The sequence below is a fragment of the Pseudoliparis swirei genome, chromosome 22 (assembly GCF_029220125.1).
Source record: "Pseudoliparis swirei isolate HS2019 ecotype Mariana Trench chromosome 22, NWPU_hadal_v1, whole genome shotgun sequence".
Taxonomy (NCBI): Eukaryota; Metazoa; Chordata; class Actinopteri; order Perciformes; family Liparidae; genus Pseudoliparis; species Pseudoliparis swirei.
In genome coordinates this window covers 10,260,523-10,404,701 of record NC_079409.1, presented here as the reverse complement: position 1 = coordinate 10,404,701, position 144,179 = coordinate 10,260,523, and the positions used below count along the sequence as shown (strand labels likewise).

Here is a 144,179-nt window from a genome sequence, read left to right as displayed (position 1 = left end):
CCCAATGGGCCTGGCTGACTGTCTGTCCCGGTGAAATATGAAGCCCATATGTAGGACGGCCAACTGAAAGAGGAACCCAACAGGGTTCCTTCAGGCTTTGATGCTCATCACCACAAAAGCAGATGGCAATGTCCTGGTCTTAAAACTTTTTTTCTTCTTTTTAAACAACCCCCCTCCTTCTTCCTTTATCCAATCCTATCCGGCCTATTAGCCCCCTGCTTTTCATGGTCTAGCAGCCTATGCTTAGCCCACAGGGGGCTTCCAGATCTATGGAATGAAGTCAAGCTTCCACATTGACACAGGTCTCACTGGATAGCTTTGAATAGAAGTCAACCGACTGAAAAGCCATGTTTTAGAGGACAAAATGGAATAAGGTGTGGGGTGGATCAATACTGCAGGGTTGCTTGGACTTGAAATGCTTTGCTCTCTGTGTGCTCAGACAAAGACGTGCTGACTGCGGGTGGCAAAGAATTTTTCCGGACATTGGGTAAAAAGCAACAAAGGGTGTTTAATGGAAGAGAAACCTGCATGCATCTGTCTGAAAAATAGGGATCAAAGTAGAGAGGTAACCCGCTGTGTGCGCTCTGTGTATTCCAGCCCTCTCCACTAAAATAGGCAGGATTTGTCACCGTGGTCCAATTCCAACCTGTGTGCTGCTCGCACCTCAGCAATTTCTGAACAAGGAAGGCAATCAACAACGGAAAATCGGACTCAATACAAATAGTTTTGAAGGAATCCAACAGTCACTCCTGCACCAGTCTGCTCTCCATCTCAGCCCTTCTGTGGCACCAGCCAATTAACGATTTGATTCGGAGCCGGGGATGAACACTCTAATTGATTCCATGGTGATAGTTGATTCAATTATCAATTTAGGCACAGAAAGCTAGGCAGAGATGGAAAAGCCCGGAAGTTTGCTGAACGAGTTCGGCGGTGACTTGGCAGCACAATTGCTATGTTTGTTTAAGCACAGGAATGAAGAGTAAAAGGGGGGAGGCACGGAAGCAGTGGAAAAGAGAGAGAGAGAGAGACAGGAGGACTGACACTTGCTGTAGCTACTGCCGGTTGTTTACTTGCAGTCTCTGACTTACACCTCTCCTCTGCCGCTTCTTTCTCCTCAACACAGACAGTCTTAGCCGCCTGAAGCACACAAACAGGCGGAGACAGAAAGACACACACACACACATATATACAGTATAAACACACACAAATATTTGAGTTAATACAAATACCAAAACACAGAAATATATTATATGCTATACAGTATACTGATATGGACACATATATAACTAGAACGGGCACTCGGTAGAGCGCATACCTTCGCATATCACAAGATTTGGCATTGAATTATTAACATTTTGTCATTAGTTGCATGCCAATTGGATAGAAATTGACTGCGCTACGGTAAATAGAAGATTTTGAGCTTGTCATGAACTTGACCCAATCGATCCCAAAATCTAATCAAATTGTCCCCGGATAATAACCAATCATCCCACCAAATTTCATGCGATTCGGTTTAATACTTTTTGAGTTCTGCGAGTAACACGCATACAAATAAATAAATAAATAAATACACGGCGATCAAAACATAACCTTCCGCATTTTCAATGCAAAGGTAACTACAGAACGATGTACATCTACAATACCATTATTAAGACACCCACACAGATACTAAACATACATTACTTACATAGCTAAGACAAAGAGACACTTCGACGTTTCCACTTGCAAACGGCAATAAATGAACACACAAAATCACGTGAGCATTCAAAGGCTTGCAGCGATTGAATCACATGAAAAAACCTTCTTTTCCTCATCATGCCTGTGATTTGGCTTTGTTTACCCTGTCATGGAGAGTTGCTCTGTTCGATCAGGCTGGAGAGGCACTGGGTTGGGTGGTTGTGCTAACGAAGTCTCAATGTGCCGTCTGTCGACATGGTAATTTCCCCGGATAGCTCTGTGTTCTCTCTTCTCATGGATCTGCTGGTAAAGATAGAAGAAGATGAGCACCTGAGTCACTGGAGAGGAGAAACCAAATGGGCACAGCCTGCAACCGCCATCGTGCCCCCAAGGTTTCAGTCGACCTATAACCACACTGAAAGTTGATGCATTAATTTGTTTACATCTTCAACAATGACCAACAATAATTGAACTGAATATGTGGTATCCAGTATTTAGTGTTGGTGCATCATTTTAAAGAATCTAGCAATTCAATTAAATCATTAAACAGAGCCATATTATTTTAATGTAATGCCATTATACTAATGCAGTAAACCTAAATAAATAAAACCTAAAACATGGGACAGCAGGTGATAGAGAGTATATCAATATCGAGTATATTATGCAGCTTTTCAATAATAGAACAATATTCATTTAATATTTGTATTTTCAACTATTGTGGGTGGTTTTGGGCAACATTGTAGAGACGTAAGAGATATGTTCTTGTTGAAAGAGGGAATGGTCCCTTCAGGATTGTGCAGAGTGAATTCTTTGGCACTGTTTAAATAATCAAGCTTGTGTTCACTACAGTCTGTATCTTGACATTTACGCATGTGCACAGTTTGGGTCATTCTAACAAAAATAAAACATGTTGGTGCACAAAATAGAAGAAGAAAAATGTTTTTGTTCTTCTATATAACTGTTGTTTGAACAGACCACAAGCCAAGGAGCTGCACACAGCTGGAACTACTGCGGATCATAATGTTTGCACAGGCTACAATGATGTACTTTGGATGCTCCCACTGATGATAGCATTTCAACCAACGCATGAGGCGTACGATGACCTTCATTCTCTACCGTCCACAGTTAAGTCCTGGCTGAGTGAGAAACTGCCTTCTGTCATTATGCACCACTGTCGGGCACTGATGACTGCTCACACAATGACACATAAGTTACATCCTCTCTCCATTAACAGGGAATAGTACGGGGACAATGTGCTGCTCTGGCTGTGCAGGATGGAGACAAGGAGGCGGTAGAGAAAGAATACACAAGCTTTTGGAAGTGATGGGGAGGGTCTGTGTGGAACAATGTTTTTAAAAGTTGGTTGGGACAAAAGAAAAAGTGTGCCAGGAGGACCTTTCCATCAATCTGACAGGGTCCACCCTTGCCTAGCATGGATTTCTAGTCAGTATGTGTAGGAGTGAATGCTAGGTTGCACAGCAGGGGTTGCATATAGATATAAGGCTATGCAAGTGGTCGTCCCTGCAGATGGTTGTATCCCACTGCTAGTTGGAGGTCTGCAGCTTTTTATCTATGACAGGCAGTAGGTCTTAACATCCTCCACACACATTGCCCTGCCTGAAGCCCGAGGGCCACAGGGCTGAAGTTACGAGAGAGGCAGAGTGTCCCAACGCTGAAACAATTCCCCCCAATATCTCTTTTTTTTTTACAAGAGGAAAAAAAAGACCTCAATAACAGCCACTGCTCAGCAATGTAGGGGACTGGGGGTGCTCACTCTGTTCTTTGCCACGGTCTATCTTCTCTAACTGCCACACACACATACCAATGAAAGCCTTCGCTCACATTGACATGCACAACTGCCCTAGCATAGCTTCTCCCTCCTCCTCAGAGGGTTGAAGCTGGTCCAGAGCATCAGCATTGTTGAAGGGGCTTAGTGAGGGAGAGGAGGAAAGTCTTCAAGAGGAGGAACAGGAAAGACTGAGAAGGGAAATGGAGAGACAGACACAGAGATGCCTGGAGACACTGAGCCACAACGCATTCCTAATCGACTGGCTGGCGACTTGCAAATCCAGCATTCTCATCTGGTCTATGCAAGGTCACAAGTGAGATGTACTGAAGCAAACCAAGTGAGACAGTGAGACGTGCGACGGGGAAGGACTGAGGATGAGTAACCGGTGCAGTGAATAACTGTTGTTCCTATAGAGAGGTGACCGGCTCGAGATTTAGGACATTGTTTCTGCTGCTGTATACGGACAATAAATACATATATTTTAAAAAAGTTATCTGCTTCAGTGTCCTCCACGATGCCACCTTGTTACCACTCAAATCTCCAGGAAGTCATTTTTCAGAGAGCCTGGTGTGTGTCAGTGTGTGTGAATCATAGCGGATAGGGGTTATTCTTTTATCCTTTGACCCAGATTTAAAGGGGAACTGAACAGGGGACATGAAAGACACAAACCTCCCAGCGGAGCCGGGGTCATAGCCAACCTGAACACAGGCGTACACCGGCATTGCCAGCCAAGCAGAAAACACTATTACGCATCCACAGTCCACGCTCGGGAAAAATACATGTATCCATTCATGCACAAACTTTCAAAAGAATTCATGTGATCAAGATCTCCCAAAACGGGGCATGGCAATTCTGTCAGACACACCTGCCACAGCTCTCACGACAGGCCTGCTCCTCCCCCATCCCCACATGCTCACAGCCTGTAAGTTCTAACCAGGAAACTTGCTTATGTGTTATCACTGATTCCTATTGGAAAACAACCTTTATCTGCACAAAGTCTTAATATATAAATATGCATTTAAATGCAGATACTTCTTCCTTTCACACCTTTGCATGTGTGTTTTGCATGTATTGTCGGGGTGTGTAAGCACCTCATGATAAGATACATACAGTATATCGAAATACATGTCACAATACGATACACTGCAATATACGATACAATATTATATTTATTGCAATATTCTAATTGATTATTATTTATGAAAATGTAAACATAAAGCTGTAAATACAACTTGCTTTGTACCACCTGAATATTCTAATATGTACAGAAGATATTGATAAATCTGCAGACAAATTCTATCCCAACTACTTCAAAAGGTATTCGCATTGCACATATTCACTCAGCAGTGAAGACACGGAACTGAAATGCACTTCATTATATGATCATATGAAATAACAGTGCATATTGTATTCTCATTGTGTCACTGAACTCGTTTTTAATGAAATGCAATTTATTTATTTCTATTGTGTCACTGACCACTCTTAATTAAAGTGCATTAAGTAGAGTTGTCACACGCTATGGCTGAGTCCTTCCCATTGATGTCCCATTCCTGGACAATTCAGTTTTCAGTAACCCTGCGATGGAAGTGCTCACAGCTCTACAGTACACATCTGCTTGCTTTTGAGACGCCATGTTGTGATTGTGGCCGGAGAATGTGACAGGCCGGGAGGTCACTGCCCTCAGCTTAGAAGAAAATAGGCAGCGACATCAAGCGTTACAGGAGCAGAGGTAGGGATTGTTTGACAAACACAATTTAAAAGGACATTCTTTAAAAATATATATATGTATGTATCGATAGTCATTGCAGACATATTGATACACCATAAGTATGCTATTGATATTTTTGCAAAGCCGCAGTGTACTTTATTGTAGCGCTGTATTTAATAATGATTTACAGTTATACAAGCTCATGTGACATATTGTAAACATGCTCAGCTGTAAGGATGGCAAAGGTGAAGGAGACCAATTGTAGTCTTTCCTCTCCTTAGATACAGCCTCACTGCAGTGTAGCACCCTGCAAAAAAGTTGGCGTGGGTGAAATTATTCTGGCCTCACAAAAGAACAAAGGTGAGTATATCCATTCCGTTTGTCAAGGCCAGTCTTCACAAATAAGAAAGAGAGGAATTGATACAATATTAGAGCAGACAAGATGCAGCAAACAAACAGGCTACATAGTATGGTCTGTGTATGTGTAAGTTGCAGAAGCAGAATTGAGAGCTTGAGGTCTTCAAGGGGAAATGGGCAAATTCACATGCAAAAAGATGGATGCACGAGTTCGGCCAGTATTATGGTCCTCGACCTACAACCAGACGGCTCATTTACTCTGGATATGAGCAACAGTTTTTGGCCAGGATCGTATAACGACTCCCTAGGACCACTGAAATTCCTTACGGTATACTTCTTGTTAGAGTTGACAAGTCAGCTTGGAAAAGAAAGCCATTACCAGAGAAGAAAGTATCAGGCAGCCTCCTGCTGGTGTAAAACCAACCAAATGAAATGGCTCTCAGCCAAGGAAGGATCTGGGAAATCCAATATGGCCATTTCCTTGAGTTGCTAGAAATTCTAAGCTCTCTTTACCTCATATGACGAATGTCTTTAGCAAAAAGAGTGTGTTTTTTTCTTTCTTTAATGCAATAATTATGAAAGAGCAATGTCCCATAAACTCCCATATTAATGGCAATATTTCTACAACATCTTTTTTTTCCCTTTTTCGACTGACTTTTGGAAATCCCTCGTCACCTACTTAGTAATTGCAGACCTCTTCTCGTCCTCCTTTCGAGTCACAGTAAAGCCTGGGAGCTTGGCCACATGGTTCAGGGCTGGGCTACAATGCACAAGGAAGAGGGGGGATGAGAAAACTGGTGGGGGTTCACAGGCATAAAAGTTCCTTTCTTCTCCACCCTTGCCTCTTTCTTTGAGTCAGAACAGAGGGTTGCCACGGCGATGAGGTTGGTCTGTCTCCCACGGCGTGGTCTGGGAAGAGCAGCAGCTTGCTCTGACATTTATTCAGGCTGGAGGAAACAGAGACGATAGAGGAACGAGACACACAGACATACAGCAAGAAGTGAGATGGGGGCGGAGGCAGAAAGTGGATGGATGAAACAATAACACCTGTACCATCAGAGGGTTGACATACACTGGCTGCCACTGCCTTTAGCTAAACATTTGATCTTCCTCTTATTGTACATTCAACCCGAAGTTCTATTCCTGGACTTTTTTCATTTTTTCTCATTTTGATCCTAATCCTAATCATATTCACTGTCAAACGTATGCACAATGCAAATGCACAGACATGAGCACAAGCTAAGAGACACACAAATGCACAAAGAACAAAACACACACATGAAACTATGGCCATCTGAGAGGCCAACTTCCACCAATGCCGAGTTTTGTAGTCAAAACTGGGGAACTTTCTAGTGAAGACAGCTCAGCAGCTTTTTTTTCACATTTCAGATCAGGAGAAGTTGACCCAGGAAGATAGCAAATTGAGCAAATTGATTTAGATTCATCAACAGGTCAACATCTCCACAATTAAAAAGCATGAGACGCTTGAGAACCCAGCGCATGTCAAAAACACAATTTTATCAAAAGCTGTTAAAACTCTTTCTGTTTCCGATTAAAGGAGACACCAGGCAGCCATATCGGCAACTACAAGACAGGAAATAAAGGTAAGAATGAAATGACTGATGTGATGTGCCATGTGGGTATAAAAGATAAGCTTGAGCACAACAACTGCCACATTAACAGTAAACACATCGTGTTTTTTGTACTAATGGATCAGATAGCAAGAGACTCACAAGAGGCAGAAAAGGGAATGCATCACAATATGTATACGTCATGCAACATTCACCACATTGTTGATAAAGCAGCATTTCACGAGAAACATCCATATGTGCCACTTAAGGGAACTTCAGTAAGCATATGCTAATGTGCACTTCTCTCTCTCTGTCACTGAAATACACAAGGCTCTCTATCAGTTGTGAACAAGCTTTGTTTTTTCTCAGACCATGTCCACACTTTTTAACGCTTATCCTTTGCGACGGAGACGTATATGGTATTGCAAACACCAACTATTTCCCACCAACTGTTCACATTTCAATAACAAAGTTTGAAGGCTATCATTTGCAACTGTGTCACTATATTCACAAAGTGCCAACAGTTACATTTAGAAATTAAAACACAAAGTGCCAACATTTCCAAATCTGAATATGTCTTTCAAATCTGATTTTACTGATTTTTGACCCCGAGAAAAGAATAAAAAAGAAGACAAACAAACACAACCATGATCCTTGATATACTATACAAAGCCATATTGCACCCATTGAATGCATTACATTACTAACTATTGGCATTGCGTTTGGCAAAAAAAATAAATGTACTCTGGTTTGCTCTGACAGCTCATGAGAAAAATATCTCAGCAGGTCAGAATTTATTTATGGATGTTGGTTCAATAACTAGTGAACATCATGACTAGCTCCACGATCCAAACCTAATATTTAGGAAACAAGTCATCTGTCATCTTGATGCACAGCTCGCATCATATTGCATTACTGCACAGTAGTGGCCTTCCTAAAATGCAGCGACGTCCTCCCTCATGAACCAAGGCTAGCCAGAACTCCTCCCCAGCCAGAATAGCAAGCCCTGTACATTACAAAGATGGATCACTTATTTGACATGTAACAGACACGTTAGTTCCTTGTTTCCGCCATGGATTCACTCGTCTTTACTGTCCTCAAATAAGCGAAACAGCGGCCCTCTGGGCTGTAAGCTATTCAATGTGGTCAAAACTGAAATCGCAACCTTAATATCAAAGTCGACCGACGGGAAGAAAGGTGAAGGCGTCTGTCTCCACGGCGAGATGGACTGGTCCCCGTACGAAAACAAAACTCTGGCAGAAGAGCTGCTGGTTGTCCAGTAATGAGAGTAATGGCCAGCAATGTGTTGGACCTGTTAGCTAGCAGAAGGGAACGATGAATAGCCTACATGAGTTGTCCTTCTAAAAAAAAAACACAAAAGTGTGGTTAGACAGACACAGATAACATTACCTAATCCCCCATGATGAGACTTTGCAATTAAATTACGGTATTCAAAGTCAAAAGTAAATGCCGCCATGTAGCCTATTGTCTTTTTTTAAAATTATTTGCGAGCAGTTTTTTTTCTCAGATAGCTAAATGTTTCTGTTGTCTGTGTTTATTTAACACCCCACTTGTTGAGGTTATGGAGATTATTACTGTAACATTACGTTGACTGCCTGGACTCTGAAGCTGTGGTAGCTGTTATCGACACGGACAGTCACTCGGGACCATGAAGTGCTAGAAACAGATCATTAATGTGTCGTTTCCTCTACTTTGCATGTATTGGTCCGTTCAGTCACCTGTTGAGTGATGCGTGAATGCGCCTGCGCAGAATGCTACGAGTTGCTAGAATGATTGTTGTTTTGAGACTTTGCTGTATCTATAACTCATGCAGGATTTTATATACTAAGCAGGTTAGGATGTGTAAGTGCATTGTTTCTTTTGGATGAAAACATGAATCGTTCAAATATTGTGCTTCGATATTTACTCACCTACCAGTTATTGTTTCTTAGATGGCGTGCTTGGCTTCTGAACCATGGAAATGAGTGCCGCCTATCGTTCAGTTATTTTGAGTGGCCCTCAAAACCCCAGACTGAGCCAAAGCTGCCACTGTTAACAGTTTTTCATACTAACCTATTTCTTATGTATTTCTCTATTTGGATGGCATGTTAAATAATGGGCCTAGCTGGGCTAAAATTATGGGATAATCCAAAAGTAAGTAAAATAAATACACACTCTCCAACATGGATATTTTCATTCTGTGCAACTGTTAAATTTTCACTGGTATAACATCTTCAAGCTTCATTCAATTATAAACTTTATGAAAATAGTCAACATGACCTCTACTTACACATTTAAATAATATACATTTCAATTGTAAATTGAACATCGTCAAAACAGGACAGTTTTCACTGAGCATGCTATTTTTTGATCCCCAGGCCATGTCATTATAAACTCAGTCACCGATAGCAGCATGCTACCTTTACAAATTTGGTATTTTTCTGACTTGTTAAACTAGATGATAAAAGCAATAAAGATTAAAAAAACATTCACATTCAACCCCAGAGAAAACATTCACGGTTAAACTTCCACTATAATCTTTCCAAAGTTGCACAACTCATAAATCAAACTCTGCTTTTAATTTAGTTCCCGTTTGATTTGTATGCTACTCGCTTCATCTGAAGACTCCCTACTATGAACACATGCTGACTTTGTCATAGCTTCATTTCTACACTCTGGCTCTTCTGTACATGTGGTCACTCCCACAGTGATATGTGGATAAAGACAGACCAAACGATGCTTTATATACTGAATTCATCGATCTTTGTGTATGATCTTATCACTTGCCGAAGCTACTTTGTCACAACCCAATGGGGGTCTTAAACGAGTTCCTCTCTGCCACGTGTCCTACCCTCAGTCTCAGGGGGTCAGTCATTCAGGGGGATAGAAGCAGCAGGAGCAAGATGAGCCTGGAGGGGATTTGCTCACCCTGAGACGAGTGATTACTTCGCTGGGACTAAGTTATGCTAATGCATTCATCTCCGAAAAGCACCGTGATTATTTAGAGTTCCTCACCAACTGTTTTAGATTTTGCTCGTTTGCTATTTTATGCAAAGATGCTTTTTTTCCCCGCAGCCCTTCATTGGCAGAGCGCTTGCCGAGCTGAGGGAGATAATGATGAAAAAAAATCAGAAGATTGTTGAATTCTTTGCCCTTATTTTAATGTGCAATTGATGTGTGAATGAATGCAAATCAAAATATGTCGACTTTTTTTCTCCTGCCAGTATCGTATGTTGCAATTTTACAATATGACATGAGTGGAATAGAGCAGATGATATTGCACACAGTATATCATTTCCATTATATCTCTGCCCCTCTAAATTGCCCTATGTTTTATTTAAAAGGATCCAACACTCTTATTTAAATCCATACAAACTTTGAGTATTTCTTTCCCTCCTCTGCCTCTGAACTGAACACCCTGTTCTACGATTTGGATATTTTTTATGCCATTTTCCACCTGGTGCTCTCATGTCGCTTGCGGTGAGCTAACGTCCTGCATGTCTGTGGTGTTCCTGTTAAGCAGCATCAGGAGGTATCAGCACAATACCAGAGTGAATATGTTAGAGCAGATTCCCTCTAATCCTGAGCACACTGTAATCAGAGGAGACTCCTACAACCGTGACCGCACAAACACATGACATTGGTCGACTGAAATATGCAAAGGTGTGTGGGTGTATGACAGGTTAGGAGTTAGGAGGAAGACAAAGTGGTGGTTCCAGGGGTCCGAAGAATTGTAGTTATTTTTTTGAGGGAGGCAGCCGAACAGATGAAGAAAGCAAGAAGAAAAATTAGACGAGGAGAGAAACTAATACTGTGGAATTTTTTTCCCGAGTTAGGAGGAGGAGATGGTCAAGCAACAAGGAGACATTCTGAATGCCTGAAGGAGATCTCTGGAAATGAGAGCACTGCCCAGATGCGCAGCAGAAAGCAGCATCTGCAGCATTAATTACAATAGCCCCCCGTCCCTCACCCCCGCCGTACTCGGCCACCTGTTTCTTTTCAATGGTTTCACTATACGTGAGTGAAATCCAGGAATCCACATTCAGCACTATGGCTGATGCAATCACATACAACCTGCATCCTCCTCGCGCCCCTCCGTCTCTACCCATTCAACCACACACACACACACACATACACATACCCACACACAGACACATATGCATATACACATACACGTACACATACACAAACACCAGCAAAAACAATTCCCTTGGGGTATCTTGATGTCTTATCTCCTCGGAAGTGAAAGTGAGAAAGAGAGCAAATAAAAGCTCTCTGTCACCTAAGATGTCTTGTCCACGCGGTTTGTTTCTTCCTTGCTGCTGAATTGATTCGGTGAGTCAACCGCTTCACTGATGGAGAGATTGTCCGCCCCAAGAGGACAGAAGCACACTCTGTTTGCAGCTTGACGAGCACATTGCCATGTCAGGGCTATGTTGGGCCAGCGTCTGTGGTCGCTATCAGCTGGGATTGTTTTCATGCTTCTCTCATGGAAGGATGGTGAACTTGCATAGCAGATTAAGCTCAACCCGTTTCACGACACTCTGACCAGCAATGAGCAAAGATATGGGTCGATCTTTGTCTTCTAAGGTCCGGATGTGAGAGCAGGACAGTGTTTATAAAGCAACACGATTGTAATGCCGAAATGTCAAATGGCTCTAAAAGAAGGATCTGTAAAGATGATTTGTGGTGAAAAAGCATGAGATCAACTCTCAGTGTAGACTTCCCTCATAAGACCAAGTGGTAAAGGCCTGGGCTTATCTGAATGGAGGGAAAGGATTGGTGGTGGGATGCAAAGGCAGTGCACGCCTCTTATAATTGAAGATCTCTTGCAGAGGTAGAGCATGTGACAGAGTGCACCTCCCTGCTTAACCTGCAGGCGGCCGGCTCTATTATCCCTTCTGGCCAAAATACTACTGGGCTTTTCCAACTGATCAATTCAATAATTTAGTGGCAATTTAGAAATTTGCTGGGTTGATGCTGGATCAATGATATGGATTCCAGAAGTCAGGGTTGCATCTGATATGTGGCAGTCGAACCAACACCGTTTAGAAACAGCAGCAACATCCAATACACAAGACTCCTTTCTCACTCTCTCTTTTACTCACACACATGCTCGGTTAAAGAGCTCCAGCTAGAGAAATATATATGAAGTGACATCAACAACAGGCGACAGAATATAATAGTAATTTGCAGAGAAAATAATATCAGCTGTTACAGCACAAATGAACACCAACACAGAGCCAGAATAGAGATAGAAACTATGTTTCCTTTTTTTTCTACCTGACCTCCCGCTGAGATTCAGAGGCTTTAATTCTCCTGGTGATGTCAGGATACAAACAGCTACAGTGAATAAACACGATTACCCATTTGGACATGCTAGAAAATCGTATCATATTGGCGCCGGGAGAAGAGATCGGAAACAGGACCAAAGCAATAACAGTTGACAGAGGCCAAGACGCGGGCAGCCATGTTTGCTGAACACAATTCCTCTCTTCAAATCGTATTATTTATGTGTGTGGCTCACTGTAAATGTTGTTCTCATGATGTGGAGAGACAGTGATGTTTCATGTGTTGTAGCAACACTAAATTATCACTCATAGGCGTGAAGTGTGTACTGTATCAAATACAATTATTTATATTCAGATATTAATCACCACTGGATTTGCAGGAAGGCTTCAAAATACAAGCAGTCATGTTTCTTTCTTCCCCTCTCTCATTTAATTTCATACATTTAGAAACATAGCATATAACAACAATAAAACTTTCCAAATGCCGCTGCAAAGAAATAGTGTCTTTTCAAAAAGCTGTACAGCCGTTGTACTTCATGCCCACAACAGTCTAAATCTGATTTGGTGAAGATAAAAGGGGGAAGTCCTGCTGGATCTCTTCATGCTGTCAGCGTGAAGCGATACAGTGCAGCAGCCTCTCGTTGTTAAGCGGCCGGTTGCCAGTGTTGGTTCTTAGCAAGAGGCAAACAGAAGCTGTGCACTGTGCAGTAGGACTGGACGCGATGAAGGTTGGGGGAAGTCAGAGACGACAGAACGCACCGAGCTCTACCAGACGCAAAGGCAGCCGGTGGAGCCGTGCCACACACCGGTAGTCAGGGAGAGATTCCTGATTCTATCATGAATGTCGGGCCTCATCACAATGAATTCTTGTGACTGAGATCATCAGAGGCAGTTTTTATGGGACCATAACCTGTAAATAAGATGATTACAATGGCAAACATGATGTGGACTACGGGGCCGGGCAAGAAGCATGACTGCGCTAAGCATACATGACAACAACAGTGATAAAGGATGTTGGGCTTATGAGAGCAAAAAGATGTGGGACTTGTTTCCACAATATATTTGATATGAACATGCAAAAAAAGATTACGAGAATGAAAACAAATTCTTGCAAACACACACACACACACACACACACACACACACACACACAGCTTCACTTGATATTGGGATGACAAAAAGAGGGGGAAAGAGATTTTGTTTCCTTCCGTCTCTGAGCAGATGCTGATCTTCTTAAATCCCTATGTATCTCATGTTAAATCCGTGTAATGTAGATTAAGACCTGTTGAAACATATATATATATATATATATATATATATATATATATATATATAGTTATATTAGAGGAACAGATTGGGGTGGACTTCCTGCCAAATCCTGACTTATTTGCCCTGAAAAGTACTGATGCCGGCTATAGGCAATATGAATGTATGCCATTATATAATATCAATCTGTCATACTGTTAATATACCTTGGTAAATATCCCTGTAATATATGTGGATGTTTTGGCAACTTATATGAGGATTTTTTTATTTTATGCCAATATGGGATTTCTATATGATTCTTTTCATAAATGTGATATGTAAATTACCTCGTTGCCAAAACGGAAGTTCTTGCTTGGATATGTTTATAACTATTTTTCAATAGTTTTTCCAAAAAGTTTTTTATCTACCAATTACATATACTGTGATATTGTAGTCCTCAATATTACCCAGCCCTCGAATTCGATGAAAGGTAAAGAAACGTCCAGCCGTGGAGCATGAACTCAGAAAAATGCATTCACTAATGTGGATATGAAAGATGCCCACGCACACACACACACACACACACACACACACACACAACCGATGATGCCACTTAATCTGTGCAGTCTGCATCCCCCACTGTCCATTAGGGCAAGCTTTTTAGCTCAACAAACACACACAAAATCCAGCTACTCTATGATTCAGTGAGTGTAGCTGTCAAAAGTCCATTTTGTACCTTTTTATAATGTATCCCTTGACAGAATAAAATGAATAAATAATCACCGCCCTTCCTTCTCACATGTGTTAAACTCCTGCTGGATGCTAAAGATGTGCAATGTCCCAAACCGGTGATGTTTTTATCCCACAAAACAAAGCAGTTGAAAATGGTGTTTTTTCCTCACTCCACCAGGAGAGATCAGGCTCAAATCACCAAAAAGCCAGCAGCTGTCGGCTGCAGGTGAGCATAAGGCTGGAGAGCCAGTAGACTAATGAATAACACCACATCGGAGAGGCTTAGACTTTCTAAGACCTGCTTTGAATATTTGGATAGAAATTACAATTGTGGTGGTGATTCTTAATCAGTTCCCCCCAAATGCCTCACACACCTCGCCCCGTGTCTGTATACCTTTAGATCCCTGTGGGAGGAGAAGGATGAGTGGAAGAGACAGGGAGCCACAGGTAAGAATATAGAAATAAGTGAACTTGGCGTGAGAGAAACATTGAGTATGTTCTTGTGGGTATTATGCATTCATTTGACATATTTGATTGTGCATGAGACCAAGAACACAATAACACCCAACTCCTGATATGTTCATAGTGTTTCCTCCATGTCTGTCTCCTGTGTCACTCATGACATTGGATACCAGAGAAATGCATATGCAGCAAGATACTGTGACTGTATGTGACTATCTGTAGATATAGATCTAAATATATATAATAAAGAGATCGATCGATCGATCTCTCTCTCTCTCTATATATATATATATATATATATAGTGCAATGCAGTGGATTTCACTGATCATCAGTGTGTTCTGGCAGGCGGATGAATTGAGGTGATTTGATACGACCACTGATCCAGTCTTGGCAGGGAGAATGACCACGCTTATTGAATGGCAGTCTGAGTACTCTAATGAGGTAATATTACCAAACACAAATGATGAAAAATTCATGTTACAAGTTGGGGTTGGTGCAGACGCCTCTCAGGAATTTCATTTGCTATTTGATATTCTTATTTGCCAGCTCAGCAGGCACTATTGTATGATTGGAACAGAAAAAAACACACTTAGGGCTGAAAGCCCAAGCTATTACCGTGAATAGCCTGTAGACACAGCAACACAAGTGGAAATGTGTGTTTGTGCGTGTGGCTCTGTGTTTGTGCACGAGCGCATATTCTGTATGTGTGTGCTTGTTTGTGTGTATCTGTGGGCTGCCCAGGTGAAGGCATGCATACTGAATGCTGAGTGATCCTCCTGCCCATCTCATTGGCATTGGAGAGCTTGTACAGCTCTTATAAGTGCATTTATGGAAAAGTCAGCACAGCTTTATCTCATCATTGCAGGTTAGATCGCAGATAAAAGGATTGGACTCCAAAAAGTAAATACAAAAAATCAAGCCTGAGATAAGACACCAGCTTCTAAGCTATACCAGCTTGCTTCAGACTCACACTGCATCACGGCAGCTCATCATGGCTCCCATCACTAACCCAGGGCTCTGTATGGGGCCTCACTGTGACCGCCGAGGACAGTTCCGATAACATTTCCTGGAGAAGCCACTGATGTTGTGCTATGTGTCTTGGGTTGATTTTTGAAGTTTAATGCAAAAGAGTCACCCCCACCTCCACCCCCCAAGGCTTCAGAGGAGCAATCATCATGGGTGACATTTGATTGGGATATAAATTCAGATAGCGATACCTTCAAAGCATTTAATCCCACTATACCCTGTACTCTCCCTGTTCTTATTGTTTCTATACACTCAGTCCTTTCTTCGCCATTCTCGGGCATCTGTTTTCTTTTGTATCTCTTTGATACCATTCAGTCAGGCCATCAGGCTGCTGAACAAGGACTGAGACCCTCATTAACACTACACATATATATATTGTGTATATATTATATATATATATATATATATTGCCATGATGTATATTCTATTACATTGTTTCTTGAAACTTGAAACTTGATACAACACATCATTCAGAAATCCTTCTTTTTCCATTTCTAATATCCCCATTCCTTTCTATGCCCCCAAACATCTCTTTCCCTCCAAAATAAGGCTCCAGCAGTGGACCCTTAGGGTGGTGGTAATGGAATGCATTGGGGGGGCCAGCAGCTTTCTCTCTCCAACCCACATGCAAAATCATCCCAATGGGGAATCACTGGCTCCTGTTTACAACACAGGGAGGGGTGCAAACACCATGGTAACACCATTGCTCTTCCTAAAACCGTTGGCAGATAGGTCTGCAAAATCACCCCCAGTAAAAACGTTTTACTGTTGGATAAAGAAGAAAGCTGAGTCAGAAAAAAATTGTCTGAAAGTATGCTGGCGCACATCCAGTCTTAGTGGAAGTCTATTTTTTTGGATTCATGTTTCATGTTTCTTGACTTGGAAATTAAATTTATGAGCATGCCATAATGAAAAATGCCTTTAAAGTTGTAGAAACAAATACTGTACACATAAGTCCTGCAGGAATACTGTCATACGCTGTACAGTGTACACCCAGACCCCCAAAAACTACATTCACAGAAAATCAAGAATACCATGCATACGTGCATAAAAACGCTCTCACACACACACTGAATGCTGTCAGGAACTGCTGCTTTTCCTCCCTGTCAGAGTGCTCAAGAGATTAAGCTCAGGGTAATTCATATATATTTTTGGTGAGACTAAATGCTTTCAGGTTTCCACTTAAAAAAAAGATTTATTGATTTCCACTGTGGACTTTTTTTGCAGAGTGACCCTGGCAGTTTAATATTCATAAGCCATTAAAAATAAAAGATGCACATGTTGTACGTTTGACCTGTTGTTATGTACGGCACAGTCTATAATCTGTTCAATCCGGTATACTGTCCCACTCAGAGGTGAAGTGAGCGCTGTTTTGCAAACAGAAAAACACAATTAGTTTCCCACATGTTTGCCGTTGATTTGAACTGGATGAAAGAGACTGCAATCTCCTCATTTGGCGGATAGAAAGGCCCACAAATATCTTCATAACATTATGCTGCTGCTGCTGTTGTTGTTCCAAAAATGCAGTTTTTCTCTTCAGATTTAGAAAATCGCCTTCCATTATACCATTTAGATAAGATAACTGAAGAGGAATACAAAATTAAACTTAGAAAAGCCGTTAAACCTTTAATTAAGATTGGGACAACAAGAGTTTTGCATATTGTCTTCATGAGCATCCCTATACAGAAAGTGAGGAGTATGAAGGAGAAGACAATGGGAGGTAGAAAGCAAGGGAAACAGACGGAAGTAGAAAGGGGAGCTTTTATCCCTGCGGGGAAAAAAGCTCCTGTTTATCCAATAATGAGCGTTCACGTGGAATTATATTAAACTGGCCACTCCATCTGATGGTTTCAGAGAAAAGGTCCTATCTTGTTGTTTTTTCTTCTTTTGTTTAGTTCTTCAATAAGCTTTTCACATGTCTGATGTTTCAGCGTCGGGACCCGCCGGCTCAGTGTGAGTCCCCCCATCTTGAGAAATTATGCATTGGCTGCGATGCTCCCTGCTGAATCCCTGCTGGGGCTGAGCGGTGTTCTGGGATGCAACCCAAGTCTAATCATCCGATACAAGTTTAAAAGTAGCCATGGGTAGTTTTTCAGTGGGTGGGAGAAGGGACCACCATGAGGGGGCCCCACAGGGATGTGCTACGGAGGACGGAAGATGCGCTATGCAACTGCCCTTGCATGAAGCAGGGCAGGTAATAAAAGGCAGACGCACAGGACTCACCAGTTTGTATTAGTTCTTGTGTGTTTGTGTTTGTTTTCAGACTTCAAGTGTGCCATTTGCTTCTGAGGTCAATGAATTGCTCATTCCATATTACATTCATATAATTTGCTCAGAATACCCTGCACGGCATTGGTAAAGGTTTTTTCTGTGTCTAGATCTGACCACTTATCCTGTGTCACAATAAATAATAAATATACACTTTTATTAATCCCCAAGGGGAAATCAGTTTTCTGCATTTAACCCATCCTTGGTTATTAAGGAGCAGTGGGCTGCGGTGAAGCGCCCGGGAAGCAACTGGGGGTTCAGTGCCTTGCTCAAGGACACTTCGACTTGCAGCTAATGGGGAGAGCGGGGATCGAACCCACGACCTTGCAGTTGAAGGACGGCCCTCTTACCCCACTGAGCTAAAGCCGCCCCAAAATGCAAATGTGTATACGTGTTTGCATATCAAACAAACTAATGTGGATCTTCTTTAAATCCCACTACCTTTAGCCATACCAGTAGAACATTGGATTCCTTTAATTATACCCTTAGACATCCCATGAATTGGTTTTATTATCCTGCCTCTGGTAGTTAGTGTAGCTCTTTGGCATTAGCATGAGGGTAGCATGACAATACACGAGTGCTTGTTACAGTATGTATACCATATTGTTTTCTTCTTATAGTTTGGCTCATAAGGATTTGCCTCAAGATGCTACAGTATTACGGTTTCACAAGTGTGAGCATGTGATATGATAAGTCGCGTACTGTATAGAAACCGCACAGCAGTCGAAGAAAGAAAGAATAGAAACTAACACCCTGAAGATCTTTCGCATCTCTTCGCTATCTTAATAATCACTAGTCTCCGCCCTCTGACTGCAGCAAAGTAGACAAGAAGCAGAACTCCCATCCCCAGTGCTCCCCTATCTCCCATCTCTTTATCCTCTTGTCATTTACTCCTGATCCCCGATTTCTTTTGTAAGCCGCCTTCAGCTGGATAACCCTGTCGATCCTTTGAGATTCAATGAGGTTATCACCCCTGAATATGCTTAATTACAAGCAACACTGTGAATAACATGGTTGTGTTGACACTTAATCAGTGCAAAAAAAGCACAGGGACAGACAAACAATGGAGATATAGGGCACATGACAGACAACTCAAAATGCTCCTAAGATGGTGTCAGCCCATCACTCAAAAACAGTGATGAGCTTCAACAATAATGCATGTTATTCCTCCCAATAATGAAGAAATCTACCGCATGTCTTTCACTTGTGATGTTGTGTCGGTTGGTAAACACGGTTTGTGTTTGATCCTGTGCTGAAAGACTTCCAGCTGGAAATATGAAGAGAGTAAGACAATCCCTCTCTGTTTCCTTGGGCTCGCCACTAACTTCTAAACGAAGCAGCTAACACAAACTTTTAGGCTGCAGTATGTTTCTGCATTGAGGTGCCTGGGTGGTGTGCCCCTCCTCACAAATGTAATTACAGTTCACATCAGGGCTACTGAGGTGCGTGGGGACCAGCGGTATTGTAATTGAACCTCTTATGTTTCCAGTGCGTGTTAGTTGACAGTGGAGACAACAGTCATTTTCTATTGTACTATATTGTTAGCCTGCAAAGGCATTTCAGACCTTCCCCTTGCTATTGTTCTCCACATGTGAGTGAGAGTCTGTGAATCAGTTAATAGCTGCATAATTCAGACTCCAGTTTGTTCATGTTAGGGATAGAGCCGCTCTATTGACAATGGGCCTTTTCACTCCTACAAGATATTTTACTCTTTTACTGACTTCTTTTTTCTTTACTTTTTACAGCAGCAGCTCTGACATATGGAGCTGTGCAAGGGAGATCAAACTGAAAGTTAATCTGCCCCTGATTCCCATGGCTTGGCAAAACTAATAAACTAGGTCACAACTAAACAGAGCCAATGTAGGAGAATAAAAAACTCTTCCAAATAAACATAAAAAGCGAGGAACAAAAAGCGAATAAAACAAAAACAACAACATTACAGGGATCCGGACTGGATTTCTTTGTTCTGAATTTGGATCATTCACAACGTAATTCTCGCACTGCGGTGCGAAGTGGAGGAAGCTGCTCGCAGGCCAAGAACGGCATTGTCTTTTGACTAGGCCAGCGGTTCCCAAACTCAAGAATGCCGCGGCCCAATTTGAAATCTGAAAATCTTCTGCGGCCCACCCAAGCCTTAAATCACAACCAGCGTTGACGAGGCGTTGTCGACGGGGGGTGGTGGGGGGAGGGGGCGCCGGCCGGCATCGGAGCTCTGGCGCGTGCGAGCCGAGAAGAGTTGACGGGGGGTAGACGAAAATTACAGGGTGACGGGTGGTCAGATTTCACCCTGTTATATTGGTAGGGGAAACACTGGAGTTGATAAGCGTGTCTTTTTGTCTGATCAATACGCAACTGTGAGGTGCGCGACTTGTCTGAGCGGACAGTTGCTGATCACTCACTCAACAGCCCGACGTGCATGAATAGATGGTGCGCGTGCTTTTTTGGGAGCACCGAAGACCCATTTTGACCCAGGAAAAACCCTGCTGTGTGCGCGGATGTGTCGGCGCGCATCACGGCAGACAGAGCGATGCGACCCGAGATGTGTTAACGGGGGTGCTGAGCGATTAAATATATCTCTTGTTCTGCCTGTTTTGTGATATACATGCCTAAAAGGCGCCTAATATTTCTAGACTGAAATAATATCGGCATTATAATTATTATAACTATGAGGATTTTTTTAGTTGCCTATTTTGTGTGCCCCCTCAGGACTCGGTGCCCTACGCGCAGCGCGTAGTGCGCGTTATGGGAGCGGCGGCGCTGATCACAACTCTGATCAAAACATAAACTAATACTACAAGAGGGCGCCCCATTTGACATTGTTTTGTTTGGCAGTCAGAAAAATAGGTCAAATAAAAGAATAACATGTAATTTATATCATAAATATTTTTATATTAATTTCAAACTTTTCAAAATTGAAAACATTTTATTTATTTATTGTAAATGACCTCTCGCGGCCCACCTGCAGTACCTTCGCGGCCCACAGTTTGGGAATCGCTGGACTAGGCAATAAAAGAAGGAAGCCTACAAACACAAGTCAAGCCGCAGCCTTACACATGAACACCAAGCTGCATATAGACATAAGCTGCAGGATGTAATTGAAACACTGCTGACAGCAGTGCAAAAGATGAAACACAGTCACAATTGAAGAAGGGTGAACATGGCAGCAGATGGTACTTTTCTTGTACTTTTCTTGTAGTTTATGTTGCAGGAAGAAGCTTGTGTTTAGTCTTCTTGGGTCATCTGCTCTGTTGGAACTATGATGGACTCATCTCTGATAACACGACAGTTAGGTGTGTGTCTTGTAGACTGCTGGCCACCCTTCTTAACGACTTCCATCCTTTCCTCACCCTTTCCGGGGTCTTTCCTGCACTTTATCGTGGCAACCCTTCAGGCAAGCTCCTCCTGAGCTCAAAGATTCTGCAGCACCTTGGATGTGCATCTTGTGGGAAAGAAGAGGAAAAGAGAACCTCAGAGCGAGAAAAAAAAGTAGTGTAGGAGAGGCAGAAGATGGGATAGTTGGGGGGGGGGGGGGGGGGGGAAATGAGTTGTGTTTTCATGTTCACAGCCTGTCCTTTTGATGTACACACCAAAACAACCTGAGGCCCACAGCAGCCAATCCCAGTGGCTAACGTGACAGTTGGCTTGGCAGCCACTGTGCGCGCCTGAGACTTCACTCCGCCTCTATTCCCGCCCTGTCGTGCCGGGATCACTACCATCCCCTCCCTATCGTCTACCTTCACGGCGCCCCCCCACTTCGCACTACCCAACCCTCCATCTCACATGCCAAAGCCCATTTGGCACCCCAGGACCAAACCTCCAATCTCTGCCAACCAGTCTCACTACGATGCCAACGGTTTTGGAAACAAACACACCAAACACCATAAAACTGGCAGGCCGTACTAACAGAAAATACTACCCACTTTCACTCAACTTTCTAAATAAATAGGCGGGCAGAATCCTCCTTGTGTGAGAGATCTCCATTGGGCTGATCCAAAAATAAGAAGTGGGAGGAGTAACAATGTAGGGTGCAGACCCATATTCAGCGGTATTGTATTAGCACACCAAACACACATACAAACACCCTACGCATTAGTCATTTTCAATACAGAATTCATAATTATAAGGCCGGCGCCAAATAAAAAATAATTACAACAAAGAAAAGAATGCTAATTACGATATGGATAATCATTATATGCATACATGGCCAGCAGTGTTGTGATCATCACTGTTATTGTTTTTTTATTGTCTTTCATCTCAGTTAAGAGGCGATGAAAATCAATGGCAGGCTCTCCCTGCGGCTTGGCAACCCAGTGAAGAGGATGGCTCTCTGTTATCCCTTGTGTTGCCTTCGGGTCATTTTGACCCGAATCAATATTACACCCTCCCTCCGCCTTTGGGTCATTTTGACCCGATTCAATGTTTCACCCTCCTGTTACCTTTATATTTACTAACATATTTTACCCTTTGGGTTCAATTTGACGCCAGCAATTAAAACCTCCAGAAAATTATTAGAATTAATATTGTTTTCCAAGTTTAAGTGTGAGGCACTTTATGTTTGTTTGTTGACTACCGAAAGAACACCGACATTAAACATTGAATGGGGTCAAATTAATCCTAAAGAGGGGGGAGGGTATAATATTGATTCGGGTCAAAATGACCCTAAGGCAACACAAGGGTTAAAGCTCTCTTCCTTAACACACACACACACGCACACAGTCCACATGTGTAGTCACATACTGTACACACACAGAAACTCACACTTCTCTCACCACTGGCTGCTGCAGAGGGAGATTGCTATCGGGGTGAGGCAGGGTTTTAATTGATCTTGGTCACAGTTTAATGTGAGGCATGGATTAGCTGTTATCGGTGGACAGAAAGAGGCAGAGGGAAGGGTTCGGGGAGGAGATATCACAGTCCCTGACGGTAAAACCCGCCGGCCTTGATGACAGGAATTCTGTGATGTGACCCACAAAAGATGTGAGAGTGCTGGGAAAGTGCTTGTGGAAATCTGGGCAGTGGAGAGAGGGGCGACATCAAACTGAACTTAATCCCAATTTCCCTGTGACGTTTTGGGCCAGATCTTGGCTATTTCTAGCCCTATGTGGTTAGAGGGATAATGCTGGTGCCAGAGTTTATCCTGTGCTATTTAAATCCACAACTTATTATCAGGCTTTATTGGAGCATACAAGACATGAAGGTGAGGCACGTTTGATTATTGGCAGGTGAATCATCAAAGAGCTAAAGGGCGTATAATAACGGCCTGACTCCCTGTGCATCATGCTCACACATTACTGGCATCCAGAATCTGAGTTTCTGTTCTGCCGTCTTTGTGATTCCCCGTGGCGCAATAGGACAGGAGATAAATAAGGTATAGGGCAGACAGGGTCAACATTAATCACCAAATTACACAAGTTCAAAACATGGCGGTGTGTCCTGTGACCACCACACATCAGTGGGGACAGATATAATTCATAACATTTTTTTTTCAGCCACAGATTTCAAAGAGTGCTTGCGCTGTAGCTTAAATGCCAGGCCAACATGAAAAAAGCAGTAGTGTGCCAGTTGGTGAAGCTGCAAACTGAATGAGGGAGACAAACGTCACAGCTCAATAGGGATGGCTTCTTCGTTGTTTCTCTGGACCCACAGTTTTCTTTTCAAGAGAACATTGTGAAATTCCTAATCAGACAAAGAGACAGGGAACTTTGGAACAGACGGTAAACAACACTACAAGCTACATTGCCAGAGTTGAAGAAGCTTTAAGTCTCCCATCTCATGACTTTGTACAAGGCATGGAACTAGGCTTTGGTTTTGCTCAAGAGTATTTCATTGGAAGTGGAGGCTGGAAGCTTGAGTGGGTTTCGACAAGCAAAACAAATCATCCGAGTCATGAATCTGTTACTTCTTCTGCTTCTTTTTTCTCCTCTTGGACAGTTTTCTCATTCAGCACTCTCCACTGACAGTAGACTATAGTTCAAGAGCCTCTTAACAGTCTCCCTCACCCCACTCCACCCCCAGTCGACTGCTTTTCTCTGAGTTCCCAAGACAACGCTTAACCCAAAGGATGGATGAAAAATCAGAGGTAGCAGAGGTCCAAAAAGGACCGAGTTAATGAGATGGGATTTGATTTGAGAGTGTGCTGTTGCATTACATACATTTGAAACTTCGTTGGGAAAATGGTCAAACAGTGTGTAGTAAAAGCATCCTCTGCAAGACAGACTGAGAAACAAGATAGTATCAGCAATCGAGTTCTTTTCTGACACTGAACTCCTGATTAATTGTGCATAACACGCTAAACTATGATTGGCATGCTATTGATTTTTTATATTGTACAATCTAATTAAATTAGCAATGTTTCATAACCTCCAGTACGAATAATTATACTGCACAGTCTAACATACAAACACCTTTATGTGCACCAAACATCTCTGTGCCCCAACTTATTCAGAGCCATAAAAACATATTTATGAGAGCATCAGGCCATTGAGCCACAGCAATGTTTGCCATGTTCTCTGCGCTCTATGATTCCATCCAAGCGTCAAGATTGATTCTGAGAGCTCCTACTGTGTCACTCTCCATAAGGAATATGTATAATTCAACAGTCTGTTTTTGTCTTTTTATAAACATACACTTCTACTATTATCAGGACTCAGCGATGATGCCGATTAAGGAAAAAAGAGAATTGTCTGCTTGGGGAACAGAGTGGAGAAGGGGGAGGGGGGAACCGGGGGTGGGGGGGTTGCTGGTGTCGGGGGATTGCAAACACAAGTACCATGTTGTTCCTCCTGCAGAGACACTAACAGACTGTCTTATGGTAGGACACTGCCAGCTGAACAATCACCAACACCAATTCTGCCTGGCAATTGTCAGCCTGTCATTTCTCAGGGCCACAGTGGGCCAGATGCTTCCAGAATAGGCAGGGCAGTCGAACACAAGCAACCGGGGCAGTTTGTACCTGGGTCTAGCAGGGAAGCCACCGCTGTAGTGTTGTGTCAATGTGGCTCTGTGTGTCAGCACTGGTGTGTACTTTAACCTTAAGGGGGAACAACTAACTGAATACAGTATAATGGTGTGTCTTTGTGTAGTCGTGCGTGTGCATGCATGAATGAACGTGTTTGTGTGTGTGCATGTGTGTAAGTGTGCGTGTGCATGTGTGTGTGTGTGTGACTTTGTAAGCCCAGTAAGTGTGTGTTTCTGTCAAGCACCTCACCGGCAATGGCGGGCTCACTGGACTAGGCAGGACTACAGTCATTACATCCACGCTCGAGCACAGGCAGATGGCAAAACAGATGATCCTCGCTCATCTCACTCATGACCATCCATATTTATTTCATGGTTGCTGGCCCACAGACTCCCCATGCCAATCACTTCTCCATGAGTGCCTTGGCAGGGAGGAGGCTGCCGACGCACACAAGTGTTTGGAAAACAAACTAGGCATGAAAAAGAAAAAGCTTTGAAAACCGAAAAAGGAAACATTGGTACACGACGATTGGTCGCCCATCAAAGCTGTTGAATAACTTCACATTTATCAAAGACAGCAGCAAATCCATGTGTTGTTGTGAGCTACTGTTCATGACTAAAGCTCTGGTCGATGCTGGTTGACGTGATTTATACGGCTTCTTGGTGTGGCAATAAATGAAAGGTCTGATTGGCCCAATGTAGAACTGGACAGAATGGCTCTTCACTCACTGGCTTTGATCTTGTGCTACTTACTGTGGAAATGAGCAACCTAACCTTAGACAAACTCACAAAAAGCCCCATACATTACCATCCAATCCCCTGAAGCTAGGCCAGAGCTAAACGATCAAATTGGTTTGCACCAATGCTGTTTAATGGAACTAGGTATGACAAGAGGACATTTTTAAATCCACTTGACCTGCTTAACCCTTGTGTTGCCTTCGGGTCATTTTGACCCGATTCAATATTTAACCCTCCTGTCGCCTTCGGGTCAATTTGACCCGATTCAATGTTTAATGTCGGTGTTCTTTCGGGAGTCAACAAACAAACATAAAGTACCTCACACTTAAACTTGGAAAACAATATTAATTCAAATAATTTTCTGGAGATTTTAATAGTTGGGGTCATATTGACCTCAAGGGTAAAATATGTTAGTAAATATAAAGGTAACAGGAGGGTTAAACATTGAATCGGGTCATATTGACCCGAAGGCGACAGGAGGGTGAAACATTGAATCGGGTCAAATTGACCCGAAGGCAACACAAGGGTTAATACAAGCTGTGTGACATCATTGCCGTCTATCTTTTGCAGAAGCAGGAAAGTTGAACATTTTATTCAGTGTTTTTATGATCTTCATCCTCGTTTTTTTTTGTTTTATGAAATGTGTACATTAATGGGTGAATGTATTCTGCCACCATCATCAGATCTTACCTTGACCCTCTACTCACCCTTTTCCTCTCCTTGCTCTTTTATTGTGGATGTCTTAACACATACTTCTTGGCCTCACCAGATCTGGCAGCAGTCTTGGACGATGGATGAAATTTAGGTTAATCATCGGAAGTGACACAGAGGTGTGTCCCCAGGGCCAGTGGCTGAGTGAGCAACTCAATTAAGAGCAAACTGCCTCAGACAGGGTTACGCATGCAGGCTGGATCTCTGCGAGCTCCAGGGGGAAGGGAGGGGAGATCTCAGCAAAGTCTTGCCTGCCCTCGGTTTACTCTCCCTGGGATGGGGATGGATTCAGTACTGGCACCGGTAAGGCAGAGCCAGGGGGCAGAGTGACCATGTGCTCCAGTTACTCTGTCATAGATGATTCACCATAACTGAGGGCGGATTCAAGCAGGACATGTGACACACACACAGTTGAGTGGACAGCAGCTTTGTTCCATTATCAGTCAGCCATGGGATTCAGGCAAAGGGAGGGCGGGGAGCAGGAAAGGGCAGCAAGAGCGGGAATCATAAACATAATCCAAACCTCCATTTCCCTCACTCTCTTTCCCTTTACCCGGACTCCGAGAGAGAGAGGGCCATGTTTGGGTGAGTGCTGAGGGCAGATTGTGGCCACAATGTAAGCAGGGGTATAGAAAAAAGCCAAGAGGCTCAAAATAGATAGAGAGCCCTATCAAGGTTGAGAAAGGGCCCTTGAGTCTAAGTGCCAGCAATTTCAATAGCAAATACAGATTAAAACATCTGCCGCCCGTGGCATAATTCTGCTACTGATTTGTTTAACCCAAGGACAGAAGACAGGTGAAATACAAAAAACTGTGTTGCCACAGTTAATGTGCTGCTCTTTCTTCATCCTTGAAAATATTTTGTTAAGTAAGAGACATAGATGGAACTTGCAAATTAAACTGCTCAATCCCAAAATGCAGTGTCAGTGTTAATTGTATATCAAATTTTTTTTTTTTAAACCCCATCAGTGAAAGATTGAGGGCCAAAGAGCTTTACACAAGCATTGTGCTCCTGGGCAGACGGAGCATGAGTAACCGGCAAAGCTGGCAACAGTCAGCTGTCCGTTCACTATATGGATATGGTTGACTTGAGAGGAGCATGCAAGCTGGCTGCAAATGCCATGATACATGAAATGCAACATTTTCACCAGTGAATGAACTCTGACTGCATGGTGCAGGGGGGCACATGGACACAGGATCAGGAGAATGTAGCCACACTGTTCTGTTCACCTGGAGTTGGGAAGCTGGATGATTCTGAAGGCTAGACTCAGAATGTGCTTTGGCAAGTACATTATTCGGACCGTGCAGCCTCCCCATTACATCGTTTCTCTTCATTGTCTGTATGGCCATAATATTTAGTTCTTCAGTGTGTGGGAGAGACTCTCGAGAGCATTATCAGGCCTCTCACACCCATTACAGCCATAAACATGCTCACAAAGTAGAGCTCCATAGGGGCAAGAACCCTGAAGTAGGCTGGAGACAGGGCCCTTTTATGTGCCTCTCGTAAGTAACTCTGCTTAGGCTCTTTGGTCTCTACCCAGTGCATATAGGCTATCTGACTAAAAGCATCATGTAAATAGGGGGAATTTCCAGCAGCACTTCAAAAGGTGTTTTAAGAAATACCTGAACCGGCATTCTAGTTTATGGAAAAAGGACACATTGATTTCACTGTTGTTTTGTTGTTGTTCCAAAGAATTTGAAGTAAATGTCATAACCAGGGTGCCGTCAGCGGAAAGAAATGTCTTCTTTGTGTTTGGTTAAGGCACACACACCACCACCATATTATGGCACATTGAATGCATTTGAATTCCTGGTAAGAGTTGAACATACTCCGATTAATCAGTGAATTCAGTTGCTTACCCTTTGTACATGTAGCTGTGGGACACTGCACCAAATTGGGACCTGCAAGGTGGAAACCTTAAAGAACAATAGGACCAGTGATGCTGATGTCCCTAAACAGACTGCATTACCACCATCAATCACCTAAGCTCATAGAGACTGGCAGCTGTCGCCTCTTCTCATCTCATCCTTCTCATCTCGTCCTGGCTCGTTGGCCGACTAGCAAATAAGACAACAGCAAAACACTTTAATGTGCTGTCTAATGTCACCTCAGAGTTCTGCTGGTCTTGTTGCTGTGGCGATTGCAGAGGGCGGGTTGTGATGCCCTGACCTATAGTCTCTCCAAAAGGATAATGAGCCTCATGGCTCCCCACATGAATGGCATTGGTGGCCAAGGTTCAGTCTGTTTCCTCATAATGAGCTTCTATTCTTTCAACAAAAAAGCCATCAGACTTGTTTTGCCTTTTTAATTTCTTCCCTATCCTAACTAATTCTAGAAGAAATAACTATGAACAAACAGATTAGTTCAAATATGCAAAGAGCCTTAAGTGTGATTATGCACATCAGCGCATGGAATAGTGAGAGTAAACAATAAGAAATGCAACACCAGCTGACATTTTGAGGTCAGTGTCATTCTGCTCTTCATCTCTTGCTCCTCAGCATTCTTGATTAGCTGTAGTGGCTTTGAGGGGGCAGATTCTAACTGTTTGTCCATGGAGCTAATTAAGAGAGACATACAAAGCAACATACAAAACCACATATCAGCTACGTAATATATCTTCCGAAGGCGCTGAGCAGAACAAACATCCCTGCTTCGCCCCAACCTTAGGCCGTGGTGTGCTCGCTGCTGAGGAGACAGAGAAGGTAGACCGTGCAGCGATTTTGGCCATCAAACACACGTCATCCTCCCTGAGTGGGCAGGGAACACAGGTGGCCGAGGTGGACAGTTGTTGCTGCCCACTATTGTGTGATGGGTGAATTAAAGTAATGTGGAGCCGTGTGTGTAGGTGTGTGTGTCGGTGTGTTTGTGTGTGTGTGTTAGTGTGTTTGCATGTGGCAGGGGCTGAGGGGAGCAGATAAGGGGTAGACAGGAGCGACAGGACAGTCGCTCTCAGCACAGGGACTTTTCAAGTGCCAGCCTGTCAAGCATGGACTCCTGTGACAGCCACACTGAACTCCCGGTGAGGTACTATTTCCCCTACCATGGTCACGATTACAGTGATTGTCCTCACTGCACAGGCCACCCGTGAAGCCGCAGACACAGATGTTTAGACAGACTGGCTACTATAATGGGGTGCAGGGACTCTCTGAAATCAGCATGTGAAGCTGTGTGACAGCTGACTTTGGTGATTTATCCAAGCAGGTATTTATGAATTCACATTGCAAGCCCATTCAACCACGCTCAGGGGTTTCGGGAGTGTGGAGAGTGACAGATCACTGGAAATTACCAACTTCAGTATAAAATCAGAGTTGAACTAGCACCTTAATGGGAGAGGTACATTTTACCTGTCTGGTGTGTGGAATCATTTTGCTTTCCTGCCGAGGAGAGGAAAATGTGCTAATGCCAGTTTCATTATAAAAATAAAGACACCTGTGGAGAGGTGATTTAAATAACCTCTTTGATACCATCATGAATTCAAAACACCTCCCTTCCTCACCTTATTGTTTGCTAATTAGTGAGAGAATCCGGTGTGAACTTGGCCCAGTTGAATGAATACTGAGCAGTGGATGCTGCTGCAGAGGTACCAATCCCCACGGAGCACTGTGGGTTTGAGGGAGGTCTGGAGCCTGGCCCTACAGACTCTAAAACAGCCCTATAATAACTGCATTCAGCAAGACTCTGATTTGATTGAAGCTTTGATGTGACCGCTAATGGCTGTTGACTGATAGGCTCACACCCCGCTCATCGCGCAGCTTCTTATTGTATTTCCCCGGCCTCACTAGGACCAAGCTCTACCGAGAATTGATTTAATCTGACCTTTGCGGGAGCTGTTTTGAATCCACATTAACCCGTCGAGGATTAATGAAGAGCGTAGAAAAGAAGCTATTCGTTATAGGGGGTTCAACAAAGATGACTCAAGCTGGTGGGCAACTCTGAATGTGATATCTGGTTCACTTCCCTCAGTAATCCACAGGATGTAGCTGTGTCTTTCTCTGGTCAGATTTGCACAATGCCATGTTTGTTCAACACTTGCAAACAGACGCAAAGAAACACTCAGCTTCTGTCATGTTGTATTATTTTGCATGCCAACCAAGGAAAAGTATACAAATAAAACACCCACACACGTCTGCCAGACATGAACATGCAGTGTCACACACTCCCTTAATCCCCAAGTCGACTGTTTGCTTATATCTCTCTTACCCTCCTTGAGCTGTGGCCTGGCCAGTCAACCATGGTGTTTGCCATGCGGCAGTCACAACAGGTTAGACTCTTCATTCGGCCCAATCCGTGCACATTGAGTCAACAGGTTTCAGCTGCAGTGTGGGCATGCCAACCCTCAGAATGTACTAATCAATCATATTTCACTTCAAGCTCGCTTGGGCTAAACCACAACCTACGATCATCATCCCTTCTTCCTACAGTCCCCTCTTCCTTTGTATCCTCGGTGTCTCTTGAGCACATAAAGCGGGAAACACTTAATGAATCAGACAAGCTGTTCGCACGGACAATAATGAGCAGGTTTTGGTTGAGGGGAACCACAATTTCTAGTTTCCACTAAGGTACTTGAGCAAGTGTTACAAACCTAATGAATAGACCCATAGGGACCTCTGTTAAATACAGTCTTATTAAAAGGTTAGTGCTGCACCTGACTTACATAGGGAGAAGTGTTTGGCAAATGCAGCATTTTATATTTCTAACTTGACGTTAACGTCTTTATGAATGTAAAGCTTAAAACTCTGTTTAGGAAATTAGGTTACACAATGTAAACAATGAAAAAGCACATCTGGAGCAATAAGCCACTTTAAAGGGCTTTGATGTATTCATGGTTAAATTGCCATATCCCCCACCCCCCTGCAGTGGCCCTCAGGACGAAATCTTAACTGATATAAATCAGCTTCACTGCAACTGGTCAAAATGTACTTATTCACATCACAGAGCTTTCAAGCGATCATCTATCAGCAAAACTAATCTATTTTCCTCTCAAAAGAGGCCCTTTTTCATTTCAATTCATGGGTCTATTGAATTTGAGCACAACCTGTTTTAATACAACACGTATTATGTGGAACGGCTCTACCCTTGAGCAATGTGCTTTACCTGCTTTTCTTTGGTGCAAAGCTCAGCTTTGCAAATGGGTTCCAGAATTTGTGAGTCACTTGGGATGAGAGTCTGTGCCAAGACATGAAATAATAACACTAATATTTACATAAGGTCTCAATTCCTCCGACCTCTTTCGTTTTCTACACAGTATAATGGGAACACTGATCAACACATCATGTAGTTTATGCATTGTTGGCTGTGCTTTTGACAGACAGCAGGGCAAAACCGTGGCTTACAACCTCCAGTGTAAGATGTGATTAAGTCAAAGAGGTAATTGGGGCGTGTCTCCGCGGAGGCTCAGGGCATGTTGCCTTGGCGTGGCAAGGGCATGATAAGCTTCCTTTGAGATCCTATTTTCAAAAAACAGTTCTAATCACGGCCGTATACAGGAAATGCCGGGGAAAGTACACAGCACACTGGGAGTGGGGACGCAGTCGAGACAGGGATGAAAAATGCAATCAGGAAATACTGGAAGGAAGGCAACTGCAGAGAACGAGTGGCCAGCTAATAATAGCTGATAAGAGAGCAGTGTAACCCAAACAATACGCGGACTAACCACTTTAAATCTGGCCTTGCAGGGAAATTTGCACAACTCCAGCAGTCCCCATGAGCTCGATGTGCAGATGCAGATAAAATATTACCAATACTATTACATCGACTAGATCCCCCCCCCCCCCCGCCCCCTGATTTAAATAACCTACAACTAGATTTGTAGATTTACAAAAGAAAAATATTCTGTTTTACATATCAATATCAGAGACAAAATAAAAAACATTTGGGTGATACCAACAATGCAAACAACATATTTTGAAGAAACAAATAATATTTTACAGCCCTAAATACAATCCTACAATGCAATCTCCATTGAAAATCATAATTTGTTATCTCCCCTACTCGGCGAGGTCAGGCGACTAACAGGAAGCCTATGTGGTAAATCACACCTCATTGGTGAGTCAAAACAACCTTTTCCTCATCCTCAAACACATTCTGTTAGGATGCCCTGTCTTCCAAGGTGTCTCCGGTACACTCAAAGAAATGACTCATTGGATGAACTCAATTAAATTGTTGGCAGGTTTTCCATCAAAAAATTGTATGCAACTCCAACTCAAATTTAGCACATCAGTGCAATACAATGTAATTAAGTTAGTCCAACTCATTTGTATCAAATACATCTAAAATAAAATAACGATATTCATTAAATTAAATTAATTTATGTTTGTCCAACTCAAAATATAAACTAACTAACTATTCAAACTCCACACAGAAGGAACACCCCGACTGGGAATTGAACCCACGGCCCTCTGGCTGTGAGGCGACAGTGCTAGCCACTACACCACCGTACAGCCCTGAAAGTGTCTTCACCTCATGCAAATAACTGATTTTCAGAAAGCGCATGCGCAAAGGTTAGTCCCTGATGAAACACATTTATTTTGAGTTGATATGCACACCATCTAACCTAAATAAATCTAATAAATGAAAGTATTCATACATTTTGTGTTACACCCATTAAATATAAACATCTATTCTTGTAATTGATTTATTTAAATGTATCAAACAAAATTTAAATGTGTCACCTCTAAGAAGGGCTTGAATCGTTTTTTTGAGTGTAGCAGATGTTTATCCTGAGCCTATATTAAGAAGAGATGAGGGAGTAAGGCGGAAGGAACCCGTTCTCCAGATGAGCAACAACAAAACAAGGGCCATGTTTTCAGTGGTGGCGGACTGGTTGTCTCTCCATCCTGTCGTTTTTAAGCATTTTCTATTAAACAGGAAAACAACAAAATCTGAATTGGTGTGTGTGATTTTAAAGTGATGAAGCTGGTTTTTACTTGACTGTGTTGCCTTTCATAACATTGACTTACCAAAGCTGACCTGTCCATGGCAGAACGGCTCATTTAGCGGGATGGAAAGGATCTATTGACCCTCAGGACAGCTGAGGTACACTAGTGGATCTTTAGCTCCCTTTCTTGGCCAGTCTTTAGCCCTGGACAGAAGGGACCTTTGTGTGTCTCTCTCTCCTTTGGCTGGCAGCTGTGGGCTAAGCACTCATCCATAGATCTACACATTTGCAATGTTGAAGAGGTAGGAGCTACACCAGTTTATACTTGTTTCCTTCTCCTTATATCTAATCTTGGAAATCTTGGAAATGAGGCACACTGAGCACCGCAAGAGGAGGTTGATTATTCTCGCTGTGTATTTGCATGATTATATTATTTCCTCCAGACAGGCTGCTTTTCCTTTCCAGAACCTAAATAATAACAAGACCGGAAGTCGTGCAATGATGGACAGTAATAGTCGGTCAAATAATCTGCTGAATTCTAATGGATTTACTTTACATTACAGTATGTCTAAATATTCATGCTTATTGAGAAGCATCTTGAGGCGATTACGGCAAATGTGAGTGGCTTTGATAATAACAGGAAAATTAAGATAAATATTTATGCTTACACTGACAGGAATGTGGTATTGATTTAGAGTACACACATTCATTTGAAGGCTTTTTAGGCTTAAGTAGGGGCTAAGTAAGCTGGGGCATATTTTGTTTATACCTACGCTATATCCATGTAGGACCATGAAAGTATGTCCGCAATACGTATGCCAAAGCCATTCCAGATGTTACATTTTAAATCATGTCATCTCCACTTAGTGTCGTCCAGGAACTCCATGGAGCAAATGCCCCTGAAACAATAGTTTTGCAGAGCATTTGGTGGAATCAGCGGTATTTGATCCACTTTCCTCCGCCCTGTCGGTTGGCTCCCCTGACCTTTTGCAAACCCAATGTGACATGCCCCTTTTGAGCTGAGACAATTTGACAAATAAATGATGACCGCTCACATTTTTTATTTAGGAGTATGATGAAAAATTAACCGTAGCCAACTCAGGACCTTGATTTTTAAACAAGTCTCCAGCCGCCAGCCCACATCTCTCCCACCCTCCTTTTCCTCTGTCGCTCGCTGGCTCGCTCTCAGTTCCTCCTCAGCACTCCACCTCTGCTGCTCTTTTCCTCCATTCCCCCTCTGCTCCCCTTCCTGCCCCATAACTAATCAGTAGTATGCCTCTCACATAAACTGTGGGTCTGGCACCAGGCGGTCCAGTGACACAGGCTATCAGGAGTCGGGTGAGAGAGGAGATTGGAGGAGGATTCCTAAATTGTGAGGAGCCAATTGGCACAAGTGACGCTCCGCAGACGCCGTTTCCTTCTCTCATTTGAGACTTCTTCCATTATATTCCTGTGTCATCGCCGAGTCAGCATAATAACTCCTGAAAGGTAGATAAATATTAATAGAGTTTGCACAGCACTGCAGTCATATGGATTGGCCCGCAGTGCTGTGACTAAGTAGAACTGATGTCTCTTGTGACAAGCGCCTGTGTCGCTGTCATGCAAGACGTGCAGACACTCTGCATACATTACTGACTGCTGGCTTCCCCCTCTCCGTACCCCCCTTTTTGGATGGCACCACAGCTGTCCCAAAGTGAATCCCAAATGAGAGTATCTGTCAGGGTTTGTTTGCTGCAGGCCTTGATTTGATGCTGTTACTCTGCACATGGAGAGACGGGATCAGTCTGCGGGAGCCGAGAGCTGCTGGTGGACAACACTTGCCTGGGGCCGGCCTGGTGGCCCCAAAACACATTTTGAACAAACAGAAATCTGAAACCGATAAGGGTTGAACATATTTTTCTCCCTCTAACGCACCATCCTTCTCTGATTCCTCAACACACCCTTGTATTTGTGTAACGGAGGCTAAATCGTTCTCCCATCTTTCTCTCATATCCCTCCCGTCAGCCAGATGTTCCTCATTCCATTTTCTTCGACACAGCTGCATATATAAATAATCCATGATTTCTCTTCCTGGATGGGTGGATCTGAGTATATCGTATGTCTGTTTAAGTAAGCAGTCTCCTCTTTTGCGCCCGGGGTGTGGACCTGTTTTTGACTTAAGCAAACGCTGTGAGTTTTTCGTTGGGTGCGAGGGCGACAGTAAGTCTGTGTCAAGATGTTGAGGTCAATCCTTACCTACAGCCCATGGCAACACCTTAGTGCAGGTTATCTAATGCAAGCAGGCCGATGACATCTTAGCGGAAAGCGCTAAGCTACCTGTTTCAGGTCAAGGCAGATTTCCTTCTATTGCTTGCTGTATCACACAAATCTTGTTTTAGGCCCCCAAAGCATCTTTTTCTTCCCTGTAGCAAAACAACAACTGCACTAACCCAGAGAAAGACTGACAGCCGACCCACTGAGGAGGCGTGCAGGCAAGTCGACCAGAACAATAACAAAACTGGAGTCAGAGGCAGAAAGGGAAAGAGGACAGACCCTAATAATGGCCGGGCCGTGGCTTGACATGCTATGAAAAGTGACAGTGGACGAGTCATTCATTATTTATAGCAATGCAGCGCTGGGTTATTTATTTTTTCAACAGCATGAGCAGCAAGGGATCATGGCACAAAACAAGCAGCCCGTCGTGGCCTATTCATGCGATTGTCAGCAGACGGCGAGGAGAACCCAGTGGTGAAGGAAGCTGTGACTGTAGTTGAGACCTAGTGTGGGCACTACCCAGGACAGGATTCACCTTGACTATCGCTGACTCGCTCTCTGTTCTTCTCGTTGTCTCTCTTTAATGGCACAAGAGGTCAGTGTCTGAACTGTGGATTGGTCAAAACAATGTGGCGGCTTACCTTAAACTTGCCAATGAAATTGTATGATGAGGCTCTGCCTGCTGCATCGATTAAAGCACAGCGCTGGAATATAATTAGGTTCATCACATTGTTATTGAGCTCCAATAAAAAAGCGTTGGCAAGTTAATGTGTTGGCAGCGAAGCATTTAGTATCTTAACACATAAGAGTGTGCTGCATGGTACAAGTGGAACATTCACCAAATAATCAGAAACTATTGATAGAGCAACAATCAACTGAGATAGCCATCAGTGAGAGGCAGAATTGCTGATGTCAGTGTGAGACTGCAGTGGCTAATCTATGTGTATGGATTAGTCAAAATGATCAATAGTTCTGTCCAGGCGACTGGATCCCGATCGTCTCAGATATTTATCGCAGCTGAGTGAAGCGCTGTGTGTCTGGACATGACTTATACAGCAGAGATGCCACGGACGCCATCGGGGCATTTCTGGCACACAGGAGCGTGCATGACATCAGGAACAGATGTTGCACATGGTGAGGCCCATCAAGGGACAACAACTCTGCATCAGTGCATGAATATTTTAGACAGCTTACTGCTGTACTTATCAGCGAAGACACGTCTCGGCTGGCCACGGCCCAAATCAATCTGATCTTAAATTTTGGGGGATGTTGCAATTACTTTATTGAAGAAGTGGGTGAAAACGCAGAGCGGGTTGATGAAGTGCTGGCTTGCAAAAAGGAGGGGGAGGAGTGGCTTTTTTATTAGATGGTGACAAAACTATCTTAATCTGAGCTAAAAGCCCTGACAACTCAAAACATTGGTCTTTGTCATGATAAATGCATCCGAGCTTGTGATTTCTGTTCTGATGATTTATCATCATGTGAGCGTATACCTATGGAGACATTATACTGATGACTACTGTTATTTCATACTGCAGATATGTTCTATATATCTGTGGAAAAGGAGTTCAACGGCGACATTCATGGAACCCACACCCTTTTCTAAGCGCAGCTTGAACCAAAAGCCTCGACCTCTCCTTGACCCCCGAGGAAAAGAATCCCTCAACCAGGTCCCCAGAGAGACTTTCATTACAGACAAAAACAAAATCCATGGGTGGCCAGAGTCATATTCTGATATTAGGGCAGAGGACATGGATTTGATATGAGGCTGGAAATAGTCCTATAGACTGCAGAGTGAGCCCCAGGTCCATGTTCAGCTTTAATGGCCCTCCTCCTGCTCGTCAATCACACACTGAGAAAATGCCTAATTGCAAATTTCAGACCATTGCAGTGACTGACGTCATATTATTGGAATGTGAGAGAGAAGACAGGTTTAGAATTGCTCACTAGCCGGGCAGATGGATACCACTTGCTAGGAAAAGGTATATGTCCCTATGAGTTATGAGCTTGAAGTGGCATTTAGAGTTATGGTTGACACAGATCAGCTCAACATTCAATATCACAATTACAGTAAAAGCTGGTGTTATGTTTCTCATATGAATAGCAGCGTAAACCCTAGAGGCCGACAGGAAACCAAACAATGCAACATAGACATACATTACAGAATATAAAGCACATTAATATTCATCAATCCAGCAGCCCGTATTTCAAATCCAAAGACAAAGTGTATTAGTCATGATACAGATTTAATTAGGGGGAAATGCTTAGTGTATGTTGTGACAATACATGATGATGATGGTGATGATATATATATATATATGATTATATCATTTGTTTTTTATATAATGTTTCATAGCAAATGCTACAGTGTGTATTTTCATTAACAACGACGTGGAGTGGCAGGTTTTGAAACAAAACCTCACATTCCTCAACTTGTGGTAGATAATGAGGTTGATTTTATTCAGCTTAATATTCATTTAAACTAAACACATGCTTTGTGACAGTATGAATACATTTCCCTCCCCTTGAACCTTAGATCTGCTTTCCAGCTATCGACAAAAGATAAAGCAGGCGATCGTAATTTAAGGCCCAAAATGCCGTTCACCACGGCTGACATTTCTTTTTTAATTGACCCCGGGTCAAATAGGGACTAGGATAATATTTTGTTAAATTATTCTCATTTCCCTATGAATCACATTTCCATATATCTCCACTTCATGCCTTATTTATTATCTCCTTACAATTACCATGCAACCGATGTCTTAACTGTCACCCTTTTCTCCCTATGAACAGTTTAGTAAATATCAAACCATATTTATTATTAATAAACCTGCAGTTGAAAACCCCCTTTTATTTATCAATTATTCAAACACTCAAAAGCTCGGGGAGTACAGACGCCCTCCATTTGATGCCACGGAGGCCAGCATAATTAGGACTATTGGCCCAAACTGATGCATGTACATGTATCGTCTGCTTCGCCCTCATATGTGTCCATCTGTGAGCCGTGGGAGATCATATACATTTCAATCAGAGCATCAGGCCGGTGACAGGTTTACACAATGGATGTTGATTTTATTGTCACAGCACAACTGGTGGAGGCACCCTGCGGTTTTACAGCTCACCCAAGCCCCCCGTTGTCAGTCACTCATTGATGGTTTTAGACATGCACACTGTGGCCCACACACACGCACACACACACACAACAAAAAACACAATTTCTTCTCATCACTCTCTATCTCTCACATTCAAGTGCCAACTCAACCCAACCTAAATCGCACTCTGACATATGTTAAAAAACAACACACATCTATTCCTGCACACACAAACACACGCACACATTCAGACACGTTAATGTACCCATGTGCTCACTCACACTAACCTGGGTTGGCTTCCCAGCTGTGCAAGCTGTTTCTTCCATCAACATGTGTTTACTGGCAGGGGACCCATATGTTTGCATTACGGGGAGGCAATAAACAAGAAGGCCGGCCCCAGGGTTTGAAAACGACTGTTTGGGGGGGGGGGGGGGAGGGGGGGCCTCATGGGGAGGGAGCCCTCATCATCAGCCTTTAATTAAATGCAGCGCGAAATGTCAAAAAGAAAGAATCTTATTTTAGTGGAGGATGTTTTCGGCAATCCACATATGGTGAAGTCCTCAGTGTCCAAATCTACACTCTTTGATGAATTTTTCACAGTCTTATGGTGTACTAACCACCTGGCTGGGCTCACGGGGAGCATGTGTGCGGGGTTTTGCATGTGTGTGTGTGTGTGAGTGTGTGTGAAGGGGGGAGGGAGGTGTTAACATTAAATTAAGTCATTGCTTGGTGCAATACACACACACACACACACACACACACACAAGTGAAAGACTGATTAACCAGATGACTGCAAGGCCTATTATTTTTGGTTAATCAATAGAACCTTGAATAACAAATGAACAACATCAAAGAACAAGCCTATAAACAGCCACTGGCAAGTGATAGACTGCACGGTTTCATCTCTTTATAAAAGCCTTAGCTTTTGTTGAAATATGATAATGATTCTCTCTGCTCATTTTAGCACCCACTGTGTGGCAATCAACATAGGCTCATTTTAGATCAAGCACCTGGAACAAGTATGTTTTGAGTCAACTTCAAAGATGATATTTAGCAAAGTATACTCAATACGCTTCTGGATGTAGACTGCATACACTTGTATTAGTTTGATTTAAAAAATCTTGTTTGTGAGTTACTGTAAATGAAAGCACAACATAGTTAGGCTAAATAACGTATTGTTCTGGAGGAAGCTGAAGAAAAGACATCAGCAAATTTAATGTTGACAGTTTCACTGGTTTAATCCAGTTTTGAGGTTTGGCAAAACATCCAGGGATAACTTTCAATACTTAAACTTCCTTTGAAAAATGACCTGTTGTTGATAAAAGCCATTCTCTAAATTGCTGCATCCCCTAAAAGTAATGCATAAAGGGAAGTTTATTTATACTATTTCTTAAAGTTCAACTCATATTATTAAGACTCAACATGATTACATCACAAAGCTGCAATTATGAAGTGAAATTAAGATGGTTGGATTTGTGTTAACATGAAACATTCTGAAAATGAAGGTTTTTATTGATTCAGAATCGTGCAACAGTCCATAAATATGATTTGGAGTAACATTTTTTTTAAATGCCTCGTAGTCATTTAACTCAGAATAAGTGTTTTAAATACCCTCCCCCGTTACGCCGGCTCAGCCAATAACGGAGCCCTGGAGGCGGGGGCCGCCGGACCCCCCTGGCAAGGGGCTGAGGGTCTCCTGCCAGATCTAGTGGAGCATACCCCCCTTACCAGATGACTGTCAGTGCGTATTTCCTATTGGCAAGAGTGAGTGATAAGTAAACGGGGGAGACCGACAGGGTTCCGAGTGTGTGACAGAGAAACAGAGAGTGTGTTACAGTGGGAAGAGTGCGAGACTCCAGCGGGGGCTTCCGAGCGCAGCAGGCTCGCGCACCTTACAAATTGGACAGCGCACGGAGCTCGAAACCCCGCGATTCACCAATGGACTGTTAGAGAGCGCAGTGAGTGGAAGCAGCTGTGACTGGCAGAGAACGGACACTGGAGAAGGAGCTGGCGTGGTGGGGAAAGTTACCAACTACGGAAATGCTTTGTTAACTAAGAGTTTACAAACTGCTCGGAACATTCAGAGTCATTTCTTCACACTGGATGCTATTATAGACCAATCCCAGTGCACTTGTCCGCCCGGTTGTATCCCGGTGCCGCGGAGTGGAGCAGTCGCAACGGCGCGAGAGAATCCTTCCATGCAACACAATCAGCGGCAGGAGCAACTACAATGACGACGTTATACCTTATGTGTTGCTTTATCGTCACAGGTAAGACATGCTTTTTTTGTTCTTATCATTTAGGACACAGGTCTTTACTGATGGAGACCGCGGCTAGACCGCGCGCCACATGGCGCGCTGCGTCAAGCCCTCCAGTGCGCGGTTACAGAGGGGCTACTGGTCTGCTGCAGTGCTACAATCCACTGCTGTTAATTGTCGGTAAATGTTTAATTAGTTTTAAAAGAGTGGTTATAAGAGGAGGTGTCACTGTCTGCGAGCCCATCCGGAGCTCCGGGGAATAGTGGCACTGCGTAATTCGGGGGAGCTGTGATTGTTTCTGTTGTGGTTCACATTTCGGATGTGAGAGGGAGGCTCTCTGTGTTTTAGTGGATCGGCATGTGGTTGCGTATGCACGGCGCACGAACGGAAAGTTGAACTTAAAATAATCTTCACCAAGGGGATTCCTTCTGGTGGTTGCACGCGGGTGAGCGGGTGCCTCCGTGTGTGAATTCACAAGACACTACCTAGTGTTTTAAAATGTGGTTGTAATGCTGGGGGTGAGGATGATGACAACTAAAGCGCTGCGGGGAGAGAGCGGCGTGCTCCGCATCCCCCTTTTCCACAGAATTAGTAAATCCGTGGTCCCCAGATTGATTTCTATGAAACAAAAAAGGAAAGCAAGACTATGTTTAGCCTGATGAAACGATGTGGAAATGACTGGGCTGTTATGGTGGGGTCTTACGGTTTTCTCCCTGAGTTGTAATCCATCACAATCGGAGTCTTGAACGGTGCGTAAACGGATAAAAGGGTGCATGGTCTCTCGTGGGGAGCGCAGTCTCGCGGGTAAGTGCGTCTGTGACGGAGCAAGGCAGATGGAGAAAGTAAGAAAGGGAGCGAGAGAGTGAACGTGAGAGAGACACTAAGATGAGGAGCATTTGTTTTTCGGGAGGCAGGCAGAAACACAACGCACCTGTTTGCCCCCCAACACCACCACCCCCTGCTGCTTTTTGTTTGCAGAATCCAGCAGCTATACAGTGAGGATTCACTTTGTTTATGGATCCGTAAAACACCAACAACATTAATGTCCTCAATTTTCCCTGCACACTTTTTAAATCAGACGATGAGTGTTTTCAGAAAAAAACTATTTTAATCGGTGTTTAATTTAATTTAATTTGTATGTTATGCCTATAATGGTATTTATCCAACTTATTAAAGTGATCCTATAATAGAGTTAACGTGAGACAGATAACATAACGTCCATGATTTCCCAGTATAATCATTATGAACAAACAGGCTCTCTGAGCATCTGGTAAAACGTATTAATTTAGTGCTGTAAATGTCCCAATGCAATCAACACTGAGCAACTGTTGACTTAGAGCTGGTGATGAACTAGAATTTCTCTATTAACATATTGAGAGAACATTATGAGATTTAAATGTGAGATAAAATGCATATCTTCTGTGGGAGGATCAAAGGATGAAACAATGAAATCTCTTTAGGTTTTTTTTCTTCTTCTTTTTTCCAAGTCTCTGCCTGAGCCGGAGGCAGCATTTAGCTTCCAGACTGAGTCACATGAGGTTTTCAGCTTTCAAGATCACAAATGGCAAAGATTACTTAAGATCCATTTGTTGTGAGTAGATCTTTACCATCAGCCGCGGTTCCGCATGGTTTTGTCGTTATTCAATGCTCGGGGGGAGGGACATGACACCAGTAGACCTCTGCTCCATGACAGACTAGCAACAGCTGGATGAGAAGGGGTGGAAGCCAGACAGTGGCATATTTTCCCTAAACCCCAACACACACACGCGCACACACACACACACACACACACATACTTAAGCACACACAAATAATGAAAATGGTAACAGCTGCCCTAATTAGAACCTAAGAGACCTTGAGCCACTTTTCCACAGTCAAAATGTGGCCACGGCACATGACTTCCCTTTGAACATGTGTGTGTGGGATGTAGCATACATTTGTATATATGTAGCTTTGTACAACATAGATAATTTACTTCCTCAGAAAGTCCCCTGGGCTCTCAGAGGAATTGGCTTCCACACTGCATCAGTATTCTGAGTAATCTTCAGTGAGCTCTCCTTTGGAGCCTTTTGCTTTGGGTCGCCAGCGTCTCATCGGGCCAAGTTCAAAGGCTGTGAGCCGAGATTACAAGTTTCTTCCCTTCCTCTTAAATCGTGTCGCCACTCATGTCTCACTATAGAGTAACGCCGTGGAAATGTTCCACCTTGCTTCTTCTCACAACTCTTTTGCCGAGCTGCAGAATGTGTGACTGCGGGACAGGAGGACATGGCAGCGTATCGGCCTAATGGGCTGCAGGCGAATGGCAGACTTTCTCCGATGGTTGAAAGCCTGTTCGCACACATATTTAATGCAAGCACAGACTGACACAAACAGAGAACTGATATCTTGTCGGGGGGACTGTAAGCCCTGACCGAGCCCTCTCCTCTTCACCCCATCACCCTGCCCTTTCCCCCTTTCCCAAATATGTGTATACTGGATGCAGTGGCAGCACGGCCTTAAGGGGAATGTGCATATTTTATTAACTGCCGCTCTTTGAATTCTTGTGCAGGGAGTCAGGATTGGGAAGACGGAAGCCGAGTTTGAGATCAGGAGGGGAAGGGAGGAGAGTCTTGATGCAGGGATAAGACTTGTATGTGTCACCAGTGTCGCGATGATTAAGCTGACAAGCAGCGGGGAAACACTGAGGAAGACTGCTGAGCATCGTTAACCTTTTCTCCATCTTGTTACTCTTCTCGCTCTCCCTGTCACACACCCACACACACACACAAACATACTCGTGGCCTCGCATCTTCCCTGTTAGTTTTCCATTCCTCTCTCTCTATCAATTTCAATCCTGTGTGATACAAAGAGATTGAGGATAGGTGTAGAAAGTTTGAAGGCGAGAGCCCCAGCCCGCCGCTGTTAGATACGAGGTGCACAATAATGCAGACGCAGCAGAATCCGAACACAGCTGAGTGTTGAACAGAAGTGTCTTGCATTATTTAAGAGACATAGTCATGGTAAAGATATGAATGAATTGTAGCCTACTTTGATTTCTAGGTGAGCTCTGCGTATTGGTTCCGCTGCAATGTTGAACATCTGAATTTTCAAGATTCACTTGTGGCGACAATTAATATTGTGAAAATCTGTATGCTCGTTGGTTCAACTGGCATCTTAATCTATATTAAAGATATATGAGTTCTCCTGAGAGTTTCAACCAAACTAAAAACTGTTTGAATGTGTCTCGTATCCTCTGTTGCCACAGACACACATGGAGGCACGCACACACAGACAGAGCGTAATGAGTGATCAAGATGCTCAACAATGGCCTGCTGGTTCTTCTCATCCGGGAGACGTGTCTTGCACACATGCCATTGTCTTTCTACCCTTCTCCACAAACTGATAAATATCCTCCCATTCCCCCTCCCCACACACACTTGCGACGTGTACGGAAGGAGAAACTGGAATGAGAAAGGAAACAATGGGGCTTCATAATGTTGCCCGTCTCTAATCAGCTTTGCCATGCGGGGTAAACACAGATAAAGAACTTGGCAGTGTGTCCCAAGGCTTTGTTATCAGCGGTTAGCAACTTAACGGGATGTGTATGCTGGTATGGCTCAACACAGGAAGCCAAAGAAGCCAGGTAGCAAACTGTGGATGGCACTTGGCCTCGTTCAGTATTATTTTTACCTCTACCCTCCCATCCTCTTTTTGTCCCTTGCTTTCTCCTCCTTGTGTCTGTGTCTGCACATCCTCACTTTGTCTTCCTTTGGGGCAGTTGGAGGATCCGGTATAGGAAATGACAGGCAATGGGACAATGGAGGGGCCGTGTCAGCTTCCTGCTGTTGCCTGGAGTCTTCTCCCCCTGCAGCACTTCAGGCTGTATCATCAGCATACAGGCGGGTGGGGACGGCACACACTTGTTTATTTTTCTCTACAAACACAGTAATGGAAGGAATAGAGAGAGAGAGAGAGAGGGAGAAACAGGGATTGCGTGCATGCCATTAAAACATCTCCCCAAGGGAAACAGTCACGTTTATACAGTAACAGCTATTTTAAGAAAGACTTGATTGCATTAATCTCCCCCTAAAAAGCAAGTGTCACTTCCTTCGAGAGAGATGTATCACCATGTCAAGAGACCCTAAGCCCAGAAACCAGCATACAGCAGAACAATTGGAGACATACTAGACCACACGTTCATTCTCATTTTCCAATCAATTCCTGCCCTGGAAGACAATAATTTCATATCTCCTGCTGAGACACAGAAACCAACAGCAAATTGAAATGTATCTTCTGCGTAGCAGCAATATCTGTTCCTGTGTTATCTTTACCAGCCGTGTTCCTTAACCTTGTGGATATAGCTCTGTTGGAGAAGAGGCTCAGGGAAAAGTTCAGTTAGCAATAGCATCAGACAACATTCACTTAACACTGGAGTGTGATTTATTTAACTCCTATATTGACTTTCCATATATGACATTTGATTGTCAGCACTTACTAAGATCTGCTATTTAGCCAGGTGGAGCAGGGCTTCTGACATGTGCACATCATCCAGGAATAACTCACAATGAGGAACTCAAGAAAGAAACATCCTTAACACACACACACACACACACAGAGGTCAAGGGCACACTCCAGGGCAGAGGATGATAAGCTGAGATGAGTGTTTGGCATCTTCAGGGCGGTGTGCCCTTTCTGGAGCGATTAGTCAAAGTCCAACTGTCTAATTAATGATGCTCCAGCAATCAGGACATCTTCTTAACCAACTAGGGTACACACATATTCAAGGAAACAAGAGCTTGCCGGCCTGCTGCTCAATTTATTAGTTATGGAAGCAATGTGTATACTTGTGGGTGCTGCAACTACTACTACACCCCCCCCCCCTCCCCCACCTTCGTATTCTTCTTTTCATCTCTCCTTCCTGACAGTTCAACCCAAGGCTAATATTGTGTTAGTGACTCAACCATTAACCAAAATAGTGGGTTGTCTGTGGCTCAGGCTCTTCTTCCTCTGCACAATGAAATACTGAAGTGTTGCTGTAGGAGGCTGGGTGAAGGGTTGGAGAAAGGTCTTTCATTACCATTTTTCCTTTTCGGACAGGGCTGAGAAACTCACCCTGGGTGGTCGGTTATTTGCAATCAACTGAGGGGTGTCAGTCAAAGCTCATCGATTAAGCTATTTACTGTGGCTCCCTCAATGGCAAAACATGTTAATGTTATTGAGCGGTGTGGAGACGTGAGGAACAGTGAGGTGCGTGGGTGGTTGAGGTGGGTGGCGGTTGGACCGGGAGGAGTAAGGTGTGTCTCTCTCCTGCCGTCTGCTCGGCCAAAGAAAGGCGATACAGAAACGCCAATGGGCTCGGTGTGAGAATGGGGGGAGGGAAAGAAAAAGAAAGAAAAAAAACTTAGGCTGAGGGGTCAAAGGGATTTACTGCCAGGAGCCACACATTTCAGGTAATGGATATGCTTGTATTGGTGTAAACCATACCTGCTGTTTTTCTTTCAGCGTGGTGGAGGTAAAAAAAACACACAAAAAACAACAAAGGCTTTCCTGACTGCAAGTCTGAGGGGGATTAATAGAAAGTTGATATTTCAGGACCTCGGGCTAAACATTAGATCTCCGGTGTACACATGGACATGCAGAACGCGGTTGTGTGCGTGCATGTACCATTGTGTGAGTGCAGAGTTGTGCGCAGGGACGGGGGGCCGAGGGAGGGGGGGTGTACGAGGGTGAGGTGCAAAAGCTGAATATTGGGAGGCTTTTCTGCCACATTCCTGTGAAGCTGCAGCAAGGAGGGCAAGAACACATGGCTAAGTGCCTCCCAAGCTGGCTGAGGTGAACCTAACACCCCTCCTGGAGGAAGCAGCCCAACCATTGTTCCAGCACATTGCACCCGTCTGACTGAGGCATCCTACTGCTGTGCAGATCCCAAGGGGCTGGAAAGAGAACGAGGCAGTGGAGGAGAGGGACTGATTGTTCCCTGCTCAGACTATCCACAGATGGGGCTACGGCACAGGAGGCTGGCTGTTTGCTTTAGAAAGTCCCAGGCGTTTGCTTTGCAGTTGAGGTGTATAGCAGGCTCTGGGGGATAGAAGAGAGGAGAGTGCCAGTGGAGACAACAGCAGGGGAAGGGAAGGAAAGAGTAGAGCAGAGAGAAAGAGAAAGAAAGAGGTAGTAAAAGGACCTTGCCTAATACGATGTCAGTGTGAATATAGTGTCAGTGCCAAGAAGGGAAGACAGATGATACAGCCAAACAATCATAGCGGAGTTGGGCGAGAGAGTGCTCAAGTCCTCCTCTGTTTCCAAACAGAGACATATAGAGCTGAAGATATGGAGAGGGGAGGGAGAGCAAGGCCGGGGGGGAAAGGAAGGGATGAGATGCGGGGAACCCAGGCTGCATCCATCATGTGGTTTGGTGCAGAAGCCATTTGTACCTATTGTTCTCCATAATTTGTTTTCTCAGAGTCAGCAACGGGTGGAGTGAAGGGAGATAGTAAGCCACGGCAGCCATTTATTTTTGTGCTAATTACATAAGTGAGACAGCATAATTAGACCTATAGCTGAGTAGACAATAGGCTGAGAGAGATGCACAGAGGGAGATAGACAGGGAGGTGTAGATGAATTCAAATAGATGTGAGGCATTGCCCTCTCTGTTTCACTTTCAAGAGTGCAAGGGAACACGTTGAAAGAACTAAAAGGTATGGAGAAGGATAAAGGGGAAAGGAAGAGTAAAGAAGATGGGCCGATGGAAGGGATAAAAGATAAGAGGGAAGGAGAGAAAATCCCTCTTCACAGACTGCACTTTGAGGTGCGGCCCAATACTGCTGGAATAGTCACCGCATTTAATATACCTGCTCAGCAGGAGGGGATAGAGGGATATAAGGAGATGTTGAGAAGAAAAATAGAAAAGGGCAAAAGAAAAGAGAGGAAAGACGAGACAGATCTCATCTCTGCTTCTTTAGATCAAAGGCAGAGAGTGTCTACAGAATGCTATTTGTTGTGGCTTGTTTGGGAGGGTGTCTGTGTTAGGTCATGGTTTGACCTGGCCTGCTATTTGGTTCTGGTGGTATTACACATCAACACATCCACATGCCAAACCCTTAAGGTATCACAGGCTAAAGGGCCCGGGACCATTTTCTAGAGAGAACTGGTCAGCAAGATGCAAGAAAGCTGACAAGATGATATATTGTCCTTTAAGAGAGGAGGAGAAGTTGGAAGTTTGTTAAAACCAGTCCAGATTGTACATCTTTTCAACTAACTGAAGCATGCTCTGTGGTCGATTGCTGTGCCGCTCAACGCTCTGTGTGTGCTAATGCAGGTCTACATAGGCGGTGCGTCGGTGTGTTGAGCACGTCACCGGTCTTTCAAGGCTGTGATAGAGGGGAAGATAAATAAACCCTTAATGAAGCTACTCAATCACAAGGCATTTAAAACAGCTGACCAAAGGGTGAGGGGCAGTCAGGCCTGATTGGAGGCCTATTGAAGCCGGTGGAGAGAAGCTCTTGAGCCGTCACCCTTTAGATTAGCCATTCACTGCACTACAGACCTCTGGCCTAACTCCTCTTCTTTCTCGAAACAGTCCTCTGACACACGACAGTATAGCTTGAGTCGACTCCCTGATTGTGCTGGGGAGTTCTTTAAAAGCCAATTTAAACTCAGTCCTTTGTTTAACTCCCCAGGAACTCAAGCTGGGACATATTGTGTTGTGTGTGTGTGTGTGTGTTTGTGTGTAGGTGTGGGTGTGTGTGTGAGTTTTATTGGGCCAAAGCCTAAGTTTTATGTGAGCTGTCTTTGAACATGTGATGTTTTGTTAAAAGGAACTGAAAAACTCTCAGAACTTGCAGAGACTAGTTTTTTGGGTGAAAGAGTGGGTGCATGAGAGAAATCAATGGCCCAATTCAACCCATTACAGCCATGACTGTTGTGGTAATGGTGTGGAAATGGACAGTGGTCATGTGGATCCCTTTTATACCTCCAGGCTCGGAACACAACTGAAGCTCCGATTCATTTTCCTCCCAGCTTTGATTGAAGAAAAAAAGTTCTCTGAGGATTTTCAAAGCCTCTCACATGATCGTAACGAGAGGAGAGTTCCTTGGGTTTTGTGAAGCGGATGAAAACCTCCATTCTGCCAGTTTTTGCAGAGGGACAAACATAACACTGGGCTGCAATTTTCCTCGTCAAATAATGACTCCTAGTCCTCTCTCCTTCTAGCCTTTGCCTCTTTGATCCCAGGTAATGTGTTAACAAGCAACGGGTTCATGGAATACCCATAACATCAGAATGTGTATTTGCACTGAGGTGTCAGAGTGTGTGTGTGTGTTTGCACACATGTGGCTCTATGTGTGTTTTCACACCAATTAATGAATTGCTTTGTATGCCTGCTGAGGTGACGATGGCCCGTCTCTAGCAGGCCATTGCTTTTTTCCCTCTCCTGTGTCAGTCTCTACTCATGATGGCTGAGGAGGCCCTCTCCCACGCTAACGCATTAGTGAGACCAGTCTAATTAGTGCCTGTGGTTCCATATGGGGGACCCCGGAAACCACAGCACCATTGTGATTGGCCTTATCAGGGGACCACTCAAAGACAGAGGACACACTGCACCAGTGAGAAAGTTCACACATAGGGAGAACTTCTATCGGACTCACATTCAAATTAGTGTGCTGCTTAGTTGGGATAGGGGTCAAATAAATAAAAATAACAGTTTCTATTTTCCAAATTGTGACCACTGAGGTTCAGCTCCTTTCTGTTTATCTCCCTCACTCCCTCCAGTAGCACTGCCTCCCGGGGGCGATGTAGAAAAATGATTTTGCTCTCCTTCATCTCTCTCCCTCACTCTAGATAATTCAATCTCTTCGATATCAAATGATCTCGCCATATTTGTCAGCCTATTTTAACGTTATAGCTCAAACAGCTACCTCTGGGGGATGAGCCTCGTTCCACCTTGTTAGAAAAAAAAGAGGAGGAGGGAGAAAGAGAGAGATAGCCCAAGAAAGAGGGAGGGCAAATAGCTCTCAGAGGAGTGCTTTTAAAAGTCTCTGTTTGTCGTTCTCATGGGCCATATGTGTAACGGCGGCCAAATAGATTGAAAGAGAGAAGAATTGAGAGGATACAGAGATACATGAAGATAAAGGAAGACAGAGACCATCAACAAGAAGGGAGGAGGGTGTAGGTGATGTGATAAGATAAGATAAGATATTCCTTTATTAGTCCCTCAGTGGGGAAATTACAGGATCACAGTAGTATAGCTCACTGATAAACGAATAATAAAATAGAAACAAGTAATATAATAAGCATTAAAAAAGAAAACATCAGTAGAATATAATAAGCATTAAAAACAGTAGAATATATGTACAGACTGAATAAAAAGTATATATATATATATAAACAAAGTATATAAACAAAAAGTACTTCAGCATATTGCACATGTTGTTGCACCAGGTAGTGGTAGAGTGATAAAGTGATAAACTGCTGAGTGACCAAGTTCAGTTTGGTTGTGAAGTGGCCTACCGGGAGCTCAGCCGGTTGTGTAGCCTAACCGCAGCGGGAAGAAAGGACTTGCGGTACCTCTCCCTCAGACACCGGGGATGAATCAGCCGGTGACCGAAGGAGCTGTGCAGCGCTACCAGAGTGTCCTGCATGGGGTGGGAGGCGTGGCTCATCATGGACGACAGCCGTCATCATCCTCCTGTCCCCCACCACTTCCACGGTATCCAGAGGACGCCCCAGCACGCTGCTGGCCTTCTTTATCAGCTTGTCCATTCTCCTCCTGTCAGCTGCAGTGATGCTGCTGCACCAGAAGACCACTCCGTAGAAGATGGCTGATGCCACCACAGAGTCGAAGAAGGTCTTCAGGAGTGCACCCTGCACCCCGAAAGACCTCAGTCTCCTCAGCAGAAAGAGTCTGCTCTGTCCCTTTTTATAAAGTGCATGTATGTGGTCGGACCAGTCCAGTTTGTTGTTCAAGTGAACACCCAGGTACTTATAAGATTTGACGATCTCAATGTCTAGTCCCTGGATGCTCACCGGTACCGGAGGAGGGCGTTTACCCCGGCGGAAGTCCACCACCAGCTCCTTGGTTTTACTGGAGTTAATCTGGAGGCGGTGGTACTTAAGGTCTTGGGCTCTAACTTGTGTCCCACAGCACTTAACATGCCCCTGGCCATCTCTCCTGGCAGTTAATTAGAATCCAATAAGGTTGCCGCCTGTTGGTCATTGTTCCTCCAGTGTGTTTACCCTTTCCAGAGGCTCAATTCGCTGCTTAATCTGCCGAGAAGCTGAATGTCAATAGGTCAGACCCAGGCTCCTGAGTCCTGAGAGAGAGGGTGAGAAAGAGTGAATGGGGAAGGAGAGAGGATCAGTGGGATGAAGGAAAGGGGTCATTCCTCCCTCTCGCTCTCCTCTCAATATTTTCCTGTAACGTTACATTCTCGTTGTTGTTTTCCCCCCCTTCCCTCCCTCTTGCATCTCCCCTACTCTTCTTTTCTTCTCACTTCTAATCCGTCCTCTTGATTGTTCTAAACTGCTTCCAGCCAGCCCCTGGGAGGGCAGGGGGGGGTTTGGAGTCTCTTTTAATTAAGATTTAAAAGACGACTCCCTCAAGAAGGGAGATTTGAGAGCAGGATGGACCGAGCAAAGTAAATGACTGAAGGTAGAACATGATTGTAGAGCGGGCGTAACAATTATCAGCAATCAGTAAAAGGAAAAAAATCTGTAGATGGCACATTGCACACACAAACACACACACACACACACACTTTCACACAGTCGCAGCCAGATTCAGAGACACCTGCGTGGCTAAGCCAAATAGGATTTTTGTTCTTCTTTTGTAATCAAGCAGCACAATCTATATAGATTTATCTCAACTTCCTGTGATTCATACCGTACCCTGTGAGGGTGATATGGGATCAGTGGTAGCCAGCAGGGAGGTTGAGGGAGTTATCACCACACTCTGTCTAATGATCGATCATCTCACCAGTGGGCTAGCCTGTAACGCTCCACTTGTTTATCAGAGCCCCAAACCTGAGGCCTCTTCGGTAGATGTGACCTGCAAAGAAAGTCTTGTTTTGCAGACACAAAGATAGAATGCATGAAAGACGGAAAAGAGCTCAAGGCATGTTTCAGAAGTTTAAAGTTTCCATTCTTTATCTTTGGAGTGGGACCAGACACGTGGATATACGCTGCAGTCGTTTCCCTTGTGCAATGTGTTCGGTTTGGGTGGTAATGTCCCCATTGCGAAAGCGCCAGACCTTCCCTTAATTAACAGTCTTATCGCACCAGGGCAAAGGAGATTTCTCTGGAGAAGTCTGGCCATCAAAGATACAGGTCCCATGTATAGTTTTTCTTCTACCGTTGAAGCAATGTGTTACAAACAAAGTGTGTGTCCCCTTGTGTGTGTCACTGCAACATGAGAAAAAGGCGCGTGCTACATGTTGGGCCAAACCGTTACATATAGCACACGTCTGCTCCGACTGCAAAGTGAACGTTCTTCATCCAGATTAAAGCGCCAAAGAAAAACACACCCCAAATCCCAGAGTGCACAATGAAGTGTTTAAGTTCATGCAGCCGGTAAAGTGTTAATGGCCAGGCGAGGGTCAAGAGCCCCGCCCACGGCATTCTCTGCCATGACACATCGCAGCACACAGACACCATATGTCCAGGGATGCACAGTCAATGAGCCAACCCACCCAGCATGACAAAGACCCATTCATACCCAGTTGACTCTGAGGTAATCTGCAATGCCATGCTATGATTATAGGACAGAACGCAGCACTGGTCCAACCGGTGGCTGTTTGAGAAAAACAAAAGACAAGAACGTATGGAGAAGTAAAAAGGAGTGTTATGGAAAAGGATTTGTGGACAAAGAACTCTATAAAGCTTTTTGAACGGTTAAACACAAGCATGTTCTTGCCCTCAGCGTGCTGCAGCTCCCGAGCTTGCCTCCATCAAAGCCCCTTGAGATTCTCCCAGCACACTCTGCCTCCATCACCCACAACTCTGTTAATAAGGCCAGCAGTAAACGCCAGGAAAGATATGCAGGGATGAAAGATCCTTCTCTCATGTTCTCGCTTTGAGGATGTGTTTCAGGGTGTAGGGGGGGGGTGCAACTTTATTATTATTTTTTTTAATAATATTTTGTGTCCCATATCCTGTTGTGTTGCAGCTCTGGGGTCTTTTAGCAGAAATGAGAATAAACACCTTGACTAAGCTAAAGGTACAGAAGAAGCCCATGCCAAAGAATAAAGAGTGTGGAGCTCCTGGGGGAGAAATATATCACACATATATTCTTTCACTGCAGCGATTAATATCTGGGAAAAAAAGGTCAAACTTGACTTGAAACGGTCCAGTATATCACAGTTACATTCTGAGGCTGCATTTCATACATCAATCCCTGCTGTGATGTCTCATCACCTGGCCACACAGGAGAGACCCCCACTGCACGTTATCAACGATTGATGGGGTGTCCTAGTTAAAGACAGGGGGGTGATGGGGGGGGGGGGGTGACTGGTTAGGGAACTTTGCGTTACCCTTTGCCTTTTCAACCGTGCTGACTGTGGGCCGTGTGTGTGTGGCCTTTTATAGCCCAATGCAAACATGATCACTGTTGGCAAATATTATGCCAGTCTTTACTGCTGCGTGAGCTGAAGACCTGACCCCAAGATATATACGGGGAGACTTGCAGACGCAGGATTTCGATGTTGCTGCTCTCAGACAAGACAACGCTGGCTGACTCAGCTAAGCTTTCCAATCTTCCCCCATCCGCCCTCTTCCTCATCCTCCCCTGTAACAGAAGACAAAACAAACTGACAGAACAAACAGGCAGATTACCCTAAATCCTTTTTCCCCTAACACATAACCTAACCATCTCTTATATCCACTATTCACCGTCATCCTACACGTTTCGTGTTCAGAGTGCTTGCTCAATAATTAATTGATTAATTAGTTCGCTCATTAATCATTTATTCATTAATCATGGCCTGATTTTTCTAGAGGAAGCAGCGCACTCTGAAAAAACCCTGACTTCACATTTCACTCTAATTTTGCTCCTTTACTAATCAACGCTTAAGAAATGGAGTTTCAGGAAATTAGTTTCCCTGCTTTTTCTCAACACAGAGCCGGATGTATTGAGGTCAGCAGGTAACATTGTTCCCCTTCCTTTCTTGTGTTCTGGAAGCTCTTAGTCATCAGTCATTTTAAAAGAATGATTAAAGTTACAGGCAATCTGATGAACAGAATAAAAATGTGATGTTAAATTAAAACTCGCCTTTTCTCCACCTCTCGATGGAAAGGGAAGAGAAACTCTGCTCACAGTCTAACCATAGACATTGATTAATAAATGGCAATTTGAAAGCCGTTTGTAAGACGAGAGAGGCGGCAGCATTGTGAATCACACACTTATTGTTTTCACTGGATCAATGGCTCTCCTGGGAGAGGAGGTCATTTGTTTAATCGCCGGGTGTTATGTTCTCTGGACAGAGAGATGGGAAGATAGGACAGTTCAGAAGCATCTACTGTAATGTGGAGAAGGAGAAGATTTTAAACAGATTCCACTCGACGTGTTTCGGGGCCTTTTTGTTCCTGTTGGATGCAGAGTTCACGACACAGTTCAGCTGCCTTCTCTGAAGGGCCTCTTGTCAGCGGCTGACAAAAAAGAATGATGCATCAAATTAAAGAGAGCTCCAGTGGAATGGAGGCAAGTCGGGCATTAACCTCTAAGCTTGAAAAAGCACACATATTAAGCAACACTAATGAGACTCTGGTTGAGCTAGCTGTGTGTTATATTCAGACACACAGAAAAGCACAGCTTTGACTTCAATGTGCCGTCGCTGCTTCTGAATGAAGTTCCCTCTCCAATTCAGCAGCAGCAAACTCTGCAGAAGTGAACAATAGCATAGATGGCCCTTTTACTCAAATGAGATGCATACATTTACAACATTAACACCCTCATTAAAAAATAATAATAATAAAGGGGGGGGGGAGTATTAATTATGAAACGCACTACTTCCTATCGCGAGGAGCCTAGGGGGTCTCCACTGGGCTCAATTAGGAAGAGTAGGCCGCAAATCCCTAGACTAAATTAATTGACACCCCAGGGCATAAGGCCCAGAGTCCAAGTACAGAAACTATGTAGAGAATTCCTTTGTTTTCATATCCAGCGCCTTTTAGAAAAAGCAAGAGATGGCGGCAATTGTAACATGATCTCTTCATTGTTTTATTGATTTATATTATATTATTTATTTTTATTTGTTTGGTTTACTTGTCTGCAGCCGGATATGAAAAGATTTACTTTTTTAAAATGTATTCTCGGCCCATCTTTGACAAGCTTCTCCGTCACATGTTGTGCACCATCGCCTCTTTATCCACCATGTCAGCTGTTGTGCACACATTAAACCAGGGCTTTTGCAAACAGCACTAGAAGTTAATGATTTAAAAGCACGGTAAATTATACTGAAAGCCTTTCCATCCAAACACTGGGGAAAGAGGAGGAGGGAGCCAGAGAGAGAAATTGGGAACAGAGACTGCGAGAAAGAGGGAGAGAGAAGCAAGGGGAACAGAAAAGGGGCTGGAACTGTGACTCAGATCCAGCCAGCAGCTGTCTTGCAGTGAAACCACCAGGGGGTAAGCAGGAATGACACAAAATGACAAGACTAGCTCAATCAACATCTTGTCAACACTGCTGGCTGATGTGTACAGACAATTTCATACCGCCACCACTGACTCCCTCCCCGTTTCTCTCTTTTTTATACGGCTTTTTATTTCCTGTCCTCCTGCCAGCCAGCCAGTCACTTGCTATCTGTCTACATGGAGTCAGCTCTCAGCTCTTTGGCTGTTGGCTTCAGACTATGGGGGAGGGGGGGGGGGGGGTGTAAGATTTATTCTCAGAGAGATGCTTCTGCCCACTGGTAACCCTAAAGACATGGGAGTGTAACAGTATGCGTACATCGATGTGTGTGTGTGTGTGTGCGTGCGTGTGCGACAAGTGTGAGGAGACAGTATGAGAATGAGTGTATTTACGGCACAATGTCGTGGCACTGCAGCACAGTGATCGGCGCAACCCATTCACATACACTCTCACACACTGACTATGTCACATCAGCACTCTTGGTCCGCCCCCCACAGCCTCCTCCTTCCCCCCCTCCCTTTTCCCCCTTCTTGTATGCATTCCACTCTATTACTCTATCCACTGCATCTGCTGTAGCAGGTACCCGGGGAGAAACTCTGCCGCTGCTCGCCCATGCGATCAGCCTCACTGCTGCTGTGATGTGTGCTGTGCCCTATTCCAGCAGAGGAAGACCTCGTGGTGACAGCCTTGGAGACAGACTGATTACAGCGTTCCATCAATCCTCTCTCATGGCCCACTCCTTTGCAATTGGAAGCTGACAGGAGCCCACTTTTTCCATTTTTACCTCACCTCAGTTTTTTGCGGTCTTTCGAACATGTAGTGCTCTTTTTTGTTGTTGTTCCTTCGCAATCTCTGCTTTCTTGAGTGTTGTGTTGACAAGCTGACACAAACCCCTGTGATTTTCACACCGGGGATGCAGAGAGCGGGAGAAAGGGACAGGGGCTACAGGATAGAAGAGAGGAAGATGTGGGGCGAGAAAGTGCAAGGGAGATGCTGGCAAGAGATGACAGCTGACACGGAAAAAAGCAGAGTGGTGGCAGAAAGAGCCATGGAGAAAGCAAATCAACAATTAGTAACACCTTACATAAATCTGCTTGACATTGATTTCAGGGATCAGGGCTCAGGGACTGTAGACCAATGAGATTGTAGTGGAATGGGAGAAAATGCCCTGGGTTGGGGTATCAGCAGAGCAGCAGGGGGGGCTGGGTAGTTAAGCTGGTCCAGACTCTAAGAAGGGTTTAGGTCTGAGCCAAGATTGTCACAATGGAATAAAGGCTGAAAGGGGATGCTAGGAGGATTACACTCCAGCAAAACAGCCCTTAAAAAGCTGTTAGACTGCAATTTGGGCACAATAAAATGCAGAATGGGGAAAAGGACAGTGAGAGTGGGTGGGTGAGAGAGTGCAGATGGAATGCCACGGGATTGACAAAGGATTGAAGAGATGATGGGACACACTGGGAGAGAGAGGAGGCCATCTGCAGAGGCACAGGCCGAAGGAGTTTGCTACGGTCCAAGTCTAAGAAAAACACAGAGGCTCCTCACACATGCAGCGCTTGTGTCGGGTGCCACACTGCCACGAGTTGGTGCGTGGTTTCTGTTATTAGTCCCCTTCAAGCCCTCAGAAGTTCTGTAGGAGTCATGGTAATGAGCTTAGTAGCCAAATCAAACATGAGAGGGGTGCAGGGTCCCCTTTGGGACCTTTGGTTCAGCTACATCAGCACTACTATCTTTTTGAACACACACATACACACACACACACAGGAAAGGGGAAGACAAAAGAGCCTGACTCAAAACAAAGGGATAATAATTCCATACAGATAGAAATGGAGCTTGCATTTTCCATCCCGATTTAGAAGCCTTATCTAGACACGGCACAATGGATGGCATTTGGGGAAAGGGGTTGTTTATTCCAAGCGTGACACTTTTTTGCCAATTGCCTTGTTTTACGCAGGGTTTTCCCCTCTCGTTTTCTCCTCTCTGACTCTTATTGTGGAAAGCTCACACCAGCCAGCTGCAGGATTCTACCTCCACCACAGGGGGAAAAGTGAAAGTAGATATCAGGGCAGCACTATTTTGTAACATTTTGAATTATTGCTGCAGAGAGCAAATTGTCCAGTCAAGTTGAGAGCACTTTTATTTATAGACCCTACAGGACTGGATGTTGCACTCTTTGCACTGAATTGGAATGAGGACATGGAATAAAATCAGGACTAAAATAGGGTCTCTCTGCGAACGCAGCTCAGAGCCTCTGAGTGAATGAACATGTAGTTGAGTGTCATTGTAACAACACGCAGAAATGGACATAGAGCTTTGCCTGAGCTGTTCCAAGCAAGAGAGTTTGACTTTATTGAATGTTTTATTTGAAGGACCGGATTTTTTAAATGTTGATTTAAGGAGTATACTTAAATTCCAACTCAGATTGCTAAATTGTCATGAAAGAATATGGCTGTGGTGACTCGGTAGTAAATGCACTGTAGAGTGTGTGAGAGCCCCATTTTATCGAAAGGTCATCTTCAGTGCCATTATCTTTCTTTAGCATGGATGGCACTTACACCATACACATTCTAAGTATACACACACACACACACACACACACACACACAGTGACTGGTTCAATCGAAATCTGTCAAGGCAGATGTCCAGTGGTGGACGGATCATTGCGAACATCTGTCCATCTCTTCCTGACAGATGAAGGAGAGAGAGTGCATGCGGTGCCAGGGCCGAGGCAAAGCTCTTTAATAGGTCGTGTCCAAGTTGGAGAAGCTGCTTTGCACTGAACTCCAACCATGTGACAGAGAGAGCAAAGTCACTGTGTCAAAATAACTGCTAAATGTGCCCTCCAGTGCCTGACACGTTCCGATTAACACTGCCCCGCCCTCCACACTCATTCACACTTTCACACTTTCAAATAGGCACACACACACAGACATAAACATACATTGCAATTTTTTAGACACACGCACACTGACTGAGCCCACACAGTCAGGCAGAGATGTACACACACACACACACACACATATAAACTTAGCCCCATGTGCATCCAACAGCGTGAAATGATATTCCATTTTGAGAAATCTGGATTAAAATATATCAGGCCAAATGTGTTTTGACCTTGTTTCTGGGGAATGGAAAAGAACGTAAACACTCATGCACACACACACTCACACACATAGCAACGGTAAGAAACAGAGGGAATATTAAAAATAGTTGTGATGTGGGCTCAAATTGAACTGCATTTAAATTAACATTAAGCACACCGCATGTGGTACGACTAATCTGCACTGCACATATTTACCTGCGTAACATTCAAGGCGACATGGTAAATAAACTCACATCTACTGCAGAAATGTTCGCATTTCAAGGGGCATTCACATCCTTCTTTTCGAATGTGATTCAATTGCAGCCAACAGACAGGCTCCGGATTTTGGGTGTGGTGAAAACAACTGAAAGCGATGGTGTTGTGCGGTCTGTGTGCACACACATGTGTGAATGTGGCACTGCAGCACATCAAGAACTATAGCTTCCTCACACCCACAGCTCCCGACTTCTTCCGACTGCCTCTCTTCCACTGTTTCTTTGTCTGCTTCTGTTCCTCCCTCTCTCCCCATCAGAAATGTATTCATGTAATTAAGCTGCTAATACACCGTCAAAGAATTGTCTAATTCAGCAAGGAGGAATTAAAGGAATCTGGCACGAGTCATTAGCCATTCGAGATGTTCTGTTGAGCATTTTCAATAAGGAATCTGGAGAGCAATGAATCACTCACATGGTGTGAAGACATTCGCTACAGCACATAGTCCGTAGTCTATATTTGTAAGCCTGCATTTATATGTGTGTGTGCGTGTGACATTAATTGCCATATGTGAGCGTGAGAAATTGAATGTGGGTGAGGTAAAGAGAAACAATTCAGTGCATGTAATTCATCCAAACAATCAATCAATGTAGAGAATGATTACATATTGTAAACATTTAGATCCTCAGGGCAAGATACTTATTTGCAATGTATGTTTTTCAAAGAAGAACATCTCTAACTCGCTCTGCAAGGGGAGGCATATGAACATTTTCTATAGCTCATAAAAGGCGGAATGTTAAGGCCAGGTAGGCAGACTGTGAAAAACAGCATTTTTGAAGGGAAAATGCCAGCCTTCACTAAATGCCTAATAGCCTCAGCTAGAACATGTTTCACTTCTCATTGATGCTCTCAAATTGCCCCCTTTGATCCACAGTGTGTGACACACATACACCCTACCTGTTTTAGCCGCTTGGTAAAATGATGAAACAGGAAACATTATTCGTGAACTAACATGAATTGTTTTGAGGTCTTTCATTCTGTTTAGCTATCTACTTACATCTCCTTTGGCCCAGATGGAGAGTAAGAAAGAATGGGGTGCATGTGAAAAGGGGGTTTTGAGGCAGTTGTTGAGAGCCCCATTGGTATGAGCCATTGAGCACTCACGTTCCTGATGAACTCACTGTTTGGCGGCTCTAATTGTGCTTTTGGTTGACAGAGACAGGAGGGAGCAAAGGGAGAGAGGGGAGGCGAAGGGTAGGGTTCAGCCCATGGTGCACCCCAAGATGAAGTGGATAATTGAGTGCAGAATAAACACTGCCAACAAGCTCTGAAGCGCCCCTTTCAAAAAGAAAGAAAAAACAGAGAGAATGAAGCGGGGAAGGGGGAAGTGGGGGAAGAGACGGGGGAAAAGAAAAGGGGTGAGAGAGAGAGAGAAAATCCCAGCTACCCTCTGGGGGGAAAAGCTGCTATTGAAAAGCTATTAAACTTGCATTTAGCAGGATTGATTGGAAATGAAGAGGCCTATTAAAAGAGAGGGACAAGGGGACAATAGCGCGTCTCTGGCCGCCGTATGTTGCCCTCCTTTCAGCAGCTTTCTTTGCTTGGGAGGGGGGGGGGGCTGTCTGTTTAAGCGCTCCCACCAAGAGAAGCAGTTCAGGGGGGGTTTAGCACTGCCTGAATAGACCCCTCTTTATCTTCCTCTGTCCCCCTTCCCTTCCATTCTCCACCAAGCAACAAAGAAAGCAAGAAGAAGAATGACTGAAGGTTTTTTTAAGTCCTCTTTGCTGACTCAAACAGACACCCCACTTAGATAACCAACCAACTGCCTCTCTCCCTCTCCTCCCACCTACCCCTATGGATTAGTTACCTCTGGAGTCTTGTCATCCTCCCCTGCCAGGAGTGATTCTAATACTTAATCTTTAAGCATAGTGGCACAAACAGTTGGAACCGTGAAATCGTATTCACGCCGCGTTTCTGCATGTGTGTGAAGGCGGGCCAGCGACATCGTGCGCCACACTTAAACACAACGGCAGAGCGGCTGCAGGTGTCTCTGCCGACTTTCCGCAGGCTTAAACGAATGGGTCCCTCGGGAACTTTAATGGAGTTTTGATTGTTTAACATCCATTTTTACAAAAAGCACACTGAAAGAGTGGCGGGTTTTCTTCCCCAGAAGTGTTTTTGCTTCACGTCAGCGAACATAGGCTATAACCATAAGGTCTCGAGAAAGACTTAAATAAGTTATGAGGTACAGCTGACGCTTCCTCTTAGAAGCAACATTCATGGGGGGAAAAAAAAGAAAATATGTCGGCGTTATGCATTCTCTCAGCAAGTGCCATGGAAAGAAGAGAGTGAGCAGACCTGTCTGCCTTCTTTCATACTTATTTTTTTCCACCCCTTCCAGTGCGAGTTTTACTTTTCTCATGCTACGTCTCTGCTGGCACTGCAGAAACCTACATTAAATTATCTGAAATACCATTAGCAGTATCCTATATGTTTTATAGATATTTTGTGAATTTTCCAGCTACCGTCATGAAAATATGAATTGTAAGAACATGTTTATTCACATTGTGTCCCCTGTTCTTACAGCGGCCAGCAAAGCAGCCTACTTCTCCCAGCAACCCCAGGACCAGGTGGTGATATCCGGTCAGTCGGTGACTCTACCCTGTGTCATTGTGGGTTATCGAGGAATGGTACAGTGGACCAAAGACGGCCTGGCACTGGGCGGAGAGAGAGACCTACCAGGTATTATCACTGACTTCTTCTTTATGTCTCTCTTCTCTCGACTGCTTTATAGCTCCCTCCGTCTTACCGCGATCAATGCCAGTTCTCATTAGAAACCAAGTCTCTCCATGTCAAACGCTGGAGTTTTACGCAAATGAATGCTTAGAGAACAATGTACTGCAGACAGGTCGGCTACTGCTGCGCACAACAAACTTTAATTTGTTGTTTAGCATTTTAAGGGTCTTGTAGGAAGGTAGATAATCAATTGGCTTTTGTCACGCGCTGACATTTAAATGTGTGGCAGACAAGAGAGAAGGTGGAGAGGCTTCCTCTTGACCTTAGCCACCCAATCTTCATTGTGTCTGCCTTTAAAGGACATACCCCTCATGCAGACACCTTCTCACGTGTTGCATTTCCAGTCTCACACTGCTCCGCAAACACAACGGCTGCATGCTTTCATTGGTGTTTTTAAGAGCCGTGCCACGTTTCTCTCACTCCTTTGTTCGACGCACAAATCTGTCCATGTTATAGTACGATCATTATGTGTTGGTTGTTGGGTGGTTTGTTTGTCTCTGACTCTATTCTCTGGGCTGGCTTCACGCAGGCTGGATGCGGTATACCTTAATGGGCGACCCGCTATCAGGCGAGCACAGCTTGCTGATCGATTCGGCAGAGTTGGAGGATGACGCGGTGTATGAGTGTCAGGCTACACAGGCGGGATTGCGCTCCCATCGTGCCAAGCTGACTGTACTAGGTAAGATACACAGCTCATGCATGATCCTCACAGCCAGCCCTCGTGCCAAGGCCTGCAGGCTGGTAGCGCTTGGGAACAATCAGGGGAGTGTCTTCATCACAAAACACAGAAACAAGTAGACAAATCTACAAATAACACAAACACTCCACAGGGGAATCTTATTTAAAGAACTTCTCAAAATAGACAAATACAAAAATAAACTGTTAAACTGTTAAATTAGCGATTCATAAACAGTCTCTTATCACAGCGCAAAAGATAACCTCATTTTAAATTTAGTTTCCCGGTTTAAATCAAGTCCTGAAAGTATAATTCAAACCAGGCAAGGCTCAGCCAAGAGATTTATCTAGAAAGAAAAAAACACTCTGCTCTCAGGAGCAATAATCAAGACTGTGGATGTCTTGGATAATGTGATTGCTGCAGTCACAAATGACTTGCTTAGTCACTTGGAAGTCAGGATCTGCACAGTTAGCACATTTTACAGTGAGCCACAACATTTGTCAACAGCGAGGCGTTTTTTTTACATTAACATGATGTGAGTGATCTACTTCTTCACACAGACGTTCAGAGGTGGAGGGGGAGGTGGGAGGGGGTCGAGGGCCAAGTCCTGTGGGAATCGGAATTGGCAACGCACTGCTGGCATCTGGTGGCATGCAAAGGAACATCATTCTATTAGCGTGTCCCGGCAATTGTCCATACTCAACTTAATGAAAGTCTTATAGAGAGATAAGGGAAAACGTACAGAGGTATTCATTAGTTCAGCAGCTTAAGCCAAAACACAATGCAAAGCTTTCACCACAGAGCCCGTTGTCCGTGAATCTAGCCGTTCCTTTCAAGGTGTGCAGTCTGAGTTCATGACAGCGGTACTGACAGGGTTGTTATGGAAAGGCAAGCAGCAACATGTAGGAACATTTCAACTAAAGGAATAGGTTGAGAAAGCTCGCCCGTGTTCATCAGCCCACCTTTCTGTGTCTAGTGTCCCTGTCAACGCTGTACAAAGCAGCACAAAGCACTGCCCTCACCACATGCCCACGCACTGCTACAGATACCCGTGTGGAGGCAGCCGGCAAAGTTGATGAAACTGCCACTTTCACATTTAATGCAGTCTGAAAGACCGCATCTGCTGATTCATAAACATTATATGCATTTCATAAATATAGAAAGGAAATCAGGTGATTTGCTCAGAACTTGTGGTTTATGTTTACGCTTGGACATAAGGGTGTTAAAAAGCGATGGGGTCCACACACCTGTGTGTGTGTGTGTGTGTGTGTGTGTGTGTGTGTGTGTGTGGGCGCATGCACGAGCGCGCTCGTGTGTGTAAAATCAATGTGGCCAGATGAGACCAAAGCAATCCTGCACAGTCAAAGGAGTCAACGGCAGGAGTGCAGTCAGGGGAATCGGCATGGAAATTAAAATCACCTAGCACTCGGTTTCCATTAGTGTCCGTGTTGCGGAAGCGGAAGGACCTCTGACAATTCAGATACACACAGTGAAATTGGTTCGGTGGAGGGAGCGAGAAAGGCCAGCACAAACCCCATGTTTACGCCTTCTCATATTGGTTGGGGAGACAGACGCCTTCATCAGGGGTGGCACGCCTGGCTTGCCTGTGGTGCGAGCGAAACCATGCAAATAAATGAACAAATAAGCAATTCAGTTGAAACATCACTCTGCAACAGTAAGAGCAAATAGAGTAATAATGCTAGTCCCAAGAAAGAAAATAAATGTGGTTGAGTCTGTTTTTGTTCCAAATGAAAACTGTTCTGTCTTTTCTCTTGTCTGAAACTACACCTTGTTTAAACGAACACACGGCCATGAGAAGATATTGTTTGCCTCTTTTCCTGTTGCGATGTATTGATGTTGAGCTAAGAGCAACAGCGAGCTCAATAACAGTATGGCCTCTTTGTGGCTTTGTGCTGGCCTGGAGCTGTAATGAGTTTGTTATTTAGTTTTGAGTGGTGTGTTTGTTCTGCTTTACAGTTCCTCCTTCCGACCCTGTGGTGGAGGGCGGCCCCGTTGTACGTCTGAAGGCCCACACACCACACAATCTCACCTGCAGAGCCTCAGGGGCCAAACCCGCTGCTGAGATCACCTGGTACAGAGATGGAGAGGTCATGGAGACGGCAATTTATTCCAAGGTACAGTGAGAACACATCTATGCATTATTATTCAAACACTAACAACCAGACACTATTACAACACGCAACAGTGCGCGGAAATGAATGCAAAGCGATTCAAATCAGGTCTATTTTCTCCGAGGGATACTCTTCTTTTTATTTTTCATATCTCCCTTCCATGGTCTCACAGTTTTTTTTTTCTATCACCACCCATCTCTCACACAATTTCTTTGCTCACTCTGTGCAGTCCCCCTCCCATTCTCACTCTTGCCTGACACCCCCTCCCACTCTCCCTCCTCTGCCTCCCCTCTCCCCCATTCGCTAACCCCCCCCCCCCCACCCTTTGCTCCCTAATGCAGCGACACTACAGCATAACTGGAGCATGCCAAAGCTCAGACAGGCATGAGTGTTTCATACAGTAGAGTTTCCGCAGAGAAGAAATAACCCACAACAATGCAGAAACACAATGGGGGTGCGCCGGAGCGTAAGCCAGCCACGGCTGGGAAAGTGTCACATTTTTCATGCTCTCTGACCACGATAAACGATGCTAATCGCCACATTTAAGGAGGCGAGAGCCTGCAGTGAGAAGGGAGGGAAGAGGGTTGGAGGCGGGAGGAGGGGAAAAGAAGAATACGTGAAAAAAAGAATATTAACGAGTAGGATGGCTTTGAGAAAAGCAGAGATTATTTCCAACATTAAGAAATGAGACTGGGGGCAGATAAAGCTTTGTCTTAGAAAGGGGTGGTGTCAGGAAATGATGTGATTTGATCGAGCATAAAGTGCTTTTTCTGTGTCTGGCTGAGGAAGTGAAAGCCTGAGTCCATTGATTTGGCTGTCCGGGAAAAAATCTCAGTTTGCCCTTGCTCCCTTCCTAAGATGTGTGACACTTCTTCCTCACTGTCACCACCGACAAAAACCAAACACACGGGCCTCTCGGGCATCACAGTTTTGTTTCCCTTCCCGTGTGTGTGTGTGTGTGTGTGAGGAAGAGAGGGAGAAAGGGAGAGAGCAGTGAGCCATATCCTCAGAATCTACACCTTTCCTCACTTAGGCGTATTGATTTCTGTGAGCAGTAAATAGATTTAAAAGATGATGACAAACAAGGAGCACTGACGGGGAACACTCTCAGAAATGTGGGAACAGCAGAATATCCCCTGCTGCACCATAAAATATATGATTTAACAACCATGCCAAGAACGGGATGACAATTTTAACGCCTACCACAAGAAAAAATAAGACCTGCAGTGTCATAGAGATATTCCTTGGTGGTTCGGTGACTTGCTTGTGTGCCATTGAGCTGATGCTCTGTTGGGCTCGATTGTAACGGAGTCTCTATATAAAAGCATAGCTTGTTGTAAACTGTTGATAGGATGTACAGGAGAATTTAACAGCTTTTGTGCAACTCTACAGACTCTGCTTAAGGATGGAAAGAAGGAGGCAGCTGTCAGTATGCTTCCAATCGTTCCTGAGGATAGCGACTCTGGACGCACCTACACCTGCAGGGTTCTTAACCTAGCTGCCCCAGCTGGACGACAGACATCGATCACTATCAATGTCCAGCGTGAGTGTCCCAGCTTCAGCTTTCCTATACAGACCACCAACATATTGCAACGCAGTAGCAGAGTGCATGCTAGGCACAGTCATCTGGAAAGCCCATTCGATTCTGTTGCACTGTTAAAATGTGTGTGGTGCCAATACCATTACTAAATCCAATTTGTGTCAGTAACATAAAGGTTTCCCTTTTCACAGACCCTCCTTCAGTGACTCTATCAGTCCAGCCTCAGACTGTGACTGAGGGAGCTAAGGTTCTCTTCATCTGCTCTGCTTCGGCCAATCCTGAAATCACTGGATACAGGTATCCATCCTACATTTTAATCTCATTGTTTATCGACCGCAGTCTAAAATGATGATACAGCAAAACCGTGCGGCTACTTCGAGACATTATATACTGCTAACATGCCAACCACAGTAAATATGTCATTCAGAAAAAAGCAGTCCAAGCATCCAAGTGCTTGGTAGATTCATTGGGTTAAATGGGCTGCTTGACTGGCCCCGTTTGATTGTGATTGGCACAAGCCATGAATCGGCTAATAACCACTTTGATACGCATGGCTGAGTACCCTCCGTGAAATAATGCGACTGTATAATGTGATCATTCATCTGTCCCAGGTGGTCGAAAGGAGGAGTTCCCATCTCGGAGGCAAATGGGGACAGCCTTGAGGTGACAGTGGACTACTCTTACTTCACAGACCCCGTGTCCTGTGAGGTGTCCAACTCTGTGGGCAGCACCAATGTCAGCACCCTGGTCGATGTCCAATGTGAGTTAAACTTCAGGCAAACATTCATTTCAGTCAGACTAAGCACTGTGTGTTGCACTTTTCTCAAGGTCTGTTAATATAAAAGCAGCCTCTTATTTACTGTGACCGTCTGTGTCGCTTCGCCCTAGTCGGCCCCAGACTGCTGTCGGAGCCGAAGCCAATGACGGTGGATATAGGGATGGATGCAGCCTTTACTTGTGCATGGACTGGAAACCCTCCTCTCACCCTGGCCTGGACCAAGCAGGGCTCAAGCGTGGTAAGGCAACAAACACTGGTCACCACCTTAACTTAGTGGTAAAGCTTCAACACCATCCCTCCAGAGAGAAACATTCATATCTGGCCTTGAGGCATGAAATCCTCACACATTTCCACCAAACGTTCTTTTTATGGCTGAATCTTCAACACCTCCTCTCTCGTTGCTCCCTGAGGGCTAAAGCCTCTGGCAGAAAACTGTCTGTCCACTGACAGTTTCATACAGCATCATCAGGGCACATGACATGCTGTCATAAATCAAATTATTCAATCAATCAGTCAACCAGTCAAGCTGTGGTTTAAACTCACAGTATTACAACACATGCAGCAACTTTCAAAGCAGCATTCCTGCCGTTGAAAAGGCTGCACCTGAGTATCCATTTCCACGGTCCATTTTGTTGTTAGATTAAATGAGACATTTCCACCTTCACTTACATCATCTTAGTAAAGGTCTTTCAGCCCACTGTCACACATCTCATAGGAGCTTCTCTCCTAATACACTTTCTGAGACGGTGCTGGAGAAAACACCTCCACTGAGGAATGCTGCAGGATGGCGTAAGCGATGCTGTCATTTCCTAGAGTGAACGCTTTCAGCTCCGCGGAGGGAAAAACACGGGCATTTTTCTAATCCACCCACTGCCACTGTCCCTCACACAGCTACAAGTAGTGGAATAATTGGGTTACTCCATAAGTGTGTTGAAATAAATAAAAAAATGGAGAGAGGGAGGAAGGGAAGGAGGGAGGGAGGGAGGAGGACAGAGTGGGGGTAAATGGATTAATCACAGCTTGATGGAATGACAGGATCAATGAGCTAAGGAGTGAGTGAGTGTAGCAGCTCCAAAGGCTAAGGCCCACTCACCAAAGTGCGCTGCGTTCTGTACCCACTGTTTAATTACAACAATCTCCCCAGCAGCACGGCCATTCAGCGCTGGCTGGAGTGCTTAATGCTGTGATTAAAGCTCTTCACAATGAAATTAAACTCAAACCACCAGCATTTGTTACAATGGTCAGCCCACCTCTGTGCTGCCTCCACAATGAGTGGGCCACTGATATAAGTCCCGGTTTGCTTTGTCTGCCTCTTCTCCCCGCTGCCTCGTTTTCTGTCGTTTTTTCTCGTTTTCTCTCGCTCCTTCTCTCTCTCTCTCTCTCTCACACACTTCTCACTTGTCTCTCTGGATTCCTCACTAGGTGCTCAGTAATGGCAACACCTTGCAGCTGAAGGCTGTTTCCCAGGAGGATGCGGGAACATACACCTGCAAGGCCATCGTACCTCGAATTGGAGTCGCGGAAAGAGATGTCACTCTAACCGTAAATGGTGAGTGGCTTCTTTTCAGAGTGTACACAGTTGCTTGTAATGTTCGCACTTATGTGTTGGATAAGTAGCATACAAATGTATATATCTAACAAATTTAGCATTAGTCAATATTTAAAAAATTATTTTTTTCTTTCTTCATTTCTCTGCTCTGCTCACTCTGCATTTCTTTCTTCCTCACTCCAGGCCCACCTATCATCACAGTGGACGCCACGCAGCATGCTGTCAAGCACTCCAAGGGCAAGCTGGAGTGCTGGGTGGGAAGCAGCCCCACGCCTGATAAGATTGTAAGTGAGCCCTGTTATTTGTATTGTGCGTCATTTCCTTGTGCTTGGGATCTTACAACCTCCGTGTTCCTCCCAGCCACACACACACACGCATCAGAGCGATCGGTCAGTGCATCTTTACCCCTGACCTCACCTTCACCCTTTTGCACCAACACGTCCCAAACACCTCGCACGCTGACAAACACATACACACACATATTCACAGCTGTAATTGCTGCGACATTGACTGGAAAGGCAGTCGAGTTCAGGGATCTGTGGGAGACCGGCTTCCTGGAGGTTTCAGTCAAACTCTATTCAATTAGCGGCCCCAAGAGGCATCCCTTAGCCGACTGACCCCGTTGAACTGCTGAACGTACGCTGGGCAGTGAGAGGATAATTAGGATATGAGGAGGAGTGAGAGACAGGTGCCCTGCTGGCCCTGCACTAGAGACAGCAGGGAGGAGCCTTATTTCATAGTGCAGCTACCTAACGCAGGCCACACCTGCAGGGCAGACGTGGGAGGCGACTTAAACGTGAGCCTGTGAGCCTTAGAGGTCGGAAGAGAGAAAGCAGAACAGAGAGAGAAACCGTTTTACAGTCGGCGGCAGTCCGGGCTCTAAGAATAAACAGCCGGGCCGGCCTCTGCTTCGCCCAACGGTGACAATTCCTCATAGAAATGTGACTTACTCCCTGCCGTCTTTTCTCCCGCTTCTCTCGACAGGTGTGGACCTTTGGAGACATGAGCCTGTCTTCTGGTTCCTCCGGCCGTTACTCAGTGCAGACAGTGATCAGCGACCATGGCGTCCTGTCCACCCTGGTGCTGTCAGAGACTCTGGCACAGGATTTCCAGCTGCGCTACAACTGCACCGCTTGGAACCGCTTCGGCACCGGCACCGCTCTGGTCACACTGAAGGAGCAAGGTACACACCAACAGCAGTATTAATCCCCACCAGAGTGAAAATTATACTCTCAACCCTTGATGTGAAGGCGGCAAGAGTAGGAGAAATCAGCCCTCCTGTCTTGTGGTTATCTTAACTACACTATACTCCTTTAATCAATGTGATTTAATCAGCAGATGGTTCCTTTAATGAATATGTTTGCTCCATAGCATAGATATTGATTGGGGACAAAAGTAAATTAGAGGAAGCTATATGCATTTGCAGTTGGACTCATATCCAATATCTCTGTCTCAGAGCCAAATTAAGCATTTTAGGCTGCAGTTGCTTTCAGTGATCTTAAAATTAGGCAGAAGTACAGCAAGCCTTTGTTGCAGCAGACACCAAAAAGAAGGTCCTCGCCAGTAATTTAAATCAACGTAGCAGAGGAATGGGCAGCGGTATCTCCTGGAATCTCTAATTAGATTACTGTCTGTTGCTTCATTGCATGTCAGGCCTTGGTACCCTTATTCTAGAGAAATTAGAGACAATAGCCAGGCTGTGGGATGCTGGATTGCCCGCATGAGCATACGCTAGCTGTGAGCAGGCCGGAGCTCACCGCAGATGACTTTGTATAGGCAACGACGTGTCTGGGATTAGCAAGACAAATTAATGGATGTCTTTCTTTCTTTTGCTCAGATCTGCACGTTCTTGAACTGACGCGTATGTTCTACTATCTCTCATTTCATCCCTCTCCTTCTCTTGACAACCATCTACCCCCACCCGCTTCCTTCCACTGGTTTTGTTGCAGAAGCCCTGCCTATGTTGATAATTGTTGGTGGAGCAGTGGGTGGAGGCTGTGTCCTGCTCATCTGTGTCATCACTCTGGTCTCCCTCTGCTGCAGGCACACAGGCAAAGGTGAGCTCAATGGTTAGTATGGGCGAGAGGGTCAACAGCCAATTCTTCAAATCAAACACATTAAAGTCCTTTTCATTTGTGAGCCGGAAATTGAACAGTTTCTGTTCAGTTTTCGAGCCGTTTCCCCTGTGAATACATTTAATTTGTTATGTCCATTTTGATGTACAAGTCTGCCTGGTAATTCCAAGTAACGTTCTTTTTCCTTACAATCCCCACAGGTAAAAGGTGCACTCGTCTTTCCAAAAGTGACATCAGAGTTCAGATTGTTCACAGTGATCACAACGCTACACGTGGCAATGACGATGAGGAGGATGTCAAAGAGCCCATGGTGAATTTCTTTGAGCCCCGTCTTTGTATGCCATGTAGAACATTCTCCATAACACTGCAATGTAATGCTCAGCTTTGTTTTTGCTCTTATTCAAGTGAGGCTCAGCCAAGTAATCCTTCAAATATGCTTGGTCTTCCCTCAGGCACCGAACAGCAGCGAGTCTCCTGGGACATCGCGCACAGAACACAGCGACCTCCTGGAAGAGGAGGAGGATGAGAGATCGGACATCAAGGTAAAACTGAAAGACTTTTGAAGAAACGGTCAGTTTAGCTGGAATGCATTGTTTTCATCCATTATACACAAAGCTCAACTATGCAGAGTTCATGCTTTTATTTTCCTTCTCACAGGACCCCACCAACGGCTACTACAATGTCCGTGGCCATGAAGACCGCCATATCCGCAGCAGTGGATTCTCTGAATACGTGCCCAACACTCGGCCAGTCTACACTCCTTCGCAGCTGCCCTCCCCCAGCCCTGTCTATGGTCAGCAGGGCACCCAGCCTCGTGTCTATGACTTCTCCCACCGATATGCAACCACCACAGCAGGCAGAACCGCATATGAGCAGCAGCAAGCTGCCCAGCAACAGCAGCCCGCCCAGCCGGCCAGCATTTATCCCACTGATCCCCTCTACAGCGGCTCTGCTTACCTGCCTGCTACCTACGGTCGCGCCTTCACCAGCTATGTTAAGCCCGCTTCCTATGAGAAGGTGGACGCGTGTGACCAATCGGATCAGGCCAGCAAGGTGTCCAGCTCGTCTCGCTTCTCTTATGCCTCTTCACAAGTATCCTCCCAGCAGTCTGACTATGGCCGGCCTTCACAACGTATGCAGACGCATGTCTGACTGGACAAAAGAGTTGAGAAAAAAAGGGAGCGTACAGGAGCAGATAACCATCAAACACGTGTGGCTGGACTAACGTAAACAGAGACTTACCTTACTCCAACGGTCCTTCGAGGACATGTTTGGACAGTATTTGGAGAGTCATGCGATTTATGGGGGTGATAGGATAACCAACCTTTATTTGTTGTGATGGATGGCGGGATCTGTAGAGCTCCTGAGCTGGAGAATTCAGCAGATTGTGATGTTCAAGTCAAACCTATGATTACAGTGCGATACCTCACCAGGTTATCTCTACACGATGACCACCCAAACCTGTGGACATATTCTGTCTCTGTGCCAGCGCCAACTACAAAATAAATCAAATGCATCTCCAGAATTTGGGTGTCCAAAATGACTGGGGGAGCTGTTTACCTGCCTTTCAGAGTTTACTTTGTGTGTTAACATTCAATGTTAAACAAGACCTCTCAACTACTTTGAAAGACATTTCAAGCTAAGACATATTTCAGGAAAAAAAAAAATCACGGACAACCTATTGTTGTCTGTCATTTGGTGTTTTGTCGGCATGCGAAAGGAATTCTAAGCACATTTGTGTCTCTATCATCCACAAAAGACCGAGCTATCCACAGAGACAGACACACCATTGTGCACAACAGACTCGCTCTACTGACCAACAAGTGCTACAGGCACTGTACTGTATGAAGAGTTTAATCAGTGGTGGAATACTTTGGGCCTGAGCTATATTCCCGGAGGTTCTTCTGATAATAACTCTCACTTGTTGGACTCAACAGTGTTGCGTGTCGGTGGACAAGAAAATGAGATATGAAGAAAATGTGAAATTTAGCTGTCATTGTAATGGATGGCTATACGTTAACTGTGTGTTGTACCGGGATGGACAAGGCCATGAAAACCCAAAGATGGTGATAATTGTATAGGGGAAAACGGGGGCGGACTACTGCTGTCCCACCCCTGGTACTGTTTTCTGATTGTAAAATGAAGAGGAGGATATTACCGGAACAATCATAAGTGGTGGTTTGGAAAATAGTGGCAATCTGGAACTTGAAATACACTTGAATGCAGCGTCATCTTCAGCAGGCTCAGGTGGAGAAAGACGTGTAAGGCAGTCCTAATATGGACCCATATACTCAAGTTTTACAACTCAATCAAATTGTCTCAATATGTTTACAAGAAACAGTACTACCCTGAAACACTAAGTATCTGTACAAATGGCGGAGCCCATACGTTCTCTCTGTTGCATGCAAATGATGTGTCTTGTGAAAATCTTCAGCGTTTATATTCATGTCCATTTCATGTTTGAGACATTGGCTTCTGCACCTGTCCCAGTTGCATTCCACTTCATGGATGTTTCAGCATGGATGCCTGTACTGCCATTTGTCTAAAACGCTGTTACCAGACAGCCTGATGAGAGAACAAATGTCACTTAAAGTGAGGAGGCAAACATCATCGCTTGTCTTTATTTTTATATTTTATATAAGCCTTAATGTACAGCTTGTAAGCTGCTCTATTGTATCTTTATATACATATGTATCCATCTTGGTTGATTTATTTGGGTCCACATATTTTTTTCACCAAGTTGTTCATCAATCATTGAATGCAGTTACTATGCTTTTTTTGTTAACTAATTGCCATTTGTTTATTCATTCTTTTAATAATGTATTAAGAATTTTATTTGCTAAAAATGAGCTATCGTTGCTTGTACCTTTGTACACATATTTATATTTAAATAAAACCATTTCCGATAAAGAACTGGCTTGTGTGAATCCTAAAAATTAATCAACCTGGCTCATAGCTTCATTGGACATGGGGAACATCAACAAACAAAGCTTCCCGAGTAGCAACAATGATGAATACATAAATTAGCAGCACTGTCTATGTTGATTTTCCCATTCCCCCAGTGGTGCGTTGCTTTTAATGAAGACAGATGAGATAGTGTATGTCTCCACCTCCCGAAGTGGTTGTGCCCATCTTGTAGGGTAATAGGATAAAGCTCTGACAAAGGCAGGTATTATGCGACAATATGAGCTCGTCTCGTCACCTCTGTTCCCCAGGTAGGCATGCTGCTCACGACGGGGAGGAGAGTAACATGCTCATTACAATTCTACTGTGAGAGGACAAGATCTCACAAGACGTGCATTTATTATGCACAACATAATACAGAACGAGACAAATAATTCAATTGGGTAGATGAAAGATCTTTATTACAACAAATTTTTTGTCGTTGAAACACAAACAAAGATTATAAAATATGCACACATTTCAAATCACACCACAATTATTTTAAAAATATCTTTCCTCTAAAAAGTATGGCTTCTCCCTAATTTAAAAAAAACACACAAGTATGCTTGCATAGTTTGACTGCAAGGCTCCATGGAATTGAGAAAAGAGGTCCGCTGAGCATCATCCTCAACAAATGTATTCCCTCCAATAAATAACACTTATGTAAATCTTTGGTTAGCATATCCAGGAGACAATCTTTCCAGTAGTACTCAGTGATGAAGGCACAAGTAAAATACGAGTAAAATAAACGATCCAGTCAAATCCTTTGTCCCCCTTTTGAATATCACATTTTGGCAAAATATTCACAGACCAGGCAAGGCCACTAAGCATCCGTTAATATTTTATAGAAACACCGATCTAGTTCAGATCAACAACTTAAAACAACTTCAAGGTTATTTGCATATTTCCACGTCAGTGAGTTTTGCCTCTTTTAGCACACAGCATACAGATCTGGTATACTTAACATTACAGTTGTGAATTTTTAGATTTATTTATGCATTATATACGCTTCAGGCTTCCATTGATTTTAGTATGGAATGAAAATGATTTTTCTTCTTCTTTCTTGTTGTATTTTTTTAAATCTCAACTACTTTTAGATTATGCTTTCCGGTAATGCTGATGTCTCTAAAAGTACTATACAAATACAATCCGAGACTAATGGCTGTCCAGCAGATCAAATGCTTTAAATCAATCTGGAAACCGGTGCTATATTTCGATGCGGGAAGAACTGTGTGGTAATGGAGCAGTGTTTTGTTACAAAGTTGCATTATTTCTAATAGTCAGTAGGGGGCGACTCCTATAGCCACAGTCCTAAATCTCTGAGAAAACGTCTTCTCAATTTACTCTAGTACATTTTGTAAACTTGAGTTTGTGGTCTAAATTTAAGAAATTATGGTTGGACGAGGTATGTTTTACTACTTACTTTTGCAACAAAACTAATTGGTGACATCCCTGTCCCTATTTCTTCTGTTTATAGTTGTGGTACTTTAAAATATTTAAAACATAAAAACCCATATGTATAGCTATCTACAGCATGAGCACACTGACAAAGTGTAACATTCACTCAAGATGCCCAAGAAGATGACGGCATCTCTCCTGTTTTCAATTTAACGATTTTAAAAACTGTAAAATATTCGGTGTGTAAATCCAAAATATGTGCTTTAAGTCATGCATGCGAGTAGTTGGGTCCGTGCAACAGTAGCCTCAGTCTGCCGCTAAATGAATAAACCTTGGAGAGACTTGTCCTGAATCAGACTCAAATGTTCCACTCCAGTAATATTAGCACTAAGATGTTGATCTCTGCATCCCTCCCTGTTCCTACCGCCATCATCAAATCCCTGTCTCTTTCTTGATCCAGTCCATCAGCTTGGTGACGCGCGAGTAGACACCAGGCTTGTTCCGACGAGCGCAGCCCTCACCCCAGCTCACAATGCCGGCCTGGAACCACTTCCCACTCTCCTCGAAACACACCATGGGGCCTCCAGAGTCTCCCTGGTGAGGATAGTAAGGGAAGAGCGGTTATACATTGGGTTTGGATGTGAGAGCACGATAATTATATAAGTGAGAAAACTTTCTGTATCGGCCTTTTGTCCTTTTATTCCATTCTGGAGAACATGTGGCTCGGTCTCACCTGGCAAGCGTCAACTCCTCCAGCCAAGAATCCACTGCAGAGCATCCTGGAGGTGACTTGGCCCTCCGTGACTATGTTACATACTGTGTCGTTGATGATTTTCACCATTGCCTTCTGCAGCAGCTGTGCCGTTGAGCCTGCAAGAGCAGGACAAAAGGAGCCATGTGACCTCTCTGCTCGTCATTAACATCAAAAGGTGGTAATGGGCTGGAATAGCGTTAGCTAATGAAGGTTTAAAAGGCTTCCCAGGAGAGCCGACGTCCGTCTTGATATATGGATATGAAAGAAGGCGTAATGGAAGAGAGCAGATTTGAAAAAGATGAGAGAAAAGGGAAGGAGGTTTGAACTGAAGAGAAGTATGTCATGATGGGAAAGATAAAGAAATGGGAGGGACATTAAAGAGGGGAAGAATAGAGGATAAAATGAGAAAGAGATGAAGGGAAGAAGAAGGAAGCGGGCAGGGAGGAAAGATGCCGGACAGAGAAGAATAGCTCATTGTGAGAAGGATGGGGGAGGAGTGGGATGTCAAATATGGATATGCCAAAAGGAAACACACAACTGGAGAGTGGGTCACCCATGATCAAGAAATAACAGCAGACCTATTCATAATGTGTATCCTATAGAGTTACAGTGAAAGAATCAACAACAACAACCACACATGACAACGATTCAACCCAAAATCACTTGTTCGTGTTGAATACCTCCTTCTCGGAGCGCGCCCCAGCCTGTGACCCAGCAGGACATGCCTGCAGGGAAGACGTGGGAGGCAGCGGGTAGGCAGATGGGTCGGATAGTGTTGGTGAACTCCAGTGGTTCGCTGAGCTCCAGCAGCGCAACGTCATAGTCAAAGGTCATCTGGTTGTAATCCGGGTGGGAGATGATCTTCTTCAGTCTTCGGAGCTGAACGCCGTCCTGTTTGTACTGGTCCTGCATGCCATTGTAGCTGATCCAGTTTGTTGCAACATGGTTCCTGTGGTTGCATCATGGGGCAACAGTTACGATAAACAAGGGAGCCAGGACGGGTGGGTGCAAAATCAAGAACAGGTGTACAACCTTATAGAATCAACACAACATCACTTCAACCTATGCTGGTGGAACGTTTCAGTTCATGTTGAGACAAAACGATAAAAATAGCTTTCAACATTAAGCAATCAACACCCTCTCCAACAGTCTCAAGACAAGAATTATGAAGTAGAAAGTTAGTATTTGATTAGTATTTGATTAGATGTTATAAAATGTTCAGAATATTTTTTTAGCGAATTGTGTACAATAAATATCAACACAACTGTGAATGGATGAAAATGAACACATTCTCTTCTCAGCAACAATAGAGGGGGCTCAAGTCGAACAGCATGGTTAGTGCTCCACCTACAGGGCACTGATGAATACAACTCTATGCTTTCATGGATGACATGTAAATGTAGCCCCCCCCCCCAGTTTTTTCTGAATTAATTACAACATATGGGGCTAATTCTCATACAGACAGACACATAGTAAAATCCTACTGTGTACATGTGTGTGTGTGTGCTGTAGATGTAAAATGTGACTCACTGTGGGCTGTTGGTGACAAAGCAGTGGGAGGCCGAAAGGAGCCACTTCTCAGATATGATTGAGGCACCACAAGTGTGTCCATAGGTCAGGAAGTGAAGGCTGACCTGCCAGGGCCACTCCCCCAGCTCAGCGTTCTGCCCTCCTACAATGCGGTTCAGCTTATAGGGCCTGGTGCCACAAGCTGACATTTAACAGAGAATAATATGAGTTGGCTATCTGAGACTGGCAGGATGACATTAAAATTGACTGGAAGCTATCATTAGGCTGGACTTGGCTGTGAATGCTAATATTACTCTTTAAAATCCTAATAAGACACACGGGCATATTAGCTGATCATAAAACAGAAAAAAACGCTGACACACCCTGAGGCTTAATAAGTGAAGGGAAAAAAAACAACTTCAGAAATGACGACCTGCTTTTAAAAGACTAAATAAATAAATCAGTCAAGGCCTGAGGCTCTTTTCTAACACAGCCCAACACGCAGCTCAACTGAGCTCTTCTATAATCTATTTTGAATGACACTGAAGAGATTGGATCCACTTGCAGCCGTTTTAAAATGGTAAAAATAAAAAAAGAATGTCCAAGGTGCAAAGAGATAAAAAACCTTTCTTACCACAGTCAGCCTCATCGGAGTTATCAGCGCAGTCTTTAACGCGGTCACATTCGACGTTCAACTTGTTGACACATTCTTTGTTCTTACACTTGAAGCTGAAGTCAGCGCAGACGCCCGGAGCTACAAAGAGGTGGAGACAGGTCCCAAAATCAAAACACATAGCGTATTTCAAAGCTTTAGAGCATTGCAGAGCATTTTACTGGTTAAACTTAGCAATCAGCGAGGCTTCGAAGTGACGCTTGAATGCACAATGCATTGTGATTGAGGAGCAGATTGCATTGATTGGGGGTATTGATTGGGGTTGAAGTTTAATATCCCTCTTTATTCACAGAAGTAAAAATCAAAAGCAAATGCAAGGGAGCCCTGTGTGTGTGTGTGTGTGTGTGTGATTGAGCGTTTGACCGAGTGATTGAGTCAGTGAAAGGGAAGTTGATAAAGAGTGAAGTTAAGGGTAAGAGGAAATGAGAACGAGCGCTCAAAGAACTTGGAAAATACTTCCAATTAGAAAAGAAGTCTTCAATGCATCATCGTTGTAAAATGTCTAAATGTTAACCGACTGAGGTTAATTGCATAATGGTTTGTGTAACATACTGATAAATCACTCTGGTGTTTGTGTTTGCTTTCATGCCCGACTGGCTGCGAAGAGAATACATGCAGCTACTTACTCGTTTTACAAGAGGCCTCGTCGCTTCCATCTTCACAGTCCATCTTCTGGTCACACACGACATCCTGAGGCATACATTCCCCATCGCCACAGCGCCACTCACTCTCCTCACAACCTGACGGGGAAATCACAGGAACATGAACGATGAACAATCGGGTTTCAGGAGGACATTAGCAGTAACGCTCCAGTGGACCTCAGCATCGGTCTCCATTCTTCTTTCGCGCACAACGCATGATTAAGCGACGAGAGGGATGCTGAGCGAATTGGGCAAAAACTAGTAGTTATGCGTCTTTAATGTTAGCACATTTAGTGTTGCATAGGATAGGGTTTGAGTGCCTGAGCAATACTTACTGCAGCTTTTCTCATCGCTCCAATCTCCGCAGTCGTTGACGCGATCGCAGAGCCAGAGTTTTGGTTTACACAGGCCATTGGCACACGAGTACTGATCCTCGTCACACTCTGAGGTAATAGAAACGCCTTGTATTAAAACAGTGCAACCGAGGAAGACGTACATAAATGTGATTTGAAAAGGAAGACAAATAATTCACCCATGCAAATCACTGGATATCATTTGAACCAGTAGTTAAAAGATAACTAGTGAAGGCTAATGGTTGCAGCCTCAAAGATATATACAGATATTTGGGGAAATATGCCAGTTTTTTTTGCTTTCGTGCCAAAATTTAAATGATACCACTAATGTTTGTCGGATAATAAATATGAGGCTCCAATCAGCAGCCGGTTATCTTAGTTTAGCACATAGACGGAAAACAGATGACCTGACTCGACACAATCTCAATAATTAACACATTATAGAGTGTACTTTATTTTTACTGGAACATAAGTGTGAAAAAGAGTTGCGCTTTTACGGGGGATTGTGTACAAGACTATATCTTGGCCGTTTGCAGTGAGTAACTTCCTGGAGCCTGGCAACCTCAAAGACGATAAGACTTAAGGAAATGACTGGGCCAAACTATAGACGTGTCCATAAATATGTAGCCATCAAATGACAAATCTTCAGATTTTATTCAGAGGCCTTTCCCCTCTTTCCAATCTTCATGCTAAGCTAACTGGCTACTGTCCAAAGCCTTACTGTAAATTTAACAGGCAGTTGTGAGAGTAGCATTGATCTTCACATCATTCAATTCTCTCAAGATAGCAAAGAGGAGTATTTGCCAAAAATGTGCAACTATTCCTTTAAGGGGTTGAAAGGAGGATACAGGAAAGTGGATAAGAAATGAGGTGGCGGGGAGGAGACAGAGGAAGTGCAGTTGGATCGAGGGGGAACTTACTGCACTTCATCTCGTCACTCATATCACCGCAGTCGTTCCAGCCATCACACTGCAGCTCTTTCCCGATGCAGATGCCAGAGGCGCAGGCAAACTTATTGGGGCAAGCTGCTCACAAAAACAAAGAAAAGAGGAAGGGAGCGAAAAAACAAAAAGGAGAGAAAAATGATGATGATAAATTGACCGAGAGGGAGTGACAGTGTATGTTCGCAACATCCATCATGTTGCCAATGCTTGTCCCGGTTGATCAGAGCAATTATAAATCCATTTGGGCCAGACTGGGCGACAACATAAAGAGCGTATTGAAAGCGGTATGCTCCTGACTGACAGTGGCACAGAAAATGGACCCAATAAACAAGCTCTCTGGTGACTAGTCTGGCTCTTGAGTTTCACTGCTGCAGGTTCTGAGCCTCTATTACTAAACAGCTCATTTGACCGTCAGTCAGCTGCCGTTTCATTGTCTCTCAGACTCCGCAGTTACTCCTTCTGTCTTGCTCCGTTAATGGCAAGCTATGAGTGTCACAGTCACGACACAATAGTCCAGCCAACGAGCCAAGTGTCATATACAGGAAACGTGGGTGTGAGACCAGACTTTTAACTCACGGTTGGCCGGATCGAACGCGCTGTAGATGGCACTGAAGCCTTTGTCAGTGTAGGACTCGTCAGAGTGGAAGCTCACGTCCATTACGTTGGTTCTGCTGGTCAGCTCCAAAGAGGACATCTCTCCGCAATACCTGCACCACAATGTTCAAATGAAAATGTAGGTTTATTATGGTTTTCATGTTGGCAGTTCTAGTGATTATGCCAACAATATGCTTACTAAAGCAATTGCCGACATCAGAGTGAAGGGCAATATCACAACAAAAATGTCCAACGGGGCAAGAAACATGAGCAGTCAGACAAGTTGTACATTCACAAATAATTTAGTTAGATCTGAATATTTTATTTGGAAGTAAAACTGCAAGTGTAAGCAACTTAAATTGCACACGAAAACTGTCTGCACACACAAATACTACAAGTACAGCGAGTCAAAGTTGGACCGAGAAGTCAGTCTGTAAACTGTGATGGATGCTTACAACAGACGGTGGAGAGAAGCTATTGTCAGTTAAATGAGTTGAAGTCTTACTTGGTGTCCATAATGTCCACATAGTCTTTGTGACACACACGGATGTCTACCCCAGGCTCTTTCATGCGGAACATGGTGAACTTCACTCGCACCTTTTTCCCAGCAGGGACCTGCAGCACAGAGGAAGAGCCGATTGGTTCATGACAATCTTATTTAGCATGCACGGCACTCCTCCACCTCCAGACCAAGACATGCATCTGTATCCCATGTAAATAAGGAACGACAAGTTCGCAAAACACCCAAACAGGTTGTGGGTGCACACGTGCACAAGGACACATAATCACACACACTACAAACACACCAGCAAACAAAACCAAGACACAAAGCACTGCGGCTCAGCTCGAGCTGCGGCAGCAACAGCTGTCTGACAGATGAAGATAGAAGAGGTACTGAACAGCTTGGCTTTTATAGTGCTGCCTCAGCATTCCTCTCGTGGCAGACTGAGGATGGAGAAGGAGGAGGAGGTGGTGGGTGGAGGGGTTTCAGGTAGAGGAGGGGGCCTGGGAGAGGCGCAATCTTACAAACCTTGATGGTCCACTTGCAGTCCACTGCAGGAGGATAGAAGCTGGGGTGAAGTGGGGAGGTGAAGTCTCCTTTATTTTCAGAGAGAGCACCGCCACAGGCACTAACTAAAGAGAACACATCATATATTCACATTCAAGCATTACACATATTGAAGTATAAACAGAGCTAAACAAATCAAGGTAAACTAACAGAGAAAATATACAAAATGGAGCTGGAATATGATGGTTAGCAACTTAGCGCCATGAATGTCTTCCTTACCTTTAGACCTGGGGATAGATTTATACTCGGCCTCGAAGCCAGGCCTCTGGACAACAGAATCAGTAATAAAATTAATCAGCATGATGTTTCCGGATGAAGTCACCTCCAGAGGGTTGGAGGGGGGTCTCTGACCACACTTCCTGTGAGAGAAGGATGAGTAAATATAACCATGAATCATGAGCTGAACGTCTGAAGCAATTACTGAACGGAGTTTGGCTTTTCCTGAGGGAACTCAAATACAGCTGAAATTCTTTTTAGTCAGAAGCAGTAAAACATCAATTCAGCAAACAAATTTGAAAATAAATCAATATATAAGCATAGAAGGGGAGAACATGAGATATAGAAGAAGAGATGTGCCAGCAATTGATAGAAATTGCTTAGGCAGAGTTTCAAAGTCAAACATTAGTTACATTAGCAAAAACTTCTCAGCAGTGCTGCCGACGGAGCAATGGAGGTGTAAATGCTGCTGCAAGAGCAGTAATACACCTACCTCTTGTAGAATCATTTCATTATAGACTATTATATTATGGCTCACATAAACCTCATGTCACCTTGGATAAAGCGGATCGCTCAATAGCTTTATAAAAATAATTTATGCACCGCTTGGTAACGCATATTTGTTTGGCAATGGTTTCTGAGTTTGAAATTGCCTTCAGCTACAACTGGTGTTGCATTCATGAGACTGTAGTTTCAGAATCATAGCCCTCCCCCACAAACAAAGTGCAATTACACACAGTGGTGTAGCAGGATTCAGGTTGGCACCCTTCACAGATTTGAAAGCAGAGGTCATTTTGAGCCAACTCAATCTCACCGAGGTCTCAGAAGTTAACAATAAAATATGAGGCATACTGTGTAAAGGCTTCAGTGCCAAAAAAAGAAAAAAGAAGCTGTAATCACAAATCCAGCGAAATGGTAGAAAGTGGAACATGTTTTTCACCCATATCAAAAGAGCTTTCTCTCCTAAATCCCTCTGCAACATTTCAGTCAAGTGATTCTTAGTGGCCGTCCTCTGGGAGTCATGCAGAACTATATTTCCCCTCTTTCTGATAGCCAAAGCTAAATAAACGAGACAAATGTTGGTTGAGCCCTATCAAATAAACCCTGCTCCCAAGGTTTGAGGCTAAATGAGAATATGATTTGTGTCACTGTGGGAGCAAACATGAATCAATGTACTGGTCTCAAAGGAGCCGCATTAGTGCAAGAAATACTGCAAGTAGATATGATGGTAAAACCTGATCCATCCATAAAGATTACTTTTCTTTTTTTTTAAAGCACAAGTGTTTCTAAACCGGGTGGACATTCACAGCCCTCTGACTTACTCTGTGATGGCCTGAGAATCATCTGGACTCAAAGAGTCATAGATGGAGACAAAATCATCAGAGCAGTCATCCTCGATGTCGAAATAAGGGAAAGTGAGAAATATGGCGTTGCCCACTGCAGTTCGGATCTGCCACTGACACCGAGACTTGGGGGGGTAGATTTTTGGGTACCCCGGTGATGAAAATCTTTGTGCCACTGTCTCGGCCTCCAGATGGTAGAAACACTCGTCTGGGGAAAAACAACATTGGTTCGAAGGTAGATATGAGTAACATGGCAAATACATTATAACTGTTTTCTTAACAATATTGACTGTCAAGGTTGTATATTTCATACATTTTTTAATTATGCATAGTTATGACTGCATTACAAATTACACATTTCAACACTATTTAAATCCCAAGGTCTTCCATCCTTCATGTTATAGATCACAGATTCACATCAGGATGATACAGCTACTATGATAATGCGATGTAGTCTAATCATCCCAAGGTAATAAATCAGCAGACAGTGTCGGCATACTGACTGATTTTTTTCCGGCCTGATATCAGGTCCTCAATCTCTGACTAGAGCAGCACATGTACAGTCCAGGCCTGCCATTTATTACCAACTGGCAAGAGGGTGAGCATCTAGCCAGCTGGAAAATTACAACTACTGGTGATTGAGATGGGACACACTGTACTCACTGGCACTGGGGTTCCTGGCCATACGAGGATCTGTGACTGGAGACAGCGAGAGGAGAGGAGAGAGAGTGGCAGAGGAAAGGTAAGAATTAATCACTAATGTTAGGAGGGTGATAGGATTTGATGAATGAGCCTAAGATATTTGGGTTGCACATTCTCTGTTCAATTTCCCTGCGGCTAAGGGAACAGGTGATGGTGTGTAGCTCTTTCTACTCCATCTCACCTTGCCCTACAGCAGCAACCCATACATCCCCGTCTAACTATCTGGGACGGCAACATCAATTTATAAGCACAGAAATCATTTAAAAAGGGACCAAAACCAGTGAGTCACAGGGCCGATGCTTGGCTGGTGGCCAGGCTGTGGACAAATGCAATGTGAATGCTGAGACGACAGAAGGAAGGAAAATGTCAGTCTCAAAGCCAGACCAGAGCGCAGTTAATATCATTAGAGGATCCAAACGGCATCAAATGTGCAATCTCAGATGCAGCACAAGCAGAGAGGTCTGGTTTATCTGTTATCATCCTATCAGCACCGCTCAGAGTAAATAGAATGGCTACAGAAGGCCAATGCTGGAAGGAGATGGCAATTGCCTTATTTAGATCTGTATTCACAGAGTTTCATCTTTGCTGATTGTTAAATGTCATATTCTGAAGCCAGCAGAAAACTCTTTGTTGTCCCCATCCTTCTGCCCCTCGGGGTGAGCCCCTCCCCCCTTGGCCCTGGTGGTACCTACATGAGGCGGTGATCTCACTGATCTGGACATCACTCCGTCTCTGTATGCTGCGCTGCGCCTTTATGCCATTCTCCAGTGTCTCCAACACCAGCTCTTCTGAGAACTCCGGCAGGACCTCCAGGTCTTCGGCTGGAATATCAAACTGGGACCAATAGTAGGCTATTACACCCTCACTGGTGCAAGCAGAGATAAGGGAGAAATTAATAGATGGCGTGAAGGAAGAGAAAAAAGACACCGTTAAGTAACTAACTTCAACATTCAAGATGAAGCAAAGATTAGTGGAACGTGAGGGATTTAGATTACTGCAAATAAAAAATGAAAAAAGCCAAATTGTCGTGTTTTATTGTTACTACAGAAGAACTTCACAGCCCACTACAGTGCACTGCTACACACATGACCGTTTGCTCACATGTCAGCAGACATCATCCAACACTGATTTTGGTTATTTTAAGAAATGCAGGACTTGAAACTTTGACTCACAAAAGGTCAATACAAGGTCCATTCTACACAATAAAAGAGAAACTAGAAAACAAGATCTCGCATCACCTGAATGCAGTGACCGCAGACTTAGTGAAGTATTTTCCGAGGACTGGATCTTTCTTGTAGTTTTCCTGAAGCTGTGTAGAGAAGATGTATTAGTTTATAACTAAAAACAACATGTTTAAGATTTACACTTGTCTGCCTGAAGACAAAAATACAAATTAGCACATTAACAAAACCACAATTTTCATGAAAATCACACAACACAGAGATTCTCAATTAACTGGTTTTGCCTTCAGCTGCAAACTGTATCAGACGAGGCTGTAGTCACATTCTGTGGTCTACCGTACATTATGAATGTATCTAGCTTCAAGTGCTTGTTGTGAAAAGGTGATGGGGCCATGTGCAGAGGATGAATCGGTTTAATTTGTATAGTTAGTGATAAAAGCAGAAAATGTCTGAGAGGGAGACGAAAGTGATTGTTTTGTTCACGTGATAAAGAGTTTATCACAAAATTAAATATCAAGTTTCAAAATGTCCATCAAACATGAACCCAGTGCCATTTTACTAACACCATTAAAAAGACACGGGGAGGTAAAATACAGTTTTTCAAGGACTCCAAAGACAGGTGGTGCCAGAGTGGCAGAGTAGAGTTCCCACAACTGGTTAAACATGCCTCGTCTCCGAGGTGTTCCGCCTCGCATTGTTTGCTTAGAGCCTTACTCCCCAGGTTGTACCAGTCATGTAAAACAGCAACTCAAATCTGAAATTAATCCTCAAAAGCAGCCCTTTTTGTTTGTGCATAAGTGCAAAACTAGTTCAAGCTTTTCCCCCAATCATGTAGTCATCTAATATTCCAGCTCCACTCTATTCCTCACCCAACACCCAACACCCTCCCTTCTGGAGCTTTACACTGAGAATGTGAGCATTTGATGGGCTATAGAGAGAGTTTTTAAAAAATTTCATTTTACTATCAACATGCTTCTAAGTGCTGCTACAAACATCTGCCTCCAATAATAGGAGTCGCTTTTGAGGGATTTACTAAGAGGATGTACTGTGTTTCATTCCACCCACACAGATGTGCCCTCTGCAGTTTCTCTATATTGAGTGGGGCATTTATTTTAAAGCATTTCCATGATGCCAAAAAACAAATTATTAGTGATAGAAAGGAACTGAGTGCAACACGTTGCTAAAGTAGTGAACATTAAACACAATTAGTAAGAACGAAAGGGAACAAAATAAGAAAAGTCAAACTCACAACTGCCTCCAGTTTTCCCGCCAATTGCTTGAAGTCCTTGCTGCTGCTATTCTCCAGCTCCTGCTTGTACTGGACATCAACCAGCTTCATATGCCCACTGAAGACCTGCACTGATGGGCTACGCTTCATACTAAGAGTGGCTGTTTTTGAATCCGCATCTTTAACTTGGAGGGGAGAAGCAGACGAAAGTCAAGTGGTTGGTTAACAAAATGCTATGAGATCGCTGTCTGTGATGAACAAAGAGACTCCAGTTAAAGTAGCGCAGTTTTAGCTCTTGGAGCAATTAAAACAGCCGGTTCAATCAGGAGGCTGTTTATCAAGACTTCAGAGGCCGTTTTATCAGACCCTGTATGTGTAAACGACAGGGAAGCTGTGGCACAGACTGACATGTTTTCTTTATTTGCAATATTAAAAAGGAGAACCTTGGAGCTGTCAAATAGGCAGACATTAATAGGAAATTACAAAGTCACTCTCATATCAAAGAGCTGTGCCTTCACGGCAAGAGGGAATTATCCAATTTGGAGTTTCTGATGTCGGCAGTAACGAATGTTAGAGATGTAAATATTCACAATTTCTGATTTAATTATATAAAGAAAGTCTAGTTCTATATATTACGTCTTTTCTTGGAGGATAGAGAAATGGAAAGCAGTCAAATACACTCACAGACAAAGAACCAAACGAGGAACGCTGCAATGGCCGCAAGGATGAGAAGCGCCACAAGGACCCCGATCAGAATGCCGAGTTTCCGCTTCGATGGCCCCTTGTCTTTGATGGGTGAGAAGGCAATCCCCTCGCGACGGCCATTGTGACCCTGCTGCTGAAAAAGAGCAAAGCAGAGTCAGCAAACAACCAAAGTTGTATTCCTGTAAAAATGTAACAGTGAAAAATATCCAAAAGCACAAAATGGAAAATATTCACATTTTAAAAAGTTATAATCAGAGAATTGTAATTTTCTTAAAAGTTTACTTGAAAATTTAATTAGTTGCCGGTTAATTCTTTCTTTTTTGACAACTGATCAATTATATGACACATTGCTGAAGTCATGCATCACCAATTAAGTTGTTTTAATGGTAGGATAATGATGTCAGCCATATGCCATTGTCAGATGAGAATGTTATGTCATTGAAATTAGAGAAACAACCATGTAAACACACTAATCCTTTTTTTTTTAATGATAAAATCCTCACTCTGATTTTAGGAGGGAAATATCTTTGACCTACTGCCCTTATCAAGCTAACAGAAAAAAAAATCAATGAGTGTAATCGGGAGACAGATTATTTGTGTAATGGTGTAAAACAAACAAGATTAGCCTTATTTTTCCAATATTTAAACTATTTAACTTTGACACAGTATTGGAAAAGAAAAACGGGTGTGTGAAACTCCTTAAACTACTTTCCAATTGTGACAAGTTCAAACAAGCCGTGAGGCAACCGTTGGCACAGAAACAAACTGCCAGAACCTGTTCAGTAAATGTGACAAGGCTCCCACCCTCAGACCGTCAAATCCACGCACACGTTAAGAAATCGCATAACAACTCAGGGAGACCTTGTGGAGATTAGAAGCGTGCTGCTTTAGGGTGCGTGTGTGTTTGTGTGTGCGTGCGTCTGTGCATGTGTGCGTGTGTGATTTCAAGTGGGTGGACTGAGAGAACGGTTTCAGGACGGTTAGTAATCAACACACAATGAATTCAGGGCCTGTAGCCCATGAGTGAAGAAGCCTGAGTGCCATTAGGGATGGAGAATCACTTTGGTATTAAATCAATTTGTCAGATGTGCTGCCCCTTAAGATGGGGGCTCAATTACATGAGTCTAGATGATAACTCATGGCAATTAAGGCCTATTCTTACCCAGCTCAGGCTTCCACACATACTTTCTAATTGGAATCTCTAACAGCAATCATGGGCCGGAGAGAGGGGCATCATTAGTGATGGGGTCAGCAAGTGCTCCAGGGTGTCTCTCTATCAGTCACCCTGATCACAGTCTAATAAAACCATTACATGCTCTTCATCATATCCCATTCGTCACCTCTAGAAAGAGATTCTGCCATCCCATGTTAACCATGGCACTCTGAGATTCTTTGAAGGAAGAGTGCGATAAAAATGAAATGCATTATTAATATTATTACCATGTGTAGCCTTTGTAATTAAATACCAGCTCAGGGTGCGAAACAGGAAGTAGGGCAGCCGGTCTCTGACCACTGTCAAAGCCACAACATGCTGCCGTTTGAAAAGAAAATGTTTGAAAATAAAATAATACAAATTGCTGTTGAATATTCTGCAGTCAGTTGCTGCAGAGCATATCTAACCAGTTGGACCACACTGCTTCGAGGTGTGGTTTCAGAAAGAAGAAGAAAACTCAAGCACAGTAACAAAAGGTAATTTAAACATGTGGTGGAAATCAACCTTTATAATTTCCTTGGGAGATAAAAACGTGATGTTTTTAGATTTGCATCACTTAACTCTAAACATTGTGAGCATGAGAGACGGCTCATCCTGATCTCACAATCTCACCGCCACCCGAACTCACCAAACCCAAATAACTCATGTATCTCATGTCTGACTTGTTATCGTGTCATCCTGATCTTCCCACTTAACCCTCTTCCCTGGAGACAGCAGTGCCTCCCAAGCACATGTCAAGGCTGAGACCTTGGCGGGGGGGGGGGGGGGGGGGGGGTTAGTAATAATGTGCATATAGACTCTGTTAAACCTTTTATAGTGGTTAGACCTCTGAACCATCTGTGGGGAACGAGCTCTATCCATTCAGCTGAATTATTACAAATGTCTGTTCAATAAATACTAAAAGACATTTAAGAGTTTTCACATCACGTGGGTTTCTCCCAAGGAAATTATTTCTTTAATTTTTCATATCAATCCAGATTTCTTGTCAGCATATAAATCAGAGATGGAATATATTGTAATGTATGATACTAAGCTTCTATAAACCTTTCGGCGACTTATTATTTCTGTTTTCTGGACTGTATACATCTTGATTTTTTTAACTATATAAATTTGAGGACCGCATTTACTTGTATATGCACACATTAATATAAAATACAAACAGTGTAGGAATTGTCAGAGCTAGTGCCACATGAGCCATTTTTAAGAAGGTTGAAGCATCAGTAATGGGATCATTTTTCCGAGTGTCTTCTTGATACTGAAGTACATATATGACTCAAGGTCCTAAAACCTTAATTTCACATTGACAAGAGGAAATGATAGAGCTTTTTTTCTGCCACTGATCGGATCACATCTGACATGATGCTAACCTTAAGTTTCAATGCTCAATAAATCAAACATCACTATGTAATTCTACAGAGCACAGGGCTGCAAACACCTCAAAACCTGTAGCCCAAACAACATTAGTTGTGTGAATTATTTAGTTTAACATAAAATAAAAAGAGAGAAAAACTGGGAGTGATAAAGATGAAATGAGTCGGGGGAAAAAATACATTACAATCAAAGTAATTAAAACGTATTTTGGCCAACACAAACACTTATTTTACAGAAGTACTTCAGTCGTGCAATCAATATTTCACTTTAGAAAGTGCGATGTTAGTTACCTTCGCATTGAAAATGCGGAAGGTTATGTTTTGATCGCCGTGTATTTATTTATTTGTATGCGTGTTACTCGCATAACACAAAAAGTATTAAACCGAATCGCATGAAATTTGGTGGGATGATTGGTTATTATCCGGGGACCATTTGATTAGATTTTGGGATCAATCGGGTCAAAGGTCAAGGTCAAGCTCATGAAAAGGTCAACATCTTCTTTTTACCATAGCACGGTCAATTGTTATCCAATTGGCATGCAACTAATGCCAAAAAGTTCATAATTCAATGCCCAATCTTGTGATACACGAAAGTATATTAGGAACATTTTACACCAATTATGGATAAGTACCTCAAATTACCCAACTTCAAAACACCCAAACTATTCCTTTTCATGTCAGTCATAAACACAAGAGAACATTATTTAAATGATCTCACTTGTCTCTCAAGGCTTCCGTATGATCTCTAATTTATATCAGTTTAAAACAATATGGATACATGTCATTGATACTGTAATATCATGCAAGCCCAAGGTACAGTAGCAACTATAACCACAACATTATGTTCAAGCTTAACTTAGTTCCACTTGTGGTACCACTGTGCATGTATTGGTGATCCAGTGGTTATCAATAGTATACTTAGCTAAAGAGAACACAATGTAGTTAAAGTTTCACAGTGAGACATTAACACAACAAGAGGCCTAGCAGTACGCTCTGGGGTTGATCCCAATATTGGCATTCAGCCATTCAACAATGCATTTTCACAACAGTCAGATTTTCAATGGTTGAAAACAAATATAAAAAAAGTATACAGCAGAAACAGAGAAATCATCTCAATTATCCCACACAAAATGTGGCACCAGCATTACCCATGATGCAACTGGACCACCGACTACCAGCTAACATAGCCTTGAGTCGCTAGCCTCAAGCAGAGTCAAGGAGTGGGTTACAGGTGTCTGATAACCTCACATATTTCTAACCCCACTCACCCAAATTGTGTCACAAAATAAATATTAAGCCCAAACCGACTGTGTCACATCACTTAAGGTCACTTATCAGATGTTGCACAGCTCCCTCTGGAGCCATAAAAGGATTCAAACAACGGTGTTCACATCTGCAGAAATATGCCCCAAGAGCTGTAAACAGACTTTGATGTCCTCCTTTGAAAAGCTCTCATATGCTGTTTACACAATAACCAGCACTGATCCGTCTGAAGCAGACAAACCAGCCGGAAGACTGCAACCAAAAGGGATCGTCACATTGCTACAACAGCCAATTAATGCAATGTAGGCTTCAATGGCCTCATATTTACTTTAAGTGAACAAACACCGATACATACCTCTCCCTAGACATTAGCCCTAAGCAGACATGTAGCACAGAATCAGTCAGGTGACTGTGTGCAGAGGAAGAGCTGCTCCATCCTTGTGGCACACTACTACCTTGCTGCTCAAAGTGGAGCCAAGCGGAAGAGCGGGAGCAAATCAACAACATCCAGCGTACTGCGTCTTCCTCGTTACAGAACTGAGGAAGACTATACGAAGAGCAATGCTGCTGCCCTTATATGGAAGCAGCCTGCTTCGGTTTGTGCACACATATCTTATTTTACACAAAGTTGCAGACAGTGGCCAAAACTGTAAAGGCCCAAACAAAGTGCAAACAAAGCCTGTGTGAAACTGAATATAATCAATTATTTATGAAACTCAGTCGAGTCAATAATAAGAGAGACGTCACGTTAAGCATTCGCTTCACTGTTGCTGCTCAGATTTAACATAACTGCCTTTAAATGTGGCCTCAAATGCAAGAGACACACAGTACGGCCTCGCCTGAAAAATTATTTCCTGACAATTCTGCCGAGGCTCCACATAAACAGAGAAGCGACAGATTACAGTCATCACAGTATTCCCTTTAGAGACGGTATCTAAGACTGAACTCATTGTCTGTGAGTAATCAAATATTAACAAAGGAGGAAATGCTCATTTCCCAATCGTTTTACTTGGGCATCATATTTAATTCAAAACAAGCATGTCCCCCTGTTGTTGAGCGGCATGACCACCGTGGTACTTATTGAAGTAATATTTCTCTTAAATACATTTTGCCACCTACAACTTTTTGTAAACATCGGACAATAGTTTGACTGGTTTGACCTTAATTCATGCAACAATGCAGGTAAACATTTACTTGAGAACCTAACACAGCTTTTTGAGAAGTACCGATATAATATATTGTTGAAAGAAAGAAAACGGCACTTGTTTACTAGTTTCTTTGTTCTGCAATGTCTCCAGAGCATCTGGCAGGTCAAGTAAGGACACGCTCAGCAATTCTCACATATAGAATATCTTACAGTGTGGGCACTTTGTCATCTCTGAGCTGCAAGGCGCTCGTAGATATGGATTTTGATAACAAGCTATTGTTTTTTGAAGTTATTTAGTTAATGTCACACTAACCTCAGGAAGAAAACAGTTTATTCTGCCTGAATCCTGTTAGTGTTTGCCCACGTTCTCAGCAGTAGCCGTACTGATACAATGCAGTATGCATTTCCCCCGGGGCCAGGACTGTTTTCATGAAGCTGTCAAATAAAGGTGATCGAGAGCTGGTGAATTTCATCCGCCATGACCAAAGCCTTGTAACCATTAATGAGTCCTTGCAGTGGGAAGTTCACGCTTTACCCGTCACACTGTTTTCTACTCACAAGACTGGATTATGTATCAACAAGAACTGTATGGATATTTACATCAGATATGCATGTTCCAGGAGAAATATACCTATAGGTTAGTCATACAGCTTTTAGAATTATTCTCTAAAATGAGCAGTTATCATTTCATACAGTAAACATCAATGTGAAATCAGCAAATATCCGTCATAGCTTTTCCCTTATTGCATCTGCCTTAACAGATCTGCCTTTGTGACTGAAATTAATTACCATGTTTTGTCAAATGAAAAGAAAATGTAACGAGAAGAGTGCGAAAGTGTGCGTAAATAAATCACTCAACTATCATATGTAATCAATTCAATTTATTATATTATTAGTTCAAATATTTATAATGGTAATGTGGACGAAAATAAACAAAAACGACGTGTGTAAAAAACACTGTTCACTTCCCACATGTTGCTATCATCACATTCAAAACGTTCCTGACGTCATTGACAGCAGACTGGTCAACATCACAACACCACAGGAGAGAAACGCCATTTTAACACGAGTCGAGTCTTCCTCAATTATTCATTCAAACATCTATAATATAGTGAAGACTCCCTTTTAGAATCTGTGTTAATGAGAGATGCACAGAAACACTGACACTGAAACTCGAATATAGAAACGCGTTCAAAGTATCCGAGTTTGAAACATTCTGTCACCGAATACATGTTCCAAGAGAAATATATACATATATATATAATATAACAGACAGAAGGGGGAAAAAAGATCAGGGCCCAAAGCAAACTACCTTTGTGTATTAAGTATGTATCTTGGTGGTAGAAAACAAGCCACAATGTCAATGATACGAGGATAATGTTATTCGACCAAACTTACCTCAAATTGATATCTGGTGGCACTCATCTTTCAAAAGCGCTCCAATTGAAGTCCAACCGGATCCGGTTCACCCTCCCAGGAGCGGTGCAGAGTGAGTAATCGTGAATCCTCAACTGTTTAAAAGATATATATATATACGTGCACGTCGTTTAATTTAAATCCAGATATCGGTGGGCCTTTTCCTGGATCGTCTCGAGCTGGTGAAGTTGAAACACCTGAAACCGACCTCTTCCTTACACACCTAGGATATAGGCCACGCCCCAAATACCTGCTGCTGCTGCACTCTCGACGCCAGTGGGCAAAGTCACACTATTATTCTTAAATGGTCTGTAATACCATTGTCATGGGACCACATATTCACCCATGAGTCTTCACTGACGTGTGCACATTATGCAGGGAGACTTTTTAATTAAACACCCGTTGTTTGTGCTTTATCATCGTAACGTGTGTTTCCCCCTGCTGACCATCGGTGGATGTTGCGGCCTAAACCATTTTTTTTTTTTTATCACATATTAGAGTTTGACAGTATCAAGTAAACGTAAATAGAACACTATCTTAGAATGAGTACGATTTTTAACAATAGAGTGGTGCTTTACAGTTAATTTATTTTTATTTTTTAGATTTGTATTTATTGATCCAGCCAAGTTGTGTCTATTTGTTACTCTGTGTCTCTTTTAGACACTCCAGAAGTCTCTAGGGGTTGTGTACAGACTCAAAATATCTATTTTTTAAATGAACATAAAAGCTCTCTATTTCAAGTTTCATAAAGGTTGTATTCAATGTTTTATTGGATTGCAGAAGAACTGTTTTTTTGACTCACTGTACTGTTGTGTGTTCATTTGATTTCCCAGTGGTTTCTACCCTTTTGGCCTGTGTGAAACCCATCTAAAACTCCTCAGGATGGCCTTAGGGAGGACATGAGTTGTGCAGTTACACCAGCAAATGTTATACCCTATTATTGTTTCATTAAAAAGGTTTTTGAGAGATTTTTATTAGACAAGAAAAAAGTCTAAAAAATAAATGTAATTGGTATTTGGTGCACAGTTTATTGTGTGGTAGTTGCATTAGACTGCATGAGTTGTACTTCGCTGTTCACGATGAACTGGCAACATTATGTATCTTTTTTATTTCTTACCCGCTTTAATCACCTTGTGGCCCCCTCAAATTTATTTTTGCTATTTATTTGATTATATTTATTTAAGCAGTCAATCAGTTAAACTTTGTAAATACATATAAAATTGTATTTTCATATATTCTAGATCATCCAAAGAGTGAATGCGTGTAAATGAGTAGGTGCAGCTAAGCATATTGAATTAGTTAATTGAGCTATTTTCTAGGAAAAGGCTATAATAAAAAATAAAAAATTCCAATTGTCTTAAACGCTGTGATGGAGTTTAATTCTTCGTGGTATCAATGACTATTCCCCAGGTGATGTCATACAGTCAGTCTGTTCTGTTTGCTCGGTGTAAAACAAATATAAGCCTCATTCTCGTGTACATTCTCCCTTAATAAGGGTCAGCACGTGCATTCTCTATCCATCACCACCAGATGTCGTTCTTCCCTAAACCACTGCGAGGACGCCATGAGTGAACTCTGTGATAAATACCCGCAGAAACAGGGCTTGGTTCTGTCAGGCTTCATCCACATAAAATCCCAGGCTGCCATTGGAGAGCCCGTCGGCAAGAGCGAGCAGGACGCAGACGCAGGAGATATCGCAGGAAGGCGCCGACGAACGCAGTGTCCATCACTTCAGCTGAAGTAACAGACAGCGCAGTGGGAGGCAGTTATTTCACAAAATAAACCAAAAGAGACAAAAGAAAGAGAGAACATGGGACATACCGCAATACCTATCCTGATGGCTGTATTGTCCTACTGCGTGTGGGAAAACGTCGAGGTGAGAGCAACCCTTTGTACCGATGGCGCATTGCAATATTGCTGTCTGTGTAGCTGAATGTCGGTGTGGCTTTTTGACACAATTCTGTGCTGTATAGTTCATGCCGACATCAAGCATGCCACGCATACAGCTTTCCCTGTGTCCATATCGCTGACACGCACCCTTATCTAGGGCAGGTTTCATTTGTAAATGCATCCCCGGGCTGCGTCCTTTATGTCAACAAGAGTAATGGCACACAGCGGCAACGGAAATGCAGCGATGGTGAGAGGCTTTAAAATGCAAATGCGGCAATAGCACGCGCATGGACGCTGACATTCAGGAGGTAAATATGAGAGGCTTCATCGAGATGTGGATCACAGTGTGCTCTGCTCGCTGCGTCAAGTCTGGGCCTGTATTGGAACATGTCACATCGGCCTTCTGTTTGTTGAAGGATGGAGATCACATCCCGACTCATTGCGCCCCATCTGGCCTTGTCAGGTGAAGAAATCATGCATCCGTTCTTTCGAGGAGTGGTGCAGCTCTGGAAAAGGATGGAGTCATGCATATGAAATTGCTGTTATCTGTTACGTTTGATCTTCATGACATAAGCCTAAATAGATTAGAAAACTCCCAATTTAGTCTCATAAGGAATCAGGCAGCGCTATCAGGTTGTCAATGGATTGTCTTCCCTAAAATATATCTATTTCTAATTATGTGGAAAATTCACGTGAATAAGATGATCAACCGAGAGGGGGGTGACTTTGACATATCATTGGGCATAGAGTGTGGTACTGAGTATACTCCTAATGAGAGATGCAGGTCTTCCTATTGGCATCTGTCTCCATATAGGTAGCGAGGAGATAGGGAAAGTCTCTGGTAGAGAGCGACAGATCAATGGCATGCCAGGTGCTTCCACCTCCCGCCTGTCTCATCACGTCTTGCAGCAGACACACAGTGTGATGGACTCACCCATCATCTCCCCACTGTAATAGACCTGCGGCATTAATACAGTTGGAGCATGGGAATTTGTGTTGCAGGAGCAAGGTGGTGTTAGAGGTGAGCTTGAGTGTGGAGGAGGGAGGGGGAGGCGGAGGATGAGTCATGACGTGCTATGGTTCAGGTCAAAAGTGCTGTATCACCTGGAGATGGAGAGTGAGTGAAGCTGCAGAGTAGAGTCGAATATTATGTTATTACGATATGTTTATTAGCTATCTTCCTCAGTGAGTCTGTAACAGTCGTGAAGCCTCTCCTTTCATTACGAAATAATTTCACTTCTCTAAGAGCCTTAGTGGGATTACTGCGATGCTGAGGAGCAGGCTTTAGCTTTATACAAGGAGACCTGCTCATGAAGGTTTACACTGAATATTACCCCATGAGAGGGTTGGCTGGCTGGATTACACTGTGGTATTAATCCCAATAAAACTGTCAGCATCCCTTAATTTACTCAACAATAACGCAGATGAAATATGCGAATTTGATTAATTCTCTCTTTTATAGTGCAATATTTGATGCATAATCAAAATGTACTCAAATTAAATGTCCACATAGGAAAGCCGTAATCATTTTTGAGCTGAAATACAAATTGAGCATCATCCCATGTCTTCTGATTGGACAGACACATTGATGCCAGGTTGCCACCTGAGTCAAGTCCAGCTGTGGCCTCCCAGGTATCTTATAGGTTCTTGTCGCTGCACCCAACGCAGGAATCTAATTGACACACTGAACAGTTCTGAAAGTATATTGTCATTCTTAAAAAGACGACAGAAACAATCCCCTTTATGTGCAGCCTGTAAACTTCTGTTTAATGTGGTCTGACATTCATGGAGCTCGGGACGTTTGGATTAAATCAAATGTGTTGGGTTTTGTGTGTCAGTAGACTTTGAGTTATTTCATCTTTAACAGGAGTGGGCAATATGGGAAACACATGGCAGTAAATAACATTATGATTTAGTTATAATACTGAAGGGGTGGGTGATATAACAATATGTTCTGTGATAAACTATACATTTGTGGTCATAACATTTATCCCGTGGTCTTCTTTGGGTGTATTTACTCTTCACATTACTTCCATCTGGCCGACGTTGACACAGAACACTGAGATGTAAAACAGCTCGCTCGTGTTGCCTCTACAACACTCTGCGTCGCTGACATTGTGAGTCGTGACGAGTGAGTGCATACGTGAAGTATGTTGATGTCTGATCTGTTTATCTGTATGTTGCTTTGTGTATTTATTTGGCAATATTTGATATTTACATAAATGAAATTAGGTTATTTGATTTTACGGGTATTTAGTTCCTGTTATAATGACCATTGACATTTTCTCAACTGAATGCTATGTCACAATGTGTTTACAGTCGATATTGTGATCTGCACCGCAAATAACAATTATTTTCATTCAAAGTCGATATTGATATCTGACCATCATTTTCTTATTTAATTGATGAATCCTTTAAGGAAATAGTGAAAGGGGCATATACATTGACAAATGCAGGCTTCTTGTTTTGTCCCATCAACACTCCAAATCCCAAGTATAAGTATAATTTATATAATATAAGTATTCAGTTCAACTTCAGAAATGAACAAGACATTTTATTTTTTTAGATTTTGCTTAAAAAGTTATTTAAATTACTATTTGATTATCAGAATGGTTGCTGATTATTTATATTTTGATTAACTGATTGATTGATTCATTGATTTATTGTGTCAGTTCTTATTGTGATATGAAACTATTTGTTCCATTATAGAAGGTGTTATCGATATCACGCAGCCCTATTATGATGTCGTTCATTCACTGGGAAATCAATGGAGAAACATTTAAACTGATAAAACAGCAGGTGTTGTTGCTGGCTAATAAAAAAGTAAGTAATCTACCAAATCCAAGTACCTCATCGCATTCGTTCAAAATCAATCTTAAAGATATGCTATTGTCATTAGGCAGTCCTGAAAACTGATTAAAAAAATTGCAATGATCTAATAGAACACAATATATTAAAGAAACAGCTTGTGAGGAAATGGTTTGGCTCAATCTTTAAACAGTTGACAATTATATAACAGCGAGGCCGACTCTTTAGGATCACAAACATTAGGGAATCACAATGACATTATGAATACTCACTTATCCACTAACAATAAAGCAAAACTGGATCCAGTGAGCTCAGTGCATGCTACAACAAAACCCCAAACAGGAACATCTGATTTATGAAAGCAATCCAAAAAAGATTCTCTTTGTGTGTAGACATTTTGATAATAGAAAAGGGGCTACAGGCTCCAGGTAAGCCTAGCTTTAGTCAGCCAGCTCTCTGTTTATCAAGATAAATGACTGCAGTGTAAAGCTAAGCACTCCAGTCCAAGAAGAGTAGTGGCAGACCCCAAAACAAACAAAACAAACCCACCCTGTCTTCAGGTTTTATGGTCTGGGACAGGATAAAGCTTCAAAGACAATGAAAAGAGAACATGGACGACGGAAAGAGCAGAAGAATAGGACGCAGGTTTTATGGCCAAAGATTAAAATAAAAATGGTGAGTCATAAAGTCGCTGTGTAACAACCCCCCCCCCCCCCCCCTTTCCAACACCACATCCCCACCCACAGCAATCGCAGGCCGTGTGTTGGAACACAGCCACACAGATCCATTCACCTCCCGCCCCCATCGGCCGCTCAATGCAGTCACGAAAGAGGATTTGTTAGGCAAAAAACATGCAAAAAACACAAAGGGATCTCTCTCTATCTATCTCTACCACTGTCTTTCTCTCTCTCACACACAAACACACACACACCCTGCCCTGCACGCACTTCTAAATTAATTAATTTTGGAGCCAAGAGATAATCGAGCTCCACTAATGGCTTTCCGTGCACTCGCTCTTATCTCCTTTATCCGTGTGCCAGTGGGTATAAAGCATACATTTTGTTGTGGCACATGTTTCCCCCCTTTTCTCTGTATCTGACTTTCTTTTTCAAGGATTTGAAGCGCAGCGCACTCACAGTACCAAGAGTAAATCCTGCAGAGTCACTGTGAAATGAGAGCTTTATTGTACCTGCGGAAAAAAACCTAGAAATTGAGTTGTTTTGAGTCATATTAATGTATTCTGTTGGCTAATCGACAACATTGAAGCAGAGCGTCGTGCTTTGTGAATCAGAGGGTTATTGGGGCGTTTTAATGTCTATTATTGCTGCTGGCCGTTTAGAGTGTGACTGAAGTACACGTTTGTTTATGTGTCTTCAGGCATGGAAATTCATCCAGCTTTTCTGCTAAAAATAAATTGACATTAATTGCACATTTGCATGGCATCCTCCAGATAGATTCAGTGAAACTCTCCCCGGTTTGGATGAATCAATCTTGTCTTCGGGCCTTTCTGGAAAGAAAGTAATTCCCAATTCAGCATTTAATAATGTTAGCTTGCAAAGCCCATCATTGGGTGGCATCTCCACATCGTGCTAAGCCATTAGTGGATGTCACATGCATAGATTCATGGGGCAATTATAAATCTAGCCAATCTGATTGCTTGAGCCTGTGTATGTGCCTGTACAGGTTTCTTCACATGTCATGCGTTTCTCAGGGTCACATAGAGAGTTTGAGACCAGCAGGGCCATGCTGATCACATCCAGCCATGGCTTCTCTCCAGAGTCTTGCAGGGTAGCGATATCACTGCAGCCCAAGGTCTTCACACTACGCATAACTGCCTCAGTAAGCCTAATGGGTTGGATTTTTCAGAAAAGATTAATGCCAGGGCGTAACAAGATGTTTAGTCCTGCTGCCGCCTGTGGGAGGTTTCAGAGGAGCCCCCTCGGAAACATCTGCACTATGGTGATAACACTTGTCCTCCATGTTCAGGAGTATAAATAAAAGAGTGAACACTGTGAAATAGATTGAGGAGGGGGGAATGATTTGAGAAAAGTAGAGAGGGAGGGAGGATAGGGAGTGTAAGTGATGCAGAGCATGTAGAATGTGATGTGGGTTGCCGGCTGGAGGAGTGCATGCTAATGGAGGAACCCAGCCCTGCTCAGCCCCAGCAGCTGGGAGAGCAGAGAGATCAATCTTTGTCATGTACATGTACATGTGGCCTTGAAATGAGACGAGGGGCGGAGGCAAGAAAAACCCTGTGGCCAGACTGGAGCACTGCGTTGTATTAAAGAGGGACTGGGAACATTCTAATTTCCTTAATGGCTGTGGCTGCAGGGTTGGGGGAGTGTGAGGTTGTTGAGTCCACTGACAATATAGGGCCAGTATTTAAACTCTACAGAAGAACATTGGGGGCTGTTATGGAGGGAAATAAATGGATGTACTTTTTGCCCAGTCGTTTATAGCTCTGCCATCATGTTCACTGCATTGGCTGCATAACATACAGCTCTTATCAGAAAGACTAACAGCTGGTGAATCTTTGTTGCATTTGATGAATCCAAATGCAACAAAGATACAGTCTAACTAATGGATAGAAATATCTTCCACATACACACAATTAGTTCACCCAAACACAGATAACTAAAAAATATACACACACACAGACACACACGTTCACCACACACTTGCTGCTTTATAAAGACGGCACGCTGCAGAAGCCGCATCAATTATTGAAGGCCGTGGAAAGGTCTGGGCCCGAGCTTGTCTACTGGGCTTTGGCACTTGTCACGCACCCTCTTAACGCTGTGATGAAAGCCCGCTCTCTTCATGCTACCTGTTTGTTTGTATGTTTCCCCACCCCCCACCCACAATCTTCTACGCCCTCCTGGTCCACTCCCCACTCTTGTGCCACAGAACACAAAAGAACACAAAAGAAAATCCCCACGCCCGTCTCCTCCTTGCCTTAGCCCCTCTCCTCCCTCCTCCCTCTTCCCTCCTCTCTCCTCCCTCCTCACTCCTCCCTCCTCCCGGTGTTTGCCCCAGCCTCCCCTGCCACATCCCAAAGGCACTCCCTGCCCCTCCTCCACCCACCCTCCCAGACGCTGCTCCTCCATCAGCCTCAGCAGCTTTCAGTGACATCTTTTCACTTTCCTTGTGCATTCTTTGATTGTTCTTGAATAATTCATGCTCCGAACTCACCCTTCTTTTTCTTCTTTTTTGTTTTTGTTCTGCATTTTGCTCATCTTGCAATTTTTTTGTTCCTTCTTGATATTTTCAGACATCTGACTGTGACTGTCTCTATCTGCACATGATGTGTTCTCTATTGTAGCTCCAAATTACTAATACACCAAAACAAAAGTTGTATCATCAGATATTCTTTCAATATGAACAATAAGTTCCCAACAATATGAACAGTGCGGTACAATGTTAATTTTGTTCATCAAATTCCAGGAGTTTTGTCATTTTCCTATTGGCTATACCCATTAACCTAAATACATAACTCCAAATGATCTTTTTGTGATTTCATACTTTTCCCAGAACGCTTCTTAACAATCCCCGGACAACTGGCATGAACCTGAGCTTAATATTGAATATTGAAGTTCTTCAATGGGACACTTTTTGTTTTATATTTTAAAGTGAAATTGGATGCAGTCGGAAGCATGGCCATCAGTTGTATATATCTAGTGTGATTGAATATACTATATTGTAGAGCAGTTTACATTTCCTGAAAAGGAACCTCAAACATATCCTCCCTCCTTCCTCAAAATGCAATCAACTCTGCCTCTATTTTACACAGTATACACAGATGGCTGGCTATAAACAACCAGGTGGCAGTACGAGCAGCTATAGATGATAAAGAGACGCAGGTGTTGCTGTGGCTGCAGTTAATCGTCAACAATAAGACAAATATACGTATATTCCACTCTTTACTCAGCTGAGAGTCATTGTGAACACCGAGGCCAAGCTGTGCCCGTTAACAGGCGATACGCGCACAAGCTCGTCTGACAAATTGGATGCTTCACGAGAGTCTAGTGGTTGTTTGGAAAAATAATGTAATAAAGACACAAAGCACAAATGGAGGTTCCAGGCCCCGGTGAGGGGTCTTTTGTAAGATTGTCTCAATGATTAAACCACTTTACCTTCAATCTTTCACTCTGTGGAGACTGTGTGGCCTTAGGAAATGAGATAACACTAATATTTAATCTACTGAGTGATTCTGCAGCAGAGACTGGCAGACTGCACAGCCAGCACGCATTATCTCACCAGAGTGGCCCGGTCTAAAATAACACTGAGAGGGCCGAAGCAAGATAGGACATGTCAACCATCCTTATTATTAGTCGTCGGTTGATTTGTTAAACTGCTTTCTTCTTCTATTAACATTTTTAAAAGCTTATTTTGAATATGATGCATACAGACACTCGAGAAGTGATTCACCATGTACGTCTTGACCGATCAGATGATTCAAATCTTTTGTAATCTTGGGCATGAGTGTACTTAAAGGAACTCTGGGAAAGACAGGCAGTTGGTGAAGTTGATTAAAGATAATCAGTTGTGTTGTAACATGCAGGCTGTGCAGCCCTGAAGCTCAGGAATCCTCAGAGGAACGCGACGAATCATTTAGTCAGCGACTGAGTCACCACATTGAGATTTACAAAGATTTACAAGAATACAATTCAATATAGTCACTGAGGGGGTGTAATAGTAGTTTGAACTACATTGTGAAATATGGTATATTATACTAACTGTATATATGTTGTTATTAGCATTGATGTATTATATCATGTTAAACTATATTTTATAACATTTACGGTTGTGACTTTGACCTCTCTCTTTCATTTGCAATTTTAAAACTAATCCGCAAGAGAAAAATGGCCATCACAATTTCCTAGATACTGAGGTAGCGATTAAAAATAGGCCTAGAAAACGTAGAAAAACATAGAAAAAGTGGAAAATCTAAAGCCAGTAATTGTTTCTTTCATGATAAATTACCTTTATTATAGTCATTGTTTGTTGATTTGTTGATTATAATTATGTTGTTAATTATATGAATATCTTTGGATTTACATTTGTATTGCTTCCAGGGTATTGTTACCATCATGCTTTTATTACTCATTTACTTTAATTTTTAATTTCCTATAAATTTCGACATTTTAGGCCAAAAAAGACATTTGAAAACAACAATACATAGATTTATGGTTGTGCTCACTCTAAAGAGAGTCAATAAGCCCGAAATGTTGTTGAAATGTAAGTGGCGAGTAATCAACCAACAGACAGTGATAAAGAAAGCTAACCAACCATCAAGGGAGAGAGAGAGAGAGAGAGAGAGAGAGAGAGAGAGAGAGAGAGAGAGAGAGAGGCTGATAAGACTGGGAGAGAGAGTGACATGCTTAAAATTCTGTGGGGAACCGGTTGCTACGGTAACACATAAGGTAGCCTCCTGTGGGTGGTGTTACCATGGTAACCACCCTTCGTGGCCAAGTGATGCTGAGAGGGAGAACGTGGAGAAGACGGGGAAAAAAGAAATGTGTTTACGGGTTCGATGGGAACAAGTGAGCGGCTGCTGCTGTTAAATGTGGGCGAGTGACGCCAGCCGTGCCGCTAACCGTTCCATCGAGATTTTCTGAAGCAGATTATTTGTTCTTTGCCTTGAACCAGTGGCACGCCGGACCCAGTGGACCCAAGCATTAGCAGTTCTCCCTGCTGTTCAGTAGCCGAGCACCTCATTACAATGACCCGTAGGCCAAGGTGCTGTGCAAGGGCAGCGCACTCTCTGGGAGGCCTGGGAAGAGGTCATTCGCTCAATGCGTCGGCAGTTCCTTGGGCTGAAGCCGGCCATGCTGCGGACATTCTGACCTCTCACTGGGAGTTAAAGACCAGTTTGTTCCCACTGTGGCGATACCACATGCCTGTGAATTAAAGCCATGAACCATGTTGGTGTGATGTGTAATGTATTGTATGTGGTATGGAACCGGGTTTAAAAAGATCAATTATTGCTTTTAGCTTTCTGGTCAAGCCCCAACAAATATGTATAAAACACACACAACCACACACCACTCTGCCTCCACGTCACACTCTCTTTATGAGGCTAACACAACAGTATATGTTTCTGTGTGTATGTGCGTGTATATATATGTGTGTGTATATAAAACATAGAGCCTCATTTCCATAAGGTGCATCTAAACAGACTCCCAGGGGAGCTGGCACGATGTCATCAGATTTATAAATCATGCATAAATTAGAGACAGAAGCAAAGAGAGATACAGTATATGAACGTTTTAATCCCCTTCCCTTCTCCCCCATCTCTGTTGTCATCTCTCATACACAGCATATTACTCCCATCGCATACTGAATGTTTTTTATACGTGCACTTTTTTTTTATTGGACTATCTCAAAGACTCAATTTCAATCATAAAAAAAGAAGATATAAAGTACTCATACAGCATAAACAAGACAGATTAACAGTTCCTCATTTACATATTTGTTATATGCAAAGAGCATCAGAGGTCATAAGTCATATGGATTAAATGCACGTATTAATGTGCCAAAGGTCATTTTCATTTTTACTCAACAGATTTAAGTTCCAAAGCAATTTAATGTGTGTTTAATTTTCCTTCCTGTAAGATGCACTTCATGGTGATGCATTCCTCTATTGGCAGATTCCATTGCATGTTTTAACAAGCACAAGATGCAGTGTCGACAGATCTGAAGAGGGTACACTTAACAACGATGTGCCATATTCGAAAAGTGCATGAAGTGACAGGAAAGTAAAAGTAAAACTGCCAGACGAGAAGACATGCGGAGGAAGAAAGACCTCGATACGGAACGGCTGCGAAGAAAAGAGTCAAAGACAGCGTGAGGGGCTTAAGAGGCAGCAAAGGCCCAGAGGGTGAGATAAGAAGAAGCACCAGGTCCGATTGATGCCGGCTCCCTGCTGTGTGTCAGGGAGACTGTAGAAACAGTCTGTCTTTAAGTGGATCAATTATTACCGTCTAAACGTTCAGTTTTAACCTATAAACATGCCCTCATTCACGCTTTAAGATCCGTTTAATCTACTTAAAACATGCTCAAGGGCATCATGTTGTGGGTTTTAAAACCTTCCTGTTTTTCTCCACCAAAACACACACACTTGTCAGATAACTTGCTATGAATAAAAGTATTATCTGCATATGTCCTCGGTCTGAAATAGAAAATCGTGTCTCTCCCTCATCTCCATTAACCTGCTAAATGCTGGATTTGGTTCCAAGGTGGGAAAGCTTTTACACAATAACAAACAGAGCCACATCTTGTGGTATCATAATGATATGATATATTTATGCATTCATGTTTCATACCTTTTAACGGGGACAATGCTCAGCATAGTTAATAGAAATTTGAACCTTTGAGTCACAGATATGACTCAAGCTTTTTCAATGTATTGACCATATAAATACAGATTTTGGAAAGCGTGTTTGCATTGTGTCAATCTCAATCTGCCGGCAGAAAATCCCTGATTCAGTGGCAATTGTGTTGACATTTGGATGTTTCAGATGGACCTGCAGTGCTCAAATCTCCACTAAGCCTTTGATTCTTTCAATCCCCTGAGGTAGCTCTTCAGCTTGAAATCATATCTGCAGGCTCACAGTGCTTGGCATTCCCATGTTGTGATGCTTAACTGTGAAGGAGGTTCATCGGTGTTATGTTACAGTAGAAATGTATCAAGAGTGCTACTAGTGTGGCTGTGTGGAAGAAGCTCCCTGGACTCCGAACTCTGTTTTCCTGGCTGCATTTATGAAACATTATTACTACGCAGTTGTTTGTCTCCCACGCATATCTGCAGGAGGTGGAGGCAGAGAGAGCATCGGGCATATGACAAACTACGCTCTGTGTTTTTGTCCTTTCTGCAGAAAAGACGTGCAGTGTGGCGTCATTACGGTGCATGATTCAGAAGAAGCATTTGTTGAGATGTGGGTGGGACAGTGAGGAAGACATGCGTAGAAGTTGTCTTTGCAAAAGTGTCACGATCACTTGTTTCCCCGTTGGAATTTCCTGTTTTCTTTCTCTGATTGCATTGGATATTTCAAGTTTTCCCACAGATGCTACTGAAAGGCAGGAAGTCTCAAAAAAATCTCACAGGAAACATAACTGGAACCAAATTGCCTGCACAATGGAAGTTAAATTCATGTATTATGGACTGTGTTCTGAAGAGAGAAAAAGGAAAGAGCGAAGTCGAATGTGTGTGAATATGATATTTATTATGAGTCATGTGAGTCCCAGCAGGGAAAAGTGAAGTCTCTGCTCATGTGGGTATGGAGCTTCTGTTGAGTCCCATGGTGCGATCGCACATCAGGGAAATCTGAATCAAACTCAGTTCACGTGATTTCCGGGGGCTGTTAGCGACCTTTACAGAAGAGGGAAATCAGTCTCTTTCATATTCCCCAGCTGCAGAGTGCGAGCTGGAAAGATATAGACTAAAACCTTGAGATAAGAGATATATACAGTCTAAACATAAACCTAAATAACCATGATCATGAAATGGTTGGCACTGCCAGCCTCCAGAGCTATGGAGTCTCTTGCAGTGGTGCCATCTGACATGTCCTGTATTTTAAGCTATACTTGAAATTAAATCAAATATTGTGAGCTGGTTATGGCTTCTGGTTCAGACCTAGATGAACCCTGGTGATTATGGGGCCATCTGCTCCCAGTGTGCCCAGCTGGAGGCTGGACCGCTGCGATCTGGATTGATGAAGCTCGACTTTGAGAAGGCCCTGATGTTTTTGCACATCTTTGCAACAAAGAAAAGCCTCTCTCAAAATGGTTGTCAATTAAGTATTAATATGAGGTTTAGTATTCAATAAGTAACTTTACTGCTGTATGTGGTTTACAGGAAGCTGTTAAACAGTGTTTTCCATCCTGCCGGAAAATATTAGTCGCTTTTAATGAAAAATTAATGGCTTCAATTAGCCATTAGTCAGAGATGTATAATAATGAGTGTAAATGGGCTGAGCTAACCTGCTCTCTCCTCCATTGTCCCCTCTGCTGCACCATGAGAGTCTGCAGACTAATGTTGCTACTCTCTAATAACTACATCCCACACCAGGAAGAGGTCTGATGGAGCCTATAAATAATTAACCAACATGATTACAATGATGAATGCCCCTTAAATCTCTCTGGCCATTTAGTACTGGCCTAGGGAGGGAGGCCAAACAGCAGAGTGTCAGGCTTTGTGTGAAAGCTGTTAAGGTTGAGGGAGGAGTGAGGGAGGGGGGGACAAAAGAGATATCCAAGATAGGAAAGCTGTTGGTAGATTGAGCTCAGCCTTGAGAGGAGGAAGAGGGTGGGGGATATAGAGAAAGAGTAAAGGAGGGGCCCGGAGAGCAGGAAGACACCCACTATTCAACCATCTGTGCTGCGGAGAAGCACAAATACGTGCTCAGGAAGGTTTGTGTGGCTCATACACGCATGACTTATGCATCGGGGAGGCTCATTGGTACGTGGGCGTGTTCACTACACGAGTGATGGAAAGTGGTCAGTCCACAATGTTACATTAATCACACTAGGCATGACAAAGCTCATAGTTTGCCCGGTAAAATGATTTAATAGTAACTAATGTTGTTTTTGTAATGCATGTAGTACCGGTATAACATAATGGTATTTGTTTGGAAATATGCTGACCGGAAGTATACAGCAATAGTTACAGTATTGAGAGCAGATGGACAATGTTAGAGAGCTATGCTTGGACCTTCAGAGCGTGTTTTGGTTAAATGGGATATTGCAGATCCCTGTGGTTAATTGGGGATTAGCTCCACAGGGGTCTGATGTCTCTAGTTAGTGAGCAGATGTTAAGCAAGCTCCCGACAATATATCTCTGATGGAAGTGTCTGTATATTTTCAAGTTAAAGTATGTACCATATGTAGAAGCCCTTTGTACTTTGTAACATGCACACAGAAAATACACCTCAGATAATTTAGAGCACGTAAGATAACAAAGGAAGTATAGCACAAATGAATTAAAGATAAATCAAACCTCGTGAAACATCAAAGGATAAACCAGGATACAAAATGCAATGAAACACAGTTGTATGGAAGGAAATAAAAAAGCTTGAGAGATATCAAAAGCGTCTATCTAACGGCGGTGGTGCTGCTGCATGCTGCGCACACTAGAATACATATACTTGAAACCTCTGATGCATTTATGCCGTGGTTCTCCCATGTGAAGTCTGGCAGCAACTTATAAAAGGTGACAAATGATGGGTGGGCTCCACCCCGACTGCTCCGGCTTGGCTGCCAGGGCCGGAGATTGCATCATTACAGAGGATGAAGTCATCCTGCAACATAAGGGTGGAACAGGTGCTGAAAATGTAATTAGAACAGGTTGTAAGAGGCTGGAAGAACATGTAAATGTGCTGCCCTGGCCCAAACCCAGCCCTGGCTGACAGACGCATTTATGTTGCAAGATCAAATCTCTCCTCTTATTCTTGGTGCTCCACATTGTAGCCTCATGTACTACATGGGATATCTGCGAAAATATAATTAACCATTATTACAGCCACACTGGCTTTTCCACAACCTCTGGTATCGTGCACAGTGCGTCTCTGGAGAATCAATTATTTTCCTTTGGATCCTTTCTGCTTGTGAAGGTACACATGTTATTACAAAGTGAAGCATGCAACCGGTATGAAGAAGCAGATCACAGGAAAAATAACATTTCAATGGAGCTAACGAAGGCATTGTAAGGAAAGCATTTTTTTACTCTCAGATTTTTTTTGCAAACTTTACCTTCCTGCTTTTGCTAATTTAAAAATAATATCTATATTCTGCTTTGTAAGAGTGAATATATGCTGTGAATCATCAACACGGCCTACAAGCATGCTAGCGGCTATGTCCTAATGCTAGCATGCTAATATTTAAGAGGTATAAATACCATGTTCAACATCTTACTTTAGCAGGGTAACAGTTACATTTGCCTGAAACACAAACTGCCGCTGAGGCTGATGGTAATGTCATTCATATAGTTGGTCATCAGTATAGAATACATTTTAATATTGACCTGATAATGTAACACTGTTAATTTTGTGTCTGTCTCCCCAGTGATTGTTCATTCCCTTCATCTGTCATCAGCCTCTCCTGATTGTTTAATTCCCTTCACCTGCCCTCAGCCTCTCCTGATTGTTTCATTCCCTTCACCTGTCATCAGCCTCTCCTGATTGTTTCATTCCCTTCACCCGTCATCAGCCTCTCCTGATTGTTTCATTCCCTTCACCTGCCCTCAGCCTCTCCTGATTGTTTCATTCCCTTCACCCGTCATCAGCCTCTCCTGATTGTTTCATTCCCTTCACCTGCCCTCAGCCTCTCCTGATTGTTTCATTCCCTTCACCTGCCCCAGCCACTCCCGTCTTCCTGATCCCCGATGTCCCACACCTGTGTTTCCCCCCCATTTATATATTCTCCCAGTCTTTGCCCAGTCCCCTGCCACATTGTTGTGTGTTTTGTCCCATGTGTCGATTCACTTACGACCAGTCCGTCTTGAAGAACAAATATTTGTTTTGTGTCTCAAACCTGGAGTCGGCCTGTTCTTCTGCACCTGAGCTTACCCGTGTGAACCCGTGACAGATAATGGTGGTAGAGGAAAAGTCAGTGTATTAATAAGGACAATACTTTTTTTTGGGAACCATAAATGTACTAAGTTGGATGGTAATCATTCCAAATTGTTAACCTCAAGATGGTTTTAGAGGAAAAGTCAGGTAATTACTAACAAAGTAGACTTCATCTATGACTGTATGCACAATAGTGCATGGTAATCTATCCAATAGTGGTTAATATATGTCAGACTGGACCAAAGTAGTGGACTGACAAATGGACGTTGCCATCCATAGAGCCATGCTGCTTGCATGTGTTTGGTGTGTGCAACAGAAATAAGTGTGTAGACACGTTGATGTCTTGTGTGTTGTAAACAACACCGTAGTATAGCTTTCACATACCTTCGGTGCTCTCCTCTCTCTTCCGCAACCTCTCTGGATATTATTTTCCAATTGCCTGTTGTTATCAGGCACACTCTGCTTTTGGTTGATTGAACAATTCGCCATCAAAAACAATTGTTGAAACTTGTTGGATCATCTTCCCCGTCCTGTTGCACAAACAGGACTCATAGAGTACGTAAAGATGTGAGCAGTACTGACCTTACTTGACTTCAGGTTGGCTATTGAGTTGATTTTACAGTCATACCAGTGATATGTGATCTGGGGGTGCTTAAGAATGATAGACAACATGCAATTGAATTCTCAAAAGTACATTTAATGGTATTTTAGCATTATTGCATGGCTAAATCATAAAAGTGATTTATTTTAGTGTCACACAGTAACCAAGGTTCAATATAACGAAACACGATCAAATAGAAAAGCAAATGAAAACAATATTTCCTTAAAACAAGTTCAGTCGTCAACTTTCACTGGAATTAAATCAGCCCTCTCTCGTCGTGCAGGTATTCAAGCACAGTCCTGCCAAATAGTTTTACAGACTCCTTACTATTGCGTTTACTTATTTCCTAAGTCAGTGTTTATTTGTCTTTGAAAATTTCTTGAAATTCTGTCCTGTCAGGATTCTTCCTTTAAAAGTATTCAAACCATTTTGGGGGGTCACACACGACACACATGCTGACGACTGCTTCTGTTACTGCTGTGAGAACACAATGTAACAGCATGTGCAGAAGAAGTGAAGAGTACATCTTAAAACAGTATTTCTTATCAAGGGTTATCACAAGAGGGAGATCTAATCTGGTCCCAGATCAGGCTGGAGGCTGGGTGTGCGGCCTTGCAGTGCTGGAGGTCAGGACCTCAGGCTCCTGATGGACTGCTATTGATTAGGGGGGGGGGGGGGGGGGGACGTGGCGATACAGTTGCAGTTGCTCAGCATTGATTTTCTGCAAGTGCAGTAGTGGAGAGCAAGCATGATGTGAGAGCTGGTCCAGGGGGAGCTGCCAGGTTATCTTCTCAAATATCCGGAAGTATTTTTTTTCTTTGCAGCACTGACCTTCCCTGAGTCAAAGAGAGAGATATCTATTTAGACATTATCTCAGCAGCTACACTACACGGACTGTTTCAGCAGCTTCAGCAGTGTTTTCTTGTGTCCCTCTAACAATACTCTTTACCTATGAAACAGCTTAAATGCAGCACTATTAATAACTCACACTTGTCATTCCGTTTTCTAGAATAGAACACTTAGTGTTGTGAAACTGGAACTAAAACTTCAATTTAACCCTCCTGTTATGTTCGTTTCTTACATACAGCCGTGATGTTCTCGGGTAAATTTGACCCGGTTAATGGTGAATCACACAAAAGAGGTCAGAAACCAAAAAATCCTAAAAACTATAGTTTGTACCTCATCACCAACAACACCATTACTAACAATTCAATCAGATTTTAGTGGAATTGAGTTATTCCCCCCTCAATAGATCAGAGTTCAATCAGGAGCACTCACTCGTTTTAATGAAAAATACATGTTCAAACTATATGTCAGGTACATTGAAAAATTCTAAATCTAAATTGCATTAGTCTAACATAACATTTGTTTCTCCTAAATTGTATCTGCATTTTGTAAAAAAAAAGTTGTCATGGGGTGATGTAGATAAATAGAGATGAGACACCTTACATGTTCAGGGTCATATTGACCCACTCACTCAAAATCAAGCCAAATGAGTCATAAGGATTGGTATTGAAAGTAAACTCTAGTTATGTTTATTTAAAGTGTTAAACATTTATTATCCGTGAACTTACTACAAATAATGGGTCAGCAATTTTGCTAAAGCACACTATAGTTATATTTATATTTATTTGTGTGTATGTTTTCCATTCCTTCAAACAGCCATTATTGTGATCAGTAACTTGCAGGGACTTGAGACTTGCCTGAAACGGGTAATCCATCACACTGAGGTTGACAGCAAGTGCTGACAGACAACATTTTAGTTGGCTGCAAATCAGCATTGTTTCAGTGAGTAATATTGTCAACACGCACATAAGGCCAACAGTGGGAAAATATTCCCCTAAAAGAAAATGAGATTTTTTTCTGGTGTAGCTTTTGAAAAACACAGTTATGTTCAAAGAGTTAATCTAGTATACTTTAGACTGTCTCAAGCAACTTTGTAATCATCTAATAATTTATATTCAAACAATAATACAATTAATTTGGAGAAAATACATGGCCTGTAAGAAAAAGGCATTCATAAATCTTAAAAACTCTACGCCCCATGCTTTGGGAAATGGTCAGCAGTAATGAAAAGTAGATCCGTAATTTGTAAGAAATCTGCTAAGACATGCAGAAACACAAACCCCTCTTAGTATAATTATAATGCACAGACTGCTGAGGGCCTTTTATATTTATTGTACATTTACTCAAAGGGTTTTAAATATTTATTTTATTCTGTGTGAATTTTAATTCGAACTTCAAACGCTTGGTGCCATTGCAGGGCTTCCCTTTGATCGGGCGTCACTCTCCGTTTCTTCCCTTTGGGCAACTTCCTTCTAATTGGCTCAGCGTTGCTCTTCTTGTCTGTCGTCGGTAGGTCTATCTCTCTGTCTGTCAGCGCAGATGAAAGGATATGAGCTCATGGGGCACAGGATGCTCTCTGAGGGGTTTTACTGTTGGACAATAAACATTATCGCATGTACTCTACCGTGGATGCTACTGCACTGAGGAACCACATCTTTTACTGGAGCCAAGTGACCTGCAGAGACTCTGTGCATGTATTAGGTAAACCGCGCATTAATGCTCAAGAGACAACTCAGACATCCAGGGGAACATGATATATTTTCTCGTGATTCTTGAGGCTGACGTATTGTCTGTTGAGGCAGATGAAGTCCTTGTGTGTGCCGTTTATACACTCAAAAAAACGATTCAAGCCCTTCTTAGAGGTGACACATTTAAATATTGTTTGATACATTTAAATAAATCAATGACAAAACGAAGATATTTATTTTGAATGGGTGTAACACAAAATGTATGAATACTTTCATTTATTAGATTTATTTAGGTTACACTCACAAAAACGATTCAAGCCCTTCTTCGAGGTGACACATTTAAATATTGTTTGATACATTTAAATAAATCAATTACAAAAATAGATATTTATATTTAATGGGTGGAACACAAAATTTATGAATTCTTTCATTTATTAGATTTATTTAGGTTAGATGGTGTGCATATCAACTCAAAATAAATGTGTTTCATTGAGGACTACCCTTTGCGCATGCGCCAGCTGAAAATCAGTTGTTTACAAGGTGAAGACACTTTCAGGGCTGTACGGTGGTGTAGTGGCTAGCACTGTCGCCTCAAAGCCAAAGGTCTGTGGGTTCAATTCCCAGTCGGGGCATTCCTTCTGTGTGGAGTTTGCATATTTTCTTAGTTAGTTAGTTAGTTTATATTTTGAGTTGGACAAACACAAATTAATTTAATTTAATGGATATCGTTATTTTATTTTAGATGTATTTGATACAAATGAGTTGGACTAACTTAATTACATTGTATTGCACTGATGTGCTAAATTTGAGTTGGAGTTGCATATAATTATTGGATGGAAAACCTGCCAACAATTTAATTGAGTTCATCCAATGAGTCATTTCTTTGAGTGTAGAGTTTCTCTTTCTCTTACCGAACCCTTCCCCTCCTTTATTCCTCCCTGGACTCGCTCTGTCTCTGTGCTGTGTGTTAATGTCGTGAAGTGGCCCATCGGTCAATGAGCTTATATTAACACCTGACTCTCAGCCCGAGCTGCTGCGTTTCTTCCTCTATGTGGGGTCCCCTGGGCCCTCCCCCCAGGCAGAGGTAACATATCCCAAGATCAATAAAAGCATCCTTTTGTAATGCTGCTGGGGGAGGGGGAGCAGGAAGGGGGAAGGGGGAAGGGTGGGGACACTCTTTTGCATTGTCGTGTATATTTTCGCTATACACCTTCCTTCCTTTCTCAGCTGTCACAGCTGTCAGCTAACAGGGAGCATAGGCCACCAGTCGATTACTCAGGTCTTCTATTGCCTCATTTTCATTCACTTCACAGTTATTTCAACAGTGAGTCTTCTATGGATCTCTGCTGCATTTTTAGGTTTTCCAATATTGAGTTTAAGCTTGCCGGGTGCACTCAATTCTCCCATGCATTAGCCCCTCCTCCCCCCTTCCTTTCTCTACATTCTCGCCTCTCTGCTTCGATCTTACACTCACTCAGTCACTCAGTCTTGCACCCGGGCTTACGCTTTTGTTCTAATGTTGGATAGTGCTGGAGTGCATTTAGGAATTATCTGTGGTCTACCCGCCATGGATCAGCTTCAAACACAATATAATCTGCCACTGTGTTTGTATCGACTTCTTCTCATCTCCCTTGTCTCCCTCCCTCCTCTCCCCCTCTGCTCCCTAGGCTCTGGCCATGACCGAGGTGAACGGGCCAGGCCTCCAGGTGGCAGAGCCGCAGATTGCCATGTTCTGCGGCCGTCAGCTCCTGCACATGAACCTACAGACTGGCCAGTGGGAGCCGGATCCTCAGGGCCACCAAGGCTGCTTCAAAGAGCCCGGAGAAATCCTGTCCTACTGTCAGAAGGTAGGGTCCTGAGCCTCGGAAGGGAAATAACATAAAGTTGAACTGTAAAAAACAGCAGCACGGATCAATACTTCTCACAGCAGATCTCCCTTAATGGCAAAGAGATGGTTTTGAAAGACTGCAGCATGAAATAAACCCTGTACTTCAAGTAAAAAGATGTGTTCTTATTCTCTAATTTAATTTGTCTGACACCTGTCCTATAAATCTATATATTTAACCATATATAGTGAAGTGATGGTGGCCTGTTGGAATATTACAATATTTCATTTGTAGCACCATCTACTTTTCCTCATCTTGTTACCTGATATGTGTACTCTTTAACATTTACTGTCATGTAATCAATGGTACACCTACTCTCCACAAACTCCTCTTCTAGAATCATGTATCTGAAGTGCCACAGTAAAGGCCACCAAGCGCCACCTAGAGGTCAAAGTAGACATTGCTGCGACAGAGAGCAGCAGCCTGAATGGACTGTAATGCGATTAGCATCTGTGGCGGCTTTACACAAAAGCCTCCCTGTCTTCCTTCACATTCGTGATGAAAGCATTTTAGTGTGCATTCCGACTCCGAGAAAGCTACATTTATCTCACTATTAAACCTCATTATGAGTTTGATATATTATCCCTGATTTTAAGTGAAAGAATTGGAAATAATGAAAAAAGACAAGATGTTCACTGAAATGTTCAGTGAATATATGTGTAAGGTGTACACAGTTTTGTCTCAGTAGTGAGACAATATGCTGCATGACTCTCTTCCTTGTTAGTTCTCTTCCTCTCCCCGGATCCTGCTACTTTTATTCTACCCCTCCAAACCAATTCCCAAACCTCTTTTCTGACCGATTTTCCCTCCACTGCTCCTCTTGTCTTCAACCCGTCTGTCCATCCATCTATCTGTTTCTGTGTCTCTTGTTGTCTCTGCATGTACCTGTATGTCCAGATATACCCAGCACTTCCAATCTCCCATATAGAAGAGTCAAAAAGACCTGTCACCATCCCTGCCTGGTGTAAGAAAGGTTGGGGCCACTGCCAGACACACCCCTTCATAGTCCTGCCCTACCGCTGCCTCGGTAAGAACAACGCCGCACTGCCATTCGATAATCATACCACAAACAATATATAGGATTAAATGTCCTCCTTTATATTTCAAGACTGACTGACTGACTGTGTGCTTGAGGTCATGCCATCTGTATCACAAAATGTTACTTTTCTTAAAGAGTCAGTGGGATGACGTGCAACGAAAGTCCACAAACAGACTCCAACAAGCAGGAATATTACAGTTATGCGTCGTTGACCACTGGACAAACAGGACCCCCCACCCCCTGAACAGTTTCGCTTTCTTGTGGAGAGTCAGATGAGAAGATTGATGACACTCTCGTGTCTCTCGTTTGAATATGAATATAGCTGGTTAGCTTAGCTTAGCATGAAGACTGAAAACAGATGGCCTGGCTCCGTCCAAAGATAACATAATCCAAATTCAAATATAACAAATCACTATTTTTACAAAACGGTATTTGTAAAAGATTTAACAAATCATAGCACATCGCATTTCTTTTATTAAGTGGTATTGATCTGCTTATCTAACTCTGGATAAGAAACCCAGGGAGTGTATTTCACAATATCTTGAGCTGTTGAAATATTTTGGGTCAACAACACTCTCAATACACTCCAAGACCTGAAGCATATAATACAGTACAACAACATGCAGTGTATGAAATAAAATAAAGAGTGACACAAACCATGATTCATTGTCATATCAGAAAAATACATATATTGATTGATGAATATACAAACAAGACAAGCATGCTTGTGGTATCATATGTGACTTAAAATTGATTTAAATCAAACTCCTGTTGCATCTCTCCAAGTGCCAGAGACTTCTGAATGTTTTTCTATTGCAACTGTCGAGAGGCAGTGAGACCATGCAGGATGTGCAGCTCATCATTATTGCATGTCTGCTGTCAGCCACTAGAGGGTTGGATAGGCTAACAATGGATGAGTGAATGAATGAGTGAGTAATGAACAGTGAGTAACCTTGGATTATTATGAACAACACTGTGGAACTGGCTCTGGCTTGTTTTATTTCTGCTGTACTGCCTTTAAGTGTGAGCCTGAAAGACCGGTATGTCATAATAGTGTCTATAAAATGTTATCATAATTTTTTTAATGAATCAAAGTAGTCATTCACACTCATGTTCTCTATTATAGATGTTTTATATTTACTTAATGGACTGTAGCAGTCTTCTCAAATTGCTTATAGATTACACATGAATGCTTTCTGTCAGTTCTTCATTCCCAAGGTAACTTTTCTAGTCCACTATCACACTTCTTACACGCATTCGTTGTATCATTCTTTGTACATTTATGTTTCCTCTTTCTGTCCTTTTTAAAGCAGCCTTAAAATACTCCCACTGCTTGAAATCGGCTGACACTGACCTCAACGTTTCTTCAATCCCACTGTAGAGGGCGAGTATGTGAGCGAGGCCCTGCTGGTGCCCGACCGATGCCGTTTCCTCCACAAGGAACAGATGGAGGCGTGCGAGAGTTACATTTACTGGCACAGCATCGCCAAGGAGGTGAGGAGGGCAGATAAACAATTGGCAGATGTGACATTTCTAAACGTTTACAATTGTGGAACGGAAAAGAACGGTTTTCAAAGCATGAGGGTGATTTTTATGAGACTTTCGACTGAGGCATTGCCAAGTACACCTTGAACTTTCCGGTGCCGATAAAAAAAAACTCTACCATAGTCAGCCCGAACAGCAACAGCAGACTAGACTAGACAAGTCGGCACAGGCGTGTGTTGTGAATCACGTCATACTTTTTCAGTACTCCTACCTGAGGTTTTTTTTTACAAGCTGTAATACTTTGTAATATTCCAACCTCACACTTTGTGTTTTGATACTTTGTTGGATTAAGGAATGCATTGCAGACAATTTGGAGCTCCATAGCTACGGCATGCTGTTGCCATGTGGAGACCATTTCCGGGGGGTTGAGTATGTGTGCTGCCCAGGCCGGGGGGCTTCCAGCGGTAAAGGAGAGACGGAGGAAAGAGACATCCCTGCTGGGACTCAGACGCTCTCATCTCACACCAGTGGAAAACTCAACTCTGTGTAAGATGATTCAGCTCGGCAACTCAGAGAGGACAGATTGTGTGTTAAAGGTCGTCAGAGTAATGACGTTCCTCTTCTCCACAGCACCAAAGTGACAGCTCCCACTCCGAGCCCGTCTCCCGACACAGATGTGGACGAGGCCGATATGGAAGAGGATGATGATGAAGTGGTGGAGGAAGAAGACGAGGAGGAGGAGGAGGAAGAGGAAGATGAAGTTGAAGAAGAGGAGGCGGAAGAAGAGGAACAAGAAGAGGAGACAATAGCTGTGAAAGATCCAGAGGAGTATGAATACCCCATTGACTCAGGTCCCTACCAGACATCAGACTATCTGGACTCCTTCTACTACGAGAAAAGCCACAAACCCACCACCTCTCCACCTCTGATGACGGGCGACAGCTGTGAGTGTCCCTAATTTGTTTGGTTTATCCTGCAATGATTGTTCAGTCGCTATGGTAGCTCCTGGCCGAGTGGTCAGTAACGAGGGGGGGGGGGGGGGCTCTGTGTTCCTCCGACACATATGGAGATACTCATCCGCCATGCATGTGGTGTATGCATTTCAAAGTGCAACTCTAAACTCTAAAAGGCCACAGGACTCAGGAGCTGTATTCACGGCTTTATTCATTTTCAGTTCCTCCTCTCATCAGTCGGTACTGACTTCTGACATCCCGACAGGGCATCATGCGTGTCATGTAGATCAGGTGGAGAACACACATTCACACCCACAGCAACCTCCAGGTCTCCGCAGGGCTCATGCTAGTGTGCACAGTAAATGGAGCAGTTGACCATGATAAACATGAACTTGACTAAGAACTACCGCTTGATGGTAAGCCATGATGCTGCTCACTGTGAGGGTGGTAAACAATGTAAGCAAGTAAAAGAAATGCCAGAGCCTGTCGATACCGTTTGAGTCGGGTATGTTTTGGTGTTGTCAGGTTTATTAACCCTTATGCTACTTTCTGTTCAAATGAGAAAGTAGATATATTTACTTAATTTACTTAAGTCGTTTTTATTTTTAAAGTAGTGTAATAAGGAATCACTCCATTAACATTTTTATATTTACACATCCAGTGTTTCTTACCCTATTACTTTTATTACAAAAAAACATGACTTAAAACAAGTGGAATGCATGTTCTGTGATCAATTCAATTGACTGAAATTCTGATTTAAATGGTGTCACAAGCCAGTCCAGGACTCCAAGCAACCTTCACATTTGAAATTCTCAAACTTTAGTTTGAGAATTTCCTCATCACAAAAATATGATTAATTATGTTGAACTAATGCATAACCATTGGTATTTTTTCTTTCCTCCACATTCTAGGAAGAACTGTTTTTGTTTCTTTTAGAATAAACATATGCTTAATTTTTTTTAAATGCAGATACATTAAATTGGCATTATAAAATGTGATTGATGATTTTATCACTTCTTTAAAAGCCAGGAAAACTATTGTAGTGTTTAATTATGTATGTTGCACAGAGTGATGTATATTTCCCATGTCCTCTCCTGGGGTAATACAAAAAATGATCATATTCAGTTAGAAATTCTCTCCAGGAAAATGCAGATGTAGTTTCCTATTGTTGCTTGTGCCATTTGTTTAAATGTCAAATTGCCTTTGCTCCCTCTTGCTCCTATCTCAGTGAACACACTGTCACATTTTGACCAGGGCTTTTAATTACAGGATAATTGCTTTCTGGCTCTTGCAGTCTGCGTGACAGTAATAACCTCTGTTTTCTGTCCCTCCCATCTAGTGACTACACCTCGGCCCACAGATGGCGTTGATGTTTATTTTGAGAAGCCAGTGGATGACACTGAGCACGCCAACTTCCTGCGTGCCAAAACCGACCTGGAGGAGCGCAGAATGAAGCGCATCAATGAGGTGACTTTCACAGAGCTGAGACCAGGATAATAGTTTAATGGCTGGCAGGTCGGACTCACTGTTCCTCCTCTAATACTCAGAAAGACAGGCCACAGCATGTATTACATACCGTAGTACATTCAGGGAGGCAGATAAAGGGAATACGAGAAATATCACATATGTCCCTTCAAAAGAGCTGGGCGTTGTGACCTAAAATGTGTATTATCGACAGTGTACGTATATTCCCATGTATAATACCCCCCCCCCCTTATCATTTTAATAGAATATTATTTCAATGTAGCACTGTACATTGTCAGGGTTTTGTCATAGGGTGAGGCTCAGGCACTGAGAAAAAAAAATGTCTTTAATGAGGCAAAAGTTCAAAATAAAGCAAAAAATCCAAAAGGATCCAGGCAGAAAATCAGGAGTCAGAGCAGGCAGGCAGTCAGGCAGGCAGGGTCAAAAAGGCAGGTCCGGAATACACAGGGCACACAGAAGACGGCACTAAAGACACAGAACTATAGACAACAATCCAGCAGGAGACAAGGGAAAGACTGACACAATATAAAGGGGGCGAAACAGGTGTACGGCATCAGACAGTAACGAGACAAGAGTGGCTGAGGGCAGGTGCAGGGAATGAAACAATCAAGGAGACAAAGGAGACACAAAAGAAACAGAGGAGACATAGAGGAGACACAGAACACAGGAGACACAGGAGGAACGGAACAGGGCGTTACATACATGTTGTGGAGTTAGATTTTCATACTGCACACGATGGAAGTCAATCGTTATCATACTGCTCATCTCACTGTGTGTATCTTACACACACACGCACACACACACTAATGATTTAAGAAAGCAGCTGTACAACTTCAAGATTGTCTTTTTGATTTGTGGGTTTTACCACAAATTCTGTGTTTCATCAGTGCAGCTCAGCACATCTCGCTTAACAGTTTCGATAAGCAGCAAGTCTTTATAGATGCTCAGCTAAGATGTGCTAACTGTTCATTTATAGCCACCCTTCAATGTAAAGTAGGATAACTTTGTAAGTCAGACACTGATGTCTGCACCGTGGTTTTGTTTTTATTCCCAAATTCTTGTAACTGCTGTCCTTATTTGAAGGCAATACAATATGTTGCCCTACTTTTTAAGGAGTAGTTCAACATTTTGGGAAATACCCTTTGTTTTTTTGGAAATGTTGTTGGCTTGTCACTGTGAGGAAGTCATTTTGCATGTGACACACTAACCTGTAAATTCTACACTTCACATGTTGTATAGATTGAACATTGATGGTATTGATACATAACATGCTGTGTCTTATGAGCTGTACTAACTCTCAGCAAGATAGTGAATAACTACTTTTTCCAAAGTGTCAAACTATTCTTTTTAAGCCAGACATCCAGGTTATTAAAACCAAATCTTGTCAAACTGTGACTGAAGATCAGTGAAATAGCATTAACACATGCACCTGTCAACAGGCAGTTTATGTAATGTGACAACTTCAACACATTCTATTGCGAAACCAAAGCTACAATCAAATATATATAATGTTGCTTGCCTCTGTCAGTGTGCTGTTTATACAGGTTATTTCCCATATCATAACTATGGTAGTGTATGTGATATTTGTATATAAATAAACCAGTATTGTATCTCTTTAATTCCCTAGATCATGAAGGAATGGGCAGAGGCAGACAACCAGTCAAAGAATCTGCCCAAGTCAGAGCGACAGGCCCTGAACGAGGTTTGTTATCTTTCATTATTCCATAGTTGAACTTATCCTGTGGTGATGTAGCACTAGCTTTACTCATGCTTGCATCTACTCCCTCATATTTCTGTTTACAGCACTTCCAGTCTGTGCTGCAAACGCTGGAGGAACAGGTCGCTGGAGAAAGGCAGAGGCTGGTCGAGACACATCTCGCCAGAGTGGAGGCCATACTCAACAACAACCGCCGCCTGGCCCTGGAGAACTACCTCACTGCCGTGCAATCTGATCCCCCTCAGGTGGGACTGAGATCTGCTTGAGATTCTCTCTCTGTGGTACCCTTATCTGTCTGGCGTTTCCTGACTCTGTCCTCCCTTCGCCTCTGTCTTCCAGCCAGAGCGTGTGCTGCAGGCTCTGAAGCGATACATGGCTGCAGAGCAGAAGGACCGCAGACACACTCTCAGGCATTACCAGCATATTATGGCTGTTGACCCCCAGAAGGCTGAGCAGATGAAATTCCAGGTGTGTGTGTGTGTGTGTGTGTGTGTGTGTGGTAAACTCTCTTCCGAGAGGCTTTTCGCAGGCACCTGTGCTTTTGAGATGCGAGACTCCTTTCTGCTGACCATGTAATGAACAGAACAGTGTGTGCTGAGGAATTAGTATGCATCACATTAGTGAATGTATACTGAACTCACAGAGGTGAATCAGGCACCAATATTCTTTTTTTGAACTAAAATCAAAGCCAATTTTTGCTGACTTCAAACTCTGTTTTAGACACCTGACTCCATAAAAGTCTAACTGGGTCTTTTACAGCAGTTCACTGCTTCTCTTTTCACCACAAAGACCAGTTGAAAACACAGACTTGTTTACCCTTGCTTGGTAAAAAGCTAATACAGAATGTATTTTGATATGTTTCAGGTGTACACACATCTCCATGTAATTGAGGAGAGGATGAACCAGAGTCTTGCACTGCTGTACAAGGATCCTACCTTGGCTGAGGAGCTGCACAATGATATCCGTAAGCTAAACTACACGTTTTATCTATTTTAAAATCCACAGATTTGTGTTAACTCTGAAGTTTCTTTGTAGTAATTCATGTTATAACATATATGTCTTGTCTACTTCTTCCGGTTTGTATCACCTGTAGAAGAGCTGGTCAAGGCAGAAAGAGGTGACATCAGTGAGCTCATGACCACCTCCTTCTCTGAGACCCACACTACTGAGGAGCTTCTGCCTGCTGAGAGCGAGGAGGAAAAGGATGATGAGGAGGAAGAGGAAAGAGCCTTCCAGAACAGGCCTTATCCTCCCCACATCGGTATGTATATCACATACCTCTCATACACTCACCTAACAATTCAACACTCTTAAATCCATCCGAATGAAGGATGTGGAATGGAAATCTTCTCACAGGTTGCTATTTTTAATAATGCTTTTCCTCTTTTTCTCGTCAGAGTCTAATAAGAAAGGTGAGCTGGTATTCATACTACTGTTTACAATGATTGCATTGTACTCATTCTTGTTGCTCCCAGCTCAATGTTTTATGCCATTTTGTATTCCTGTCATTCTTAGTGTCCGCAGTTGATGAATATGATTATACCACATCCGAGAGAGGCCCTACTTATGAATATGAGGAAAAGGTAAAATGATGATGATAATCTAGGCAAATTTAAAAAGCTGGTTATATTTCAAATTGATACGTGTATGTACTAATCTTTTCGATGTTTTTGTGTCCCAATATTTCCTTTTTTCTGAAACATTCCCTGTCCTCTTAGATCAACACCTCTGTGGAGCTCAAGCAGGTAGTCAACAAGCCTCCTGAGATCGAGAGAGATGAACTGGTAAAGACATAATAAAACATAAGCCTCATCATGTTTTTTTTTTTTATATGATTGAAGAAATTTGCCTGACTTAAAATTCAAATTTCCTATATCCCTATTTGTCTCCGTTGTTTAATGTCTAATTACACCTTTCTTTCTTTCCATAGCAACCCGATGCCTTGGAGACGTTTAACCGTGGCGCCATGGTGGGGTTGCTTGTGGTGGCCGTGGCAATTGCCATGGTGATGATAATCAGCCTGCTGCTTGTGCGCAGGAAGCCATACGGCACGATCAGTCATGGCATCGTAGAGGTACGATCCTAGAGAGGCCTTTAAATGAAGCCAAACGCAGTCTTAAATCAAATGTATTAAATTTAAAAAAACTGTGTATATATTACGTCATTGCCTTCAGTAACTCTGACTAAAGTATAAGAATGTGTTTTACTTTTATTTCCTTCAGGGTGTCCATTGGCTTCCATGTATTTCATGGTGTGATCAATAAGTAAACCAGTGGCATTAGAGGGACGGGTCAGTCGACAGTCCTCATGCTGAATCATGTAGAAAGCAGTGGGATGATCCTTTAGGTTAAACGACTAGCTTTACATTTTTAGAAATATGTTTCTTCACTTTTCTTTGGATATTAGGATAAATACCACTTTCAGATCTGCATGATAGATATGAAGCTTACTGTAGCTCAGTGTAAAGTATAAGGATTGGAAACAGGGGAGACACTTTCAACAAAGGAGTTGTAAAGTGTTTATTAATGACATTTAGAGGTGCCACTCAGTAGATTGCTTTTTTACATGTGGAGAGAGCCAGGCTAGGTTTTTATTCCCATGTTCAGCTGTTATGTTAAGCCAGTGTGTAATAAGTAGAGCTTTTGTGTGTCTCGCAGCAGGTCGACCCCATGCTGACACCAGAAGAACGACAGCTCAACAAAATGCAAAACCATGGCTATGAAAACCCGACCTACAAATTCTTTGAACAGATGAACTGAGGTCCTGCGGCTGCCAACAAGTCATGCCTGACCACTTGTTTTGTCCCCTGCACTCCTTCCTTACAGTGGTAACCGCTTCACTCCATTGTAAATTTCCAACATGTCATCATTACCAGAATGTGAATAATGAGATATGATACAAACTCACATCAACTTGAGGATTGTTCTTTCCATTAGCAGTGGCACAGCATTTCATGATCCTGAAAACATTCACCTCACAGGCAGGAAAACCATCCCAGTGGCATGACTTGACCTATTGCTCCTCACTAGAACAATGTGTAATGCTTTATAGTATTTATTTTAGTAGTCTCTTTCGTTCAAATTATACCACAGTTAGATATAATGTATCTGGGTAGATGAGTGCGAGTGAAAGCCTAGTTAAATGTTGGTCTAATTCTCAATTTAAAACCCACTCATTGATAAAAACGCAATTACTAAGCTAATTGCCAAACCCCCGTTAGCTACTATAACATTGGACAATACCTCCAATATTAAGACATGAACATTAGGTGAGGATGTGGAGGTGTTTACCTTGAATGTGTGAGACATTTAGGTTTTACTTTTACAACATAGAAGGCCAAAAAGACAAAAATTCAGAGCTATGTGCTGGTTGTACAAATAGACATAATGTTTCTAAATTCTGAGGATCTTCCATCAAAATTTGTATTTATTATTTGGCAAAATATACCAAATATTGAGTCAGTGAATGAGTTTTATTTTATTTGTACTGCTACCTAAAGAACTTTAAAACAGAATAATCAGAATTCCGTTATTTTAATGAAAGCATGACAACTTGGTGTATGATACTGCTGTATTTATTTGTGTTGTTCCTGTCATTGCTTTCGGAAATGTCAGCGTTCAAAATTGACACTGTAAATAACGTAAGAAATACATACTACTAGGTGTAGACATTTCTATGATTAATTTGCATCGATATAATGGAATAATACTTTTAAAAAATAGTACTTTGTGCTGTAATGAGAAGGAGAAACATTTTTCCTAACATGGCTGATTGAAAACGGACTGTTGTAAAAACCAGCACAAGAGAACGACAAAGTAACTTCTTTCTGAATGTATTTGAGCTAGACGTTGAGATTCCATCTTTTTTTCAGTAATGCATCATTCCCCAAGTAGACCTTCACAGGAGTAGAGAAGTTCAACACATACATCAGAATACATGCCTGATGCCCTTCCTGTCGCAGCTTGTTCCTTTTCACATTTGGCAGGTGTGCTTTAAAGTTGTTATACAGTACAGAGCCGCAGCTCAAGTAGTGTGTCAGTGTGTATAGTGAGTCCTAAAAACAGACCACACTGAGACATGGAAGAAGTTAAATATGCTCTAAGTCTCTGAATCTCCCCGTTTGACAAATATGGACTCAACAACATTGAATGTTAGTACTCTATAGATGCTATATTTAAGTTACTGTCTTCTGAAATAGCTGTCCACTGAAGGACTCATTGTAGTTTGTCATATTTATGATCAACTCAGTACCCTGTATAGGTAAGCAAGAAAGGGACTGCCCTTTTTTCTTGCTGATTGTTAACTGCTTAGTGTGTCAGGTTGAATTTCCTTTAGCCACTTGATTCTATCAGGCCATCTTGGTAAAGAATGGTCACATTATGGGATGTTGCTTTTTGTTCATCAGTCTTTAACTATTTGTTAGAGTAGAGATAATACATACATACATCAATCAGTTCTTATTGTATTTATTTGTTCCTGGTGGAAGTTTTGTTTTATTAACCTGCATTTTTCCATTCAGAGGAAGAGTTGTTTACTTTTTGCGTTGTGTTTTTGTGTGTATATTTAGCTTTGAAATAAGCATAAAGAGTTTGACTATCAGAGGTATGATTTAGCATTAATCTTCAGTTTCTCTCATTAGGCAGGTTAATTGCAGATTGCGGTTGTGTTATGATGGGGGAAGAGAAGTCATAGCCCTTGTATAATTTGTACAGCTACGTTAGTGAATGAAAACGTTATATGTTCACCGTTTAAGTCAGTTGATCTTGTAATGATACTACTGAAACCATAGATGAGAATAAGCTTGCCTGTGTTTCCCAAACCACTTAAGGTTTCCTACCAGCATTTAGCAGACTTAGAATGGTGTAAACTGTAGTTACTCAAATCACATTTGTACGTCCTCTGTCAAATTCTAGACTTCTTTGTTGGTCTGTCCCCTTACTTCCCAACGAAACATAAACATTATTGAGATTTTAATTGCTGCATTATTGCCTTTTACAATGCTGTGTTTTGGATGTAATTATTCTGTATTTTTTATTTCTATGTAATAATCAGTTGGATCAAGGGTCATGCTTTTCACCTGTAATGTAAATCAAGAAGCTTGTAGCTATGTGAAAACTTTGAAGTTCAGATGTAAAATATAGTCAGATATGTGACCTCTGCCTAATTGACCAGGAGTGGCACTAAGTACAAGTAGAACCAAATTAATCAATTTGTGTACAGGTTGCTAAATATTAGACATTGATTCTGTCTGTCTGATTCCAAATATACCGCATTGGTTCTAGGGATGTTGATAGCATCAAGGAAAGAGCTGTTCTTCATTTTCATTCAGACCTTTAACTCAAGACATGCTCCACAAATAAGCAGACAGATATTCCAATCTGGCAAAATGTTCTCTGGTGTGTAACTGTATTTGCAAGAAATCTGAGGACTTAAAACTGGTCAAGCTAATCAATAGTGTAATAAAAAATGAATGACCCATAAAATACTGTGTCTGTGTTTATTGAAGTACAACTGCACATGAATGTTTTCTCTCTCTAAGTAGTCTGACACCATGCAACAGGGAAACTTAATTCCGTCGTCCATCTCACAGAGGCCACATGCAGGAACATTTAAAATGGATCATAATGAAGCTTGTGATGTAAAAGCCACAGACAAGAGGGGGGAAACTGGCTGACTAACTCATACTGGAAAGTTATGGTTTTCTTCTCTTGAATCTCCTCAGTTGAATTCTTTGGAAAAGGAAACCTAAGTACACGAAGAAGACAGATGTTTTTGCTACATATAGGAAACATTACAAATGGTTTCTGACGTAATGAGTTTACCACAATGCACAAGGTGTGATTTGACATGTTAAAGTCTGACATTCAAGTCTTGCTTGTTCGCGTGTCAGACATTGGCACGATACAATCATTTGAAAGTAAAGTTTTCTCCAAGATAAAAATCTAAACCAAGATTAGGATCAGTCGTTAAGTAAGATTGTCTCTCAGTTCCTTTCATCAGCAACATTATTTGTTAGTTATTTATTGCAGTTCACGCAGTTCACTTCCTGTTCCTAAAAGTTACATATAAAAAAAAAAAAAAAAATTAAAATATATATATGTTGAATGATTTTAGTTTGAATGCCCATATTAAGATGTGTATATAAGGCTAACACAGAATACTAAACACAATGGAGTAAGGAGAAAACCGACCAACACCAGAGACGTACAGTACTCCATATCATGATAACACTGTTAGTAACTAATGAGTATTTTCCTTTGAACGTAACGTTGTGCGATGAACATTGCTGTACTGTATCAGTGGGCGTTAATTTCCTGTCATTTCTAAGCAAATAATGGCTTTAATCAAATAATAATCCTTACTTATAATTCTTACATAATACTTAATGCTGCAATAAGCATTAATGAACATCATAGCCTCTGTACAACGAATGATTAGATATCTAGAGACAGTTCCCAAGCACCAATTCACCTGACACTGTCACTAGCGTGGGTAGGGGAGGCCTCACACTTCCTTCAGCCACAAATAACACAGAAGCATCAAGCCCCAGCTCAGGTTCACTTCTTCCAAACCACAACACTGACGGGTAGTCCTGCTTACCCAGATTACTGTGAAAAGGCTCTGTGGCTGTACAGTGACAGTTTGCCATTGATGCCTCTCGTCATCAGTCATCTTGGGAAAGGTTCCTCTGAAGTCAACGGCTCACATAATGTCACTGTGGTAATGTAAGACGGCTCATATTAAAACCCTGACGTGTAACACTTTGTTTAGTTCAGTGACACGTTGATTCATTCAACAAAACAACAATACAAAACCTCTTCATATGAAGAGATTAAAGCGCTTGGGTGGTAGATCAAAGGGGAGTTGCTTACTTGATATTTTTAAAAATATATATCTTTAACATCATATGACCCGTGTGGGTGCTGAGGGACACGCCAGCGCAGAATGTGCATCGATGAGCATTTACCTAAAATACCCCACACAGTGAGAGACCTCGTGAGTCAGCGCTGATGCTGGGTCTGAAGGTGATTGTTAACTTACAGTGAGGGGATGGCAGGTGCTAAGGGGTGTGATGTGGGGGACCGACAGTCTTGATATTACTGGAAGGTGAAGCCCTTTGCATCAGCTCGAGCTGCCTCCTCACCATACAGGACTGTCTCAGAAAATTAGAATATTGTGATGAAGTTCTTTATTTTCTGTAATGCAATTAAAAAAACAAAAATGTCATGCATTCTGGATTCATTACAAATCAACTGAAATATTGCAAGCCTTTTATTCTTTTAATATTGCTGATTATGGTTTACAGCTTAAGAAAACTCTAAAATCCTATCTCATAAAATTTTAATATTTCCTCAGACCAAGTAAAAAAAAAGATTTATAACAGCTGAGTGTTTGTCAAGGCTCAGGAAACCCTTGCAGGTGTTTCGAGTTAATTAGACAATTCAAGTGATTTGTTTAATACCCTACTAGTATACTTTTTCATGATATTCTAATATTTAGAGATAGGATATTTGAGTTTTCTTAAGCTGTAAGCCATAATCAGCAATATTAAAAGAATAAAAGGCTTGCAATATTTCAGTTGATTTGTAATGAATCCAGAATGCATGACATTTTTGTTTTTTTAATTGCATTGCAGAAAATAAAGAACTTCATCACAATATTCTAATTTTCTGAGACAGTCCTGTATAGCGTAAGATGACATTTGACAGTTGGTCCAATGCTAATTTCTCTGAGAGGAATAGATGAGATCAGATTGTCCAGCGGTTGGAGTAATACTTGACATTAACTTGCATATATTGACAGTATGTACACACACACACAGATTAAGTTATTACGGATGTCAGTAATGTATGGATGTTGAAAAAAGCGCTTCCACTGAAAATGGAATAAGAGATAAGGAGGACATCTAAAAAAATAATAGAAATATCACTTTTGAGTGTCACATAAAATGAACATGTTAGGCTGAGATCACAGTAACTACAAGAAACCCCCTTATGTCTTACACTACACACACGTCCCTTGACCACATAGGTGACAACTGCAAACAATGCTATACGTGCTTAAATTCTACATGAGTCATTTCGTTCTCTGTTAGAGGAAGACACAACTTGACATTGTGACATAGAACAATTACATATTTTATTCTATATGTTTACATTTGTTGTATCTGACCAAAACAAAAATACTGAAATGGTTACTGTATGTAATATTAGACTGACATTTTGAGATTAGAATGTTTAAGAGGCTTCGCGATGGCGTCGCGGCCAGCACTGTCTCTACCACCCAGGGGTCCAATCCCCTCTGTCCAGAGTCCAGAGACATGCAGCTTAAGTTAGTTCATGACTCCTGAGTGCCTGTAGGTGTGAATGTGAGCGTAAAGGGTTGTCCGTCTATGTTTGTCAGCTGTTTGTGATTATCAAGTGATCTTGAGAATCCAGCTGCCCTGCAAGTTAAGGTTTTTTTTCCCGTCTTTAATTGTATTGTATTCTCCAAAAACATGACATATTGTTAAATCTGGTATACTACAAAGCTTTAATTTAAATCTACATTATTTTTCTGAGCTTGCATCTGCAAATGGCATTTATTCTAACATGATGACACGACTCATTCTTTATCTAAGTGATCACATTGTTGGAAGAACAAAACATGCATTAAAATTATGTTTTGTACCTGAATCCAGAAACATGTGAAGCCTTATTCTGCTCAGGTTTGATAATTGAGTGATTGCGTCAAATATTAAAAATACTCACTTTTACCGTTTCAATAACTGTAAACAGGGTAATTAACAGCCAACACAGAAACTTCTTTTGGAATATTGACGATAAGCAATCAAATATAACCGGCCAACATTCCCTCTCTTTTAGCTCTGTTTTGGCCTCCACCAACTCCTGAGGTAAACAGAGCTGCTGAATGCTCCCAGCTATGTGTCCTTGTCTGTCAGCTGAATCTGATCAAAAATGTTTATGAACAAAATACACTGTTTTAATCCAACTGCAGAGAACAACAATAAATATGCTTAAAAACAAGCTCAAATGTACAGCTTGATTATTAAGTATATAATGGTCAAATAAATGTTTGTAGGCAAACAAAGGAGTCACAATGTATTGAACCGTTGAGGTTGCTAAACTGACCAGCTCTCTACAGTTGGCTTATTTTTACAGTTTTTCACAATAACATCTGACGAATAGAAAGGAGCACATCTTTCTGTTTCAGTGGTGAAGGTTTCGGAGAGGCCTCGCCCTCCATACCAGTACCACTGGGTTTGTGTCTGTATGTTTCCTGTCACAGATCAGTGTCTTTGAAGTGGTTTGAGTCTCAGTACAGAACATCCTATTAATGTAGTGACCAGCAAGTGAAGCTTGCTGGAGGAAATCATGTACTCTCTTCCCCTAACTCTTCCTCCCACCCTCTCCCTCCTCCCTCCCTCTCCTACCTCTCTGAACATCTCAACTCTCTCTCTACACTCTAACCACTCCACAACTCCTCTCCATCTCTCTCACTCCTAAACCCTCGCACTCTTCGCACCTCTCCTCCCTCCTCTCTCTTGCCTCCTCTGTCCCTACTCCCCTCCCTCCAACTGACTGCTTCCCCCTCCACCTCTCCTCACTCTCCCACTCTCCTCCTCTCCTCTCCTCCTCTGTCTTCTCTCTCTTTCTCTTTCTCCTTTCTGCCCCCTCCTCCCTCCTCTCTTCCTTCTCTCTCTTGACTTTCTTTCTCCCATACACCGGCTCGAAAGAGGCGGAAATAAATGGGCCCGTTGTCGGAATTCTGCGCTCGGAAGAAAGAGCCACCTGCGAATCTCTCCTTCTCTTCCTCTATCTCTGCAACCAAAAAGAAAATTCTTCTCCATCTCTCTCCTCCTCTCCTTCTCTTCCTAAAAAGCAAAAGCCTCATCCCCCTTCCACCCTCCTCTCCTCCCCCTCCCCCCTCAACTTCTTTGCCGAGCCACTTCCTATTCCCTGTCCCCTCCTTCCACCCCTCCTCCTTTCTCCATTCCCTAATCCCTTCTTCACAACAAACAAGATAGACCCTCCTCCTTTATTCCCCTTCCACCTCCTCTTCATCTCCTCACCCTCACTCATGACTTCCTCCCCTCTCCTCCTCCCCCTCCTCTCTTCCCCTTCTCTCCTCCCTGACTCCTCTCCTTCTGACCCTCCCCCTCGACCTTCCCCTGCCTCCCATCTCTCTGCTCTCTGCCCCTCCTGCTCTCCCCTTCTCTCTTCCCTCTCGATCTCTGACCTCCTCAACCCTCTCCTGCCTGAAAGGAAAAACTCCTCCAGAGTCAACCTCTACTCTCCAAAACTCTCTCTGGTCCTTCTCTCAAAAACTCTCTCCTCCTCATCTCTCGCCTCACACAACCTTTCTTCTCACCAGCTCTCTTCTTGACCCTCCAAAACAGATTTTCGTCTCTCAGTCCTCTCTGATCAGCGGCCTCCTGGAGCTCAGTCTCTCTCTTCACACTGCTCGAGCAGCCTCTCCCTCTTGCCTCTCCTTCCCCTCTTCTGAACCTGTCAGCTCCTCTGTCCTTATCCTTCTCGACATCCTAATCAGGACTCCACAGGATCTCTTCTTCAGGACCTGGACCTCTTCTCTTCATCACAGTTCTCTCTCCGGCCTACTCTTTCTCGCTTGTCCTCTGTGTCTGATCCTTGTCCTCTCACTACTGGTGTTTCCTCTCCTTTCTCTCTCTACTCCTCCTCTCCAACCTGGGTCTCTCTCGCTCCTCCTCTCACTCCACTCATCTTCTTCTCTCTCTCTGTAGCTATGCTGATGAGTTTCCCGATCTTCGCTGACCACCTGATCTATGCTTTCCACCCGTCCGAATCTCTGCCGTCTCTCAGACATCTCTCAGTCACCGTCTGCTCTGAACTCCTGACCTCACCCTCAGTCTGCTCCTGCTCAAAGACTGATCCCCACCACCTGGACTAACCTATTCCTTCAGGGAAAGGCCCCCACCTTCCCAACCTCCACCTGACCTACCGGACTGCCAGGAACGCCCTCCCTGACTCCAGGAACCTCTGCCCTCAACAGACACTCAACTCGACGGCCAAGCGCGCACAACAGTAGAGCGCACCCTGCTAGTACATGCTGCACAACATCAGGGCGATCCGTCCCTTCTACTCAGAAGGCCGACTACTGCAACTCACCTGGTCAATACTCCTCTGACTACCTCCCTGGTCTACCTGCCTGCACCATCCCATCCGACCAGCTCACTGGTCTTCAGCCTCAATGCACTCTTGGTCTTCATTCTCCCCTCCCTCACCACCCCACTACCCTCCGCTCTCTCCACTGGTTACGGGTGGCTGCATCTGGGCGCAAAAAAACACTGGTCCTGGCGTGCCGCTATCTAGATGGGCCGCCCCGTCTACACATCCGGGATATGGTCACACCCACCACCAACGCTCCGCTCGCTCTGCAACACAGCACCTCCGAAGCCCTCACCTCGAGCTAATAAATCCAATCACACCTGTTGCTCTGCTGTGGTGGCTCCTCAGTGTGACCCGCTCCTCCCTGACATCAACACAGCACATCTCTACATCTTCCAACTGAAAACACACCTTTCCGACTTATTCTATATAAAAACACAGATTAGCACTTCAGTAGCATAGCAGATACTTACTATACTACTTTTTTGTAGGACGATGTTGTGGAAATGTTACTTCCTCCTGTCTCTTGTTGTTTGTTTTGTGTTTCTAGGGTTGAAAAATGCACTTATTGTAAGTCGCTTTGGATAAAAGCGTCTGCTAAATGACATGTAATGTAATGTAATGTACAGCATAGCAGGTATACAGCATGAGACAATAAGGCACGCAAATACCCCCCTAACCACTGTCCTTGTTTCTCTCCCTCACACACACAACCACACACAGGCACGCACACATGCATGCACAGATAAATAATGTGGTCAAATAACACCAGAAAGTACGTTGCTGTTGTTCCTTTAGTTTATTGTGTGATTTGCAAACTATATGCAATTTATGTTGTCTACCCTGTGCAACAATAGAAGATTATTAAATAGTAAAACTATACTTTAGTTTAAACTAAATGATCAAAACCAAATTATTAAAATAATTGTTTTACTTAGTAGAACTCCACCATCTGTAATCCCCCACAAACAAACCACTTAGCACCTTTATCAGTCAATGAATGAGGGATTAATAAAATAACGAAGTTAAAGAGGAGGGACTGTAAAGAAAAAGGAGGAAACCACCCTGTCCCACACTAAAACCTGCACCCAGACAGACATGTCCCTTTACAAGGCACTTCACAGTCATAATGTGAGGTAGCTCATCATTTTCCAGAGAGAATATTCAAGAAACAACGGGTAAGTGTTTAATTTACGCAGCTTGCTGCTGTGTACGTTTTTAAGACTTTAAACAACAAGAAAATACTAAAACACGTTTGGTTCTGTGCTCTACTGTTAACACGGCATATCATGCTGCTACTGATCGTCTTTTGCCTTTAGAGGCGATAAGAAGAGGCTCTTCTCTTGTCCTTGACATGCAAGCTGTGGGAGGCTGGCAGCCAGTTAATGTCCAGTTAAAGGATGTGTAAATCTGACATATCATGCAAGGTTTTTCCCCATGTAAGCATTGGAATAGGAAATTGACTGCAAGAAGCTCAAAGCACTGCTGTCACCACGTGTACAATTGAACAATATCTGTGGGAATTTGTTTATTGCACAAGGCAGTTTATTGCGAAATCAAATATATTTAAAAAATATAAAATATTTAGACACGGTTTACAAGGACATGAAGCATAATGAATCAGGATACAATACAATACAACAATGTGTTTAATGGCAAGCATCCTCCGGAGAGCAGCAATATATCAATGCATAATTGATAATGTCAGGTGAAACACACCAAAGTGATGCGTGTGCAAGATTAAAAACAAAAGAAAATGTTGAGACTGTAGTTAGGTATATTGATTGGTGCTCCGCACGCTACTGAAAGAAAGCACCATAAGCTGAAAAAGTTTGCGCATTACACAACAAACTACTTGAGAAATAGAGAAATCTCCTTACGCATTAAATCCTGTGCTGTTTAAGAAGAAGAAGAATAAGAATATACACTTTTATTAATCCCCAAGGGGAAATTAGTTCTCTGCATTTAACCCATCCTTAGTTATTAAGGAGCAGTGGGCTGCGGTGAAGCGCCCGGGAAGCAACTGGGGGTTCAGTGCCTTGCTCAAGGACACTTCGACTTGCAACTAATGGGGAGAGCGGGGATCGAACCCACAACCCTGCGGTTGCAGGATGGCCCTCTTACCCCACTGAGCTAAAGTTATTCATCATAAAATACATGTAGAACCCTACAGGATTCCACCTGGTAAATGACATTGATACAATTACACCACACTATATATTAATAATAGCAATTCTTAGTATTATTATTGTGTGAAAGTAATTTATTAAATAAAAGTATCACTGTACAAAATGCATGACTGAATATTTTACGGAAGAAATTTGAATTGGGCATACATTGCAATCAAATATGCTAATTACTACATGTTTCACTCATTTGAGTATATATTCATATAATATATAGATAATATACAACAATTATGAGCAGTATATTTGACAGCCGTAAACCTTGCCGTGACATAATGGTTTACTGCTTTACATTCATGTACGCAGAGGATACTGTCGGCCTCACTGACATTATAAAGGTTGATTTGCATGATCATTTAGTTGCTTTTTTAAAATATGTGATAGATGAACACTAAACTAAATCTTAAACATGCTGTCTGAGCTTTATCAAATACGGTTTTGTTTATATTATAAATTAAATTATTCAGATATTATTTTACTTTTTGCCTCTATTTTTTTCCTAAGAGCAGAGAAAGTAAGTTTTGGAGAGCGCACAAAAAGATGCTTACACATTATTTTTATTAACTAAATGTCATTTCGTTTCACATCTTTCCATTTGCCGTCTCCATCAGAGGACCTAATGGGGTTGCAACTGTGCAAAAACGTGTGACCTCCACTCAGAAACCAACCACACACTGTAAAATCATAAAGGTTCATTCTAGACTTCAGAATGAGACGGCAACTTATCAGGTCTCTGAGACTTCTCAGTCATATTTATTTATTCAACCCGTGTTAAAGTGTATAGTCTCCAAATACAGTTATTGTTGATGACACTCAAACTTTACTTGTGTTTACTCGTGTGTACAGTCATTATTCATGGTTTCTGATCGGGCTTTGTGGCTTTAGAGTGTGTATGTGAACTCCGAATATCAGCGCTTTCAAAAACAGGGTACGTTTCCACACATCGACCAGACATTCAGACATTATTTTAGACATGATTGAGGAAAGTTTTTCTCCTAAAAATAAATTTCTGTGAACCCTAATGTGCAAAGGTGTCAACAAAGGACGGATAAAAACTGTACAAACCCCTGATAAATCTGTTTAAAGTATGTTCTGCAGTTGATTTGCTAAATGATTGTCCAATTTACAAGTAAGCATTTCTATAAATGTCATATACCTGGTAACCAACCTCTTGGATTAAACACATTTTAGCAGTGCGGGGGCATAATCTGATGGGATCCATCTCTGATTTCTTTGTTTTTTGTTCTATAAACATTTTTCTTCTCAGATTTTTAAAAACATTCATACAAACTTCCGAAATGATCCGAATCAACAACACCCAATACTTCCACTTCCTGCAGCAGGCCGATGCCTTGCGGCGCTCAGGGTCCCTCTGCGACGCCATCATCACAGTAAAGAGTCAAACGTTCAGGGCTCATCGGCTGGTTCTGGCTTGTGCCAGCAGAAGACTAGCGCAGCAGCTCGCCCAGGCGGACGTCGACAGCCCAGTCCACTGCACTCTGGAGCATTTCTCACCACGCACCTTCCAGCAAATTCTGGACTTCACCTACACACAGACTCTTGATGTGTTTGTGGATGACCTGCACTCGCTGTTGAAAGCTGCTCAGCTGTTAGAGATGCCGCAACTGGAGGACCAGTGTCGGAAGCAGCTGGGAAATCTCGACGACAGAGCCAGAGAGGGTGTAAAACGAAAAGAAATCACATGTTTCAGAGAAGAAGAAGAAAAAGAAAGTGCAAAAGAGAATGATCATAAGCAAAAAGGGAGTCCAGTTCAAGAGGAGAGACTTCGAGTGACTTCTTCCCCAGTGGAGGAGGCGAGCGACTGCATCGTCCTGGAAACACTCTCAACCTCTGATGCTGCCAGGAACCGCAGCAGCAGCCCGCCATCCCCAAGAAAGATACCCAAACTCTCCCCCGTGTCAGCAACGCCCGACAACAGAGACAGTGTGAGCGGCCGGCCTGCCGGCAGCAGTTCCTGTTTCTCTTCCCCCTGGACCTTTCCTTCAAGCATGTGGAGTTCCCTGGCCACCCTCAGGCGGATAGCAGGGAACTATCCAAGCTTAATGGCTGCTCACCCCCTTCAGTCCCCAAACCAGTCCACTGTAGCATACCCATTCATCTCTACCCCCCTCATGTTCCCATTACTCGGCTCTCATTTTCAAACCCCTGTTCAAAGCTCTAATATGGGTTTGGGCTTTTCTCCACACTATGCACAAAACCTTTACGCTGGGTCGACAGGTACAGGGAGCGGAATCAAGCAAGGCCAGTTGAAAAGAGGAAAAAACAGCAAGAGAGCATCTACTGGGACCTTTCCAGCTGGTGAACTGAGGTCAGTCAACACATGGACAGGATTTTGTAAACATCTGGCTTTTATTTGTAGTCATTGTCTCCCTATTTTTTCACTCACAGTCATAAAAGAATCCCCTTATTTGCTCAATTGATCCCTTGCCTCAGCTACCGTACTTGACTCACTGCCTTTTTAAGCCTCCTGCACTCGAGCAGTTTCATTAGTTAACCGTTCCCTGACAGTCCCAGTCAGTCAAAGCATTTTTTTTGACAATTCATAATCCCATTTTCATACCAATCACAGCGCAGAAGAGCAAAAGATACAGAGGTTAATATTGAAATAAATATAAGTACAATTGTTTTACTTTTTTTGTGGGATTAAAACAAACTGTACTTTGTTCTAATTCTGAATGAATGTACCGCTTTCCTGTTGTGATACTAGATAGTGTAAAAGTGTCAAGTGACTTTACCTGCATTTTGTGCAGTGTTCCACAGTGTGTAGCTAAGTGTGTGAAGGGGTGCCCCCTATATTTCTCCCCTCCTTTGCAGAATTCAAGATGTTCCACCCACTGAAAGATGCTTTCAGAGTTAAGACTGGCCACGCTTGTACCACATGCAATTGATCAAAACAAAACAGCAATATTCTTTAGTGTCTCTTCATTTTCTTGCTCCTTCTCACATTATATGAAATGCAAATAACCTCTTACGGCCAACGAGCGCTGTAAATAGCTTGTGGTTGAGGATGCAGAGGAAGGAAAAGGCGTTAAAGGATTAAATCTGTGATCAAATGGATGCAGACTGACTTTTACTCGATGTGCATATCTCCAGTGAAGTTTCTTCTGAGAGCACAAATAAAAGCAGTTCATTATTTTTAAAGGTACAATTAGTGTTGTGTTTTGCAACACTAAACATGCATTACAATTTTTTATTTCCCACAGTAACCATGAGGTACCCAAAGCCAACAGAGACAGAGTGAGTCCAAGCTTCCTCGGTGCTTCAGTGCTGCGGGAGTCAGCCTCCACACCACCAGGTAATAATATGGTAATAACAGAAAACATACAACACATTGAACATACTAGTAATACTATCCAGTACGATCAAGGCTGTACCACTGCTTATCCCATATTAAACCAATCAATTTGACACGAGAGTAAGATCATTCTTGTCATGACCGCTAACCTCGGCAGACTCCAGCTACATAGCTACGCAATGGAAACTGATAAAGAGTTGTGGTTTTGAGAGCACGGTGCAGAAGGAGCAGGAGTGTGGTTACCAGATAGGGCTTGGTGTATGCAGTACAGTATGCACTGCATTGCAACAGCGGTTTGTCCTAAAAATAATACATGTTGATGTAGTATAATAAACAACTAAAATATGAATGTCACTTCAATACCAAGTGTTAGTATTGAAGGGACATTCATATTGTGTGTGTGCGTGCGAGTATGATAGTTTGTCTTGTACAATTAATCCGATGAACATATTTTGTCCGATGGAACCGTGTGTTCAAATTTAAAGAGATTAAGTTGCAATGCTGTTAGCAGTGTCATTGTTAAGGAAAAGTCCTACAAGTACATAGAAATACTGCTCAAGCACTAATTTAATTGATCTCTCTAATATCTTAATACAAAACAATACAACGAAAAATTAAAACAAAGCATTCAAGCAGCTACCTTCATTTTTGCTTTGAGCCGTTTCATTGTCCTTTGTTTTCTCTTTCGCCTACAATTAAAGTACCGTATGTTATTAAGACCAGTACAAATAAAAAGGAGTACATATAAAAAATGTTAGGTCTACTAAAGTGACAACTGAAGGGAAATATTGAACAGGAAGCATCCTAATGACAAGAGGTCTCAGTAGGTTGTGTTTAGAGTGGTAAGAGTTCAACTGTTGTGGTTTATTCTCTCAATGTCCCTTACTACAGTACACAACCTTCTTATTTCAGCATCCTGTCTATACTATGAGGCCACGGTTTTCACTTGAACCCTCAACAAGTATAAGGCACTGAAAGGCTTCTGGGTTGCAACTTTAACCTCAAAATCACACCTTTGTCATCTTAAAGCGTCAGTAACATGTGTGGCTGCAGACGTGTGCAGAGTGACAGGAAAGTAAGCTCCTACAAACTGAATCATCTTGCAAAATGGTGGCTGACCAAAATAGATGTGTGCCTCTAAAAGTGATTGAAATAAGATTATATTATTCCAAAGCGTGTGCCAAGGGAATCTTTTTTACTGTAGTTGTGATTAATAATAATCATATCAAGGAGGTCAAGGACAATTACAGTCCTGACTGCTATTGAAGCAGGATTGAGAAGAGAAATGCTTCAACTGAGTCGTAATGGATTAATCTGCTGATTATGTTATCAATAAATCAATCAATACATTAATAGTTTGATCTTTAAAATGAAAAATGCATGTTTTTTTAAATCAATTTCATGTATGCAACAAGTTAATAAGGGCTTTGTCCAGGTTATCTATAGATCCTTATGTTGGTCATTTTGGTTGCCTGTACATCTCATTGTGCTTTAATGTGTTTGTCTATAATCATTTAAGTATTACAATAAACTATTTAAACATAACAAGAGAAAAGGAAAAGCATAAACTCAGACCATACTAACTGCAGTTTAAATGAGCACAATCATTACTGTGTTTAATAGTATCGAGGTGGCTCTACAACACCTTCACAGGACTGTTGGTTGTTGCATGAAATGAAACCACAGTGTCCCTTAAAAATTGTCCGAGTGTTCTGATGGACAGCCAGACCACTCACTCCCCACCACAATGTTCACACCTGGATCTGTCTTCCCTCGTCTCAGGTGAGGCCTGTGCAGGGTGTAGAAGAGATGTGCTGCAGCGTGAACCACAAGAACACGGAGGGGGGAAACCCTACCAGTGCCACCACTGTCCCAAGAAGTTTAGTCTCAAACATCAACTGGACACACACCACAGAGTTCACACCGGTAAGGTCACTGAACGAGGCGAAGGCGCTTGGTCCGATGGAGCAGAAATAACCGAATAGCATTTATATATGTTTTCAGAAAGGAACTCAGCTCAGTGACTTATGGTGCAGCTAGGTACTCACTGGTTAGACACAACACATTAGTATACATGCCTACCCACAATATGGCTAATAATCTTTGTTTTATATTGTGGGCCGTTATATATTTTCATATAAACTGAACTATCAGGTTTGAGTACTTTGACTAAGGCAATAAATGACTGAATGGTAACAGTTTAGTCTGAGGGACTTACAGTATCTCGAAAGGCATGGCAATCACTGCGAAACAGGCAATTAGGAGCAATTGACATGTTCATTGGCTCTTTCTATTCATTTAAAAACTATGAAATGCAGCTTACAGGAACTTTGAATGAAAATCCATTAATCCACATGAACACCATGTCTGCTTCAACTGCTTTTAGAGCTATTGTGATTATTTTTACCATGTAATGCAATTCAAAGTGTGTCCTTGCAACATTATAAATGACTGATTTCAAAAAGGTTTCAAGACAGAATATTTACCGTAATGACGACCCTGGCAAACAAAATAGAAGAAACAATGTAAAGTATATAAGATAATTAGCTGTTATTTGAATAAAAACATCCATAAACACATATATCGTGTATGAACTAGTCCTAAAACTGAAAGATATAATCCATCCTATTTTGCATCTTTAACAACTTGACTTTTTCAGACTCTCTCTCCCACATCCTTGACACACCTACTACTACACATACATACACACATACAAGGCCTTATCTCTTACTAACTGTTTTCCCTTCCATTATCTTCCTTCCTGTGTGTCGTCCCCCCCCCTCTCTCTTCAAGGAGAGAAACCCTTTGAGTGTCGTCTCTGTGGTCAGCGCTCACGAGACTACTCGGCCATGATCAAGCACCTGCGGACCCACGGCGGGGCCACGCCCTACCAGTGCACAGTGTGCCTGGAGTTCTGCAATAGCCTGGTCGCTATGCAGAGACACGTCAAGAGCCACGCAGGACAGGACTTCCCTCCCGATTGGAACATCAACAGCACCTACCTGTACAACTCACACACCTGAGGCTCACAACACAGACCCCACCGTATACGTAAAGTTGGCATTTATTCAGTGCCTTTCATGAATGTTAATTATATTTGAACAACAGAGGACGGATAAATCCCAGATGATGTTTGAAAAACCGAAAGGTCCTTTAACAATACTTACCGCTGTTTTAAAGTTATAATAATATACCATGGGCACCAGCTGGGGCTATGACGGGTGGTGCAATGACTTATATACACACTGAAACTGCTCTGTGTTCACATTCACAACTATGGAACAAAGAAAAGCAAATAAAAAGCACTAATTTCCAATGTCATGTCAGAAAATACTCTGTAGGTCCTCACCATTTCCCAGTAGGTCATGTACAGGCATTAAGGCCACAACAACAGTTCCTCCTCATCAAATGACGAAGACACTTTCCCTCTTAGCTTCATAATTATTGGACCGCTTGTGTCAACTTTGTGGACGTAGGTTTGAAGCGTCCCCTTAGGGCAAGCACTGTAACAGGAAGGTTTTTTCTGTAATAGTTCTCACAAATGCATCACCATGTCCAGATGGAACCGGTGACGGACAAAAGAGGATTTTTCCTAAGTGCTGGAAAATATAAACAGCAAACAATCAATCATTCAGATTTAGACAGAATCCGTCTGAAACGAATCCTTTATCTAAACTTACTATAATGCATTTCCACTTAAAATGTATCCATTTCTTGGTTTAAAAGCGTGACATTCCTGTCCTAATGCTGTGTTATTTCACCTTCAGAGAAAAGCAGAAACAGTGTCAGTCAACACAACCTTGAGACTTGGCATGGTTTGTGAGACAAAAAGCTGCCAAATCCCTAAAATGGTAATATTAACACATGTGAGGAAGACTGTATTCATGCAACATTGACAATGAAGAATGCCGTGGGCGACTTCAAATGTCACTGTTCAGCTCAATAAAGTGCTCTGGTTTATTGAGATAAGAATAGCAGAGCTCAGGCTGTTAGGTCTGTCTGTTACAAACATTAGTCCAGCTTTTCCTTCTTCTTCGACTGCCTTATTCAGTTCAAAAGTATGGATATACTTAGTAAAAACTAAGCCATACCTCTCTAAAAGCACATCACAAGTTGTATGACTGAAATTATGCCGGAGGTTCTCAAGAATGTATGCACTGTGTAAGCATGAATGTTGCCTCATAGAGGGAGCTTTCAGGCCACTGATCTGTATTTGCTGATTTGTACACTGTTATCTTAATGTGAAAAGAAGTGGATTGATTGAAGGTCTGGACTCAGTTTTTTTCTCTTCTAATTGCTGTATTTCCCCCCTTCTTTCTTACCTCATCCCCCTTCACTCTATATGCTCTCTGCACATTTCTCCGCCTGTATTTAAGTCTTGGTTTTCAGTTCAGTCTGTGTTGGATCCTTGGTTTTTTTCCGTGATGTTCAGTTGTGTCTCGTCTGCAAACTGTAAATAAAGATAACTTTCTTCAAGTTCCTGTGCAGTCTACTACAGGTGTTTCCATCTGCTCCACACAACAGCTATTGTGACAATTGTTTGTCACTTGTAAAAGACCTGTAGATGTACATGATTAAAGGAGGTGTTGGGGAAACGATGGGACGGATGACCGGGGTTTGAATATTTAATATTTAAATCTTAAGAAGCCAATCAACATTTTTGGTTATTACTTTTATTGTCAAACAAACGATAGGCGCTTTGAAGTCACAACAGCATCAAAAGTGTGTTTACCATTGGCTGCAGTCTTACTGGGTTCCAGGTTCAAGCATATACTCTAAAACTTGAAAACATAGCTGGATACCCACATAACAGGAAGAAGCTCATGTGCTGTGTATCAGCAAGGCATGCAGGAGAATTAGATAATTATGCAGTTTAATGGGAGACCAGATGTATACAGTATTCTTTAACACTTTCTAAACTTCTTTTATTCACTTGGAGTTTGCAACCTGCGAGACATTAAGTGGTGAGCCTGGCTGGTACCTGTTGGGTGGTCTCCTCTGAACAAGCCCTTCAACAATGTCCTGCACGGTTCAAACTCTCCTTCTGTGATACACTAGCACCTCCTGCTTGTGTATCACATAAGGAGATGGAGGTGGCTGTCAGTGACATGTTAAATGCATCTGCGTTATGAAATTGAAGTACACATTGTTTGCCACAGGATGTCACTATATGTTTGAAACCACACATTTGCAACAGTAATCAACTCTTTCATGAAAGAGCTCTCACTACATCGATGAGGGAGATATACAATGATATAAAACAGTCCAATGGAATAGCAGTGAAGTTTAGTAACTTTTTTTTTCTTCTGTTTTTCACACCAAAAGCTGCTGTAATCTTGGAAATGGGGATGGCCCCTGTACACTCCTGTCTCCCAGAAATAATACTAAAATAATAATACTAAAGAAATGTAGATCCACCCGTAGCAGGGTTTTGTTTTTTTGCTATCAATATAACGAGGGGAAAAATGTTATGCGGCATAATGTATATACCAAGTTCATATTGTTGATGATAAACATATCTACGAGACATTCACTTAAAACAATTGTTTTGGTTGATTTCACAGTATCCCCTGCATCACAAATATAGGTTATATGTTTCCCCTCAAAACCTGATTGGCAAAACATCTCCTCTGAAAAAAAAAGTGTTCTTCATTTCTGGTGTTTCTGCTTCTCTCGGACACAGCCTTTAAAAGAATGTAATTTCAAACGTGCCTCTTGCATTACTGTCACCTGAGTGATTATTGAATCGCATCGTTTCAGCTCATTGTTTTGTGTTCACTCCTGTTTCTGTACCCTGGAGAGCAAAGTACGGACACATTGGAGAAAACAGGTCAAACAGAAATGCAAAAGCATTTCAGAAAACTAAACACACACAAACACACACACACAAAGACACTGGACCAACTCAATGTGCCATCTTTGTGAGATTTTACAGTTCAGCACTGTAGTTCTACAGGATGAGGCTGCTGCATTTCAAAGCCTTGCAATGGAGCAACACATCCAACACTAACGTAAAGCGAACTGTGGAGTAATTGCGTGTTGTCCGTTATGTGGCAACACAGATGTGAGTCACATCTACTTGTCATGTTTTGGATGCACGTAGGAAACCACTGAATTATCCAATTTTCAGATACAGGCCACTGCATTCCCCACAATGCGAGATTACGAAAGAAGATTGAGATTTCTATGTCAACGTAATCGTAGTCATCCGGTTTCACGGAATGATCTGTTTGTTGTGACCAATTGGCCCAAAACCAACGGCCACTTTGGTGAATGCAACCCTACAATGTGTTCTCGACTGGCCGGCATTCAGTTAAGGTAATTGTAATATTCAACACTAAATTGTGGGCTATTAGTCTCTTGTGGTGCAATGAAGGTTTAGAGGATAGACCGGGCTCTGGGTTCCTTTGAAACATACTACCTATAGATAGAGTCCTGATGAATTTTTGTTTTAAA

At 42.8% G+C, this 144,179-nt stretch overlaps 4 protein-coding genes across 7 annotated transcripts; 3 read left to right on the top strand and 1 right to left on the bottom strand.

Annotated features, from left to right (window-relative positions):
• Positions 1-40,517: 40,517 nt before the first annotated feature.
• kirrel3l (kirre like nephrin family adhesion molecule 3, like) lies at positions 40,518-73,360 on the top strand. 2 transcript variants are annotated; one of them, XM_056444821.1, is made up of 15 exons: positions 40,518-41,025; positions 61,488-61,643; positions 62,227-62,376; positions 64,351-64,508; positions 65,898-66,048; positions 66,237-66,342; positions 66,657-66,805; positions 66,934-67,061; positions 68,246-68,372; positions 68,556-68,656; positions 69,357-69,555; positions 70,322-70,441; positions 70,648-70,757; positions 70,900-70,989; positions 71,105-73,360. In XM_056444821.1, the coding sequence occupies exons 1-15, from the start codon at positions 40,986-40,988 to the stop codon at positions 71,597-71,599; spliced, it is 2,280 nt and encodes a 759-aa protein (XP_056300796.1). In that variant the 5' UTR covers positions 40,518-40,985; the 3' UTR covers positions 71,600-73,360. The 2 variants fall into 2 exon arrangements, with proteins under 2 accessions (XP_056300796.1, XP_056300797.1); XM_056444822.1 differs by having other exon boundaries at positions 40,519-41,025; positions 70,322-70,429.
• A 430-nt stretch (positions 73,361-73,790) lies between these two features.
• st14 (ST14 transmembrane serine protease matriptase) lies at positions 73,791-93,301 on the bottom strand. 2 transcript variants are annotated; one of them, XM_056444818.1, is made up of 19 exons: positions 93,092-93,301; positions 86,680-86,833; positions 86,017-86,180; positions 84,825-84,895; positions 84,279-84,451; positions 83,548-83,583; positions 82,864-83,092; positions 81,545-81,684; positions 81,287-81,390; positions 80,762-80,871; positions 80,239-80,369; positions 79,639-79,743; positions 78,701-78,808; positions 78,351-78,464; positions 77,686-77,805; positions 77,073-77,253; positions 76,223-76,491; positions 75,522-75,658; positions 73,791-75,382 (listed from the first exon to the last, which is right to left on the bottom strand). In XM_056444818.1, exons 1-19 carry the CDS (start codon positions 93,116-93,118, stop codon positions 75,221-75,223), a joined length of 2,535 nt encoding a protein of 844 aa, XP_056300793.1. In that variant the 5' UTR covers positions 93,119-93,301; the 3' UTR covers positions 73,791-75,220. The 2 variants fall into 2 exon arrangements, with proteins under 2 accessions (XP_056300793.1, XP_056300794.1); XM_056444819.1 differs by having other exon boundaries at positions 86,680-86,830.
• A 1,489-nt stretch (positions 93,302-94,790) lies between these two features.
• aplp1 (amyloid beta (A4) precursor-like protein 1) lies at positions 94,791-126,559 on the top strand. Of its 2 annotated transcripts, none has more exons than XM_056444824.1 (17): positions 94,791-94,985; positions 114,177-114,356; positions 115,293-115,422; positions 116,816-116,928; positions 117,272-117,465; positions 117,550-117,863; positions 119,212-119,339; positions 120,985-121,059; positions 121,161-121,319; positions 121,414-121,542; positions 121,939-122,038; positions 122,168-122,335; positions 122,472-122,486; positions 122,590-122,657; positions 122,793-122,858; positions 123,005-123,148; positions 123,735-126,559. In XM_056444824.1, exons 1-17 carry the CDS (start codon positions 94,920-94,922, stop codon positions 123,831-123,833), a joined length of 2,148 nt encoding a protein of 715 aa, XP_056300799.1. In that variant the 5' UTR covers positions 94,791-94,919; the 3' UTR covers positions 123,834-126,559. The 2 variants fall into 2 exon arrangements, with proteins under 2 accessions (XP_056300799.1, XP_056300798.1); XM_056444823.1 differs by having other exon boundaries at positions 123,732-126,559.
• A 9,146-nt stretch (positions 126,560-135,705) lies between these two features.
• Positions 135,706-140,785, top strand: zbtb32 (zinc finger and BTB domain containing 32). Its single transcript, XM_056444851.1, has 4 exons — positions 135,706-136,736; positions 137,632-137,723; positions 139,506-139,649; positions 140,517-140,785. The coding sequence occupies exons 1-4, from the start codon at positions 135,706-135,708 to the stop codon at positions 140,744-140,746; spliced, it is 1,497 nt and encodes a 498-aa protein (XP_056300826.1). The 3' UTR covers positions 140,747-140,785.
• The last annotated feature ends 3,394 nt before the right edge of the window (positions 140,786-144,179 follow it).

What these genes read in the sequence shown, in the direction of transcription:
- kirrel3l (XM_056444821.1), top strand. Translation starts at nt 40,986, where the DNA reads ATGACGACGTTATACCTTATGTGTTGCTTTATCGTCACAG. An exon ending in CCAAGCAGGGCTCAAGCGTG is followed by an intron (nt 67,062 to 68,245) that starts GTAAGGCAACAA and finishes ATTCCTCACTAG; the next exon opens with GTGCTCAGTAATGGCAACAC. An exon ending in ATGAGAGATCGGACATCAAG is followed by an intron (nt 70,990 to 71,104) that starts GTAAAACTGAAA and finishes TCCTTCTCACAG; the next exon opens with GACCCCACCAACGGCTACTA.
- zbtb32 (XM_056444851.1), top strand. Translation starts at nt 135,706, where the DNA reads ATGATCCGAATCAACAACACCCAATACTTCCACTTCCTGCAGCAGGCC. An exon ending in TTTCCAGCTGGTGAACTGAG is followed by an intron (nt 136,737 to 137,631) that starts GTCAGTCAACAC and finishes TATTTCCCACAG; the next exon opens with TAACCATGAGGTACCCAAAG. An exon ending in GTCAGCCTCCACACCACCAG is followed by an intron (nt 137,724 to 139,505) that starts GTAATAATATGG and finishes CCCTCGTCTCAG; the next exon opens with GTGAGGCCTGTGCAGGGTGT.
- aplp1 (XM_056444823.1), top strand. Translation starts at nt 94,920, where the DNA reads ATGGGACATACCGCAATACCTATCCTGATGGCTGTATTGTCCTACTGC. An exon ending in GCGTGTGGGAAAACGTCGAG is followed by an intron (nt 94,986 to 114,176) that starts GTGAGAGCAACC and finishes TCTGCTCCCTAG; the next exon opens with GCTCTGGCCATGACCGAGGT. An exon ending in TCCTGTCCTACTGTCAGAAG is followed by an intron (nt 114,357 to 115,292) that starts GTAGGGTCCTGA and finishes CTGTATGTCCAG; the next exon opens with ATATACCCAGCACTTCCAAT.
- st14 (XM_056444818.1), bottom strand. Translation starts at nt 93,118, where the DNA reads ATGAGTGCCACCAGATATCAATTTGAG. An exon ending in CCACCAGATATCAATTTGAG is followed by an intron (nt 86,834 to 93,091) that starts GTAAGTTTGGTC and finishes GCTCTTTTTCAG; the next exon opens with CAGCAGGGTCACAATGGCCG. An exon ending in TTTGTCACCAACAGCCCACA is followed by an intron (nt 76,492 to 77,072) that starts GTGAGTCACATT and finishes ATGCAACCACAG; the next exon opens with GAACCATGTTGCAACAAACT.